At 34.0% G+C, this 144,179-nt stretch overlaps 1 protein-coding gene across 1 annotated transcript; it reads left to right on the forward strand.

Moving 5' to 3' along the window:
* Positions 1-4,807: 4,807 nt before the first annotated feature.
* On the forward strand, positions 4,808-88,063 carry LOC150110352 (uncharacterized). The gene is made up of 23 exons (XM_090393173.1): positions 4,808-4,925; positions 11,791-11,856; positions 15,332-15,603; positions 22,344-22,398; positions 22,911-22,949; positions 25,389-25,520; positions 30,981-31,057; positions 34,971-35,117; positions 37,840-37,897; positions 43,507-43,644; positions 46,673-46,777; positions 48,474-48,623; positions 54,582-54,725; positions 58,229-58,366; positions 59,458-59,618; positions 60,606-60,655; positions 66,406-66,566; positions 67,871-68,071; positions 68,556-68,696; positions 74,640-74,810; positions 78,614-78,704; positions 84,954-85,029; positions 87,923-88,063. The coding sequence occupies exons 1-23, from the start codon at positions 4,862-4,864 to the stop codon at positions 87,977-87,979; spliced, it is 2,694 nt and encodes an 897-aa protein (XP_090249299.1). The 5' UTR covers positions 4,808-4,861; the 3' UTR covers positions 87,980-88,063.
* The last annotated feature ends 56,116 nt before the right edge of the window (positions 88,064-144,179 follow it).

Below are 144,179 nucleotides of genomic sequence, written 5' to 3' on the forward strand. Positions count from 1 at the left end.
CACGCCTACTTCTTAAATTGAATTCAGTCAAAATAAAGAAACGTCTTGACACATGTGTGAAAATTTGAATTGAAAATTCAGGCGTGTGGGGGGGGCGTGCTTGGACTGCGAGATTGTTTTATGAAACTCTTTACGAATCCTACTCATGAAAAGATAAGTGTCATTCATCAATATATTGCCACATATGTCAGTTCTCTTTAAAACAATAAGACGGTTATTAGCAGTATCTTCTTCATTATTACAAGGTCCATTCTGTGACAGTAATATGGACACGTTAATCTCAATCCACAGCGATCATCTAGCTAACATTTCGTTTGACGAAACGTGTGCTGTCGCCTTAAATTTTCATAACTTGTCGGAGCTGAAAGTGAACTGTAGCCAACTCTGCAATCTGCCATCATGCGACGGTTTTTTTTTCATCAACTACTTCTTCGACTTGATTGATTGAATGGATAGCACTTATGTTCTCCAACCAATATGCAATTCGCACTAGCACCTCCATAGCGCAATTAAAAGAACGACGGTATATAGCATCCTTCAATTGGAAAAGAATTTATTTCGATTCTAGCCGTGACGAGAGGAATCTTTATATGGGTTTTTTTTAATAGAAGGTGAGTTATCGATCTCATATTAAGATAGTAGAGTTTTTTATCCCGCATACAGGCGGATCCCCCATGAGAAACATTCGCAATTTACAAACAAAAATACTAGTGGTGGTAATGGTGGTGGGTGAGAGATGGCACCGTGTGTAGATGGTAGTAATGTTGTATAGCTAACGGATTAATTAAGGGAGAAGATGAGTTAGAGTGGGACTGTATGCACTCCCACAATGAGACATTGGATTCCTTGGAGATATCACGTAATAATAGTAATAATAGTAATATAAATTTCACTGGCTGATGTGAGATCACCAACCTGCTTATTACATGTCTCATATGGCTTGAAGGAAGGTCTTTTACAAGTATGGTTTTCGGATTATCTAACTCTTTAACCATATGAAGAGTACATAAACCAAAAACAGGTCGAAAATTAATGCAATTCATTAAAATGCTTGACTATTCGCAGCTTTATGCAAAAACAAATACCGCTACTCAATAGAATTATTTGAATAACGTAACGTCGTGTTCCGTAATAGGTTATTAGTCTCTTTTTGATTTTTTAAAGTTGGATCGAAATCTATGCGATAGGTTGACCTGTATGAAACTAACTCGGTGATCTTTGTTATGTAGTCTTTGGTGTTCACGATGACCATCGAGTTGCCTTTGTCTGCCTTTAGGACGATTATATCTTTGTCTTCTTTAGGTTTGAAAGGACTCGCTTTTCAAGAAGAGTTATATTGATTTTGGTGGTTTTGAAGTTCGAAGATTAATAGTGCTTTTTAATCGGATATCATTTGCTATTGTTTCCTTAAATGAAGAGAGTGCCTTTTCTATGTTGCTAATAATATCAATCTTTGGAATGTTATCTGGAGTGATAGCGAAGTTGATACCCTTCTTTAGTATGTTGGCTTCTAGTTTTGATAATGTATAGGCTGAACGATTGAAAATGACTTTTTCATCAAGGAGACTCGGTCTTGAGTTATGTTTTCTTTCATAAAGTCTATTGTATTTTTTAATTTGAGATTTTTTACTGATTAGAAAAATCTTGTCAAAACTGTTTTGAACCATGCGGTCAAGAATATTTCATAGGTGGCTATCTGTGCTGATAGAGATGTCTTCAAAACGTCTAAGCATCTTAGGTCTATTTTGCTAAGTACAAATCTAACAAATCTAACGTGTAGAATTCTTTCACAGAGTAAAGACAAAGATGTCTTCAAGTAAATACGTTTTGCGCTTTTTAATTGTAATAATTGTTCTTTAATAGTTAAAAACTTGGGAATGATGTTGAACTGTCTACATCTTTTCACGAAGATTAGATAGTTTAACATTCTAACTTTTTTACATTTTAGTTTTTCAAAGTAACGTACCTTATGCATTGTGTAGCCATCGAGTCTGTTCATCTATGTGTTGTATTTGATCACTTCTTAAATATTAAAACTGGAGCTTTTTTTGGCTTTTTTAGTTGACCAGAGATTTTTGTAAAATATATACAAGAATTGTCTATGAGTTTCGCCAGCTGTTCTGTCTGGCTTCTTTAGGACATGTGTAACGGTACGTGAAACTAACGTTTGCTAGTAAAAAAAGAAGAATGGGGCAACACAGTCAAATAAATTAAACCGACACGTAACATCATAAGCATGGAACGTGGTGTATCAGTCATTGTTTATTGAGCGCGTTATATAGTTTTTAGCGAAATGAAATTCTGGTAAGCTAAGCAAACTTATTAGACTTTTCCAGATGTCTTTCAGAATTATTCCTTCATTCCTTGATTAATGCCTTCTTCAAACACGCCGGTGTATACAACATTCCCATGTTCCTGTGGATTAAATTACACAGGGAAAACATCAAGAACCCTGGAAATTCGAAGAAAGAACATGTAGGGGACTTGAACAACAACAGAACCGATACTTCAGGATTAGCCCATCACTTCTCGATCTCTAACCACACCATCGATTGGGATAAAAGCTCCATGCCTTATATAGAAAAATATTTTCGATGCAGAAACTTTAAAGAAGCCGTGGTTGCACTCCGCTCTGGAAAAGATCTAAACCCAGCTTCTCCAACCCGCGGCCGAGGGCCGCATGCGGCCCAACAAAAAATCGTAAACTTACAAACTTTATGAGATTGTGACTAAAAAATACCATTAATAATACTACAAATACAATTTTAACATGCTATTAATTTATAAGCAATGAACTTTTGAATTTATCACGTTCTTTAGCAATGAGAGATTCATAAAATCATAAAATCATTCTCAAATAATCGTATTTATTCAAAATTGCCGCCCATTCGAGTAGTTACTTCTCGACATAAATAAATGGCGCTAGCGCTCTTGTTTCCTACTTTTACCATGCAATAGATGTCTCTCTATATGCGCCATGGGTACGCTGGTACGGCTTTCAACGTGTAATTGTAAACAGTCGAGTTGACACCGAAGAAAGGTGTAGACGTTACATGTGTTTGTGGCGATTTGGCGAGTAATTTTTTTTTAGTAGTAAAAATTTGGCGATTTGGCAATTATTAAACCAGCTTTCTAATATTCAATCTATTTTTTAAAATTCCAGCATTGCTTCCACAGAAAAGAAAACCGAAACAAAAAAAATAAAAATTATAGAAGAGGGAAGATTCTTCAATGAATTTTCAAATGAAATGCATAGAGCTACAATCTGACATTCAACTTAAAGAAAAATTTAATCATGTCTCTTTACTGTACTTCTATAAGCTATATCTTCCCAGAGAAAAATATCCCTCGCTTCACAATCATGCCTTATTCATGTCATCGCTATTTGGAAGCACCGACATTTGTGAGCAGCTATTTTCAAGGATAAAGCACACGAAGAATAAAACGAGAACCAAAATATCTGATGAGCACCTTGAGAACTCACTGAGAATTGCAACTACTTCCATCGAACCAAATATCGAAGTATTAGTGTCTCAAAAACAATGTCAAACATCTCACTAATTTTATGTTGCTGTCTTGTCTTTTACTTTTATAATAAAAAATTCATGAATTAATGAAGTTTAAATTACTTAAATATGTTAACTATACATTTTATATTTTTTTGCTCATCAGCTATCGTTAGTGTTAGTGTATTTTATGTGTAGCCCAAAAAAACTCGTCTTCTTCCAATGTGGCTCAGGGAAGCTAAAAGGTTTGACACCCCTGATCTAAACAGAAATCAAGGAATGTTTCTGAAAGACATCTGTAAAAGCCTAATAAGTTTGCTTAGCTTACCAGAATTTCATTTCACTAAAAACTATATAACGCGCTCAATAAACAATGACTGATACACCACGTTCCATGCTTATGATGTTACGCGTCGGTTTAATTTATTTCATAGTGTTACTCCATTCTAATTTTTTACTAGCAAACGTTAGTTTCTTGTACCGTTACACATGTCCTGAAGAAGCCAGACAGAACAGCTGGTGAAACTTGTAGATAATTCTTGAATATATTTTACAAAAATCTGTGGTCAATTATTAAAGCCAAAAAAAAGCTCCAGTTTTAACAATAATAATTGTTTGCTGGCTTGATGGAATTTATTGAGCTTTCCATTTCGGATTGCTATTAAAATTTGAGTATTTCTGTTGGAGTATTTTTTGGACAAAATTGGGAAAACAAAAAATTACGTTTTCGGTACATACACTAAAAAGGACTGTACTTCCATTATTGTGATACAAATAGTGTTATTGCACAAAAATAAGATCATGACATCCTCCCCCTCTTTATAACTGGTGACTATAATTTCCTAATTTCCTTCTTTTCGTTATTATTATTTTGATGTGGCTCCCAACAACGAATAATTACACATTCTGTCAATATAGCGAATTACCAATCTCTTTGTCATCGCAGATGAGTAATACATCTACCTATGGTACCAGTCTAATAGTTACACCAGGTCGAATGAAATGCGTATCATTTAGACACATACTTCTCATCTGCAGCTGTTCTGTTTCCTACGCCACTTGCTGAAAGTACAAAGGTTATTACAAATGCATTTATGTCCGAGTATGGAGCCCTCGCCTTTAAATTTTTATTGGCAAGACTGAATGCTATCTTAAAATAAGCAACCATATGTTTTGTTCCCTCATTACGTAGGGAGGAAAATATAAACGTACTGATGATCTTCTATTTGATAATGTATGATCGCTCTAAACCAAAACCACATACACTCCCTTTCCCACGCCTATTAGTGTTCTATGGCTAACGTTGTGTGTGTGTGAATTATCGTGCTGGACATTATTCATTATTATTGTTACAAATGAAAATATCAAAAACTTTATTATTGTTTGTTTTATTTTGGTACATTGCAACGGAGACTACAGGTGAGTGGATAAGTATGAAAAGTGTAATTCAGTTTTTTATACGAGTAGTGGACCATAGTGTAATAACGTGTTAAGAATGATTAATGTTTCCATAAGGTATTGTCATATCATCATCATAGTTTATTCAGGTATGAATAGAGAAATAAATGCATAAATATCAAAGGACAGCAACAATTCATGGAATAGTCTATTGAAATGAAAGTAATCCAATTATTATGTTATGTGCGAACCGATAAAAATTTGCTAGAACTGCTTTCTTGGCATTCCTCTGTTTCCGTCGGTTATTCTGTACAGCATAGGTGAGGATGGATGTCTTGTTGGTCAACCAAATTCAGAAAGATCAAATGAAATTGGTTGGTATCGCAACCACATTAATTGACTTTTCTGATTTGTTTCTATTAGAAGTCTGGTTTTCTTAAATAATGGCATTGCTGTAGATGATATAATCATGCCATCTTAATATTGATGGAAGCCATGTTGTACGAAAGCTGTTGATAATATTAACTGCATATTGATCGGGAATGTCCCTTGTCCTGGAACTATATTAAATATCTTAGAAATAGTAGTGGCTTTCTAGAGGTGAATTTTGGTGTTTGTGGTGATGGGTTTGGATTTCTAAACGGAAATCGGAAAGCGGACGTTCTTAAGAGATAATAAAAGTATCTGTAAATATGACTGTCTTAAGAGAAAACAAAATTCAGAAACAATACTTTAATTCTAAACCATCGGTGCAAGTAATGTCAATTTATGTCTCTGCAGAAAATGAAGAAACTATTTTTTAAAAAAAAATAGCAATTATCAAATATTACCCTAACGATACTAGTACATAAGTTGTTCTTTGTATTGGAATATTATGTCAAAATATGAGAAAGTACATCATTAAACAAAAGCAGATTGAGAAGACATCTGCTTCATAATACTGTAAACAGTATCGACATTTTATTGGTAGAATGTTCTCCTTATCATCAGTAGTTTAGATAGATTAAAGGTTTGCGTCTAGGTATATTTAGCGATCTGTTCGCTAAGTGTTCTCTATATAAATTGGATACATTTGGAGAAATGCCGAGACACCCATTCAGCTGTTTGTGATTTTTTTTTCTTTCAATGTAAATGAATTGCGTATAGAATGAACTTGAAGAAATGATAAATGTCTGAGCTTAATGAAATCAAACTTTTCGTCATTTTTCACCTATTAGGCAGCTTTCCTACTCTCGAAATAACAGGGTGGGTGTGTGTCCATGTCTTAAGATGGTGGGTAAATATAATCTCCTGGTATGAGGTCGCCATATTGCTTGTTGTTGACATGAATTGGCTTCAGGGAAAAAATATGGAGTTCGTTTCTGCAGCAAGATTTTCAAATTATTTCATCATTATCCCACCCACAGTACAGGTTCACAACCATTCATGGATGGGACTGGGACACATGAAAAATTATGTATCTCTGTAAGTGGTACATTAAAAAACAAGACTAATATCTTGATGTAATATCAAGACTAATAATGGTGTCTGTATTTCTGAGAATTAATCATTTTAATATCGTTTTGAAATGAATTTTTAAACAAAAGTTGAGTAGCCGGTTGTAAGAGAAGGAAGTAGATGTGTGGCAAATTTATAAGTGGTACTGCTATATAGATGGTTATTACAAATCAGCAATAATCTTTTGGATGTATCTAATTATTCTGACAAACTGACAGTCATCTAAAAAAAGTAATATTCCATAAAAAGAAACAGTAGCCATAAAAATAAGAAAAAGAAAAAAAGAGCAATCACAGAATATATACATATTTTAACCAAATACTTTATATATACTTATATACTTTAATCAAACTAGTAAGCGTCACGCTGTTGTTATAATTAATTACATAGAATACAACAAAAAACAAACGGATAATCTTCTGAAATGTCATTCTACTTTTCAGTCATGATTCGAATAATACACAAAGAAAACGGTTCGATTTCTAATAGCAAGAATGACGTCTTGGCCAAATGAAATTGACATAAGCTGAAATTGTGTCATTTAAAACCTCTTCGAATTTATACGAGCCCAAATATTCACAAATCCAATCCCTCTTCGTCCATCACCTATAAATATAAGTATAAGCAATCCAAATTATAAACTTTGCCAAACAGGTAGCAAAATTCTTTTCTCCCTCACCAACCATTCCCCTTCATTTTTTATGTATATATTTTTTAAAATTCAGTTTATTTTAAAACAACGTTATAAATAAAGCATCAAAAATCTAGACAACATGATTAGCTTTTATATTATATCTATTCTTTTTATGGATACTTGTACGGGTTACACCTGTAGAAAATATATAACATTTTATTCAAAAATTCGGACTATTTTTAATTTACAACTCCCCTTTGTTTCTTTGAACTCTAATAGCGTAGTCATTTCAACCAAAACAGGAACTAGTAAGCACATGCTACATAACTCGTACTTATGATTCATTTTTAGAATGTAGTTACTTGCCTTTCTTCCTGGTGATCATATTATATTAGATTAAATATGATATAACGGAGTTTTCGTGAATAAAATTATTTATATATTTTGTGCATGTGTAAGCCGTACACGTATTTATTTTTTTTATTAGACGTACGGTTTCTCTTACTATAAACAACTTCTTCAATACGTTGATCAGGGCCTCATTAAGCAAGAACATGCATGATATTTTCCAAATAACTATTTACTTTCTTATTGTTTCAATTTTTTTTATTAGACGTACGGTTTCTCTTACTATAAACAACTTAAAACAATTGATTACATCTATTCTTTTGTACAACTAAAACGATGTTTGATTTCATCAAATCCCATTTGCCTCAGTTCTGAATTGTTCAAGTTCTTTGTATATGCAATTTACATGGAAAGGGGGAAAAATAGTTAAAAGGGTAGCAATGATCTCCTCTTCTTTCCATATTTATCCAGTTCCATAAGAAACACTTAGAGAACAAGTAGAGCTACATTCAAACCTTCATTTAGGATCTACACGTATATACGATGAGTGGATAAGTCGTATACATATAGAAGAGTGGTCATTTATCCAGGGTGCTCTTTGCATTTTCGCTCCTGCCCATCTATTTCACACTCATTTTACTGCGTTTGAATAGTCAATCTTAAAATGCACTTTACAATAAACAACAACGATCATAATGTTTGTTCTTTTCAGACAAATTAGTTACATCTTTCTAGTGGGTCATTTTGTTTTTATTTATTGAACACGATAAGAAGCGGAAAAATACTTTCATAAACAACCACACTCAATCCTTCTCAATATCCTTAAGACATTAACATTACAACTAGGGCTATTCATTGCAGTGACTCAGTTCTTGTTTCAGGACTATATCAGAAAACCCCTTCGTCGCACTTTTCACCTAATTGCTAAACCAATTGTAAATTAGCTACAATACGGCATTTACTCAATAATTCTTCTTTCCTGACACAGAAAATCAAACATGAAACCAATATCTTCCTGTATATCCGACATACATCTGAAAATATAACCAAAGCCATAAGTAAATATAACCTCCCCCATAACTTTTACATCGAATATCAAACTGGCAACAATCCTCATCCTTTTAACCAGGAACAAGTTCCATCTTCTAATCTGTGGTGGAATATATTAAGTTCCCTTCTGTCGCACTAATTTAATAGAGACAGGAGATTTAAAATTCTATTTGAAGGAAACTGGTAATCAATTAACTTCATCATGGAAGGTCAGCAGTAAAAGATCACACTTTTTTGGTAATGAATTTGTTTTTTTTTAAGTTGCTCCCACCCATGGGAGTTTATTTATAAACCTATTATACATTTTATACCGTGGATGGACAAAGGATATTTTTTATTCTTTTTTATCAATTTATATATTTTATTTTTTTTTTAATTTTTACCTGATCCGGAAACCTGTTCTAAAGACCAAAAAACATGGAACTTTTTCAAGCCACTTCAGGCCTTCAATAAGCGGCACAATGGTCTTAGCGATGACATTCATCCCCCACATAAAAACAATAACAAACATCCATGACAATGATGGGATTCTAACCCGCTGTCCGTTGCTCGTTGTTTAGAGAGTACGCTAATCACTTGGTTAATAGCTATCAAGCAATTAATCGCTATATTCTTTGATTCCTTAACTGGAAAATATGAAGAAAGAACTTCGAGGGACAAAATCAACTTCTTTAGAGTTTCATACCTCAGAATGATCGTGGAGGTTTAGGATAAGGGATTTCAAAAAAAAAAATATATATATATACATATATATATATGTATATATATATGTATATATATATGTATATATACAGTATATATATATATATATATATATATATATATATATATATATATATATATATATATATATATATATATATATATATATATATATATATATATACTGCATATACATAGAGGAGGAGGGGTCTGGAAAGTTCTTATAAACACCTAGAACAAAAAATAATTAATTTTTTGTCTTCTTATATATCCTGAATGAAGAGAAATTTTCTGAAAAAAGTTTTGAATAAACATTTTATATGAAAAAAAAATGTATGAAAAACTTTTATATGAAAAAACATTTTTGTTCTAGATGTTTATCAGAAATTTCCAGACAATATTGCATGATATTTTCCAAATAACTATTTACTTTCTTATTGTTTCAATTTTTTTTATTAGACGTACGGTTTCTCTTACTATAAACAATATGTTGATCAGGGCCTCATTAAGCAAGAAATGAATATAAGATATTCAATATATCAGTCAAATAAAACAGCACGAAAACCAACATATACACATACAGGCCAATGAATTAGAAAACCTTCATGCAGATATACGCAAACGTTACTTATGCAGCATACATATGCAAAATACTTGGTCACGTGCTTCTTTACGTGTTCACAATGGGATCACAATGGGAAAAACAAAGAATCTTTCGGAGTTTGGTAATGGGCTTATTGTGGGCGGCCAGTTTCGTGGAGCCACGTATTTGAAAACAGCAGTGCTGACTGATTTCTCAAAAGATGAGATATCCCTAGTTGTTAATCAGCGAAAAAATAACTCGCGTTGCTGGTCTAAGAGGCGTAACTGTGATCCTAAGAAAGTCTGTGAGGAAAGAGATTGCCGTCGTCTGAAAAGGCTTGTTCGGAGAAACAGAACTTTCTGTGTGTAGCAATTGATCCATGCATTTAATGAAGGTTGCTCCCAATCCATATCTCACCGAACTATGCACAAGGAATTGAAGAGGATCGGGTATTAACAGTCGCATACAAGAGATCAAACGCGGTATTAAATAAGTTTCTAATTCAGTGACAGGTATGTGTAGAATGATTTGGCATTTAATTCTAAAAACTGAATAGGATAGGCAATCATTTTTGTAGTCTACTATGATTATGTGAACCTTGTGTTCTCAAACCGTTTTATAGAAAACAAATTTTTAAAGAAATGCATTTTCGCCCTTTTGTTTGAATCAATGCAGAAAAAATTATTATTCAAAATATTCATACAAGGCTCTCAATTTTTTTGTCGACGCTATTGTGTAGTACTCTAATAATGATATATATCATAATATATTTTATTACCTTTTGCTTTTTTTTTTCTCAGGACACGGATCAGAGCCTCTCAGAACAGAAAATCAAATCTACAGACATAAGTAAAGGAACGAAAAAAAATAAATAAAACGAGAAAATCAAGATCTCGTGTTGGTTAAGATGGGTTAACATCCCACTCCCAAATATAAGAGAATAATTCCTAGTCAAACCTGAAATAGAGATTTGTTTTTGAATGCAGTTTCTTCTCGGGGAGAAAATATAACGATACTATCAGCACATAGAGCATAGACCTTTCAAGTTAAACCCCCATACCTAAGAATCACTTGTAGACAACTATCAAAGTTGACTGTTTTCGGCAAGTCAAAATCTGGTGCAGGAGTCGTAAAAGAAAAAAAAAAGAATGAGTGTAGACAACAATATACAATGAATCCTTGCATTCGTGAAGTGTGTTATTTGGAATTAGGATCAATAAACAAGGGTACGAGACTAGTGTATTTTTGTTAGTTTGTTTGCTGGATGAAAACCCTGACTTTCTGAGAGGAAAATTTCTCTTATTCGGAATGGGGCCAGTTAACTCAAATCTTCAGTTGAAAATTCATTATAAAGGTTCTTTGCCCTAAAGAGGATTTGTACCTAGGTCTTTTTTCCAGCCAAAGGGCATCGTCGGTACTGACTGCGCCACAAAAGCTCCGCTATATCTAGAGCAATCTCAATTAATTTTAGAACTTTAAATTTAAAATAGTTTTACTTTCATTGAAATAGTTTAAAATAAAAGTATACGAATGTTTAATTTTACTTACGTTAATTAATTTTTATCCATTAACGTTACTTATTTTTATGTTATTAGTAGCTTATTTTTTTACAGTCTTATTTCATCTTTGTACTTAAAAGTTTGTATGAGTGAATGAATGAATGAAATGTATTCTCGTGATTTTGTTCGGAGCAATGTATAAAGAAAATTATTATTCAAGATATTCATACAAGGTTCACAGTTTTTTGTTGACGGTTTGTATGAGTGAATGAATGAATGAAATGTATTCTCGTGATTTTGTTCGGAGCAATGTATAAAGAAAATTATTATTCAAGATATTCATACAAGGTTCACAGTTTTTTGTTGACGGTATTGTGAAACACTCTGAATGATGAAATATATGAATAGCATATTTCATTAGGATGTGTAGTATTTATTGAAGAACTTAAAATTATAAATTCTTCAGAACATCACAGATAATTTATTTTTAACTGAATTGGTTATTTTACTGAGTTGAATTGTTTAACTTGTAAAATTTACTTATGAAGATAAAATATATTTATTTTCTCTTAGGTTCATGTGATTTTGAAGGAGAACTCTGTAATGAGTGGTTAAGAACAGAAGACTTTTCGAGAAATGGTAAAATTGTTTTTATTTAAACCCAGCCCAATCATAATATTATGATCACCGCGTTATTTCACAATTAGCTATTCCGCCCTCCAGATGGCGCACGTATCGCGGTGCAAACCATTATGCATGATAATTGAGGGATGTGGCGTACAGTTTGTTGGAAGTTGATGATCGACATGGACAAGGAACTTGCCCATGTCGATTATCAAAAAAAAAGGTAATTGTAAATTTCCAGTTGAAGGAGTAGCAGTATCTATGAAACTGTCGAAATTGTAGGAAATTTACGAATTCCTCTTACTTAAGATATTCGGAGAGGGGGAAGGATACTAAAGAGCAGTCGATTGTCCTAATGGTGGAAGACCACGTATCATCGATGCTCGTGGTGAACTCAGGTAATCCGGCTTGTGCAAACCCATAAACGATAAACGAAAAACCGCGGAAGAGCCAATCATAGAATCTAAATTGATGGTCCACCCCTCCTTCACATGAGCGTCGGAAGTAGGCACCCAGTCAACGATGCTAGCCCCTAATCATCTCTGATGATCGCTACAGTTTGTGTCGGAGAGATGTCATTAGACCATTAGTGATGGGGTGAAAGGCCTTTTAGGATGAAACACATTTCCAGCTATCTAGCTATACGACTAAACAGTAGATGGAGGTTTAAGCGAAAATCTGTGAAGAAGAATCACACTCGTATTATAATAGTTCAGAAGAAACAGGCAGAGATTTATATGGGCAATGTTTTTCTGAGAATCTCTTGGAGCACTGATGCCCTTAGGCTCTACTCGTGTAATGTACATATATATTGTGCTAAACACTCCTTCATATTGACTATCTCTTCCCAGTTAGCAAAGATATGTTCTCTTGCTGGTATTGTTAGAAGGTGGTTCGCTTTAAATATGACAGTGATATCCAGGTGTTACTATTTCCACCATATTCGCCGGATTTGAATCCCACAGAACATATTTGATATATTACGAGAATCGAGAGATAGGGCATTTGAATTTTCCATGCCGAATTCTCGAAGACGTATGGAAACGATCTCTGACAGCATGATGTAGCATATCTCTTTTAACGTTAAAAAAAAAAATAATATTAAAATCCACGCCAAGTCACCTTGCCGTAGTTCGAGCGAGAAGGCGGCTTAAGAACTTATGGACGGTGGTCATAATATTTTGACTGGGCTGCGTATATTCTTATCATTTTTGACAGCCATTCACAAACTGTTTCCACTCGTGTACCGTATCGACTGGGTGTAATTTTGGAGAAACTTAAACGTCATTCCATTCAACATGATTTCATTCCACCTTCAAGTAATTTATTTAAAAAATAAATAATCTTCATCCCCCTTATATATTAAAGGCAAAAAGAATTAAAATAAATTCAATATTCATTTAATTCTATAAATGTCATTTTAATCTAATTGAATTTTATGTAATTTTAATGACAAAATTCATGATCTTTCCATGGGTAACGGATTTCTTATTCAATGTCCTAAATATTAATGAAATTAACTTGTAATTGTGCAGAAAATAAAAACTACTTAAAGTTTGAATTCTTCGTGGGTGAGTAGTAGCATTGTTTCATGACCTACAAGCCATTTTTTCGAATCCATCTGCAGTGTTCATGAATGTCTTTAAATGACAGATTAATTTCACTACCTGTATGCAACCTCATCCCCACTTATTGGAAGTCTAAAATGGCTTGAAAAGAGAAGTTGTCCATATCACAGTCTCACTAATTAAGTTAGTTACGATGACTTAAACCTTTCTGCTACTTTAACTTTCTAGATGTCCGTGTGTCTTGCACTGTTCTTTGTAGTGTACGCTTTGATATCTTTACGAGATCAAATTTAAAACTTTTAAAAACCTCTTATTGATGATCTACTGCTGCATTAATACAAGATAACAAACACATACTACTTGTTGGACAGTGATCGGGAGATTGTCTCGTTCGCGGACATGCGACATCCGAAAACTGCGCTATGTACGGCCTCGCATTCGTGCAGCTTAGAGCGGCTGAATGAGAGTTTTAAAAATCAAACAGGACTGCTTAATAATCCAGTAACATACGAACCTTCAGTACCTGTAAAGACAACATTTAAAATTTCCAGATATTTCGAAAGAAATAATGGAAGCAGGAGGTCATAGTAATAAACAAATATTTATCTACCATCAAATGTACACAAAGAAAGAGAAAAAAAAGAAAAATATGATATAAACTCTCCTGTGGAAATATTTCTCAAATAATTTTCTATCGTAATAAAATATTAATTGTTACAAACATTTTTTCCTTCATGGTTACATTCCAATTGCAATTAAAAAGTGGTGAAAATGGAATTCAAAAATTTAGAACAATTTTAAAATCCACGAATCAGTTATATATATAATATATATTTTCTTTGTATTCAATAGTATCTTCAATTAGCGCGATTTCGTATAACGAGGTGTTTTCTCTGGACATATTAACCTGTTAATAAAGAATTGCTGTATTCACATTTTGCGTTAATGTTGCGGAAGAAAAATAGAATAATCAAATATGTTATGAAGTTTATTGCAATGCTAATGATTACTTTAATTTAATCTACTACATAGTAATATTTTTGCAGTAATTATTCCAATGACTAGATTCATTTTTAATACGAGAAATCAAAAACGGCTATGTCTATACAGTAATTTTCTGCATAATACTGAGCCGAGACTACGAAGCTCAGTTGGTGTCAAAAAGCCTTTGAATTAAAACATCTAGTTTCGAATCCAGCCTGGTATGCAAAATACTTTACCATGGATTTCAATAGAAAGTGAGTTAACCAGTTTCATACAGAAATTAAATATTGAATACAGAATTTTCCCTTCCGGAAATTCGAGCTTTTCTTCTCCCAATTAAGCAGACCAACCAGGAGAAGACGTAACTTACACATAAAGTATATATTTTGGTAGAAAGCTAACCACTTTATCATAACATTATGATTATGAAAGCTAACGTGGAGAAGTCATGAACTTTAAGTACCTCGAATTATTGCTATTAGTACTTTCTATTATGATTAGTGTTAAGACATGAACAACTTTCAAGGATTTCCCTTTGTCAAAGCTACACTATATCCTTGATACGTACTACATGATACAATACAAATCCTAGTTGATAACAATTAATAGGTGTTAACTTATAATTCATTTGCATTTGTCATATCAATACTTCTTTAAACGACCTATAGTTAATTATTCTTGAAATAGAAGTAATCAAGAAATAAAAATAAAGCAAATATTTAATAAAATACAGCAGATTTAGTTTTGCGGAAAATTGAAAAGACAATGAATGCGGAGAACACATTCATCGACAGACATTAAATACATGAGATTAATCAAAGGGTTTATTAAATTTATATGAGACTAAGTTAGCTGGTCCTGAATAGGCCACTGAACGTAACATTAAAAATAGAAGATGTGATGAAATACATTACTTAAAGTTGTAATAATGCTTTCAGATTCAGTCCCATTGTCCTTAGATGGAATTGTGGATGATGAACGGGAAAGAGTGAGGGTTATTCTACAGAACAAAAAAAGTACTAATGTAACCATCAGAATTTGTCCAAAAAATAGCAGCCATTTTGTTCTGTCTGTGTATATAAGTAAGAGAAATAAAAGTGTATCTGTACAAGAAAAGAACATTACTGAGGGAGAACACAACACTACCACTTCGTGTATCACTGTAGAGTTCGTCACTGGACATTTCATAAAACCAGATGAAAAGTATGAAGTAAGTAACAATACGATATCACTCATTAATCAATGTTTTTAGAAAATCAAATTGTTTAATATGTGTTAATAAACTTCGTTTGGCTTAAAAATGTCAACTTAAGAAATATTTCGATTATATGTTATGGATTATATATTAAAAATAATCGAATGATATATGTTCTTTATTCCTGATGATGAATGAATATTCTTCATTAGAAATCGCTTGGTTCATCACAAGGGTTATGATGAGTTATGATGAATTCTGAAATCTTAACAAAGTCAGATTAGTCCATTTCTGTGAGAAACAACTGAAGTTTATTGCTATTTTAAATGTTCGAATTTGTGATACTTATCATTACTATGAAATGCTCTTCTTCTTCTTCTTCTTCTTCCTAACATGGAATTTAGGCCAAGTGGCCTGTTCCGGTCATATGCCATCTCTTTCTTGGTTTTCCGAGTTTTCTTTTTCCACTTATTTTTTGTATCTGTATTATATATTTGGTAGTTTGCTGTTGTCCATTCGATTTAAATGGTCTAGTCATTTTTGTTTATACTGTCTTATGTAGTAATTAATTGGTTTTATTTTCAGGGATTGTAAGATTTCTTCATTTGTTTTGTGGTCCCACATGGTATATCCAGCTGTTTTTCTGAGGAACTTTATTTCTGCTGTTTGAATTCATTTTTCATCTTTCCTTTTCATGGTTCCATGTTTCGTTTCCGTATAGTAGAGACTGTCAAATGCAAGTCAACAAAATTTTATTTTATTTTGCCTTAATGCCAGTCTTTCATCCATTCTATATATGAAAATTAGGAAAACAAGCAAGCACAGAATAAATCTAGGATGGTAAGAAATGAGCAAGTTAAATAAAATATAGAGAAACAAAAAACATTATCCATAACCTAAAGACTAAACTCTTCAACTCAATGATCTTTCGGTAGTACTATATGGAGCAAAAAGCTGGATTGCTGACAAACAAGAAGACAGATGAAAAGGTTTTCAATCAAAGTGCTTAACAACAATCAATGGCATCATCAATAATCAAACAATATTATTATTATATAGTAAGAGAAGAGTTCAGTTGAGCTGATAACAGCCTAAATAGGCTATATAAAAGAGGTACAGTTGTTTAGGCATGTAAAAGGTTATGGCAAGAAAGACTGCCTTCCTAATATATAATTGCCTTATATATTATTAAGTATATAATATATACTTCCTAATAAAGACTTCCTAATATATACTTGCCGATTTCGCTAGAAGATTCACTACTGCTAAGCTTTTGTCAGTGACATTTGAAATATGCGTATTTAAAAATTAATTTGCTATTAGTTATTATTATTCCAGATATTTTATCTCGCATGCTAACTCTAAATTTCACTACCAAAGAAAATCGATATCAGCCTTTTTAATCGCTTACTGAAATGTTAAACCCTTTAGACTTGGTACTTTTGAAAGTAACTTTACTACTACACATTTATTCCATTCTGAAAATTTTAAAACTTCACTGTCCTTTGCTTTTAATAAGAAGCCTTCTCCTCTTCAGATCATTATCATTACATGATATGTATACATCTCTTGTTTCAGTGATTTGCAAAAATGTTTCGGTAGTGTAAGGAAGTTGCAATAAGGAATCGAACTAGTTTCTATAATATAAGTCCGTAACAGGAACCTTACAGATAGCCTCGTTTAACTTGTTTAAGGTTTCGTTGTTATGGCTGACTATTATAAAAAGTAGTTTCTGTAAGAATGATGGTAAGAAATGAACTTTCTGGAGATTCTATATTTTAACAGATTGACTATAGGCTGGTTGGCATGCAGGCTTGACAAAAACGAGTTTCGGAAACTCGGGTTCTTCATCCAGCACTCAGGCAAACTCGCTAGGAGAATACACGTAATTTATACAGTTATATGTACAAAATATAAGTGCACAATAATATGTGCTTAGGCATATGAATAACCAATCACCTTATCCTAAAATTATAATTATGTAATCCAATATGGGCAGGTTATGGGCCAAAACAACCTGTAAGTACCAAGGATTATTATTATTATTAGTAGTAGTAGTAGTAGTGGTAGTAGTAATACTGAAAATTAATTATAATCATTAGAAAAATAGTTTTTAATATTATTATTATTATTATTATTATTATTATTATATATATATATATATATATATATATATATATATATATATATATATATATTAAAAAGTAATAATTATACTCACTAAGAACACAGAGAAAGGTAAGAAAACTTTAATATAACACGACTAGTTTCGTCGGAACGCCGACTTCTTCAGGTGTAAATAATAACAAAAAACTGGGAAAATAAGGTTAGAAACATGGACTTCTCAAATCAACAAGATAGGAATAGCAACAGTCATATTTGAACTGGTGCCCGCGTGCAGGACTAGCGTGAGTTGTAGGTGAGTGGCAACTGTTTCGAGAGCGCCAGAACTCAATCGCTGCGCTGTGGGCGTCAGGCAAACTGTAGCTTAAATTGTTGTTTATGTGTGATGGGTCCAGAAATATTTATTTTGATTCTACGATACGTCTCTCAAGTTCGTCACATAAATATCCATAAATGCGGTGACGAACTTGAAAGACGTATCGTAGAATCAAAATAAATATTTCTGGACCCATCACACATTGCAGGCAACCTATGACGCAGCCGATTATACCGGAGGCAAAATCAGATGACGAACCGAACAGACAAAAAAATGTAGGTGAGTCCTATAATTTCAACTCTTTAAATATACTAATAGAAAACTGTCTAGAGACTATAAAATCCAGCTTAGTAGATCTTGCGCAAGAACTCGTCGACAAACAGAACGAAGAAATAACAAAAACTCTAGTGAATAGGAAGATTTGGTCAGACATAACAATTTAGCAGTGATAGAAGTGTTGCAAACGGTAAAAGGCATTAAAATGAGCATTAACGCACTAAATGACAGGCAACACAATTTGATGAAAGAAACATCCGAACTCCGTCAAGAACTTCATTCTCTAAAACTATAATACGAACGTTTAAATCAGCAACAACATAAAGAAGATCATATCATAAACGGTCTTCCTGAAACTGCACCTACAAAAAACCTCAGAGAGGTAATTTTAAAATTAGGCCATGCAATTGACATCCCCCTACAGCTTAACGACATTCAGACCGTAAATCGCTTAACAAGGCTTAACACGACCTGCACCAGTCATAGTTCGTCTTACAAGCAAGTCCACAAGAGACAATCTCATAAAAGCCAGCAGACAGAAAAAAACAGTTGCCAAGGACTTGAACGCATTGCAAGACAACACGCCAATCTTCCTATCCGAATATTTAACACTATTCAACCAGAATCTGTTCTACCAAGCAAAAACAGAAAAAACTTACCAATTTTTGTGGACCAGAGATGCCAAGATATTTTTGAGGAAGTCACAAACTTCAAAACCGGTACAAATTAAAAGCTCAGAAGACATAGAAAGGCTGCCACAGTGAAAAAAAAGTCTCCTAATTAGTTCAAAAAGAAGACCACAATAAAAATGAATGTGAACCACAATACAGATGAAATAACACCACTTATCGGTAATTTCACCTTGATCAGACGTTTCACATCATTCATTTGACCTCCCAAACATAAGCCTACTTCCACCACAGCAATCAAATCAATAATAAAAAAATACATATATCTAACCGGTGTCATCCTCTGATAAGCTCATTAAAAAGCTTCGAGGATGCAAACAGAGACATTACATCTCAACCCAGATCAACAACAACAACAACAAGAACAACAACAAAAAAAATTAATTACATTGAAGTGCTGTGATTACAGCGGTTAAAAACATTAAAAAGCAAAAATTGTAAAATATATATAACTTACTGTTATACTATAAATGCTGTTAAAAAAATGTAATCTTATCCAATTGAAAACTATAAATTACCATCCATAGTAATTATTATTAACGCATTTTAGAATACAAAAAACGGAAAAATTTGTGTGAAATTCACTAAAAAACATATATATGTAATATGTAAATATGTGTATATATGTTAATACTCTGTAAGATGATAAATAAAATGTTACTAAAAAATTATATTATTATTATATGATTATTTTTATTAATTTTTTATTAAAATCGTATAACTTATGTATGTGTGTACTTCTATATACATACCATAAAATATATTTTAAAGAAATGTTGAAAGTTCTTATCAGTCAACACAATTATTACCCCGCTTGACTTGAACTGCGACTTCAGTAATAACAGTTACACATAATATCGGAATGAAGCTTTTGAATAGATCAAAAATACTTTGGGTGTAATGAAAATAAGCGAAACTGCATAAATCATTTTAATTGAAATGACAAACTGAAGATTACATTAAAGGAAAACTAAACGTTTACGGGTATCTTGAATTTTCATGTTTTAGATATTTAAAACTGTAATATAGAATTTTCCCTATATTGTACAAAACATTACCCTTATTATTAAAGTCCTATATTAGAAAATTACTCTTTCGTATTGCCTCTCCTCAAGAAGAAACTAAAAACGGAATCTTTATCGTATTCTATTTAAATATTTTAAGTCACATAAAGTGAAGTTTCTTTTAGGAGCAATTATTTTGAAGATTTCACATACAGACAATGATATCATTGACACCAGCAACATATTCATTTCGCAATCTCAAAATATTAATTATTTGCATGTGAAATGAAACCAAAGCAAATTTCTGGATGGAAAAATAATTATACATTATTTGGTAATCTGGTTATTTGGTAATCCCGTTTTTGTCATCGTCTGCCATTCTTTTCTTTTCAAGTTAATGGACTATCGTTTAAAATTTGTGCAGGAGTTCTTCGCTTACTCCAAAACATTTTATTTATTTGCAGGATGATTATTGTTGGATACTTGCGGCTAAAAGTTGCTTAATTCTGTGTACACGTTTTTTGAAGAAATAAAAATATTAAGAGGATTTTTTGTATTTATAAGAATCCGAATTACAGTGCAATAACACATCCTTGGAATTAATACGTAATAACATTATGGAGCTGGATGAGATTAATGAGAAAAAACAAGAGGAATTTCTCATTTGGGAATACTGTTGGACCATCTAGCAAAAAAATAAAAATAAAAAAACAGTGAACATCCTTATTCGTCATAAAATATTTGCCTTTTTATTTGGTTTCTATATTCAAAGTAGTCTCCTATTTCTCGTGGCAAAATCTTTAATTTCAGTTTACTTCAGGAGGAACTACTAAATGTATTAATTCTCCTAGATTTCGATCTGTTTTCTATCATTCTGCCAACAAACATCTGTTTTGTTAAAAAAGTTTCTTCCTCCCTTCTGCTTAAGTAAACATATCACCTTAGATTAGATATGCTCATACATTCTTGAATGCTTACAATATCATGATCCTTCCTAATATCTTCATTTTTAATATGTTTCTGCTATTTTGACATCTGTTCACTATCGATTGTTTCTCAAAACTCTCATATCTGTAGTCACTGTTCTGAGATCCATATGTTTCAACTGTTTTGAACAGTCTTGTATACAATTTAGTGTCTTCGCATATTTCTCTCTTGCTCTGTATAAGTTTATTCAACTTGCTCCACACCATATCAGCTTTTCTTAATCTGCTGCTGTTTTTAAATTTTAATTTTGCATATACACTAAATATTATGCATAAATGTGAAATATTTTATTTATTCTGAATGTTTCCAGTGAGAATGCAGTTATTCTTTTCCCAAACTTCTACTTATTTTCATAGTATTTGTCTTCTTATTGCTGATTATCATGCCAAGTTTATTACCTGTCCTGTCAAGCGTCATCTGCATCTAGGAAGATGACTATTGTGGATTTCTACCTGAGATCAATTATGCAGTAGAACGATAAGTTAGAGAGGCTCTAGCCTCTTTCATCTAGCAGTCAGTATCCTATGTCTGTGAATATGTGTTCAAGGGGCCGGTTTTTCTGTTTTGTGGGACAAAAATCCTGAGTTTCTGGAAGAAAAAATTCTCCAACCGTATAAGACCAGCCAACTCACTATTTGATTAAAAACACCTAATGAAGGTTCCTCTTGTCGAAACGGAATTCGAAATCGGTTCTTTCGACCCAGTTGCTCTTCTATATCAACTGATATACGGAAGTTCCAAATTTATTGCAACAGTTATTCAATTTAGTTAAAGAGTCCTGAAGAACTGTATTGGCGGTATTGACTTTATTGAAGACTCTAAAATTATCTTCATATAGTATGCAGCTCAGCTGAATATTTCCGAATTTGTTGTCATGTTTAATATTATTTTCCATCATTATAAAATTCCTTATAAATGATAAACAGTAGCGGAAATAGCCCGTACCGTTCAAACCTGCTAACCTACAACTGAAATATAGCTTATGTATTGCTGAATATAATGTTCTGTTATACAAACTGTGATGTTTTGAAAAGCTTTTCTCTTAACACATAGTCGTATGTCTTCTAAGTCTATAAATCTGGGATAGTTATCTTTGTTGTATTCCCTTCATTTCTCAAATATTTCTCTTAAAGTAAAAAAACTGAACCCAGCAACTACTGTTTGGCTTGAAAACATGTTCTCTAATTTCTCTCCCACTCAGATCCATAAGTTTGATATCTTTTCTCTTTTATATCCACGAATAATTATTCATGAAGTGCTAGAACGCAAAAAGCAAAAAAAAAAAAAAAAAAGCCCATTATAACTGCATGCCACCTATTTGTATTAAAGCAGTTATTAAAAGAGTTTTTCTTTTTACAGGTTGTATTTCAGCTTACTGGAACAGATATCAAAGGTTGGAGATGGAATATTACAAGTAAGTGAAACTTCTTAATGCGAGCTTACATTAAATCATTACAATAACAGGAATGTTAATGAATCAATAAAAAGAAAGGGAAAAAAAGTTGTAATTCATATCCATCCTTCCGATTATAAATCGGTGAGAGTTAACAAATACTTTTGCAATGCGATACAGAAAACATTCTAAATATCCTATTATATGCATAAAATGATACTGCTTATTACATATTCAATAAAACGTATTATTCTGCACTGTGAAAAATAAACAATATGAATTCATATGAAGGGGAGACTGATTTATTAACTAAACCAATACTATACGGAATGGATTAATTTAACTACGTAGTACCTAAAAGTCGGTTTACGTTTTTCCCCGATCATTATGAGTATCATACAGCATTATGAGCTCCACATATTCATGATTATAGTTAAGTATTCTTAGTAGTAATATATCTGTATTAATAATGCAAACAAAGGATTTCAAAAGTATTTCAAAATTCTTTGTTTAATATTTCCTTTATCTTACAGTCAGTCCTGAAGAGAGTCAATCATCAAACAAGCATTTTCGTAAGTAAATTAATAAAATATATTTTTGTAATTTTATGATGGAACCAAATTTATCTTTAACTGATGGGTCTCATCACTTTTTGTACTCATTCAAACAACAATGGAATGATTCTTCTTTAAAAGAATAACTCTTTAATAAAATGTATGACACTGATTTAGGTTCGGTAAAATGCGAAATATATGAAAAAAAATATATTATTGTGTTCTATCAAAATGCAATCAATGCATAGCGAAAATTCTAATTATATCAACGATGACCGATATACTCGAAAAATAGGTAGTGTACGACAGCATTATCCCTAAAACGTTCCAGACTTATGCTCTTAAAACATTTAATGTAATACGACGATAAGTTGTACTACATTAAAGTACAGTATTATTATCCATATCAAATTATCATGGAAAACACTTATTTCATAACAGTTACTGTGTGACATGATAGTCTTCTTTCAGCAATTTGTTAAAATGCGTTCTTCTATCAACAATTTTTCACAAAGTATATAAACAAACAAACTACTCAGAACGGAAGTTTCTAAAATTATTGATGACATTTTGATATCTTTACGGAACTCAGTAACGTTGTGCGTGTCGAATTGCTGTTGCTATACGTAAAAGGAGCAATCCCAAAGACTGAATATTTTTAATTTTATTACTGTAATTAATTAGTTTGGTTACACTTCCATTCATATCTAGATGGGGTTTTAACTTTTTGATGTATCATACAGATATTTTATTCTTCTTCTAAACTGTTTAATCGCCATTGGTTTAATAAAGATTCTGTCGTGTGTTTTATAAAGAGTGGTGGATAAAGGATATCACCAATGTGCGATAGGGAATCTTCTATTTGGGAAAATGAGCAACCAATCCTTATATTGAAATTCAGGCGTTATACTGCTACGTTAACTGTTCTTTTTCACTGTACAAAAAGCCCATGTGCCTTTCTAGATCTTTCTATCATTTTAATGAAATTTGTGGATATTTCGCTCACATTATAAGGGTCAAGCGAATAATTTTTGAATATTCAGTTTCGAAAAAATTGTCTTATCCTCTTTAGGCATTATTTCGTATACTATTTTCAAATTGATCGGACTCCTTAATGCTTAAATTTACCACTGGTGACGATAATTCTCCAAATTACTTTCACTCTACAACATGGCGGTTGCCCCAGAAATTTTTTGTAGTATTAATCACGTTCCGAGATTTCGGCGCTTGCTTATGCTGTACTTTAAAACAATCTTGACTATTCTTGAGAAGCAGACGCATTACCAGGAAGATTGTTTCTCTCCCAATCGCGAAAATAAGTGATCGCTGGTTAGAAATACGACTTCGTATAAAACTACGAATAGTGCAAGAGAAATTTTTAAAAAGTGCAAACAGGGAAAATGTGAAGCATATTTGACTTTATAAATGGACTATAAAAAGCATGCCCTTTATACTCCAACATTCCCTGCAGATTTGGTTCACTGCTATATGCAGTAATCCTGGCATTTCTCTAACCTCCAAAAACAGTTTGAAAGGGCTTAGATTTGAGGACACGCACGCGCACGCACACACACACGCACACGGTACAAGCGATCCTACATGGTACTTCTCAGGAGTTTTAGCCTGTTTTCAGCAATACTAATTGTATTTCTGACTAGGGATTCTGCAACGAGTTTGAATAAAAACATTTCAGGAACATTATATGTGTGTCAATGCGACGTATTCGCCATTTAGTTGATTTCGCAAAATGAGTTTAACCAAAGCTAATCGTTAAAAATTGTGTTCAGTGTATGTCTCTGTCGAACTTTTTGGAGTCGAGTATGAGCTAGTAATAGTTCCATAGTTCATTCACGGTTGCGAGTATCAGCGATTTATGTTCCATTCTGTATCTGATATGACTGAACACTGGAACTGAATTTAAAGTTTACACACTGGCGCTGTGATCTACCATGTGAAATCGGATAGAAGCATATACATTTCTCATTCACTGTTTGTACTATTTACTACTCATTTGTTTGGCAAGAATCATCTGTGCATCATGGACAGTTAAGTTAATACGATTCTTCATCGCAATCGGGATCACTCGTAGTCAATTAATCGCGGTATGCTTTAGTTTCAACTGACCATTATTCCCCTTATGTGATTACCAAATTAATCTTTAATAGTCATTTCTGCGACGAAGTGACTTGCATTCGTCTACTGGATGATTATCGTGATCTCTCGACATATACTGCCAAGCATTCTACAAAATATGGTAGGAAAAATTATTAATTAACAATGTGGAAAACAATGCTTGAAAACAATGTGGGATGTGATATCCCCTTAATTTAAATGGTAGGATAAAGCTTAATAGGATTCATATTTTCTTCACATTATTACAGTATAGTAATAACAGATTATGAAGTTATATTAATGCAAGTATTACAATGTACATAATATTTTGCGTTTTTCTTGCAGAACGCAAGTGTGATTTTAATACGTCAGTAGCTGAAACTCAGATGATGATGACATCATTGCCATCAACGCAGAATAATTGTTTTAGTCAAGGCTGGGTCACTTATACTACCCAAGGAGAATGGGATGTGATTGGTAAGTCCTAAAGTTCCATATATACATATTATATTTCTGAATATTGGTTCATGGATCATTAAGTGAAGTTTTCTTGAGAGAAAGAGGACATAAGACTTGTATATTTGAAACCTACAAGCATTATCAAACGAAGTTACGTTATCGAGAAGTTGTCCACATCCAACTGAAGTTCTTCAAGTTAATCAGTACTTAAGAAGCAGGTTGCGGAAGTTGATAGTGTTTGGAATTTGAGCACTGCACGGTTTGTTAAATAAAGAGGAGTTAGGCAATGGGATGAGAGAGTGATTGCAAACGTTTTTCCTTCTTTTTGTAGAAGCTTACCTCCATATCAGTACTCAGGTGGGTATGAAAGAATATAGAAATAATATAACATAAGTATTCTAGGAATACAATATATTTTACCATAATTTGAGTATGGTAAAATACTAAACAAATTTAGTATATTCTCGAATAGAGGAGATTTTGGGTTGTGACAACATGATTAGTAAAACCTTGAAGGTTGCTACTTTGATAAATCTGGGAAGAAAAGAAGGAAACGAGGAATTAGAAAGTAGAGGCCTCTCTTGCTCACCTGTTCTCAAAACAGACATGGCACAAGTCGGTTTAAGGTCATATAGGCGTGAGGATGGTGTTTCATCGAGCGTTCATCTGCCATCTAACTATTCAGATATCATTTTGTTGGCCGGTGAGACAATAATACTATCAATGTTTGCTTGAATTCCTAAATTAGCTGATTCTACGTTTCGTCTTCAGAGCATATTTGGAATGATTTTACGTAAAGTTGTCAAACCTAGTAAGAACACCTATCTTAAGGAATATGGATTTCTGTTGCTTGTTCATGAAGGCTGCTACGATTTTCGGATGATAATGCATTATGGCTGTTACTTACTTACTTACTTCAGGAAAATAATCGTTTGAACAGTCAAAGTTAAATAACAAGCATTTGTCTTTCGTTATTCTCATAACATTCCCCCATGCAGTTAGTTTCAAAGCATAGTACTTCCATCATGTGATGGCAAAGAATAAGAGAAAAAGATCTATTGATATATTTCTTGACAGTTTAGTAGTTTTCAGATCCCTGTTGAACATTTAATGAGAAAGGCTGTTTCCAGATAATAGAGGTAGTTGAAGAAAGAGAAGAATAACAGGATCAGTGCATCTGTAGCTAAATGAATGTTGACTTGCTCTATTTATATTATGACAGACAGAGCTAAAGGTGAAGGACTCATGAGCGCTAAAACAAAATTTCATTATATATATATTTCATTATATATTATATATTTCATTTTATATATCATATATATATAATGATATCATATCATTTTATATATATTTCATTATATATCAAAATTTCATTATATATATATATATATATTCTTTTTTTCAAGAAAAAGAAGACAAGAGAGTTTTGATATCATTAGTATTCATTAACTTGTTGTGCTCCTTGAGTAACAATTTATTTAATACTATTTCTGTAAATACGAATTTTCTCCCACAGTTAAAATTCTTAACAGAAAATATTTACCTTATACAGGAATATTTTGTTCCAGCTAACAAGAAACAAACTCTTAATACTTTATTATTAGTAGTAGTAGTAGTAATAGTAGTAGTATCGGAGACCTCCAGGGAGTCAGGGGCTCATCGAGGAAGGCTATAAATCATCCAAACCAGCTATCATACCTTCCCTTAAATTCATTTACACTAGATGCACTCATTACCCGTAAGGGCAAATTATTCCACTCACTCACTGCTCTCTGGGAGAAAAACCTAGCCCTTAATCCTTTCTTCACTGACAACAACCTTAACTTCCATGGATGACCCCGTGTTCTCTTCCCGCCTTCCATATAACGAAAAATTTCATCATTTGAAATGCTATAGCATCCATTCAAAAGTTTATAGACCTCTATCATATCACCCCCTCTTTCTCCTGTTAACCATAGTCTGTAATCCACATACTCGCAATCTGTCCTCATAATCTAAATCCCATATTCCGGATATAATCCTTGTAACTCTTCTTTGCTCTTTTCCCCAGCCTCTTTATCCCCTTGGCACCCGGGAGACCAAATCTGCGCACAGTAATCCAAGTGTGGTCTTATGAAAGCCTTATGAAGAGGCAAAATTACTTCCTTATTTACTTGTCAAGGTTCGCTTCAATATAAGAATTATCCTCTGAGTTGTATTTGAAACTTTTGCTATGTGACCTTTGAACTTTAAATTCAAAGATACTAAAAATTCAAAAGTTTGAAAATTAAAAATTTGAAATTTAAATTCAAAGATCATTAACTAGATGTCATCTTGATCCCTTGATCAAAATCAACCAAGATCCCTTGCCTCTTCAGTTTCTTGTAGCATAAACCCACTAATATAATATGCCGCTGGAACTCTAATCCGCCAAAGTGCATAACTTTACACTTACTACACTTTACACTTACCATTTTCTTTTGCCCAGATTTCCAGTCTATTCAAATCATTTTGTAATTGCTGAATATCAGTAGCATCCCTGATTGCCCTGCCTCTCTTCCCATCATCAGCAAACAATTGCAAATCTGACGATAGACCCTTCTTGATGTCATTAATATACAGATTGAACAATAATGGCCCAAGGACTGAACCCTGAGGTACACCACTGGTTACCTTAAATCTGGCAGATTCACACGCACTGTATACTAATCCAAGTCAATAGATTATGTTCCAATCCCATATTCTCCAGTTTACAAAAAAGCCTATCGTGTGGTATCCTATCAAATGCCTTAGAAAAATTCAACATTATTATCATAGTGTATCCATTCCCTTTATCCAACTCGGCATAACATTGTTATAAAATATGAGTAAATTGCTAAAACACAATCTTCCTTTAGTAAACCCATGCTGTTCTCCGTAGAGTGTAGAATGCTTGTCTACGCATTTCTGCATGCGAGTTCTTACCAACTTCTCTAAAATCTTCACTACCACACCAGATATACTAATAGGTCGGTAGTTAGACACAGTTTTTGCATCACCCTTGTGCAATGGAACTATCATACATTCCTGTGGTATCATTCTTGAGCTGAGACTCAAGTTATACAAATGTGAAAGTCCTAGCCAATTTCCTGAAATTTACTTAACAAACGGGCAGATATTCCATCTGGTCCTATTGAAAAATTCTTATCCAGGTTATGCAAGATCTCTTCAACCTCATTTTCATGAACCTCTAACTCTTCATCCAACATAGCAGTAGCACCATGCACCATGCTACATACATCTGGCTGATACATCTTAGCAAAATCAGCACTTATTAACTAAACAATCTCCTTTGCTTCCGACACTCGCGTACCATCTGCATTCAAAAAAGTTATTCTTCCACATTCATTCTAAGAATAAAATTCTTTTGGATTGTTTTTAGCTTGCATAGCCAATTTCTTTTCTTACTCCGTTTTAACTTTTATCACAATACTCGTTACTTTTCTGGCCTGAGCTTTATATATGTCATAAATCCTCTCACCTAGATTAATAAGGCTGCACATCCATATCACTCCCAACCTATTTATTCTTCAAACACTAGGGATGCATTCAGATACCGCCTCATTCAAGCACTTTTTCAAAGATTTCCATGCATTGCTGACATTTTTTCCATTCAGTAACTGATACCATGGGACCAAAGATAGTATTCTTCCAAGTTGATCATAATTTCCAGCTTTGTAATTCAGCATGTAGCCTGATTTAATCGGAGCTTCAATACAAATAGATACTTCCCAAAAAAAAAAAACAATATGATCACTGTCACCAATTGGTGGTAAAATAGCCATATTCTTGACAGAGATCCCTTCTGATGCTATGAACAAATCCAACACTCTTTTTGTCCTCGAGTTCTTCTTTCATATGAAGCTTGAGAAAGTTATCTCGCAAAATTTCAATAAATTCCTGTTCTTTCTGATCATGAAATTTCTCTTCTACCCAATCAATGTTTGGAAAATTAAAGTCACCCCTAATGACCATTCGCTTGGTACCCATAAGGCTAAATTGGCGATGCATTTCTTCGTCCCCTGCAACTGAGCTGCCAGGTTTGTAGCAACACCACACCATATATTTCATTTTGTTAACCTCCACTTCACACCAAATAGACTCAAACTCATCGCTACATGGGACATTGTTACCATCATTGTTTTCTTTGTATTTCTATCCTAAATGGACTTAAGTCATCTGATATCATTAGTAGCACTCCTCCTCCTCCTCTCCTATCTCTTCTGTCATTCTTAAAAATAGTATATCCGTTACATTCGATTCCTCTTACCATATCTGATTCTGATAGCCACGTTTCACTAATGCCTACAATCTTAGGCTACATCGTATTCAATAAAGCAACAAACTCAACCTCTTTGTTTCTAATGCTCCTAGCATTTGTGTATGGACATAATAAATTACGGCCTAGCCTATTCTTATAATTAGATATGCAATGTATTTGGTCTTGTTCTAGAATTTTCTCTTTGCCCTCCCCAGACATACTTATCCCAACCCAAAGCATATTTATCCACTACTTCGCAACATATTTAACCATGTTCAAAGGCATTTATATCTTTATCACATGTGTATACCATAACTGAACTTTCACACGCATTTTTCCTATTCCTCTCTTTATGATCTAGTTTCCTGGACTCTTTGCATTAAGTCTCATACCAAGAAGTAATTTCTCCAGGCTTCTAATGCCAAATGAATTGCTTCATAAATTCCGAGTATTCATCTGCGGAGGCCATCCATCTACACAATCCACGGTCGCTGCTTTTACATCATCCTTAAGTATTCTTGCCATTTTATTGAGAGCGTTCATTTACTGTTTAGGTGGACCAAAACCACAGTTTCCTCACAAAAAAGCAAAAAAAAAAAAAAAAAACTGTCACATCCTTTATGAGACCGTTTAACTCACCTTCAGTTCAAAAAGATCGAATAACGACTCTCTTCCTGACGAGAATCGAACTTATATTTCACCAAATTAAACAAAATCAAAGGTACTGGTATGTTTGACATTGTTTTTTGTAACTACACTATGGAAGCAAGGCTCGAGTTCCGCAGAAAAATAAAGCTGTGTGTGTGTGTGTGTGTGTGTGTGTGTGTGTGCCATAAATCTTTTAACCAGGGAGTCGACTGAAAAAAGCCTATACAGTATACAGAGTTCTTGTAGTCAGTATATCCAGCTGCCTAGCATTACCATACCAGAAGAACAATGTTTGATAATATTTTTTTACTACAACAAGTCTACTTTCATGACTTGTATAAGTACAAGCAGTATTTCGTTGTTTTAACTGAAGCAATAGTAGCTTGTTAAAAAAATCGAATAAATATTCACATTTTTAACATTTTATTTTAATTTATTTTACTTGATTATGCCATTGGAAGAGACGCTGTTTATTTCCTTCACAGTAAATAAATAAACAGTCTAATCGGTAGTTAAGGTCGTGTAATGTTTTGTTTTATCTTGGATTATAGATGGTAGTCTCGTTCTTAACAGTGATTCAGTTGGTCAACTAAGAAGTCCGTGGTTTGTATTTTCGAAACCTATAACGGTGAGTATCATTTATTTTCTGATAAAAATATCGTTTTCATCCAAATATCAGTTTTCTCTAGTTAGTGACTATGCCTGTTATGGATAGGAAATTTTCACCTACTGTCTTCAGCTAGACGAAGAGGGAAAAAAATCAGCTGTTTTCTGAATTCTCTATTTCAACGGAACTCTGTTTGAAAATAAATTTCATCATATAGCCTTTCGAATAAAGACCCAAGATAGCGTAACAGTTATCGATAAATGAAAAAAAAAATCAAAGAATTGCCGCCTGGAATGTTCGAGTATAGATCGAATAATTAGATGCAGAAGTAAAGAAGGCAAGTGTTGATTTGGAAATAATAACGGATACAACAAAATAAATTAAGAGGAACAAAATAATCAGAACATTACAGAAAAATATACTAGGTGTTTCGAAGAGAATAGACATCTAGAGCAGGACTGACTATATGAATAAAGAAAGATTGGAAATATAGAAAGCCATTAGTCTGTAAAGAAAGATTAGTAGAAACAAAATGGAGAGCACCCCAAAACCTATGAGTATATCCCCCAAAGAAAGTGAAGTTGAAACAACTGAAGAATTTCAGCAATTGTTGAAAAATATATATATTACATAAAAGAAACTCCGAACTACTTTACGTTAACAGCGAGTGATTTTAATACACGAATAGGTGATGCATCAATACAATCTATGATGGGAAATTGCGGAATTGGGGAAAAAATTGTCTTAGTAAAAAAAAAACATTAGTAAACTTTGCATCTTAAAACAATACAAATATTTAATAGTTATTAAGATATAAAATACTCATAAGTTTACCTAAACAGTTAGAGATCAAATATCACTAATGAAGTGGATAATACCCAGTAATAATAGGTATTATTTCTTGGAAAATTCCCATGTTACTCCTCTAAAATAAACTATTATATTAATGGCTAATATAGCCTACTTTCGTTTAATAAAATAAAAATAATAATAATGATAAATGATGCACATATTAAATATTGCTTCAAATCATTAGTAAGTAATAGGAAATATTACAGTATCACCAAATGTGGTAAAACAAAGACAGTCAGTGATAATGATCACTTGAATAATACTTGAAATAAATACAATTTTTTTAAAAAAAAACTGAATTTAATTATATATAATGCAGTAGAAATAGGTAAACAAAATAGAATATTAGAGGAAATGGTCAACAGCAATAACAGAGACAAGAGAACTTCACAGAGAAGTTGGAAAAAATTCATTATATTAGTATTTCAACGTGAAGAATTTATAAACACAATGCAAAGTCCACGTAGTAATAGAATTCTTACAAAAAGAAACATAATGTACCGCATCTCTTGGAGGAAAAACGGAAGACTGGCAATCGATAGATTGTTATTCTAAAATTTGAAAAGAAAATAAACAATCGGAATAATCGCTTTTGGAAAATTCAATCAATAATACTCTCCCTAATAACCTAACATTAGAAGAAAAAACAGAGATTTCTTGCATTAATAAACACATATATATGACTAGTAAAACAGCGAATAGCTGGAATAAAGCAATTGTGATTTGCATAAAAAAAGAAAGAAAGAAGCTGTGAAAAATCCAGAGGAATAAGTTTATTAAACACAGGTTATAAAATGTATGAAAGGTGTTGGAAAACAGAATCAACCCCATTCTTGAAAAAAGTTACAAATGAAGATAAAAGTGATTTTTAAAAAGAAAGATCTTGCATTGACCTATATTCACTCTCAAAATACTGATTGAGAAAACAAGACAATTCTAATTAGAAACGCTTTAAAATATGCTCACCTTTTTCCCAACTAAAACAATGCGCCTATTGGTAAACAAAAACTACAAAATCACAGTCCCGCGACTCTGATTTTGTACTTTTGATTTGATGATAGCGACCATGATACTTCATCGGTATAGGAAGGCCTTTTTATGTTAAATTTTTACCAACTGAAGGAACTTTTGCTTTTTTTTTAACCAATTTCAGAGCTCCGAGAACTTTGTTGTAGGGAAGTGAGGCTGGCCTCCCTCACCAACTTTTAAGCAATTCAGCAAACTTGACCATGGAACACACATTCGCATACACATACGCACATGCTATATTAACACACGATGTTATGCTATGCTGGATTCGGAAGCGTATATCTGCTGCTTTGAATTTATCTAAGCAGGCTACAGATTGTTCTGACCTGGCGATGGAAAGAACAAATTGGATGCCAACCAAGTTTTTTCAGAAATTTATGGACGTAGAGCACTGCGTATTTCTTTTAAGAATAACAATGTCCTGAATATTATTTATTTATAAAAATACTATTTTATTATTTTGCAATGCTGTTGACCATCTCCTTTTGTAATCGCTTAATGTACTGGTAGAAGACAGTTTCTTTACTTGAATATCTTCAGATTTTTTTTTTAATTCTTAACTTATCCCATGAAATATTACAAACTCATTTCCTATACATGTATACATTTTTGTCAGCCACTTCCAGAACTCGTAGACATATATTTCGAAGCAAGAAAACAATATGCAACCGAATTTCGGTTGCATACTTGACAGTTTCTAGTATTAACAAATGGCCCAATTGTGATTTTTTTTTCAGGTCTGGTTACTAGAATGGTTAGTGGACCAACTGGCTGAGAGTTTGATTATTACCACGGGCATGGATTTTTTGAATGACTTTCAGGTGAATGAATTCCGTGTATGAGACCACCACTCTGATTACAGCAGTTCTGAAGTGGCTTAAAAAATTCCATGTCTGGTCTTTAGAGGGTATCGTAGATTATCTGACCCTTTAGCAAACTAACGGTACCAACTCAAATTTACTGCAGGTTTACAAGGTTTCTTGGATGGGAATCACATTAAATATGAATCCCCGCCCAAGAAAGGTTGTAAATGAGGTATAGTAATCCATTTAATCAACACAGTTTCAGTGGTGTCCTTAATGTAACTATTTTTCCTCTTCTTATTTAATTTCATTACCTCTGTTCTCTGAAATAATCTTTTCTTGCACTGATTTTCCCAAGACTTAGTTGATGAAGTTTTGTTGAGAGGATACTATTTTGTGAACAATTTGGCTTATATAAGACTCCTCTCTCTCTCTCTCTCTCTCTCTCTCTCTCTCTCTCTCTCTCTCTCTCTCTCTCTCTCTCTCTCTCTCTCTCTCTCTCTCCCCTTTAAAGTAGCATATATATATATATATATATATATATCCTGTTTTCGAATATATCTTAATTATAATTCTGATCATATTTATAATTATTATCTTTTAAATATTTTAACAATTAGGAACGTTTATAATAGGTACGTTTATTTTTCAAACTGAAAAGTGATTTCATAACGCGGTGTTGTTAACTTTCAAATTCACGCATACAACGTTGCCATTGTCCTGAGCTGCAAGTATTGAATGAAGCTTTCCCCATAGGCCATTTTACAACCCACTCCTCAAAAAAGTCGAGAACAAGCACCTCACAGCGACATATTGAAAGCCTGAAGTGTGTCTTGTAAAATTTCCACGGTCTTGATCAACGCATGATTTCCATATATTGTAAAAAATAAATACAAAATACCAAAAAAAAAAAACATAAAATGAATAGAAATGAGGAAACAACTAATTCTAGCCCACCCGCGGTAAGAATGTGTTATAAGTTTACAACCTTCCTTTGGTGGGAATTACAAAAAAAAATCCACTTTGCCATTAATATCAACCAGAACATTCTTGAAACTATTTTTGTATCTGATATTCTGTAATTTTTAGGGATTCTTCAAAATCAGTTTTTCACTTCGTCGATTGTAAAAATGATACATTGTTTATTTTGTTGATTCAAGTAAATAATTGAAAACGGCTCAAAGTGATGTCTTAATATTTTCAGTTCTTCAGCTGAACTTAGGTTCAGGAATTTTGTATCAATTTTTTAGGTTCGGATCACAGGAGAAATCTCCCGAAATGCTACGCTTAATGTGTGCGAAATAGATGGAAATGGACAGAAGATGCATTGCAATGCAACAGAAGAAGCTGGGGAGTTCGATCTGTTAATAAATATGACACCAAGTCTAGATGCAATGGTATGTTTTTATTTCTTATTAATATGTCCTGCGCGACACTTTTAGCATGAGATCACAAACTCAGCAATATTAATAAAGAATAAAAATATAATAAATAAATGAAAGGCAATAAGAAATTAACTGTGTTAAGCTGATTGCAGAGTTTAATTTTTCAACAATGATCCTTAAAGTATTCCCTTCAAATACACAAAAATAAATTTTAAAAAAAGATGAATGTTTATAGTTATATTTATGGCTAAAATAACTCAATAACTGTGATAATAGCTATGTTATATTATCTTTGACAAACAATTATATTCTTACTTTGATCCATATTTTAGTCAATAATAAGCCAGTAAAAAAGTATGTTCTACAAATATCTTCGTGACTAAACTATTTGCAGTTGATTTTAGAATACGTTTTTTTATGTCCCTATTAAAGTCTTCTCAGTGGGAATTATCTCGATAACACAATTTCACCATATCATTACTACAGGTGATCTGAGATGCTTGTAGTGACTTTATCAGTGATTTTGAAACTGTATTTCAAAAAAATAATAATCACAAACTTTTATTTTTATGCTTGGTAAAATATGAATGAAATAAAGATTATTAAAACAAGACTTCCTGCAGCAAAATATGCAGCTAAAAGTGCATTCAATATTATTTTTCAAACGTAAGACAACTGATTCATTAAAGATCAAACACAAGAAATAAAATACCTCACAAATAAGATTGCAGAACTCTTCCCTAAAATAAATCGACTTTCTAAGAATTATACAAGTTTACACGCCATTTTTGATATATATATATATATATATAAAGGCGTGCATGTGTGTGTGTGTGTGTATGTGCAGTTATTGGCATATATTTATGATAGAAGCTGTCATGTTGTACCATCATTTTATATTGTGGTTTAAGTCAATAAGAATACAATTTGGTCGGCTAACTCCCAAATTGTCAGCCCATCCTCGTTCATTCAGTATCCAAGTAGATGCCTAACAGGGTGCACCACGAGACTTTTTCATGTAGTACTATCATATCCTCTACACCCTTTGAGGGTACATGTCAGGAATTTGATGATGATGATGACAATGATAGAAGCTGTATGTAACGAGAAGTAAGAAAACGATGCGTGGCCTGAATATATGAGGTGTTGTACGTCACTAGGACAGTTAAACTAAGTACCACTTTTTGCAGTATACCGTGCTTGTTTAATTTCGCGAGTGCAATTTGTTAATATATTGTGTTTTAAATTAATTGTGTAAATAATACAGATATTTTTGTTATATATTTGATAATTAATACCGCAGTGGTAAAACTTTACAGGCTATGTATCCGTCATGCATTACACAATGTAATGAATTGGTGGAAAATTCTTACGCGGCCATAAAAAATTGACATTATTTTTTTAATTACACTTATCGAGTTTATATTTATGCGTCTTTATTGGCTGTTGTTTGGAATCACGAACGAAGAAACTAAATCTATGAGATATATCATGTGTGGTAACTACGTGTGTTCTCAAACCAGTTTGCGTATTATATGGAATGAAAACACTGAATTTCCAGAAGGAAGTTCCGTCACTCCCTCATGAAATTGCCTAACTTACCTTCAGTTGAAGGTGATTTAGTTGGTTTGAACGTTCTTCGAAGCCTGAGCGAATGCGAACCAAGTTCTCTCCAAGTCTTTTCAACTGAATATAAAAAAAAAAAGTCACGACGTGCTCGTGACTGTACTACTTAATGGGAACGTAGGTCTATGTACTAGGTTTCTTTTAATTTGAAATAACTGATCAATCAAACGACATATATTTACATGTCGTACATGTAAATATATTATATGTACGAAACTGTATAGCTTATCAAGAAGAAAATGGGCCACGAGTCTGCACTGCAATTTATGCATAGAAAAATGTAATTTCATTAAAACTCTTGAATGTTTTCTGTTTTCAGAAAGACGGTTTGCAATGATATTCGTTTCTTGATTATGATCATCATGATCAGTTGCATCAGTCTTGGGACTGGTAGCTCAGCAGCAATTTCCTCCATTCAGCCCTGTCATTGGCTTTCTTCTTAATCTCCTGGTAACTCCTCAGACCTGTGCTTTCTTTGACTTGATCAAAAAAGCTTTTTCTTGGTCTGGCTCCTTCTTTTTCCCCCCACCGTCTAATTTATTGATATAATTAATAATAAATTGATTAGGATAATTTCTGTAAATGATGCAAGGAATTTTCTAGTGGTAACTTTTATGTACTGCACCAATTTCGCGTTTAAGGAATATAGAAAAGAACTGGCCTAGTTCTGAGTTTTTGGCTCCGTGGAACTTAAGTTTTCTAACCACACGGAGAACACAAATACCTATGTAATGTTAAATGAACAATTTGTATAAGTCACTCATAAAAAATAGTACTTTCCTTAAAGTCACTATACAGTATTTTAGACTTTTGGTTCTAGCTTCTTAACTTCAGAATATACATCTTTGCAAGTTGAATCAATAAATACTTTTTCAAAGAATATGAAAGGGAAGCATTATTATGTAGAAATTTTTTAAAACAGATTCTCTTATTAAAATTTAATTTTCAATGTTTTTCATACACTATTGCATACTTTTAAATAACAGAGAAGAAATACTTATAAAACCAAACTTACCCACTTGTTGTTTTTCCCCATAATTATAATAAATGAGAGTACATTATGTAATGTTCAATATTCTTAAAACGACTTCATTCTCGTTTCTTTCAGATACTCGTCGAAGGAAGAACTGAAGAAGAGGGGATTATTACCATCAAAAGCATATCAGGTATATTTCTAATCATCTTAGAATTCTGATATTATTACAACAGAAAACTCTGAAACTATCATAATAACTCACTAACGATGATGCTAAGTTGACTTTTGAATGCAAAACAATTATTAGCTCTTACCTTCAAGACAGTCCAATTTTTCCATCTTTTCCATTTGTATTGGCGAAATATTTTTACATTTACTTGGATGGCTCTTGGTGAAAAATACTTCAAAATGATAATAGCAATTTTTCCCTAAGTTTAAGAAATTGGATAAAATTTGGTATTTATTTAGAATTACTACTGAAATTAGTGGAGTAATTTCAAATGGATTTTGAGGATAAAATTATGTATACAGTACATATGTATACATATGTACTGTATACATAATGTACCAAAATTGGCTTAAGGTGCAGCTTTTCTAGTAAACAAACATATCATTATACAGAAATACATTAACGACATGCACAATTTCATGACTATTTATAATCATTAACTTTTTTTTTTTTTTTTTTTTTTGCAGCGTGATAGTTTCACCCCTAATTCTGATGTGAAACCATCACCCTGCTTATTGAAGAGTCCCAAGATAAAAGATCCGGATTTGGTCTTAGAGTAGGCTTACAGTATTACCTAACCCTCCACAGTGCTGCAATGATACGTTTAAAGATTTTAATGAGTGGCATGCAGATAAAAAATTCTCAGTAAAATAAATGATCAATATGAAAATAATGCTTTCTATCTAGAAAATTTAAAGATATTTTGCAATCTTTAAATCTTATAATGTTTTGAAATTTTTGTACTGAAAGATCACGATCATAACTCGACTACACCTACACGTGGAATAACCACGTGTAGGTGTAGTCGAGATTCCATAGTCTCTAATTTATTAATGGGTTATATTAATTATAATAATGAAAGGCTTATAGAATCTTATTAGTAAGGACAATACAATACCATACATGTACATATTTAAAACAACTTCTTTTATACCTGTTAGAGCTAAGTTTCATGTTAAAATGCGGTTAGAATATTGTTTCGATTAAGCGTTTTAATTTTTCTTTTGCACTAAAATGACTTTTTTTAAGACGATTATATTTTCTTCCACAACAGTTAGGTATGTTTATCGAAATGAATGCATTTTCTTTCCTTTTGTGCGCAAATTCTCTGATATTTTCATTTTTTCTCATTACGAATGACCCTCTGTTTGACCAACATATACAGTCAATAACACAGTACTCAAAAATCAGACATGCAATTCATTATCCATAAATAAATAAATAACATATTAATAAATGAAATACAATGTAAAGAACAATTCTATAAAATGTAGCAAACAAGAATCAAAGATAAGTTACTTGTTTTATTGATTTTTATTGTTTATGTTTCTCCAGGAACATACTGAGGTCTACATTTTAGATTTTTAGTCTCTAAAGCAGAATTTCGAAATTTTTTCTTAGCGTACACGAAATCCTAAAGTATAATAATATATTTACAACCCTTCGTGCGGGTTGGTTGTAAATATATAACCATATATATTACTCTCTAAATAATTCTACATTATAAGAAATTTTCCTTACAAATGATTTGAACACTGTCGTAAAAGACTTTTGCATTTGTGTGTATGTGGGGCACTTGCCTTACATCGTAGTATATGTATCTTCGGTGTGAGTAACCGTGCGTGATGTGAATAACCTCATTCCGAAATTCTAGCCACACAAATGCAGGCATATGATATTTTATCTGTGTTATTTAAAAAGAAAAGAATCAATATTCCTAGAATATCTGGAAAAGTACGAAATTGAAAGTTTCCTTTTAATAGACTTCATAATTTTATAGCTCATTATACATTACAAAAGAAAAAGTAGACGGTAATTTCATTTCTTAATGGTTTATGCGTAATAAAGAAACCAGGCGGAGGGTTCCTTAATAAAAATTTTTAAAACGTACTACGATTATTCAGTTTTCAAACATTTACGTTTATTCTTTTATCCTCCACTTAAAAAATGTTCATTCACCCAAACCATATTTTCAATGCGTCTTTCACGATGATTCTATTGTTGCTCTTCGTTTTCATCATTTCGTAAATAGAAATATATTGCAAATCTGTAAGCAATTTCGGGTATTCTATTTGCTGAATATACACAAGTCATTTTTTCTAACCTCAATAATCTGGAGTTGAAATCAATTTGTAGATTAAGCCGAAATATTTGTAGCGAAATTGTATGGTTTCTTCAGTTCGTAGCTGCTATGGGCTAAAGGGACGAGATTAGATTATCTCTTTCGAGGTCATTTTCCATTTTACAAATTGCAATTTAAACAAGAGCGCTAAACTTTTGTTTGTTATATAAAAAGTCGCACAATGCGCTGAAATAAAAAATAAAGTCTGTTATACCAAGTATTAAAAATACAGTTGACCCTTGAAAAAAACGGGTCCACTTATCGCGGATTTGTTTCAATAAATATATTGCAAAACGTTTTGGAAATTTGCGACAATTTGAAATAAAAATCGCAGACAAACTGTATAGCTTAGAATACCGAAAAAATTAAGCAAAAGTTGGCTATGTCATAAATACATACATCAAATATATGTAGATACTAGTCTACTTCATAATTTACTATCATAAAATGTACACAAATCTATTATAAAAAGTTAAAATTTGTTAAACATACCAAGCTATTTTAAACCTGGTTTTACTCTATATCCCAAGTAAGCAAACAGACAAACAAGTCAAGTTTGCGCCTGCAAGTGTTGCAAGTCTAGCTGACCCTGGACGTAGTGCAAGACCAAGGCAACTCATGGTAAAAGTAGAATAAGCTCTGATCACTAACCTTAATATTTACCCTTAATGCAAAGCACATCTCCTGGAGGAGATGTATGATGCTTTGTATTAAAGGCAAGGGGCCACTACCCAGATAGGTTTCGATCTTTTAAATAAGTAAAGCCGTCTCTAAAAATTCGGACGATCCCTAGGCCATTCAAATGTGGGCGAAAGACCGTCCATCTCAGCGTTGGCTCCACTCAGTGATGGCCTTCCACCCACCACTACCACCGAGCAGAACCGCTCATATTCCGAAGAAAAGCATTCACCGACAAAGCCCATCACCAGGCCGTGCCAGAAAACACTTTCCCCGAGACTCAAATTTCTCCTTTAAGGCAAAAACCTTAAGAGAGTGAACTCATTATAGTCCCCCACCGGTTTCGACCCCTATTGAGGTGTATTTAAGTAAAGACCTCTCTAAAAATTAGGACGATCCCTAGACCACTCCATAGTGGCCGAAAGACCGTCCAACTCAGCGTTGTTCCACTCAGTGACAGGCTCACCCCGTCACTGAGAAGAACTTCTCAGTGTTGGCTCTACCCAGTGGCAGACTCACCCCACCACCAGCCAGAGCCATAATCTCAGCAGTGACCCTACTCAAAGACAGGCAAAAACCTATCCACAAGCAGAGCCTCTCAGGGCCAGCTCCCCCCACTAGTTCCGACCCTTATGAATAAGTAAAGTCGTCTCTAAAAATTCGGACGATCCCTAGACCACTCAGTTGTGGGCGAAAGACCGTCCATCTCAGCGTTGGCTCTACTCAGTGATGGCCTTCCACCCACCACCACCACCGAGCAGAACCACTCATATTCCGAAGAAAAGCATTCACCGACAAAGCTCCTCACCGAGCCGTGCCGGAGAACACTTTCCCCGGAGACTCAAATTGCTCCCTTAAGGCAAAAACTTTAATAGAGCGAACTCATAATAGCCCTCACCGGTTTCGACCTTTATTGAAGCCTCATCAGTGGGAGCCAGGCTAGAAATACCAAGATTTTAGTAATACAGAGTTTATAAGTATTTTACCAGAACAAGTTACCATAAGGTGTTTTAACCTTATTAAATAAAAATCTCAGGAGGAGATATAAATATAGAAAGTATTTTACCTTGGGTATAATAAATGTTAAAGATACCAAGCTATTTTAAACTTGGAGCTAAAATAGCTTGGTATCTTTAACATTTATTATATCCAAGGTAAAATACTTTCTAAAGTTGAAATTTATCAAACTTTACATACACAAACACTTTCAGACCGTTCATAGCCATTCGCAATCGAAAAAAATGAAAACAAACGTAAGGATGCAGTATTAAATCACAACAGCATAAAATTAAAATTAATCAAATTTATCTAAATAAGATAAATTTGATTAATTAATTAGCATAAAATACAAAAAAATTATAACGATTCATTCATTAGTGTATAGGCTTAGGCTACCATAAAGTAATCATGTTGCCGCTTCTTCGTTATCAATGTATGAATGTTATACCTGTAAATAAATATGATTTTTTTTTCACATTATCTTTCCTTTTTTGATGTATTGTGTTAGTATAACTTATAATATCTACAGCGTTTTGTATCATATAAGACAATATTGATGTAGTACGATTCATCGTCTTATATGCAGACGACGTAAACTTACGGTATCGATAAATACAGTACAGTACTGTAAATGTATTTTCTCTTCCTTATGATTTTCTTAAGAAGATTTTCTTTTCTCTAGCTTACTTTATTGTAAGAATAATAAAGCATATAATACAAATAACATATAAAAAATGTTTAATTTGATAGCTGTTTATGTTATCGGTAAGACTTCCGCTCAACAGTAGCTATTAGTAGTTAAGTTTTGGGGGTGTCAAAAGTTATACGCGAATTTTCAACTGCGCGCGGGGGGGTGGCACCCCTAATCCCCAGCGTTGTTCAAGGGTCAACTGAAATTGTGTTCCAAAGAAAACAACAGAAAGTGCTGTTTTAGTTTTAAAATAAGTATTACTATAAATCTAAAGCTTTTCGGAAGTGTCCATTGTTATGAAAAACTTTCCATAATGTCATTCTTTCTAAAAGTAATGGAAAAAAAAATTCTATAGTAATCATATTATAAAATCAATGAAAGAACGAAAATTTCATCTATATTTTTATTATAAATTCATGTTTTGATCTAAATTAATGAAAAGTTATCACGTGCTCATTAATTTATTAGTTAGGGATTAATTTAAGACTATGTAAAGCACTTTGACTTTTAGTTTCCAGAATACTCATCAAATTATTATTTCAGATTGAAATTTGTGCTGAAATATTTCTTCCCATATGCAGTATATTTTAATAACTCTCCGAATGTCATGAAACAACTTTTTCCCCAGCCGAGGTTATTCTATCATAATTCAGAGAGAAAGCATAATTGATTTCGAACATGTGACAACAGAATTTTATAATATATAAAAGTACGATATATTTGATTTTATTGAATAGGCCGAGAAGCGATTGACTTATCTGAGTGTATAATGAACGTTTTCAACGCAAAAAAAAAAATGAAATGAAAATCAAGTATGAATACACACAAGTATTTGCAGTTTCTGTCTAAGTAATTACGTAAGGAGAAACTGATGACACGTGCGTTCTGCCCTGAAGTAGTGTGGAATTAATTATATGATTAATTCCTTAATATCAGCTGGTAATTATAAGAGTAATAATAAGACGGTTGTAAATGTAAATCACATCACTTATAATATGTCGATTTGATGAAGGATTATCATAGAACATATTTTATTTCAATAAGTGTTAATATCCATAATGAAATGAATTTCCATTTCAGTTGGTGATCTTTGTGATCTAAATGACCCATGTGACACAGCTAAGAATTCTGATCGCAAATGTATACCGACACTTAATCAGTATTACTGTGATTGTGGTAAAAATGACTACTTCGAAGAGATAAACAAAACTTGTGTAGGTACGTAAAAATAGTAAAACTTTAGTATAATAAAAATTAAAAATTACTACTTGTACTATTAACATATTCATTTCCCAATATTTCTATAATCCGTGATGAATATATTCTGTTACGCAGAACGGGCGAGAAACTGCCGGACTATATTTTTTAACTTCTGATATAATTTATTTCTGATCTATTTCATATGATTTATTTCATATGATTATTTCACATAAGACTGAATGATTTATTTCATATATCATTCAGTCTTATGTCACAATTATCCTTAAAACAGCAGAAGCACAATTCCTTACATGGAGGAGGACTTCAGCACCGAATTTTTAAGGAGACCACAATAGTTGCCCGCTGTATACAAAGCCTTAACAGGAACCAAGGACTAATCTTGCCCGTGATCTGGAAGACCCTTATCAGGTCCTTCAACTCTCCAGAACTGAATTATAGTGCCAACTATAGAACGTTCCTAAACAAGTGATATCATCCACGCTCTATGAATGTATTGTACGCGCTCTGTTCTTTGTTTAATATAATTGGAATCGGTTGATTATTGTTTGTAACAGTTTTTTACTTTTTAGTGCCTTACATCAGTTATGTACCCTGAAGATGCCAACAGCCTTTGTTGGTGAAAACGTTAGTATAACTTAGTTGTTTATTATATGCACTTGATCAATATAATCCCATTAAAAGTCTTTCCAGAGTTTTTGGTCAAGAAAATTAAACGTTTTTTAATATACAATTCTGATATCAATTTAATGCCACTTCCGTTCATAATGATATCTATATAGGTGATGAATAACAGTGGAGATCAAGCTACTGTATCTTCCTGTGCCTCTTTCATTTCTATCTGCTGACTTAAAACTGAAATATAGACTACATATTGCTCAATATAATATCCCACTTACATCATATAATTTTTCCGTTTTGAAAAACGTTTGTGTTGGAATCTTGTCATATGCCTTTTCCTAATCTACAAACACTTAAATACAGATTCCTGTAATACTTCCCATGATATCTCAACCATTTGTTCTAAAGTCAAAGTATGAACCTGATAACCTTTATTTGACCTGAAACCAGCTTGTTCTCGAAGTTTCCCATCCACAAGTTTTGATGATTGAAGAAGAACTCATATAGTACCAATATACAAAAAAAGGAAAATAAACATGAATAGGATAATTACAGAGGAATTTCTCTACTGGGTGTTCCTGTAAGCATACTTACGAAAAGGCAGGAACACTCAATAGAGAAATTCCTCTGTAATTTTCCTATTTATTCAGGTTTATTTACCTTTTTTGTACATTGCTACTATATGAGTTCTTCTTCAATCATCTGCGATCCGAATCTGATATATAATATAATATACTCCAATTTCTTGTCCATATTTCAGATTTTGATGGGTTTTTCTACTTCAAGTATTGAATGTATTCCTGATTGCATTCCTACTGAATGTTTTCTATCGCCATACTGTCATAGCTTGTTTCATTTAGCAATCTTTTTAAAGTAATTATTTGAGATATCTATAGTATTTATATCTTCAGTTTTTCAGTTTTCATGTCACCTTTATCATCTCCATTTGCTTTGCAGTATTCACGCTTCCATTTGCACGCTTTATCCTTCAGGATATTTTTCCACCTTCCTGATATTTATTTTATGTCTTCGTACCAAAGTTTTTCCATGACTTGACTTTTGTTTCTCTGGTTTTACACACTGCTTCACTTTCTTACATTGTTTCTGTATTCTGTCAAAATACATGCTGTCTTACTTGCCAGGAACAGTCAAGACATTTTCTTCTTTTCTTCTGAGCCTCTTTAACATCCTGAGTGCACCATAATGTTCTGATTTTCTATACTTATCGGACCACATGACATTTTTCCAGTCTTCCACTGTCTCTAGAGTCATGGTGTTCCTAACATCATTGCAGACGAAATTTCTGGTACTTCGCAGAATTCAGTGATTTCCTTATAGGCATGCGACTGCCTATACCGATCCTCTTCAATTCCCTGAGCCTAGTTCGGTGAAATCAATCGGGAACAGTCTTAATTAAATGCTTCGGTCAATTGATGCACACAGAAAGTTCTGTTTGTCCGCACAAGCCTTAGACTATCTTAGGACGACATTTACGCCTCTTAGACAGGCATTGTGGGTTATTTTTCCATTGCTTAAACATCCGAGATATTGGCCTTTTGAGAAACCTATCGGCTCTGCTGTTTTCAAAATTGTGTGTCCAGCCAGATGTGATCCCTCAGTAAGCACTTTATTGAACTCCGAAAGATCCTTTGTTTTTTCCCATTGTGATCAACACTATTCACGAGTACAGACCAGCAGCATTATTGTAGACTACAACACGTGGTGACGCACGTGATCAAGCATTTTGCATATACCCGTTCGTTGAGTAAGTGAAATTTAGGTACATCTACATAAAAGTTTCTAATTCAGTGGCCGGTATGTAGGGAAATGATCTACAAATCTTTAAGCGAGTCTACTAAAATATGTTATATATTGCTGAACTTCATCACTGCAATATTTAACGAAGTAACTAAAGATTTTATTTCAAGAGGGCCAGAGCTGTTGTTGATGGTAACAACAGCACTGGTTGACCAAAGTAACATTCCTCTTTTACAGCCATTAATACAATCGGCTTCTAAGTTGAAATCTCAGTCATTACACTACCCTAACAAGGCACTTGTTGTCTAAATATACTGAACCACAACTATTACTGACCAGCAGCATTCTTAAATAGTTGTTTATGGTGATGCACGTGACCAGTTATTTTCAATATACGCTGCGTAAGTCACGTTTACGTATATCTGCATAAAGGTTTCTAATTCAGATATATGTGCATTGAAAATAGGGCACTGTTGTGTTACGCCAAACATTCGTTCTGTAAGTTGGAAATGTACTAAATATAAGTAATTTTATAAATCTAATCTAATCTGCAAAATAGTGATGGTCTTCTCTGTCTTTCGCTCTCTTTCTTTCTTTTTTTGTTTTTCTTTTGTTTTTCATTTATTGGTTTTTTTTTTTTTTTTTTTAGAAATTGATTCCTGCCAGTTCTGTGATCTCTCAACTCAAATTTGTGACGACAAAAAAAATTGCAAATGTAAAGATGATTACGAAGAATATCAGGGAGCATGCATACGTAAGTGAAATATAAAATTCTCTTTGAAACAGATTTCGACAGTAGATTTCCTATACATACATTGTCCTGCCAAACGTCATGGGACACTTGCTGATAGAAATAAATAAATAATTAACAATAAAAAATGAAACATGTTTTTCTTAACAGCAATTAATTACTTGATATCTTTCTTAGGTCTATTAAGTATTCCAATGTGTCTGAATGACTTTCTACTAATTGTTAGTAGAATATTGATGATATTATTCTCCCCTACTTATTAAGCATGAATCAATTCTTCTAACGTAGAATACCGATTTCGCCATGTTCGAAAGTGCAAGCAAGCATTCCCATGAAAATTTGGGAATGCTTGCTTGCACTTATAACAGGCATCTACACCAAATGATAACTAATTATCATTCGCTTCTGAAACGCGACTAACTCTTTTCATGACCGTTCAAAATCATTCACGAGAAGAACTAGCGAACTCTTTTATGAAAAAAATTTACATATTACACACGCATATATTTTCTTTCGAATCGAGACAAATGAACATTCTCAGACGTTTGGTAGGATGATGTATTTGGATTTCAGTGTATATAGACTATTTAAAAACTTGAAATATCGGAATGTTTATGTACAATGTTTTCCATAATGGACCAGTATCGCTTATAATGCCATAATTGATTAAATTTTATGTCTTTAAAATATTTCGTCTTTTAGTCAATAACTCAACTTTTATGGAATTTTCCCCTTCCTGTACATGCGTGTTCACAATCTGTGTGTCATTTATACAGCAGCAATCAAACTTGAATTAATCCTAGTATAATATAGTTAGTTGCTACAAATATTGGTAGTCTTTTCTTGTAATATTATCTTTGTTCTAAAAATGAAATCTTCTGTTTTAGCAATAAAATCGTGTGCCTTGTCTCTTGTAACTTTTCTCACAGTTACACAACATTGATCCGAAACCGGAGCCAATGTCGCCTATAATTCTACTTCAATAATTTCTGAAGGGTAAGAAGTAAATCGAACGCAATCGAAGCAAAAAAACCCAATATTTTAATTAATATAATGAGACTATTTCATTCTATTTTCCATGCTGCATTCTATCTCACTCTCATTCAATTTTCATGGTTTTAGCATTCTTCTGAACATTACTTCACTTCTTATTATTTGTGAGTTTCAGTTTACATTTCGACCAAAAATTCGTCGCTCAGGTGATTTATTCATTTCGAAAACTCTGAAACTTGGCATACAGAGTACCGTACTGCTACTTGTTTTCTAGATTTATCAAAATGTGTCTGCTGCTTGGATATGATCGATTCATGATTACAAAAGTAACTCAATCCGGAAGAGCTGATTTCTTTATTAAACGGTCTAAAAGTTTTAATAATTTAGGTGTAGTGTCAAAGGACTATTTACATGGAATACTTTTGTTTTATATAGTCATAACAGCTGGTAGCTCTGGACATCTGTTTCATTTGTCTGTTTTTGCTACACTTGATAGAAGCAGCTCCTTTTTTTTTTCATATCAGTATGCACAATTTCATCCACCCCTTTCATATGAAATAAGAACATTCTTAGATAACCTAAACATCCCTCTATTAATTTATCAGATATTAAAATGGTGTGTATGAAATTACTTCTATGGTTCATGATTTAAATTTAAAAATTTATGAAAATAATTTAACTACCTAACATCCCATGTATTCTGTAGAGAAATGTTCCGCTGAACAGCAAAAGATTTGTGGACGTGGAGGCATCTGTATGGTTGATCAAACGAACCCAAGCGAATTTAGGTGCGAATGTAAAGAAGGATACGTTGAAAAAGGACAAAACAGCAGCGCTAATGGCCCTCTTTGCGAAGGTAAGAATATTTCATGTGTTACTCTAAACATTAAAACTGGAGAGCCCACCACTAGCTACCGTCGACCTTGCTACTAAGTGATGCACATACCGCGATGACGCGCGCTCTCTCATCTGCACGCGGATTTTTATAGAAGAAAGTCTAACAGTTTGGTGATGATTTTAATTCTGACTTACTCCGTTTCGGTTAAACAGATATATATTGTTAAGCACAATCTCGATTTGGTAGACTACATAAACTCACAGCGAGGGTTGCAACGTGTTGAGCGCGTAGCAGTAGGATAAAAAATCTCCGGTCTGCCGATGAAACATTCATTTCTGAATTACTAAATACTAATCAGCTACAACGTAACCACGCTTGTTCATCGGTAGCTGAAGAACAAGGGTTTCCATGTCCGCGCAGCCTACCACAAGCCTGCCATCCGCAAGGGCAACACCAAGCGTCTGTTGGACTGTTGTAAAGCTCGCTCCCTTTTACTCTGGAATAGTGGAAACGTTCTCTCTGGATTGATGAACCACGCTTCATCAACCGGCAGTCCGAAGAAAGAGTCTGGGTTTGGTGAATGCCAAAAGAACGCTTTTGTAATTGTTGTGGTTGTGCCAAGTGGGGAAAGTTTGGTGGGGAAGGTATCATGTCTAAGGCTGATTTTCATGGTTCGGGCTGAGCTCCCCTAGTTCCCATGATAAGGAATCTTAATATTGCGGCCTATATAACATTCCAGATAATTATGTGGTCCGATTTATGTCAACAGTTGGGTGAAAGTTCTTTCCTGTATCAACGAGACAATGTCCGCTTCTCCAAAGTTAGGTCTGTGCAGGAATGGTTTGATGAGATGGGTGTTGAAGAAATGGACGGCCTGCATAGAGACCTGATCTTAATTCCATTGAATACCTGCTGGATGAACTGAAATGCCGATTGAAAGCCAGGCCGAATCCCCCGACATCAGTTAACCGACCTCACTAATACTCTGCTGGAAGAACGGATGAAAATTACCAGAGCTACGAAACTCTAATAGAAAGCCTTCCCAGATGATTGAAGCCTGTGAAAGCAGCAAAGAAGGGACCAAATCCATACTAATGGCTTTCGTGTGTGTGTGTGTGTGTGTGTGTGTGTGTGTGTGTGTGTGTGTGTGTGTGTGTGTGTGTGTGTGTGTGTGTGTGTGTGTGTGTGTGTGTGTGTGTGTGTGTGTGTGTGTGTGTGTGTGTTCTATTTAAGTAGTACAAAAATGCAAATTACTTCTAATGATAAAAAATTTGAAAGAATTTTCGAAAAATAGAACCTCAGAATTGTCCTTTTCGAACCGAATTTCCCGAAAATTACAAACGATAGATGCATAGTGTAATAATTAAAAAAAGTCCAGGCTCAATATTTTATATTGTTTTCTTGTTAAATTCTGTATAAAATCTATATTTAGAATATTTTGTTTAAATGCATAGTAGTTTGAGCGCAACAATTTCGCTTTTTTCTTCGGTCAGTCAAGTGGTCAAGTTGTCATCTTTTCGCCCAGTCTCCCTCTTACTAACTCACTCACATAACATTAAGCATATGCATAATGAATCAGGAAAATTTAGTATAGCTTCATATGAATGCAGATCCAAACGAGTTACAGTTCTCTGGCTGTGGGAACTATTTTTAAATGGCAATGGAGTTTTCAGTGGTAAAAAAAAGCAGGTACACAACGCTGAAATATTTCTTCAATAAGAACAATTCGATTTACATTAGGATCTCAAAAATATCACTTTCGGTCTCAATACGCAATGCAGCATGTCGGTTTATTTAGTGGTTATGTAACGTGTGATACCACCGCTTCTTACATTCGATGCTTGGTCTCAATTTAAGGTTTCTGGATCAGGTAAAAAAAAAAAGGAATGAAATATAGAAAAAAATTTTAAAAATTTAAAAATATACCAAATTCTTAAACTACCCATAGCATTAATCTACTATAAGTTAACAACCTTTTCTTTAGGAGTCCCATAACAAAAAAAAAAAAATGGAATGCACTAGCAAGTGTTTTTCTCCAATTTTGTTAGATTTGTTGTACAGCAAATGTGTGATCTATTTCACGCCAGTATATTTCCATTGTAGAAAAGGAAATCGATATATATATATATATATATATATATATATATATATATCGAACTCGTGGTAAAGGTGGTTTAGCTCTGATCACTTTCCTTAGTATTTTTCCCTTAATGTAAAGCACATCCTCTTGCGGAGATATATTATGCTATGCATTAAAGGTAATGGTCATTACTTATACCGGTCTCGTCAGTGGGAGCCAGACCAGACAATGCTAAGGTTGAAGTAATATATCGAAGTAATATAAAATTACTTGCTATGTTGAATACATGATATACCTAAGCTAAAACACTTTCTACATCTATCTCTCATCCTAAGATTTTATTTAATAAGATCAAAGCACCTTGTAGCAACTTGTTTAGGTAAAATTTAAATAAGCACTACATTACTTCAACCTTAGCATTGTCTGGTCTGGCCCCCACTTACGAGACCTCACTAAAGTAGTGACCGTTGCCTTTAATGCATAGCATCATACATCTCCGCAAGGGGATGTGCTTTACATTAAGGGAAAAATACTAAGGAAAGTGATCAGAGCCTAATCCACCTTTACCGCGAGTTGCCTAGAGTGGCACTACCATGAGTTGTCTCACACTTGCACTACGTGCAGGAGCAAACTTGACTTACTTGTTAGTTTGCTCACTTTGGAAAGAGGATTAAAAACCAAGTTTATATAAAATTACTTGGTATCTTGAATATATAATATACCCAAGTTAAAATATATACATCATTAAATTCCTGACATGTACCCTCAAGGGGCATACAGGATATGATAGTACTACATGAAAAACTTACATCATTATTAACTTTCTATCCACAATTTTTCTCCAAATCAATCTGTTACCCATCAAGATTTCAACATTATCAGACCTTACATTTCTATCTTCTAAGGCACTTTTTACTGTACCAATCCACTTATAGCTTGGTCTTCCTCTGGGTCTTTTTCCTGCCAACCTACCAGAGATCACTTGTTTTGCTAATCTTTCCTCTCCCATTCTATTTAAGTGACCATATCACCTGAGATTAGCTAGCTCTGCTTTATTCATTAAAACAATAATGTTTTATTCATCAGAATCAGGGTCCCCTGGACCACATACACGATTTTCAATGTGATGACCTTTCTTGTATACAACAAATTGCATCCGGTGTGCGATATGCTCCACAGCTCAGCATAAGGAGTTGGATTGGATGTTCATAACAGCCGGTTTTATGTTCTCTTTCAAGACATGCAAGTTGGGAACGCCACCAACATACACAACGGATTTCAAATACCCCCACAGCCAAAAGTCACATGGAATGATGTCCGGGGATCGAGGCGGTTATGACGTCGGAAAGAACTGACTGATAACCCTCTTATTACTAAAATGCGGGCGTTAAAGGCTGTATTGAACGTTCAATGTGTGGCCGTGCTCCATCCTGCATAAAAAACTATGGAGTTCAAACATTGTCTTTGCTGCAATTCAGGAATGACAAAATTTTCCATCATTCGTCGATAAATCTCTCCAGTAATGGAACAGGTTATAGTACCTTTAGGGGTAATATGCTCAAAAAAGTATGGTCCTATTATGAAATCGGCTGGGAATTCACACCACACGATTACTTTTGGAGAATGCAGTGGTACTTGCTGGATCGCTTGGGGATGTTCAGATACTCAAATTCTGCAGTTGTGAGTATTGACCGACCCATTCAGATAAAAATGAGCCTCATCACCTCACAATATTCTCCAAGGCCAGTCATTGTCGACCTCCATTCGGGCAAGAAACGTTAGCGCGAAGGTCATGTGCTTATCATAATCTGCGGTAGTTAGTGCTTGCACACGACTGAACTCATACGGACAGAAGTGAAGCATTTTCCATAAGATTTTCCAGACTGTACCATAAGCCATATCAAGGTTGCGAGCTATTGCATAAGCGCTTGGACCAGTACTAGTCCCCATGTCGTCGAACACCGCAGTAGCAACGTCAGTTACTGTCTCTTCTTGCACTGCTTTCCGTCCTCTGCTAGGTCTAACTCCTAGTGATCCAGTTTCTTCAAACTTCTTAATCATAGCTCTTAGTGCAATAGCTGACATAGAACCTGTATGCAGGTTATGAAGCCCTCTAAATTCCTGAAATGAATGGCTGCTACGGCATTGCACTGTTTAAGATAAAACAACATAACAAGTAAAGCACGTTGAGACAAGGTAGGATGCATATTGAGCACAATTCGTCAGTCATTCGAATAACTGCCTGAACGTTCCCAATCCCCTTTTAAATGGAATTGGTGGCGCTGCTGTCACGTACGCACAGTAAAATTTGCATAATCCTTTTTATCTGCGTTTACTGCAAATATTTGACTGCTTTCTGCTCCGCCAGCGCCAAAAATTTCCCCTATCGGTGACTTTTGGTACTAAATCTTTTTTTTCGCGGAATTCATCTCCCCATGCCTTCGAAAGCCTCAATATATATATATATACACACACACAATATCAGAACCTTGTTCCCTCCACTTCCAAAGATCCGTTCTTAATAAGCCACCCAAAACCTTTTCATCATCATCTCAAATACCCTGGTGTATATATAAAATATTGTGTGATTGCGATATTCCTTATTTTGGCACACAGACAAATCTGTTGAATTGCATATGGAAGAACACATGAGGGACATTACTTACAAGAGACAGCGAGCCAGTGCATTATCAATTCATATCCTTTTCTCGGCTAATCCTAATGATGAAAGGCAAAGTCACAAAGTCTGCTGGGAAAAAATCTACTGACATCTTCCGTTGCAATGACGAAAAATATTAGTAGAGAGAAAAATCGTGGAATCTAGGGAAATCATCTTCAATCCTGTTCATCTAAATAATAACTTGAGCTACAACCTTCCAGATAGTCATTCAGCTGTAATCATGTACTGGCGTTCACGAGATGCTACTAGCACGTACTTTCCCAACAATACAACAAACGAAAGAACAGCTTTAAATACAACCACAACGATTTAATGTCAGTTATATATAGAGACTCTCTATGATGTTCATAGTTTATTTAAGCTTCAGTGTTTTTTCTTTTTTCTTTCTTTTGTAAAGTCACCTGATGAAGACCTGTTACAAGCCTAAACTAGTCGTGTTTTTATATTAAAACCTTTTTACTTAAATCTAGATTCTAGTCATTCAATTCTTTTTAAAAAATATGTATGTTAACCAAGTTAATGACCATTCTTTCATATATATATACGCAATGCAGCACGTCGGTTTGTTTATTTGTTTATTGAAAACAATGAGAATAGTAACAAGTGAAACTTGAAAAATGAACTGTGATTTTCATAATTTTTCCAATCTAGTAATATTAATAGAATAACGAAATTAAAAGCATTAAAAAGAAATAGCTGTAAGTAATAGAATACCAACAAGCAGGGCCTTATCCATTGGGCTAAATGGGCCCAGGAACGCCATTGATCCATATATTAAATAATACATATAATTAATTATATGTATTATTTAATTATTTCTCAATCCAATGTGATTAAGGCTCCAATTTGTTTTAGCCAAGTGACGCTCATTCTTGTGAAGACACCACTGCCAACAAGTCACTTTCGAATGCAACTCTAACTCGAAATGATCTTGAAATATTTGAATGTGAGATTTGGTTTCGGTTTAGCTATAATATTTGCTTCAAAGCAAACATCTACCCACTTTCTCCACATGCGAAGTTTGTGAAGTTCAGTCATTTCAGGTATTCTAACCATTGCCACTACAATCTTCTTTTCTTCAAACTTATTGAAAATGTAAGATTCTTCTCAGAAATCAGATCTGCTTCCACTCTTTTCCGTCTGTTACTATTTAAATCGAAATCATGATTAGCATGCTTATAACAAAATTGAATATTTATATATATGTTTCTTTCAGAACGGAATGAGTGCATGGCAGGCCAAAAAGGAAGGAAAATGTGTGATGCTAAACGTGCATATTGCGAGGTTGACGTAGCACAAAACAGAACAACTTGCAAATGTCGCGAAAAATTCGCCGAGGACGAAAATGGAATTTGCAAACGTAAGTAATCAGTTTATAATTTCACCTACTATATTATTATATTTTACACGTTTTGAAACTTTGTGATTTCATTTATTTAGCTTATAAAAGATTTGTATTTATAATCCTGGCATCCGAACTACCACCTGATATAATGCTCCCTAGTTACTCTTTCGTCATTTGTGTTTTCTTGCATTCTTTTTCTCTTTCGCTCCGCCTCAATTTAAAGCACTCATTTAATTACAATACATTGATAATATTATTATGTCACTTTCTTTCATAATTAATCAACTGTAATACTGTTATAGCAATTAAACAGGTTATTGGGTATGATTTGCAATTAACAACTTGTAAGAAACGCCTTTATTTATTTACTATTTATGAAAATGATGAACATATACTCAGCACTTTGTATTGAATTATTACTGGACAGAAAAAAGAAATACTATGGTTTAAATTGTAATAAGTAAATACTAAAATGGTAATGAACATTGTCATTGTCAAATTATTATTATTATTATTATTATTATTATTATTATTATTATTTAAACTGCAATGTGTAATTAATAGTATTTACATCCTGTATACGTGAACAATAACTTATAATTACAATGATTAATAATTAGTAATATAATAATACATAAATTATATTTTAATATCAATTGCATTAATTACAACAATATTATTATAATGATATTAATTGTAATCTATACTGAACCACTTCTAAAAAAATGCAGAATCGTTGCGTAAATGTTACTGTATATGCATGTAATTTATTTGATAACTAATAAACTTGTAAAGTATTATTATTATTATTATTATTATTATTATTATTATTATTATTATTATTATTATTATTATTATTATTATTATTATTATTAAAATAAATAAATAAATAAATAAAAAATTATAAGTAGCAGTAATAGTATTTCAGCCCTAGTAGTAGTTTTATCTTTCCACCAGAGGAGATCTAACGCTATCAAACACATGGCATTAACACTGAATACTTTGAAAAACATTCTAGACTGCATTCATGTTTTCGCATTTTTGTGGGAAAAACGATATTGGAAATTGGCAATTCCAATTTCCAATAATAGAACTATAACACAGTAGCTGATACCCTTCAAGCAATAACTGTGCATGTAATCATCTTTCTGAATTATCAACCGTAGTTAATTGACATGTTTAATTTGAGAGCATTTAATTAACACTAACTTATTTGGAAAAAATTAATCAAAGCACATATCCTTAAGGATTTATATATAATGCTATGCACTATGAGAAGGGCCACTAGTCAGACCGGTTTCGATCTCTATTGAGGTCTCGTCAGTGTAGTGGCCCTTCCCATAATGCATATCATTATATATGTCCGTATGGATATGTGCTTTGTATTATGGGATACAAAGGCAATGCGAAGGCATTAGCCTCTATATACGAATTGCCCTGTCATGAAGTTATTTCATGAGCAAACTTTGTTTGCTTATACTTGGATAAAGGATAAAACCAATAATAAAATTTCTTGGCATCGTTAATTGATAGTATAATCAAGTGGAAAACGTTTCAATGTTTAATAGTGTCCAGGGCCTCAGTTGGTAGTAACAGCCACTGCACCTACAAAGCTCTTTTATATGCTTCAGAGTGTTCTGAAATGGGGATTGAAAGCAGTAACATGTCTGCCTAGAGACTCCCATACATGCTCAACAGGATTAAGTTCAGGAGATCTGGCTGGCCAATCCATATGTACGATATTCTCTTCTAGATATTGGTCCACGATAACACTCGCCCTCATCGAGTGAACTCGTTGATCAATATCTTCAACTAGAGACTATCGCAAGTATGGACTGGTCAGCCAGATCTCCTGACCTTAGTCCCCTTGCGCATATCTTGAATGCTCTAGGTAGGAAGGAAGGAGCCTTGCTACTCTCAATCTCCTTTCGATTACATTGAGTAACTTAGGAGAGTTTTGCAGAGGCAGTGGTTTTTATCACCACTTCGGCGTTCGACACTATTACACATAATATTAAGCATTATTGTCAGCTTAGAGAAGTAACTAAGAAATATTGCAATGAGAGGTATTGCTAAGAGAAGTAACTGCATTTCTTATAGAGGCAGCACTTTGATAATCTCATTTTGACCTTTTGTTTATGATCATTGTCTTCTTGCCTCTTTGTTACTGAATCAAGCTATTCATTTACAACTTTTGTTGGTGTTTCGTTAACATGTCATATCATACTGTTTTTTACCTGCATAAAAATTCATCCTACATATTTTGAGTTATTGTGATTTTTCTCTTTGTTCCTTAATTTATAGAAACTAGTGTATAATTTGAAATATCGACATAATACATAAATATATAGTTATGTATTCATGTCGATATTTCTATGTATGAATATAAATAATGTATGATTTTATTGGCGAAACGATTCTATGACAATAATCATTCCGTTCTCGCTGGATGAAATTAATTTTTCTAATTTGCTATAATAATATCTCGGTTAAATATCAACGAGTTAGATGTTTACATTTTGCTTTAGGTAAAATTATGTCTACATTACAATTGTGTGATAATGAATTTTGCAACTGTATAGAAGAAGTTATTACAGAACGCACCTTTTTGTACTTATCTACGATCCTTTCCTTTCTGGGCTTGATGTTATCTAGGTAAATGACGGAAATGCAGCTGGTGATGAAATTTCTCAAATGAAATCAATAAAAGAATTCTGAGTATCATAACAGATGTTCGTGTTTCAGAGTAATTAAAGAAAACTGTAGAATGTTACTATTGCTGAAAATGTTAGGTTTGTAACCTAGCGTGCCAGTAATTTTCATCTGCTTTCATGTATTGTACTGTCATTGGTGTTATGAAAACCAAATATATTTAAACTTTAGTGAAAACAAGTTAATTATTCTTTCTTAAATATCTTATCAATATTTCGTTATTAATTATATGTTAATCAAGAAGCTGAAAACTTCACAGAATGAGCTTATAGCTGTTTTTATTGTTCTTGATTTCAAAATAAAAATGCCAAACCTTTATATTAGTACAATTCATCTATGAAGACTGGAAACAAGACAGCTGTTGTCTCTTAACTTTTAACCTTGGAATCTTAATAAAATAGTTTCTTGTGACATAGAAAATTATGTACGCCACGCTAAAATTAAAAATGTCAAAGAAATGGTGAACACTGTCTGATTCATTAAACTTCTATTTGGTTAATATTTTAAAAGTTGCTAAAAAATTGGGAAAAAATTGTAGAAGAGTAAGCCTAAATTGTAGGATGAATAAGGATTGTATATCTAATTCGGACAGTACTGGGTGAAATCCACATAATACAAGTGAGGATTTTATTAAAAATATAAAAATATTTCTTACCTTAAAGATATTCGCCATATGCTATCTAAACTTAACAAAAATAGCGATTACTTCTCAGTATTATGTTATTTTTTATATTACTTAATCATTAATACACTCCTTTTCGATCCATAATTGTGGTACTTTATAATCTTTCCTCATGACATCACAGCTATCTGCAAAATTCAGAGGAACAACGAAATCTGTCGTTCTTATGGAGCTCAATGTGATGAAGAATCCAGTGAGGAGTTGAACTGTATCTGCCCGCCTGCCTTTTTGCCATTTGAGCATAACAAGCACTGCCAGCTCGGTAAGTTTTAAAACGAAGAGCACAGTTGCCTACTATTATTTATATTATCAAATAGTAAAGGTCTATACAATGCGAAATTTCACTGCCCAATGTGAGCTCACAACCCTTACTTGAGGTGTATTGCTTACTGGATTAATGTAATATTATTTCTTCTGCTGTATAGTTAATATTTAGCATTATGTCAATTAGTTTTGTTCAGCAGATTTCACCAGCCAGGTTTTCCTTTTGATTATTTCGAGCTTCACTTTTTCTTCACAGTAAAATCTCTTTCCACATCTCCGTATACCGTTCATTTAGTGTTTGTCTAATTTCTCTCTTATTCCTTATAAATATCATCTGACTTCCCGCCATATCAGCTTTACTTATCGATATTTGTTTTCGTGTTATTTTTGACTTCACGTTTCTAAAATTGTGCCTGAATATAAAATTTCATTCTAACGTCTTCATATTCAGTGAGATTGTGTTTTTGATGCCAGCTGTTCACCATATTGATTTTCTAATGTCTACGGAATGTCTACATTTTAATGGAGACACATTTATTGTTTCCAGTTATTGATGAACTTATTAACAGGGATAAAAACGCAATTAACATGTAGAAAATGTAAACAAAATTACTTGCTCTACATGCTCATGATTGTCAGTTTTTATGCAACATATGGAAATTTGCGATCTTATCCCTGATTCTCTCTCTCTCTCTCTCTCTCTCTCTCTCCCCTCTCTCAATTTCTTAGCTTTTAATAATCTTAAAAGCTCTAGATGCTTTTTGTTATAAAACATAACGGTGTGATATTATAAGGTGTCTTATTATAAGCCTGCATTTCAAGACTACAGAGATAAAACTTGAATTATTCATCTTCCACTGAATGTCGTGTAACTCGCGGGAAATTTGCGAATAAGTCCAGATAGACCTTATTCATAAATATCCTTTCGACTTCATTTATTCATAAAATCAAATAGAATTCGCGAAATATTTGAATTTTAAACCCTTAAAACTGACACATTTAAACTTATGATTAAATATTTATATTTAATTAACTTTATATTTTAATTCATCTTTCTTTTTTAACTGACTGTCAACAATTTCCGATTAGCTGCTTACTCGTACAAAGGTGAACTGAAACCAGGAAAAAAATATGGGATGATTCCACCAAAGTATGGAAAAAGATCAGTAAAGAAGTTAAGTCTTCTGCACAGCCCGGACTCGACAACATGGTTTGATTTAGATACGTTGAAAAAAGACTTCGTGATATCTGTAAGTGAATTCTAATTCATTCTTGTATTTCATCAGTTTTACCTTATTGATTACAGAGATTACAATCTCTAAAAAAAAAAAGATTTTATCTCATGGGATTCAATTTCACATCTAACTTATTCTCGCATCTCAGACTTGAAGGAGAGTGAAGAATTTTTTAAACAGAAATGAGACAGAATTTTGTTTTAATAGCATCAAAATCTGCTAAAATATCAGTGTGTATATCGTGTGTTCGTGTACACACACACACACACACACACACACACACACACACGTTATACACACAGATATTTTAGCAGATATTTTATTTTAAACCTTGAGGTTTGAATTGCTTGAGCCCTACAACGTTTAATAAATGAAGAAGAGGAATGCAGTTCACTATCATCAGCAAAACCATAAATATGACACTGAAGTTGGTGAAAAAAAAAGTCTGTCTAGGAAGAAAATGCGAAGAAAACTTAGAGCCTTGAGGTGCTTAACCACTATGATCCTAAACGAGCACAGAGAGGAACTCGGAAATCGAATCAACAAGGGTAGTAGAAAGACCATAAGATGGAAGCTTGGTAAGCAAATCATCATGCCAGACTGCATCAAATACCTTAGAAATATCAAGAGTTGCCTGCGTGATTTTCTCCAGACTTTTCGATGGCTTGTGTTCAAAGGCGAGTTAGTAGATCTGCCATGCAGCGAGAGAAGTAAATCCATAATTGTTTACTTAATGAATTACATATTGATTGATAAAAACTCCTGGAAGAAACTTATGTGTTCTCTATTTTCGAATTTTCTGTACGTTTCTATAGGTTCAGCTATGAAATAATGACAGATTTATAATATCCCCTATTTCAATTGATTACAAGAAAGTAATTTCCTGTTAAATATAAAAATATTGTTGAAATAATAATTTTTTGATTTTTTGTAATTAATTTTCAATAATTAATCTTGATTTTAAAATGCCTATTAATGAGATTCTTTATATTATATTTTTAGATGAATCAATTATTTGGTAGAAATGTGATTGCTCAAGTATTAAACTGCAGGTAAATATAATTACTTCGAAACAAAGTAATAATCATGAATGAAATGTGAAATTTACATTATTTTATATGCAAATATCGCCGAGTTCCTAGCTCCCATAAAAATCATCAACAACCTTAATGTATTTTTTAAGTAATAAGTATGCATTAAAATCAGTTAAGTATTACTTATGGTATTTCATGCAATTCTTGGACACGAAGAGTTGTAAACCACGTCACCTTAAAACTTTGGGTGGGAGTATTATTATTATTATTATTACTTAATTCATATAACTGATATGAATTATTCACAGTCAAGACAAGATATCATTTAAACAACAATTTTACTGGTGATGCAGAGCAATTCAGATTCTACCCAAAAATCTAAGAATAGTCTGTCACGTAGCGTCTTAAAATATGGACTGTTCCGAGTAATGCTGTTTTGTAGAGCACACAGGGTCACTTCGTTGATGTTTAATTGCTATAAATAATTGGACAGCTTCTTTGAAATTGCACCCAATAGTTATCACGAATAACTATTGGGATGAATTTGATGTCTTAAAGCACAGGCGGCCAAATTTGATTGTAAAATATTGATATTTAGTTTTTTTTTCAGTTCTTTGTTGTTAATGTTGTTATCTCTGGGCACTGCAATATCAATAATCCAAACTCGATGTTTGATAATTGTGATGTCAGATTTATTGTGTTCCAAATCAGTTTGTATTCTAAAGTCCCAGAGAATTTTTGAACTTTCGTTTTCTAATACTATCTCTGCTTTATGCTGCCACCAGTTTTCAGAAGTAGGAAAGCCATATTTTTGTATACATGCCAACGAATTATTTTGGCCAATTGATCATAGCGGTATTTATAATCAGTTTGAGCTATCTTTCTGAAGACACTGATTAAATGTTCTACAGTCTCATCTTTTTGTCGCATAATCTGCATTTGCTGTTATTATTGATGTTCAAAATTTTTGCTTTCATTGCATTAGTTTGTAATGCCTGCTCTTGATCTGCTAGAATAAATTGTTCTATTTCTTTTTTCATATATCCATACTGTAGCCATTGCTACGTCTTGTTCACGTCAGTTTTTTCCTCAGTATCTGGGAGGAATTGGAATTGCTTTTAGAAAGCCCTCTTGTGTAATTGCTTGAAGCATTTGCTCAGTGCTATTGTCGACGTAACTTTTTAAACTAATTTCTTCTTCCATAATCTGTCTCATTTGCAGCAGACCCTGTCCACCTATTCTCCTTGGTAGGTACAACCAGTAAACATCATTTCGTGGATGTAATGCATGATTCATAGTCATTATTTTTAATTAATAATTATTTTATTAATTAATAATTTTAATAATTAACATTAATTATTATAAATAATTTTAATTATTTTGGGAGGACAATTATTCACAAACTGTATACAACAAAAACTAAAAAAGAATAGTAACAACAAAAAAACAATAAAAACAATAATACATGATGGTAATTATATAATCCATATGCCAGAAATGCCATAAAAATCTAAGTTAAGGATGAAAAAAAATACAAACGTTTACAAATGGAAGTTAATTAATTAATAAATTAATATGATAATTTAATTATTATAAATAATTACTATAAATACTTAAGAATTATTAATAAAATTAGTAATTATTTTATTATAATTAATCATTAATTATTATTATTATTAGATCAGCATGTCTTAAAGCAAAACTAACAGACCAGTTATTTATATCGTTACACATCCTAACATGGGAGAAACTAAAACTCAACTTCCTTATGCAAATCGAACTATTTTAAAAAAAGTAATAATGATATTAGCATTGAGGATGGAAAAATAAGTATGAAATGCGATAATAAAGAAAAATTGTACTTCCTTCGTCACATCGCTGCGTTATATATATTTGTATTTTGTATATATTTGAAAAAATTTGTATCTTTTTTGCATCCTTAACTTAGATTTTTTTGCGATCTGGCATATGGATTGTATAATTATCATCAGTTATTATTGTTTTATTGTTGTTCTTATTTTTTTATTAGTTTTTGTTGTACGGTTTTTGAATAACTGTTCTCCCTAATTCGAAATTTAGTATTTTATAATGAATTTTAATATCGAATGTTGATTTTACATCACAAAGAGATTGTTTCCAGCCAGGTTGGATTAGTAGATAACATTCCTTTTTGTATCCAACAGGCTAATTATTGTCATCCTACTATGGTATGGATAATTATACGTCTAAGAAGTAGATAATTTTTACCTCCCGATGAGTACAATAGTGCACTGGAATGACTTCTAATGGGACTATATTGATCGAGTACATATAATAAACAACTAAGTTATACCAACTAGTTTCACCAACTAAGGCTGTTGGCATCTTCAGGGTACATAACTGATGTAAGGCACTGAAAAGTAAAAAACTGTTACAAACTATAATCAACCGATTCCAGTATATTAGACAAAGAACAGAGCGCGTACAATACATGCATAGCGCGTGCATGATCTCCCTTGTTATTATTGGTGACGTCAATAATAACAGAGAAGAAAAATCTAGGTTAGCTTTTCATTCAGACTTCCGCTCCCGAATTTTTAAAGAAGCCACAGCAGTTGCCCGCTGTATACAAAACCTTAACAAGAACCAAGGAGACTAATCTTGTCCGTGATCTGAAGACCCTTATTAGATCTCTTAACTCACCAGAACTGAATTACAGTGCCAACTATAGAAAGTTTCTAAATAACAACAAGTGAGATCATGCCGCACTATGCATGTATTGTACGCGCTCTGTTCTTTATTTAATATAATTGGAATCGGTTGATTATAGTTTGTAACAGTTTTTTACTTTTTAGTGCTTTACATCAGTTATGTACCCTGAAGATAACAACAGCCTTAGTTGGTGAAACTAGTTGGTATCACATAGTTGTTTATTATATGCACTTCATCAATATATTCCCAATACATTCCAGAGCTTTTATGGTCAAGAAAATTAAACGTTTTTTAACATGAATACAATAGTGCATGTTGAGTATAAAAGTGTGCCATATTTTTTTTTTATTTTTAGCAGAATTTAGAATTATTAATTTGTAACTAAGTATCTTGATCCTGAACGTCATCATCATTTATTCATGTATGAATAGGGAATTATATTCAGATATATTCATATAGCAAAACTCATGGAGTTAAAGTCTACTAGATGAAAGTGAGCCAAGTTGCTTAGTTTTGTGCCAAATGATAAATGTAAGATGATTCATGATCTTCAACTTCAAAACGAAATTTTTTTATATATTACCCAAACTATTTCTTTGGTATTCCTCTCCCTCTGTGTCCATCAGTTGGCCTGTAGAATGCAACAACACTGAATGTAGGTGAAGCTGGATGTCCAAGTTGGTGTCGCAACCATTTGTGGGTCCTTTTTTGAATTGTTTCTATAAGGGGTCTTTCGAGAATGACTATATTAGTAATGTGATCTGCTTTAATGCAGATCGCATCACTAATTATCACATATTCTCCACACAGGTGGAGAATATGTTCTCCACCTGTGTTCTTAGATGCAGACTGCATCAAGGTTTGCTGACTCTGATCCCATGTAAAGTTCATGAAATTTCCCAGATTTTAAGAGGATAAGAACATCGTAGTAAATGAATACGATTAGTGGGTTTCTCTAGATTTGATCTTTTCAGTATCTACCTCTTCCTACTTCAGTTTGTCTTCCCTGAAGGCTTTCGTTGACATGCTTTATAGCTTTTCTTTGAGAACAACGAGTGGAGATTGTCTATATGATTTGTCTGTATCTCTTATTCCTTTCGTAATCAAAAATCATCTAAATATCAATTGATTGGCCCTGACATGCTTCACCAGCCACGTTAGCCTACTGGAAGTGTACCCAGCGTTTCCCGGTGGAACCAACTTGGAGGTGGGGCTTTGGTTTTATCCCCCCCCCCAGGTCTACAAACTTTCATACGTAGGACTGCAAGCAAAGAAAAAAAATCTGAAATTAGTGAGTATTTCAAGGATATCTCTTGAAATACGATCGTATGCAAACTACATCATCCTTAAAATTAAACGATTACGGCAGGTGTTGATGATTCCACATCGCTGGTTGTTCATCTTAAAAATGTACTACTTAGTAGCTTCCCAAGTGAGAGCAACAGCTGGTTCTAGATTAGATAACGTAAATGTTTTAGTGAAGACACTATTTGGAACAATTAGTCTATCTACTTCAGTAGCACACTCAGGGTTTAATCTTGGGAGTGAGGGGGGGGGAGTTGAGTAGACGATTTGAAAATACACACTACGCATCGCATACGACCTATGACTGAGCATCTGCAATGATCGCTAATTCATAAGTAGTATAGAAATAGAAGACACGACACAACATAAATAAAAAAATTAATTTCATTAATTAGGAAAAGATTTTTGGAAAATTTTCTAGTGCTTTTCCCCTTTTTCGTTGGGGGTCAGGGCCCCTTGTTCTTTCCCTCTGGGTGCGCCACTGATCCACTTTAACCTTTGTGTTCAAGGTTTTTTTTTTTTTTTAAGTTTCAAATACAAAATTTCATCCGCTTCCTCCAAGTGCTGTACAATGGCAACTAGCAATCTAGACAACCGTGAACTTCAAAAAAGAATAGAACTGATACGCATGGCAGAGATGTAATGTGACCTTGAACACGTTATAACCATGAGTCAGATTTCTCTATTTTTGTGCAATACGGAAATTGTTGAAGTTGCTATGGCAACAATCCATTCCAGTTACATTACCTTATCATTAATTCACTCAGTCACTTCATTTAATTTCTTCAACGAATTTCAACATCAAGCAAACTTCATTTCATTTCTTCAAGTTCATTTTCACGTATATTGTTCTTTAATTTTGCGTCTAATAGAACGTTCTTCTGGACCGATTTTTGTGAAATTAGTATGCATGTTTTTTTTTTCGGTTTCCATTTAAACTACATAACTAAAATAATGTATTGCTGAAAAACTTTGCAGCAATACATTGTGTACCATGCTGAAGCGACATCTGAGAAAAAAAATAATAATAAAATAGTTCAAAAATTCACCACCAGAGGCGCTGTATGGTGTACCGAATATAGATGTAGCAATTTTTCTGTGTAAGAAAGTGAAAAGCAACATAAGCAACATACTTTCAACAACTTTGAACAGTATAGCTTGCGAATGCATAATTCCATTATGCATTCACAAGTTGTACTGTTTAAAGTGCTGCCCTCCCTGGTGTGTCACAAACTGCATCCTTTGCACAATGTATTCAATGGCAGAATGCAGCTGGTCAGGATTAATGTTGTGCACATGCTGGGTTATGCTATCTTTCACGTGCAAAATTCTTTTATATAACATCACTTATGCGTTCTCAAATAAATGGGACTGAATCCAAATCTTTTCAATTAAATGATTCCCGGATATCCAATAATCTGTTAATGGTGACTGTGTGTGTATGTATGTGTGTGTGTGTGTGTGTGTGTGTGTGTGTGTGTGTGCGGTAAATTTCTTAAAAGTAATTTGGTGAAGAATTCCCTTCTGTGTAATTGGCCGTTGGGATTACTAGTGCACTAAATATTTAAATAATTAAATGGATTTTTAAATTCATTACTAAATCTTATTTTATTTTACTCACAATAATTATTCAGATGTGTAGATTACATAATATATTAGATTATGAGAAACAATTTTACGTTAAGGATTATTTAAATTAATTAAATTGATAAGGCCTCTTTAAAAGACCCCGCAATTAGACATTCGAATGATTAATGTTATTCCATCTACAGATTTCAGCCCGAGGCGATTTGTCAGTTTGTACTGCAGTTTACTTCCGGAGCAGATGAAGATATGGCGATGATAAGAGAGGAATGCTTGTATCCTAAAAAGGTGACTGAGGATTGCATCATCTTACCATCATTAGTACTTAACAAGAAATCAGCACTAAATGGTATGACACGTTTATTTAAATATTCCATGCAAAGGGAAATGTAGAAAATAAATTCCATTAGAATAACCCCAATGGAAACATATTTCTAGTGATACATTTATCCTGGCTGCAAAAGACGGAAGACAAAATTTTTTTGAATTACTAAAATTAAATGATTAGTTATTTAACTGAGCTGATTTTGGAAATTAACGAAGGATATTCATGAATATTATGAAGCAAATTAACCTCAAAATTATTAAAAAAAAAGAGTCACACTTAAGGATTTGGTTTTAGGACTATGATCATTTAATTCACATAAAATCAAAAAAAGAAAGAAATGCTATTATTACACAAAATGCTGAGAACGATTAGTTGAGTATTGCTTTTAATGCCTTGATGCTTTCTGATCTGGCCGCAGAATGCCGGTGAAGGAAGAAGGGGGGGGGGGGGGGAGTGTCATATGGCTTAGTAGTAAGATTCGCTGCCAACAGGATTTTTTTTCTGCATGTATTCATTATTAAATAGTTTGTTGAATTTCGATTGTATGATATCCTGATTAGTCTAATAAATAGTCAACAACCAACAGGCTCTGGTTTCGAATTTCGCTCTGACAAGAGTGTATTGGAGTCTCAAACTAGGCGCGAAATTTCCTCGTTTAAGGTGAGGTGTGGGACAACCTTCCTTACTGGAGTACTGTGGTATCCTCTTTGATTCTTTGGTTATTAGTTTGGCAGAGATATTCGGTTTAACGCCAAGGCCTGAAAGAGAATGTCTTTACTAAAAACAATCGAAAAATGTAAAGAAGGGGAAAGAAAAACATCAGTAAATATATCAGACATACTTCTTATTTTTTCAGTCAGTCCGAGAAGTTTGATACAGCGCATAGTAATCGGCAAAATTTTACATCTCTTGCTAAGTTTGATTTGCAGATGAATATTAAAAATCCTTTCCAAAGTGATGTAACAGATTTAGACAAAAAAATTATCAATTATCTTTATCCAAAATAATATATTTTATCTAAAAAAATGTATTTTTACCGAAATACCAGCACATGTACTCTTTCCTGAATTTATTATTTTATCTTATTTCATTTCTTTCAAATGGAGTTCGTGTATTTTCGTTACTCTGTAAAACCAATAATTTGGAAAAGTTAAATGTATTTAGTAAGGTTGCATTTAAAGCATTACTGCGGAATGAGCAACACTTTCGATTATTCATAATTCGCGATTAAAACCTCTCATGACACATAACAGACCGCTCTGTATATGAACATCTTCATATGTCCCTTCAAAAGTGGTCACTAAACTATTTACATGTTTTTTCAGCAAAATTTGAAAGAGTTGATCCATGTCAAGAAGAAGGAAACTATCCACCAGTATGTTACAATGGCACTTCTCGTTGTGAGACAAATATAAAAAATTCGCAAGGAAAGGTTACCCAGCTGAAGTGCACATGCAAAAAGGGATTCAAGCCTTTTACTTCCTTCGGTTTGCATGGAGAGAATAGTAAAGTTGATTATTGTATCGGTAAGATTCTTTCATAAATAAAATCAGTAAGATCCGCTCGATATAATATATATTTGCTAAGAAGAAGATATCTAAAAATAAAGAAAAAGTTCTTAGAAGTTATGTTCCGTAATAGTTTATTATATTAAAGGAATTGTCAGTATTATTTATACTTTTAATTGTCTTTCCTAATACGTTGAACATTTATAGAGCAATGCTATGTCTTTTTTATAGAAAGTAACAGTTGAGATTTATTTTCGTATATATAGATTCTGCTAGAACATATACAATTATAATAGTTATTATTTCATAAGATGTCAGTTTATAAACTAAAAAAAAAGTCAGATGTAAATTCCGATATTGAAATATAAATGAATTTCTTTTGTTTTAATTATGACTTTCTAGAAGCATAGATGGTCAGTAGAAACGTAACAATTTGTTGGCTTGATAATCGCGTAGCACAGTCTGTGCAATGCTAACATTGTGTTTTACACTCTTGCTTTAGATGTTGATGAGTGTGAAGAAATGGAAAAACCTTGTGGTGAGAATACCGAGTGCATCAACCAGCCAGGAACTTACAGATGCTTGTGTTTAGATGGATTTAAACCCTACAAAGGAAAGAATCCAAAGCATAACGACTGCATAAGTAAGTTCTAAATCATTTCATGATTTGAAGTAAATATTTCTTAATCTTCTAGCTTTCGGTTGTTATATATAAAATAACTGTATTCTTCAGAAGTATATAAAACAAATGTTTCTTATCGTTTTTTTAATAAACTCCTCCATATTCAACATAATAATTACAGTTGCTTATTTAAAATATCGAAACAAAAGTAAAGTACATTAAGTAATCATATTGGTACACTGTGCATATTTTACATATTTTAGGAAACGGTAAGAAAGGAGTGCATATTCATAAGAAGCATTAATCTCATGACTCAATTTTATTCTTTAAAGATATTTTATTGTTTAACAATATTTTACTATTTTGTATAAAGTCAAAATTTATTCTTAGTGATAATTCTGTTATTATTCTTTGATGTTCACTGAAGTTAACAATCATAAGTTTATTATAATTTATGCAAAAAAGTTTTTCTAGTGATAAATTCTCAGATATCTCATGAACTAAAGATGAAAAATTCTGTTCGCCTTTGGAGCTAGTTCAGATCACTCATGATGACTCACTGAAAAAATCGTTTTACCGAACTTTCGCAGACAGTGTTAACGATAATCTGGGTGATGCTGAAAATGTAGGTACTAAACTGATATATGACTTTGTTCATAAATGAAAAGTAGGAAGAACAGCATTAGCAGTATCGAACTATCCCGCCATTTGTGGAATTGATGCACAACTTAATTAATTCTTCAGGAATTTGAAAATTAATATATATGAAACATTCCTGGGTTAAAAACCTGTATTCTCGGAATTTTCATCCATAAAAATGGCAGAAAAAAGTATCTAACTAACATAGTAATAAAAAGTTCTCTTAGTTAGCTCTGCCCGAATTCCAACCGGCGGATTCCTTATCCAATCAAATTTGGCCAGTATAGTTGCAAACTGGATAACGTCTCCGCTCTTCAATTTAGGTAATCTTGTTTGGCCTTCAGTCAAACCGGATTACCTACCCTCAGTCAACTCTCGGCACTAATTGTACAATATATATATATACATTCCTTCTCGGGTTGGATTCAGATAAAAATGAGATTGTTGCTACTTCATGTCAAGTTCTCCAACATCCAGATTTATGAAACTGTGCTGCTAAAACATTTGATGTTTTTTGATAAATTGGATGATCGCATCTCATTTGACATAGACTATGGCGTTGATTAATGTAGTGTCGACAATGAGCAATGATTTAATGCCGTCGGAGGAAAGATCTGTATACTACCATTTTTTTCAACCACTATAACTAAAACAATACACAAAATATTTGTCTAGCCATCTCCAGAATTAGATACTTCCATTGAATGTGAATAACGGTTTCATCATAACTTAAATACTCCTTGAGTTCACCTTCTGCAGGAATTCTAGCTTCTCAAGCTGAATGAAGTAGTTCTTTTGGTCCTGCTTCAGCTGCTCTCAACGGAAGCTGGGTTGTTCGATGGCTTCAGCTGTTCAATGAAATCCTATTTAGAGCTATGTTATACGTGTGGTACGTAGCCTTATGACCTGCATTCTGCTAGGTGATTATGCAGTCGGTGGGGAAGGGATTTTGTTTAGAAATGTATAAATGCATCTTCATCGTTGGTGTTGTTCTTAAAACAACATAAAATTAGAACAGTCTACAAATCACTGGAGATAGTCTCTATCTTCCTGAGACAAATCAAGGACCAGTAGAACTATCTTCTTCTCAGGTGGCTATAACATCCCCAGTATTTTGGACAGAGAGGACGGACCACCATAGTAAAAAGAAAAGGAATAAAAAGTATATTCGGTATGGTCAACTTGAAAACGGATTAGTACGGCATCCCCCTTGAGAAAGACCATTTCATCAGCTAAAAGAACTTTAATCTAATACACAGATCCGATTTCAAAAATCACAAAAAATATTGTAAATATTCCTGAAAGTGGCTCATGCTTTACAGAACTCAGAAAACTGCATTAGACCTAATGGCTTAATCCTAAAAAAAAAAAAAAATTGGCTCCCCTATCCTTTCGTCATCAGTAACCACAGAAAATTACCGCAGAGAGCATAACTGTTCTTGTTCTCGGTGTCATTTTATTCTTGTCTTCGCTGGCTGGGACTTCAAAGTGGCTTTGATAATGCTTGCTTGAGTTAGCGAAACTTCAGCGTGTAAATAATTAGTTTACTTTGTAAATTATGTATAATTATTTATTTTATTCCAGTTTCACGTATTTTCATCCCAGAAACTTCAACATGAGAGATCATATTAACTTCTTCAGTAATGTTAATATTTTAGTAAATTGTATACACTTATTTTTTGAAAGACGTATGATTAATGTATCCAACAAAATTTAGCATTGTAAAATACACTATGCAGTGTATTTTACAATGCTAAATTATAGATTTCTATAGGAAAAAAAAAAGCTGGAATAGTTTAAGGGAAATCTTGATACTGCCTTTAAACATGGCTTATAGTCATGTTTAAAGGGAATTACAAAATGACTTGAATACCTTATTTTATTTTTGCATTAGAATTTTAATCTAATCAAAAAAGTTTTGATTAGATTAAAATTTTTTTGTATTATACAAAATTTTTTTGTATTTTGATTAGAACTCCTGGATTAGAATTTTGTAAAGAATATGAAAACTTTGCATGTGGAATTAGAGATGTTCGCCAAGTTTAGGAGATTTTCTTTCGTGGAGACCATTTCATGAAAAGCTACAAAAAAAAAAAAAAAAAAACTAATCGCCATTTGCTTTTGTATTAGTTTCGTAGCAATTAATATTAAGATGAAAACTTTAAAATTCAAAACTAAATACATTTTTTTGTAATGAAGAATTTTTCACTGGATGTACACAAAAGTAAAATTATATGAATATTACTTTTTTGTAAATAATTTATGAAAAATATTCCAGTGAGTCAAATTACAGTCCTTAGTCATTGCGGATGTCCAGCGCATGTTGCGTTCACATGATCGACGGGATTCAACAGGATTAGGTAGCGAGAGGAGCACATGGAATGCTTCAATATGCCTTTCGAACCATGCTTCCACGATGTGAGCCTTGTGACAAGAAGTATTGCTTTCTCGAAGAGTTGAGATTCATCGGGCAACCTTTTTAATCATGTTAGGTAATATCTGGCCTGAAATAATGCCAGGTAAGAGCTAGCAGTTAAGGTGTGTTCAGTGGAAATGAAAGGTTCCAGTGATGTTCATAAGAACAACCAAGAGTTGCAAACGGGAGATACCAGCGTCCGAGAAATGTTTGCTTTGACATTTGTGGTATTCATGGACGTGGACAAAGATTGGCCTTGGAAAATCCTATGGAGTTGTAAAGCACAGTTTCATGTTTGTTGAAAGTAAACACCTCAAAACTGCCTCGTCTGGGCAACAGATAATTTCCAGTATGTTTCAACAAATTCCCTTACATTGACCAAAGAACAAAATTGATAGGATTTACGACCACGTTTCGTTATTGGATCGTTTTTCTTCGAAAAAATCCATTGAACAGAACCTATGATGTGAATGGTTATGAATGCGCGTTTTCCGGACGTGTTGAGCAGTTTCGTCATTCCACATCTGCACTAAAGAGAGTGACTGAACACAAGAGTGTTGATGCAAGATAGAGCACCTCACCACATAGGATGTGAGGTTGAACAGTTATTGAGTCAATATTTCACAGAGGGCAGAGCAAGTCGCTCATTTTCTATTAAATGCCCACCACGTGCACCAGACCTTAATCCTAGTGACGTCTGGCTACGGAGTTATTCTAAAAGCATAGTAGATCGGGGAAAAGTTCTTCACCTGACAGATTCGAAAGACAAAATCGCACATCATATGCGAAACCATTCGATAGATCCGTTGCGTTCCGCTGTGAACTATGCTGTATGGCAGTATCACCTATTGGTCCTGCACAAAGGCCAACGCATTAAACGTCACCTCCATTGATCATTCGAATCTTTTTGACAGCATCTTTCAGTATGTTATGTTTTATTGTATCACATTATTTTATGAAATTAGAGAAATAAATGGGAAAAATAATCGAATGAGCGAATAAACATCATCGAATAATAATTCAAAGTCATTGACTGTCAATCATTTCACAATCACATACCACTGGTTCACATTAATGCAATTTTGTCCCTCTGACAGCACCATATTTCCCCTATCTGTCATTTTTGTACTAATTGTTATAGTCAAAATATCTTTTCCATGATCTGTTTAAGGTACACACCAAGCTTGAAGGTATTTCGTCTACGGGTTTCTCTACTGATAGGGATACTTTAATTTTACTCGTATAGAGTTTATTATGGTGGTGGTGGTTTTTCCCTTTCAATCGTTTCTGATCCTAGGTGACTTTGTAGGCATTGTCCACAAAGTGTTCCTAATGAGATTTATACAAGGTGGCTCACCATTGCTTTCCCCAATCCCCCAATTTTATCCGGGCTCGGGAGCGGTATATGGCTGTGACGTATTCATGACTGCAAGCCTGTTCTGGGGGACGAAAAACCCGAGTTTCCGGATAAACAGTGACTCTGAGACCGGCTAACTCGCCTTTCGTCGAAAGAGACCAGATAAAGGATCCCCAGATCACTGATGGGAATCCGACCTAAGGGCTTCGTCTATAATTTTATATAGTTTATCTAAAACATTTAAAATTTACAGCGTTTCTGAAAATCGACATATTTTTAAGGTTTAACGCTGTTAAACCTTATAAGCAATGATTAAATGCCCTATAAGATGTATAAGCATGATGCAATGGCTTGATATCTACGACAGTTAATGATATACAGTGTCTAAAGTTTGAATTTCATTTATTTATTCGTCGCTGATAATTTCATTAGTTTAACATAGAGTTGGTGTATAAATGAATACTTCTTATAACGACATAAAGTACCAATGGATATAGAAGCGTTAAGCATTTTTATATGAATTTGTATCGAATGTATTCTTCGGACGAAATACGGTGCACATTACATTGGTATTGAAAGTAATCAGAAAGTAATCTAATTTCACTTTTGGAAATAGAAATGGGGAATTGAATATACTGAATCTGAGAGAATGGCATGAATTAACACTATTCAATGCTTGAATGGATATTTTGACCGACTCTCAGACTTTCTTCTATTTTGATGACTCTTCGGTGTTATTTCGGAAATCTACTCTGCATTCTGTAATAAATGCAATGTCCCTTGCTGTTCACGAGAAAGGTAACCTATTTTTTTTTATATAATTATGGTTGTGTTCAGCTTGCACTGATGTTTACATCATAGCAGAAAAAAAATATATTGTTGTTTTAGGCAATCTGGGTACACTATCTTGAAGTTATTTAAGGAATCATTAGATGAGAGGTAATATCCTTATTTTTGTATTACATATTAAACGCAGTTTCTTTGCTGTGTATTCTTAAGTTCTTACGTAAATATCTGGGAGATGGTTCTGCTTAAGCGGGAGGGAACGCTAGATGTTTTCTTCCGGCAAATCCTACTGAAGCACTAAGAGGGAAGGACAATAAATAAATAACTGACCATGACTTCTTCTATCGCATAAAAATTCATGCTGTATAGATTTCTAATAGAATATGAACCCTCCAACAAAGAAAATATCCTTTAGCATTCAATTTCGCAGTCCCTTCGTGATGAAATGAATATAAATTAGATCGACTTTATTTTTCGAAATCATGCTTATGTTTTAACCTTCTGTTTATTTGTGCTTAGGTACAACAGTTACATCGTCGAAGGATGCAACAACAACATCAGTGACTGACAAAACAAATAAATTCAACACAGAACCAAAAGCTGAGGAGAGCTTTGAATGAACCACACACTTTTTTCGACACTTTACACTAATTTGTACATAATTCTATCGAAATTACATCGATAGTACAAAGTTTTACAAGTTTTACATGGTATTTTCTAAACTAACTTGTCACCAATATGTTTTTGTTTTTAATATTCTCTATAGATGCGACAGTTACGTCGTTGACAGATGCGACAGTTACGTCGTTGACAGATGCGACAACATCAGTGACTGGTGAAGCAACTGTTCTGGAAGACACGACTGATGTCGAAATGGATAACAACACCATAAATGCTACATCTGATGACAACAGTTCCTTGTATAAATCAGATGAAAGTAAGAAATGTTATTTCATGCATTAAACCTGTTCATAGATAACTGCATCCATATTGCGTTTATAATGTAAAGAGTTACATCGGTTGTATAAATATTTCGCCAAAAGAAATTGGTATAATTGTCCGAAGTGAGAAATTTTAATCAAAATGCATTTCCGTAACTCAGACTGAACTTCCCATAAAAGTATACATAACTACATTTACAAACATTGAACTAATAGTCATTTTCATGTGTTAATATTTGCAGTTTGTTCAAATCATCCTGCAAGTACTGCATGTCTGTCGCATTCCAGATTATCCTGCCTATATTTGCATCATTAGCGAAGAGCTGTATGTCTTCTGGCAAGTCAATCCTAATGTATTTCATTAATGTACAGATTGAACAACAATGGACTAATCCTTGTGGTACACCAGTGGTCACCTTAAATCTTGCAGACTCACACTCCCAATACACCACTTTTTGATATCGTCAGTCTGCCATCTTTTTATCCAAGGGAATAGATTATAATATAATCTCATATCCTCCAATTTATGTACAGCCTTCCATGGTGTATTCCTTAAAAAGGTTTAGAAAAGTTCAAGTGTCATGGTGTATCCAAACCTCATATCTAACTTAACCGTAATATTATTATAAAATGGTGCCTTCCCTTGGTAAACCAATGCAGTTCTTTGCAAAGATTATAATCACTGTCAACCCATTTCTCTAGCAATTTAATATCAACGTTTTACAAAATCTTCTCCACCACTCCACATATGGATAGATTGATAGTTAGCCACGAAATCTTTGCACAATGCTTATGCAAAAGGATTATCTTACATTCTTTTCACTGCTGTGTAATCTTTCCTGTGCTGAGACTCAAATTATACAGTCAGGTCAAAGGCACAACCAGTTCAGCTCTATACCATCCGTGATATTATCTCATCATTCCCTCTTGCGGAATTCTTATTCATTTTATGTAACAGCTCTGGAATCTCCTCATCATGCCTCTTGAGTTTCTTCAGCAGGTGAAGAGGTAGAAATGAGCAAAATGTTGCAGACGCCAGGTTGATAGTTCTTAGGAAAATGGAAAGTCAGTTGAATAATGTCTTTTGCATCTAATAGCAGTATAATGTTTGCATTCAATAGCTATTTTTTCATGTTTCATATTCATTCTCATTCTTTTACTTGCAGCATTATGATAGAATTCTTTGGGTTGTCTTTAGCTTGCAGAGTGTGATTTTCTTTTCATACTCACATTGAACTTTCCCAACAAAACTGTAATTCTGCTGGCCTGCACCTTATAATTTTCGTCTCATTAAACAAGAACCTCTTGATTAATAAGAATGCACATCCGTTTCATTCCTATCTTGTTGATTCTCCGAACTCCAGGAAAACAATCTGATACTGCATAACTTAAGCATTTTAAATGCATTCTATTCACTGCCGATGTCCTTTCTATCTACGCAGAACCTAGTATACTCCTTAGATATTCAAAGTTTTCTGTTTTTTAGTTCAGCAAGTAGCCTTTTCCTAATAGGACATCCATATACTAGCCATTTACCTGGTTATTATAGCATGATCACTGTTACCAACTAGAGGTAGAAGAGTCAACTGAAATTGGTCCTCTCTGACATTATAATCAGATCAAATCAAATAGACTTTGATTTCGAGTTCCTTCTATCACAGTCTGCTTGAAAATGTTGTCTCACAATAGCTGAAGAAATTCGGTTTCGTTCTTCTCGTGAGATTTCATTGTCACCCAGTCCGAATAATTAAATTCATTCATGATCATTACTCGTTCATCATTCATTAGGTTGATTTGGTGATGCATTTAGTTGTTATTAGCAACCAATCACTACTTCTGTAACAACACCCCACCAATTTGACCTTGTTGGAATCTACCTCACATCAGATGGCCTCAAACTCACAGCTACTTACAAAATTATCTCACTAGTATCGCAATCATAGTTTTCTACCCTAAATGGATTTAAATCATCCGATATCATTAGCAGCACACCCGTCTTCTCCTGTTTTGTCATTACTTCCTAAAAATACTGTACCTTATACAGTTGGTGCCAGTTAGTATACCTGCCTCTGAGAGCCTGGTCTCACTGACACCTATAATCTCCGGTCTCAACGTATTCATCAAGACAATAAATCTCCCTGTTTTTCCAGATACTCCTTGCATTCATGTTCAGACATTATAATTATCTCCAGGATTTCTGTATACTTTCCTCTCTGGTCTGAATGACCCAGACCGACAACTTTCAGATTCCTGTTCACATCTAATACTTCACTTATTCAGATATTCTTGCATATACATAACAAGTCCGAATCGAACGAGCACATTATCATCGTTTTATCTTAATCACCTCCAAGATTAAGCATATTAGTATCGATAATGTAGTTTCATAACGTACTTGCTCTCACTCACAAATTCACACCACTCCTTACGTCATAATCTTGTTTCCTTAAATCTCTGTATTAGGTCTCATAACAATAAATAACTTTTGAGACTCATGATATCAGACGCATTCAAGTGCATGCAGTTCTTCTTATATAAATCCATTCAATCCATGCGACCTCAAACTCATTCACATATTTAAAAACCTGCAACCATTCCTTCCACACATCCTGCGAATCGAATCGTTTGCCATCGTATCCCTTCTCTTTAATCTAATACTACCATATCTTGATAATAATGATTTCCACTCTGTCACTATTCACTCTCGCGTCTTCCACAATCCTTTCATATCCTCTTTCATGTGGTACTTATTACTAGCCTCGCTAAATCGTTTTTCCTATCAGAACTACCATCTTTTGCTTTTCTGCTTTTCAATTACATTCATTAAATTTTTGATTTTAGTACCTGGACAACTGGAAGTAGTAACAGGCTATCAATCTCATGGTGTGGATATTTGATTATAAAACATTATTCTTCCTTTTATATTCAACATTTCCTACCTGCTTTTCATTTCTGTTATCTTACTTGCTTCAATACATCGCTGTCTCGTCTCACTTTTTACTCCTAAGATTGAATTGACAGCTAATAATAAAGTTCAGAGATATTCTTCTGAGATTTCACGTAATGCAATGGTACTAAGAAGCTAATAGCTTTGAATTTGTTTTTAGATAAAACTTGGTTCTTCTAAATGAGGCATGTGTTTATGTTAGTAGTGGTCGCTTTATGAAAGTACAGACCAATGCATAAATCTAACTACTCAAAGTTAAGTTGAGACATCTAGATTATTTAATAAACTTTACTTAGATGATTAAAACAGAAACGAAAATCAGAACAACACAATGAGATAAATATTAATAAAAAAATATAAAAAAAAACTCTGGCTAATCCCTTTTATTCTCCAAAAGGAGGTAAGGGAGTAAACAAACTAATGCTATGTAACCCTAACTTTTTAGATATTCGCAGGCAGCAAATCTCCAATTACAGAAAGCTCACCCAAGACTGCCAGTGATTCAATTGGCATTCGGGAAGAAAAATATAGCAGACAACTGCCGCAAGCTCATGGTTGCCAATATTACATATTACTGTCTAAAATAGTGCGAGTTCTTTGGTCGATTTCCTTGAGTTGTTAAAAATCTAAATTTCCGACAGGAAAAACCCTACTTCCCCATGCCAGAGAACGATTAACTCGAGAACCGGTGGAAAAAGGTTCCTCTAGTTGGAGACTAGAAACGAACTTTCTATTTTTCTTCAAGCGGCCTACACAGGTCTTTAAATATTTAATGTACTGAAAATATTTTTTTGATATGTACTTATACTTTAATTCTTACATGATATAAGTAAACGTTTTATTAAATTACAGATTCATCCAAGGTGGAAGTTATTGTCCCTTCGGTAGTTTTGTCTGTACTTTTGGTAACTGTCATTGTTGCTGGTGCAGTGATCATCAGAAAGTAAGTTGATTGTGATATTTAAATAAATATCATATTAGCCCCAATAAAATTGTTCTGTTAAAATCAGAACGCTAATTCCAGATGAAAACCTTTTCTGGTCTATACGGAAAAGATATTTGGTTAAATTGAGTGTACTATAAATTAAAATTTTTCTTATCGCATTCGTAATTCTTAATGTAAATCTTAATTGACCGAGGAAAAACCGAAGACAGCACTTCAGAACCACACACATTTTCCTATATACAAGGGTTTTATGCAAAAGTAAATACGGCAAGAAACGAAATCCTTGCAATCGAATTGCGACATAAATGCGAAATATTTTCCTGGTTTTCTTTAAACTGGTGCTGATTTAACTGATTTCTGAGAAATAGAAAAGGTTTGTGGAAGTGGAAAATTCGTTGTCTTTTGGATTTTATCCTTTGAAAATAAAAGTAAATAAAAATAAAAAATAGAATAAAATAAATTGTCAGATAGCAAATGCACCTGACAAACCGTAGACTCATAGTGAGCATCCAGGACTGGAAATTATATTACCTGCTAGAAGAAAGAATCCACCAGAGGAATAATTAAATAGTCAACTAACCACCCAGGCAGCTGGTTATTCCTATAGCGCAAATACTTGCGTTAGTTAGTTACCCCTCATTCTTGTATTGCGAGAAGTACAGTCTGCAGAAACGAGAACATCTGAAGGACCGAACATTTTAGTCTAAACTCTGTCAGAGAGACAGCACTTCCCTCCATTCTAAAATCACCAGACTTAACATTAAAATGGATTTCCTTGCCATTTGATAATTATTATTATATTATATAATATTAATTATATTATATAATATTATTATATAAATTAATTTAATAATAATAATAATAATAATAATAATAATAATAATAATAATAATAATAATAATAATAATAATAATATGAGCTCTTGTGATTTAGATGGCTGCAAGAAAGCTGAGGAACAACTATACGACTTTATATGAAATAAAAATGCTAAAGTATATCGTTCAAAGCGCTTTTAAGTATAATTATATATAGAAAATTGTATCTTTGTTATTTCATGAGAAAAAGAATGCATACGAATTCTTTCACTTTTTTAATCTAACGTTGACGTGTCTTCCTAACAATGTGTAAGTAAACAAATAAGTTACGAAAGTTGTAAATCCAATACATTTATTAATCCATACACCGTTAATATCATCCTAAAAGACTGCCAAATATGGTCTTCTCAATAGCTATCAGTCTCCCTTAGTTCACGGAACTGAGTGAGTTATCGGAAATAACACGACATGAATTGCATAATGCAAACATGAACTTTCATATAGCTCACTCATTCCGAGTTCAAACATGAACTTGGAATGTGTGAGCTATATACAATCACCTAATGTTTAAATAACATATATTGTGAAACCACAAAACCACAATATATATTGTGGTTTCACAATACATATATTGTGAAACCACAATTGTGAAACAGCAGAGAGAAGAAAATTGCCCAATTCTTCTCTCTTTTGAGTAACTTTAAATGTCCAACCGCTCCTAAGTGTTCACAAAATACAAAGAAACCATTTGATAAGTGGTGCCTGTTCTCCAGTCATTAATGATAATTAGCTCTGTGTGATACGTTCAGAACAATAACTACTTTAGTTGCAACATCCATATCTCAGTCTTTGTCAATGTTCACATTGCACAACTCTGTAATCATTTGGGAGCGGGGATTCCAGGTAGTTTTTATCACATCTATGTGAAATGGTATTTATGTAATCAAAAATGATAAACGACCTAAGCAAGATATACCCATCAGCATACCGGAATTGAATTACGATAATATTTGAATAATAGAAAGATAATAACGAGCCACGATAATCCGAATCTGTTAGAATAGAAAAACCAACTTGCATAAATCCACGTGTAGTTCAAAGAAGTGCGATAAATTCAGTGTTCATCGATTTTTCTTCCGTAATCACCCGCCACACCGATGGACTTTTTTTTGTCAATCTTTTTTCTAATCATCTCTTAATGAAATATAAAAAGAATAACATACTTTCTAATTACTATCTTTATTCAGAATGATCCCTGTGGCTGTTGCTTTTTAACGAAATGCTCAATGTTTGGTTTGATATCTTAATTGTAATGTCTTATTCTTGAACATATGTCACTTTCTTAAGATTTTATTCACTAACTGAAACCACTTTCAACCATACAAGATGCTAGAAAACTTAGAAGTACTTTAGCCATTTTAGAACAATATATGGAATAAAGCATGTTTGTTTTTAATCCTCACAATTGCTAGTCTGCAATTCTCACAAGAAACAATTTCCGTTGGCCAAAGAAACAATTTTGACCTCCCCAGGGAGCGACATCGCTCCATTCAGAAACACTATAATAATACAAGAAGCCTTCATGGCTTAACATCAGTACCGGAGAAAACGGCAACCGCATATAGAAGATTCGATAATCAACTGAATGCTCATATAATGTTTTAATACGTGTCGATTTTCTAACGTATTATGAGGATTAAGAAATGACTCGCTGTCAGAAGAGCACAATACGTTCCTTAATTCCTTGCTCTAATGATGTTAAGAGCCAGATTTCTTTTTTTTTTTTTTTTTTTTCGAAGCTGAGGAAGTTGAACTTAGATGAAACTGGCAGGATTTTTATTGCGGATTTTTTTTAATCTTTTTTTAAGACAAACCTTATAAATTCGAGGAGCTATACAACTCGTCCAGAGCACGAGTTGACAAATACCTATGCCCACGGTGGGACTCGAACCCAGGACCTTTTGGGAGGGAGAGTATACTATCCACTCGGCTATCTAGGATGGTTTTTTTCTTTCCTAAAAGAAAAACAGGAAAACCTCGTGGACATGCTTTGACAGACAAAATACAGTAATTTCACAGAAGTACAGTTGCATTCAGAATATATTATGTTTAATGTCTTTGATATTTAAGAAGGGGAAACAATACATCCTGACAACACAGATGAACACTGATGAGTACACATGAACTCAAAAACATGGGTAAAGATATAAATGCGATGGTGAGGTCTGAAAAGTTCTGATAACACCTACACTAAAATGATATTAAAGCAACTGATATAACCACAAGAAATAACGTACTAATAGCAGAATTATTAAAGTAACTTATGTTCTAAGATTCTTATATCCTCGTATGTTCTTTCTTGTGTTGTATCAGCTGCTTTAATATCATTTTTATTCTAAGTATTTATCAGAAATATCGTCCGCGCGGTTAGCCTAGTGGCTTTGCGCTTCGCAACCATATGCCTGGGGAAGGAGTGTCCTAGGTTCGATTCCCATCAACGACGTGAGGAGCTTAAGGATCTTCCTCAGCCATAGCCAAGTTAGCTGGTCTTAGGCGTGGACAGCAGGGTTTTTTCCACCAGTTTATCTGGGGTTTCTCATCCCGCAAGCAGACAAACCGGTCTGAGGACAGTCAGATTACAGTCAGGAATACTGACCCAGCCATAAATCTGATTCTTCAGCCTATGCCGGTTCCGGAGCCTGGATAAAATTTGGTTGGACTAGATGGTACTGTGAACTCCCGTAAAAAAGGGGGAACGCAGTTTCATTACATGAAATTTAAATTTAATCAGAAATATCCAGACCCCCTTTGTTATATATTGGGTTTTATTAAAAAGAAGCGACGATAATTTGTTTTAAGTATATTCATTTTAAAATAGACGCAATATGTCTATTGCGTCTATAATTCAATCAGTTATCTTTTGTTTCAGTGTTTCCGCCCTCTTTCTTTGGTAATACGATAATAGCTAAAACAATACCAAATCCGGATATCTGTATGCCATCTGCTATCTATTTTTTTTTCCTACGCTACTTCATCAATGCTTCTTGCACTAGGAAAAAATACTTTTATTGAAACAGCACTATCAGTGGAGATTAGATTAGCGGGTTTTCTACTTAGGAACATTGTATTGGGCCGTTTTCTTCTCATATTGAAATAATCCCTGAGAAATCTGCAAGTGGGTGTCCAAAGTACGCAACGCGAAAGAAATATCAAACACAAAGTAAAGAAACATGCATGCGGCATATGCCAATATCAGATTGTGATAAAAAATTCCGTGCTTCAGTTGTTTAAACAGAGAGATAATGTCAGGTGGGAGTGGACAGTCGATAAAGAAAATAAAATGGAACGGTTTTGGTTTCGAATGCTAATAACAGTTCTCTGATTGCGAAAGAAATTCATTTATTTATTCACTTGAAAAAGGCTCGATTTATTATAATATATCCCTTGAATTTAAGTGTTTTTAGATTGTTAGTAATATTTCGCACAAAAAAAAAAAATCACGAGTCTCGTTTAAGGGTAATGGCATACACTGATCTTTATGACCACACAACCCACAATTACGGAAAAATTACTGTTAGCTACATTAATTGTTAATTTTTTTCCTTCCATCTAACATACAATTCAATCAGTTTTAAGTGAATTATACAGTAGATAGCATAATCATTTGTTTGGGGCCATAACATAGTCTTAGTCAAGTGCTCGAAATTCATGTTTATGAAACTTCCATTATACTCGTATTAATCATTAACAGTAGTACGTTTGGTTAGATTACTAGAGCACATTAAAAATGGGTTATGCCATTACTAATAAATAAATAAATCCTCTAGCACTGCCTAATTGCCTAAAGAAGATACTTCTGAAGATAGTGTGCAACCGTCTTCTACCCTTCAGCTATCAGTAATCAAGTGATCAAGACTTTTCATCGAGGAAATTGGCAGACAAGTACCGCCATATGGTGGAAGTAAACTAATATGTCCGAATTAATGTAAATTGTCGATTCTTCTGAGCTGAGCTGCGACGTTAAAAAAAGGTAACCTACGGAGGAAAATTCCGAATTGCCTGTGCCAAAGATTCACTAACTGGAGAGACACCTAGACTGTTACTTCGGTCTAAGACTAAATTAAGTATCGCTATGGAAGCAAATTTCACCTCCACTGGCACTTTACTCTATTAATGTTTATACATATATTTTATTGAAGATTACATGCTATTTTGATCTGTATACATTTGCTTCGGAGCGTTATAATATGAATGGACGAAATCATATCAAGAGATTTGGCTACGAATTGTAAGTTACCAATGCAAGTCTGAAGAAGACAAATGGAACGATGAGTCAACTTTTTCTAGAGTCATACAGGAATCAAAAAAGTAGGTTCTCTCCAAGTGGTGATTTCAAATGAGATCGTAAAAAATTGAGGATCTTAACAGTTAACAGTAAGAAAGGTTTGAGCTTTTTTTTAGTCGTGCTAGACAGAGACTCTGCTTCATTTTACCAGAGGATCATTTGTAACATGTTTTTAAAACATTGAACTCAGAATACCAGAAACTATGGTGGCTCTCAGAAATACAAATTGATGTGGGAGACAGGAAATAAAATGAACTTTTGTACTGCTGTCATGTCATAATTATCAAAATAAATAAATCAAAATCATTTTCCTAAACCTAACTAGCAGTTATTTCTACATACTATTTTTTACGAGAAAATTTGCTGAGTTGCGAAATTAAAAATCTCCTCAAGGAGTTTTGTCGGAGAGAGTTACAGTTACTCTAGGGGGGGGAGAGAGGGGGAAATCCTTACAAACATGCCTCAAAGGTTGACTAATGCTGAAATCTACTAAAAAAAAAAGCCGTGAAAGGTTTTTCCAGTCAATCGACAGTTCGAAACTGTATCACACTTATAAGTCCATCTTCTGTACACTTAGCATCTACAGAAGATGGACTTATAGCTTCACTTAAATTCTTACGATGCTACGGTTGCCTCCTTCTGTGAAATCAAATATTACATTTATTTTTAACAGGACGAAATTATCCAAATCTTGAGCTTTGCATAAAACTTTAAAAGTGATCATAACCAAATCATTATATTTATACATTGGAATCGTTTTGTCTATCTGTAACCTCATTCAAATGTTTTGTAAATGCTTTCCACAGATACGAGAAATGTGATTTTGAGTTTTAATAAACAGTTACTTATATTTAAAAAAAAAGCCTATGTATTCTGGTTATAAACATTAATGTAGCCTCAGTTATACTGAGTGCGATACTGGGTAGTATTTGCTTTTATATGCAGAAAGTGTATTATAAGGCAACACATCTTTCTATATGTGCTGTAGGGTGTGTATAAGCTGATAATTTGTATTATCAGTTTATATAGAACTATTTAGTCCTATGTTGTATTTCCATATCCAGCATTTCATGTTTTCTCAACTAGGATGAAGAGAAAATACAACCTCAGGCTGCGAGCAGCACAGGAGGGAAGAACCGCTTCAAGAATAGAAGCATCGGCGGTAAGAAATTTATATTTGTTTAAGGAGAAATGTAATGTATTTCAAGTTTCTTTCTTTCTTGCCACATTTTTATAAAACTATAAGAAGTCTTTGTGGTATTTTTAACTTTATTATAAAATATTCACAGCCGGATTATTCCCACTATTTTGCTTTTCAAAAGGCTTTTGGGAGGTAATTTGTGCTGTTTATTTTGATTTTATTTCTATAAAAAATAACAAAAATTATAGGCGTCAAAATGCTATATTTGAGTGATAATTTGAATGTTGTGGAATTTTAACCGAGAAAACTGCATAAAATAACTTGGCTTCTATTATTTCAAAAATACAAACATAAAAATGTCTGGTCTGACTCAGAAAAGCTTCCTTAGAAGAATACAGCCAATGAAGAAATAATTCCTGTTGAGAGAGAGTAAGAACCATTCAGAAATTCGAAACTAACGCGAAATTATACGTATCTTATTTAAAAAAAAAAAATTAAATTCATACATGCTGGTTAAGAAAACACAATAAGAAACTGCTTAGATCAGACACGCTCATCATTCTTCAGACCTGTCCGCACTTCCTAATACGAAGAGTATATTGAGGAAGATTCATCACTGCCAAGGATTAACTTGATCGAAACATAAGGAACTTCCGGATATTTGATGTTAATATAGAATAGTCATAGCAAGATCATGTAAGCCCTATTAAATCGCACAACAGTTAATCGTAAATGGATTCCTCTCAGATGCAAACTAGAAAATGTCCAAAACTCTCTGAAAAAACTTAAGCATGCGCTAGTGCATATTTTGACCTTATTTTTAACACATGCCAAATGACAGGAGATTAAGAACGTCATATTACATCTAGCTCATCAAGGGAGATCGTTAACTAGGTGTAATCGCTTCACTTTATTAAACTATCTCACTTAATAAATTTGGTGCCACATGATGCTTGAGAACTGATTCTCAATAATTATCGACTCATTGCTAGTTGATTTTTCTCCTTCTAAGAAAATAAATACCTAAATGAAAACAGAAATAAATAAATAAATAATGCCCGAGTAAATGTAATAAGCTTTGAAAGATTATTCTGGCGTCTTACTCGCACGTTTTGAATTTTTTCTAACATTCTAGATTCTTAATAAAATGTGTAATAAAATATGTGAACGAAAAATCGCTGAAATTTCTTTCGTCTACCAATCAACAGCAGGGATCGGAACCTTTAATTCTGATAGCTGTTATTTTAATCAGAATGAAAAGAGAAACTGCTTCATTCTAGTATTGCACTACTGGAAGAATTTCGTACATTTTCAAACAAATAGAGGACTTCCTTCATTTTCTACTTATTCTCAACTGCCTTTTAATAAAAGTAACTTCCACTCCAAAACATTTGTTAACTAATTTCTAAGAAGTCAGCAATATTCAAGTTACAGGAAGGGGTGTAATAAAAGTATCTATCTGATCAACTTTTTCCCTTATCATATTAATGAAATGCATATTAATGAGATCGCAGTGTTTCGTGTAACGATAATTGAGAAAATATAATTCTTTTCATATTTTCAACAGTGACGCTCGTCATAATTCAGCCTTGTATCTATAATAAATAAATAATTAGATGTTATTTTAACAAAATAAAATAATATTGACAAAAACAGTTCACCACGCCCCAATAATAAACGTTTCATATCTCACAGAAATAACGCGCGCAATAATAAGATACACTGCCCAGACGGCAGTGTATCTAATGACGTAACGTGCAATGACAAGCGCAAACGAATATCGGCGTTAGATCGCAGTGCATTTGTTTCGTAATCTACAGCGTTAATCGATCAATTCAAATTACAGTAAAACCCCGAAGTTACGCGGTAGGTGGGACCAACAAAAACCGCGTAAGTCGAATTCGCGTAACTCGGGGTATAATTTTGCATGAAATTTATATATACAAAAATACAATTGGGACCAAAGGTTTACAAAAACACCTATATTTTTTAAGAAATATACAGTAATCATAATTCTAGTTTTTTGTACATAAAAAAAGAAAGTTATTTCGATGTCGATGGTTTCATAAAATCTAATAGATTCGTCTGACGGCCTAATGTCTTTTTCTTGTCACGCAAAATTTCTTCATAGCAAGCTAATGATTTTTTTTATTCCTTGCTTTGTGGCTACAATTCGTTCCTCGTAGAATCTATGTCCTCCAAAATCTGTAAACATTTCTTTTATGATTGTTCTTACTGTAGATTCCTGTAGATCGAACTTCTTTGCTAGCTCACAAATTTTCATTCCGCCTTCAAAATCCTTAATAATGTTGAGTTTTGTTTCCAAAGTCAATTTTTTTCTTTTCTTGCTAGCTGTAGAAGAATCGGACTTGCTTCTTTTAAATGACATTATTATTTTTTATGTGATAAAATTTTTATCAAGAACATAACATTAAACAATCGCAAGGTTTGTAGACTATAAAAATCGTGTATGAATGGAGACCGCGCAAAACACGTCAGTGCTTGTTTACAGCTTGTGCGGCACTGGCGAATGCGGCCGGCGCTTGAAAGATACGACTGGTGGTGAGGCGTGAAGCGGGATGGGAATACGTACATATAAGAAACCGCGTAACTCCGGATTCGCGTAAGTCGGGGTATGACTGTATTAACTATTCAATCAATGTCGAAACATAAGCTGTAACCTTTAACATGTTGTATTGCATTTGTATAATGTTGTAAGCATTGTTATTACTTATAAACACAAACAAAATTTATTTTTTTCATTTTTTCCTTGGGGGTGTCGCAGTGCTTATGTACGGTTCGTCACTGATGAAATGTCTTCTTTGTGTTTTATATTTATTGCTAGTTTGTTTATATAGCTTATCTTCATTATGATTATTAGAATAAAAAAAAAAAGTCGGTTTATGTTTTTCAGGGAGCCGGAACACCTTACAGTCCGACGTACAACAACAGGGCGTATGACAGTAACTGATTTACCAACATACGGATAATTTAATATACTGCCTAAACAAATATATTTTAACAAATTGTATGTAATAAAATTCTATTGTTTTAAGTCTGCTGTACTCAATATATTTGTTGAGCTAAGATCTGAACCTACGAAAAGGCAGCATAAACCACTATTGCCCACTCGTACACACGCAAAGAAATAAAGAAAGAGAGAGAGAGAGAGATTACATTATATAATAAAATTATTTAAACTCAGCAAGAAGAGTGCTTATTTTCTGTCACCAGCATCCTAAAGTTTTTGTCAATGTTCCTTATAATATTTCAGACCTCTGAATTTGACACCAAGGTCGCGTAGTTAACAGTGCTTGATGAATGAAACAAAAGATTTAGTTTACGTAAGATGAATGATGAAATTTAATGAAGCTATTTTAATTCGCTGGATGTAATCACTGTAAGAAATGGAATGGTGTGAGAAAACTCTCCGATTAGAAATTCCAGCCATTTTCCATGCAAGCATATGATTTTTTTACTACTTTTACTATACCTTAAGAAAGAAAGTTATTATATTTTCATGGACAAATATTTATTCTGTTGTGTGTGTTCTACAAGAAACTTTCTTCATGTGCAAGGCGTATTCAGTCATGTGAACTTTTTAATCTAAACAAGTCGACCTTTGAAATGCACTGAATGTTGTGATAAGTTATTTTCGTGATGTTATCCTGTGGGCGAATGCCGATAAGACCTCCGAATACAATGCGTGTGTATTTTTTGTATGTGATAACCCGCAGACTACTTCAAGAAGGAAGTAAAGTTATCGCTGCTTCGAAACTAAATTCCTAAACATTCATACACTACTGATATCCTAGATAGATTTATTAACCTATAAACCCACCATTCGCTTCACTTAATGAGAATATCGCAATCTTTCAGTGGACATAAAAAAATTAATAAAATAACAAGTTTACGATGACATACACCTGGAGTATAAGAATTGCATGGTCATCAAGCAATCAAAGTTGCGTTTATTTATTTATTTTTAAGTGACATATCCAACCCACATAAAATGGAAATCCCCTTATCAGCAGGTTTGCAAAGATTTATCTAAATCTGAAACTCCGATAACGGAGTTTAAAGAATAATCATTATAAGCAAGGTGCTGATAACACAACAAGTAAATAAAAAATAATACAATAAAATACATAATAATTATAATTATTATTATTATTATTATTATTATTATACATGAATAAGGTAGCAACTCTCTTCACAAAAGCTAACCCAAGCTTTGAAGTAGGTGGGATTAATCTGCCTCACTCAACCACACGTAATCCTTATAACCAAAGAAGCAGATTATGTAATAAAACAGTTAGTAAAGTATGCAACAATAAAGGAGATACTGATTATTATATGATGATATCCTCAATATAATACTCTTATGTAACATGAAAAATAATGTAATCAATTATTCTTATAATTAAAAAATAAATAAATAAATAAATAATAATAATTATTATTATTATTATTATTATTATTATTATATACAGTGCTTCATTTGTAAAACAATAGCAGCTACTCATTTTAGGCTAGCAGGAAAAAATTGAAAATTTTAAAAGGATATGAAAATAAAACTAAAAAAATATTAACTGATATTGTTAACTCATACTATGATAATATTCTTGTAACAAAAACAAGAAATTAAGTATATAACACACAGTTTATTGACCACACAATATTGGCAAGTAACATACGAGGGTGCTCTGAAAAGTTCTCGGCCTCGACCATAGATGGCAACACTATCGGCACGATTTTTTTTCCTAAGTTCGTACATCTATCATAAGCATCCATGTGAAATTGCAAAATCATTCTATTGAGTAGTTTGTTTTATACAGCTGTCTGAAGCAAAAGGTTGTCTGTATACTTTGAAATGGATAAAATAGTATCATGCGGTTATAAAATTCTTTGTTAAAGAAGGTTTAACTTCAAAAGAAATTCATTCGAAGTTCATAAAAGTTTATGGGTACTCTTCTCCTTTTTTTTCGACAATTACGAAATGGGCTGCCGAGTTTAAATGTGGCTGTACCAGCCTTGAAGATGATCCACGTGAAGGACGTCCAAAAAGTGTAACAACACCAGAAATCATTGTTCAGGTGCAAGATATGGTATTGGATGACCGGCGAGTCAAACTGCGTGAAATTGCTGAGACTATAGGCATTTCAAAAAAACGTGTAGGATATATTTTGCATGAAAAAGCTTTGCGCAAGATGGGTACCGCGTTTGCTCACAGCAGATCCAAAACGCACTCTCATGAAAATCTCATGAACAGTGTGATTGGGGTGTTTTAAAAAGAATAAAATTGATTTCATGTGTCTCGATTGATTACTATGGATGAGACTTGGATTCGCCATTACACACCAGAATCCAAACAGCAGTGAAAACAGTGGACAGAAGCCGGTTGTTCAGCGCCAAAGAAGACACAGTCAGTTCCATCAGCAGTAAAGGTCATGGCATCGGTGTTTTGGGACGCTAAAGGCAAATTATCTTGAAAGGGGTAAAACAATAACCGGGGAATATTATTCCGATCTTTTAACCAGACTAGACGAAAAAATTCGTGAGAAAAGACCCGGTTTGCAGAAGACAAAAATCATCTTTCATCAGGACAATGCACCAGCCAACAAAGGTGTTTTGGCAACGGGAAAATTAAGGGATCTGCACTATGAATTGTTGGAACATCCACCCTATTCCACAAATTTGGCTCCCTCTGACTTCTATCTCTTCCCAAAACTAAAACTCTTCCTCGCTGGTCAGCAAAAACGCTGACCAGCGAGGAAGAGTTTTAGTTTTGGTCCCTCTACAGCTGCAATCACCTCTTCGAATCAAGAGGTGATTGCAGCTGTAGAGGGGTAATTTGCAGATCTTACTGAGAACCACTACAGTAGCGGGATAATAGCTCTGGAGCATCGCTGGAATAAATGTATAGATTATGTTGAAAAATAAAAATAATTTTTAAATTATAAATTCGTTTTTTCATTGTTTGGCTGAGAACTTTTCAGACCACCCCCCTCGTATATAAATATATGCAAAATTTATACGATAATTCTAATAAAAATTTTGTATAGCAAATTAAAAGTTTCACATACGAAATATCCTAACAACTGACGTAGAGAAATTTAAATTTCAGTAAATAACTAAATTACTTGCATCCTTGTATAATCGTGTAAAAATTACTGAATATTACAAATTGTGCTGCATCCATGAGTTAATGAACGTGCCAGTACGCCGTATCATTGCATTCCCTTCCAAAAAAAGACTGCCTATGTATTGAAACTTATCGGACAGCATTAAATACTTAATATACTAAGTTTGCTATTGATTTAATTTTTTTTTCCGTCGCGTACGGATTTTTCACAAACCTTATGCATAATACGCTTTTTTTTGACAAATTTGTATTATTATTATTATTATTATTATTATTATTATTACGTGACGCCTCCAAGGAGTCTAAAGACTCACTGAGGGAGGGGCACATACTCTACAACTTTTCATCGCCACCACTGAACCACCGAATAAAGTGAACCGCCAATACCGTCATCTACATCAACGCCATCTACTGCCCACCACCACTACCACTTTAGTATTTTTTTGTCTGTAAATTGCGTGTGTATTCAAGGCCGATATGTCTGTGTGCTGGATGAAAAACCCGAGTTTCTGGTTGAAGAAAAACTCCGCTATTTCTGAATGAGTTCAGATAACTCAGATTCAATTGAAAAAAAACCATATAAAAACTTAAACCAAGACGCTTCTCGTAACAACGAGAATCGAACTTAGGCCTTTTCCAATCGCAGGGCGCAATGCAATTTTATAATAATATAAAATAAATTAAATTTCTAATGAAGACGGAGACTCAAACTATCCACACAATTTATCATATCTCTCTGTTGAACCCATTAACAGACAAAGCACTCACAACCCACTCTGTCAATCCATTCCACTCATTCACAACTCTGCAAGCAAAAAAACTAGTCCTCACATCCCTACTAAACCACACCTTTATTCAACTTCCAGGGATGACCCCTTGTTTTGGTCCCTCTAGCCAAGTGCTGAAACATTTCCCTTACATTTATCCTATAAAACCCTTTTAAGCAACTTAAATGTTTCTATTATATCCCTCTTTTTCTCCTTTCAACCAACCTCTGCAATCCGCAAATCCGCATCTTTCTTCAATCTATCTTCATGCGGAACATTCCACAGGCTACTCACCATCTTGATCACTAGCCTCTGAATCTTCTCCACCGCTTCCTCATCCCCAAGAAACCCAGGGAACCAGACTTGAGCCCAGTACTTCAGATGTGGGCGTATCAAGGCCTTATAAATAGGAACTTCTTTATCTTCTTCTTTTTCAACTTCTTTATCTCTACTTGTTAATATGTTCTTCACTAGCCAAGTAGTTTTATGCGCTACCTTAGCAACTTTAGCAATATGTCCTTTAGACTTTAACTCTCTGACTACCACTACCCCTAAATCTCTTGCTTCATCTACTTCCTGGAGTACAATGCCATCAGTGTGATAAACGGCCTGTCATCTATTTATCCCAAAATTCATAACTTTACATTTTCCGATATTAAACTGACAGCCGTTAACTTTTGCTCATACTGACAACCTATTTAAATCATCCTACAAGCTCTTCACATTGCCTTGATTAACTATTACTTATCACCGATATCATTTATGTAGACATTAAACAGCACTTGTCCCAGCACTGAACCTTACGGCACATCACTAGTCATCTCTTTTCGCCTTGATTATGATCCTCCATATAACACTTTTTGATATCTGTCCAGCAGCTGCCCTCTTATCCACTTAACTAGTGTCATATCCATCCCTATTTGTTCTAATTTGCATAACAGAATTCCATGTGATATTCTGTCAAATTCCTTTGCAAAATTCATCAGAATCATCGTGTAACCATTTCCTTTATCCAACTCAGCTGTTCCTCTATTTAAAATATAATAACTTACAAAGGCATGACGACCCTTCACAAAGCCAAGATGTCACTCATACAGGATCATATTTTTATCCGCCAATTCTTGAATTCTCTTTTTGATCAAATTTTCTACTACTTTTACCACCATGCCTGAGATAATGATTGGTCTATAATTTGCTATTGCAATCTTAAAGCCTCCCTTATGCAAAGGAATTATTTTGCCCTCTTTCTACTCCATTGGAATTCTACCAGATCGGAGACTTAAAGAGCTTAATCGAAGGCATTGCCAGTTCCCTTGTACATTTTCGAAAAACCCTAGCTGATATTCCATCTAATCCCACAGCTGTTTTTACACTGAAATTCTGCAATATCCTAAGAACCTCCAATTCATCCACATTTGTTCCCAAATTAGTGTCCCACAATATATCCTAGCAAAGTGGTCACACTTGCAATGAGTAATGATGGTCGCTTATCAAGGTTAATCTTCCACAGTCCTTCTTCCCCTTACTCGCCATATAACGAAAGAACTATATGTGATTTCCTTTGGCCTGCTCGGCTAGATTCTTCTCACTCATAATCTGATTTTGCCTTCCTTGCCATGCTGGTCAGCTTTCTTGCCTGAGCCTTATAATGTTCATTTGTTTGCTGGTCACCTTTTTTTATATCCTCCACAGAATTTTCTTCTTCTGGAGCTCGTGCTTAATAATATTACTCATCCATCTAACTCCTACGCGGTTAATCCCCCTTCCTGCCATGTGATCTTTCTTCTTTCCCGTCTATACCTCCATAGTTGAAATTCCCCATAATAATCACTTGACCTGTACTCATTGTACTAATTTGGCGATGCAAGTCGTCTAGATCATCTGTGGAACTCCCTGGCTTATAGCAACAGCCAACTGTATATTTTGTCTTACTGGCCTTAATCTCACACCAAACTGCTTCAAAGGAACAGCCACCCTCTCTCTTTTCTCCTATTTTTTTTTTTTTGGCTGCATTTCATCCGCTATCATCAGCAGTACTCTTCCCTTATCCTATCTTCTCTATATTCCCTGAAAATACTAAACTCTTCACATTCAATCCCTGTAACTACATCATCTGCTGTTAACCAAGTCTCACTTATGCCTATAACTTTTGAGAGGTTGCGCTAACCAATGCCAAAATCTCCTCCCTCTTGTTCCTGTTACTTCTAGCACTAATATATAGAAACTGCAGCATCGCTTTAGGTCCCCACCCACCTATACTTTCTGAATTGACTACTCTGTTCGATATTTTTGCTTGAGAGACTAGACTCCTCACTTGGTCATTCTCACACTCACTCGCTTCGTAGGTGCCTTCATACAAACTCACTTGCTTCCGCCGTAATTGTTTAAGTTTCCTTGAATTTGCACTTCAGCATGCTTGGTGAAGAAAGCTCTCTCTAGCCTAATACCAAAACCATTTAGATGCAGTCCATCAGTATTGTACAAATCCTTCTTTCCATCAAACACAAACCACACATTCACAAATCCTACATCATTCCTTGTGTTCAGGCTACGTATAGACTCTGACTATCAGTGCCCTTCTCCTCAGTTCGCCTTTATCATAGCATGGTAGGAGAATTCCATTCACCACCTTCTCGCTCTTCAATTTTGGCCTCTTCTAACAACTCCTTTACATCCTCCCTCATAGAATACTTCTCACCTTTCAAGTCATTTGTATCAACCAAGACAATCATTTCCATTGACTTACCTTTTTTTTTTTTTTTTTGGCATCCGGATGACGTGGCTAACATCGTGAATTTTTGCACCCGAGAAACATGGTTCTGTCATGCTTTGGTTAAGTACTCCTCTGATTATTGAGTCTCCATACATAATTTCTCATTAACTTGTTTTTCTTGTTTGGTCGGTCGGTCTTTATCATTCTTTCGGATCACCTGCTTCTTTCTTTTTTCAGCTCTGCTTGACTCTTGTCGCTTCTGTAGTTTTCCGATTTCGCGCTTTGTTCTACGAAGGATAACATTTAAGCATCCTATTTCTTTATTAATACCAATTTCGTTCTCCTCTATTTCCACAGCCTCACGTTCGACATTAATAACATCATTTTCCATCTTACCGTCAGTATTTGTTGCATTTTCGTCACCTAACACTCATTTTTGAAACACTTAATGCATACTCTCTCTCTCTCTCTCTCTCTCTCTTATATATATATATATATATATGTGTGTGTGTGTGTGTGTGTGTGTGTGTGTGTGTGTGTGTGTGTGTGTGTGTGTGTGTGTGTCTAGTTTCAATTTCCTTCCGCATATTCTTTAATTTTTTCGAAATATATTTCACTCGCACTACACTGCAAATTCAAATCCCTGGACAACGTGGTCTTTGTCACCATTGTTCGTCGCGTTGGTGCCATGACGACAATATCACAATAAAATATTATAAAATAATAAATACTAAAATCTAAAAACACGAAAATCTACACTAATACACTAATTTTCTGAGTGAAAAAAACACAATAAAATAGTTAAAACTCACTAATTTCACACGAGCGCTAAATTACACGACCACTCACAATATAACCTCGAACCAATCTCCCCTTATTTTTCATTATATTATTATATCAGTTATTTTTCAGTATAACACTGCTACAGATATAACAAGTGTGTGTGCGCGTAGACTATTTAACCATGAACTTAATAAAATAATGCAGAACTGAAAATTATTATTATTATTATAAAAATCTCCATGGAGTCAAAGACTCATCGTGGGAGGTCCAGTTATACACACAGTTTATCATACTGCGCCTTAAATATATTCACTGTCTCTGCACTCACCGCACTCTCGGGCAAAGCATTCCAATCACTCACCACTCTCCATGCAAAAAACCTGCTCCTCACTCCCTTGTTCACACCCTCCTTATACAGCTTCCAGGAATGACCTCTTGTTCTCCTGCTATCCTCACCCATTCTGTGCAAAACCTCCCCGACATTAATCTGGTAATAACCTCTTAACAGCTTATATGTCTCAATCATATCCCCCCCTCCTCCTTCTATCCACCAATTTCTGCGAATTGCATTTTGTCAATCTGTCTTCATACTCTACATTCCAGAGACCAGAAACCACCTTAATCCATCGCCTCTGAACTGTTTCCAACGCAATTTCATCTTTTTTTTGAAAACCAGGTGACCAGATCTGTGCACAGTAATCCATATGTGGGATGATCAAAGCTTTATACAAAAGGAACCATAACATCCTTACTTCTTCAAGTCAATGTCCTCCGCATCATCGCCGGCAAAGGTTGGTCGATTGGTAGAGCCTCTGCTACTAATGGCTCAGTTAAGTAAGTTTAAGCGCGGTTAGTAGTTGGAAGGGGAACAATCGTTCGATGCTGTTGGCACACTCTCCCTCGATGAGTCTTTGGACTCCCTGGAGGTGTCAAATAATAATAATAATAATAATAATTCCCATTATCCGCTGTGTTGTCTTCACAAGTTTAGTAACATGTCTCCGAAATTTTAGGTCCTTGTCTACAATCACTCCAAGATCTCTCATCTCCTCTACTTCTTCCAAGATATTTGCACCGATTGTGTACTTTACATCCCATCTCTGCTTCCCAAATTTCAAAGCCTTGCACTTTGAAACATTGAATTGACATCCCCACTTATCTACCCATTCAGCAGTGTATTCAAGTCCTCTTGCAAAGCTACAGCATCCACACTACTCCTGATAGCTCTCCCCAACTTTGCATTATCTGCACACAACTGCACATCACCATTCAGACCTCTCCAAATATCATTTACAAACAAATTAAACAGCAATGGACCCAAAACAGACCCTTGAGATACACCAGTAGTAACTTTCCTCTTCTGGGATCTCGCTCCTCCATAGACAACTCGCTGATAGCGATCAGACAGCTAATCTCCAATCCAGAGAACCAATTTACTGTTCAGCCCCATCCGTTCCAATTTAATTACCAGCTGGTCGTGTGGCAATTTATCAAACGCCTTTGCAAAATCTAAATATACCACTGTATATGCAACACCCTTATCCAACGCATTTGTCACTTTATTATAAAAAGTAAGCAGGTTGCTAAAGCACGATCTTCCTTTAGTAAATCCATGCTGGCCGCAAAGAGTATTTTTCTGTTGTCAACCCAATTCTGAATCTTATTCCTAACGAACTTCTCTAATACCTTGACCACAACTCCAGACACACAGACTGGTCTATAATTCAAAGCCATATTCTTATCACCTCCCGTATGAATTGGAACAATTTTACCCTCTTTCCACTCTTTCGGAACTTGACCCAGTGAGAGACTCATGTTGAATAGATATACAAAAGCTGTTGTTAACTCTTTGGCACATTCCCTCAAGACACGTGGTGAAATAGCATCAAGTCCCACAGACTTATTTACATCAAGTCTATTCAATTCCTCATATACCTCCTGTTCACTTACTACCAGTTCCTCCTCCTCCTCCTCCTCTTTTCCCACTGTTTTCAAGTTCTCAATCATCAATCGATCCCATCCTACCATAATCATTCTTTCTTCTACTGGCGACATATCGAAAAACTCCTTAGGATTTATTTTTTTTTTGCCGCTTAAGCTAACTGCTGCTCATACTGCATTTTTGCTACCCTTATCAAGCTAGTCACCTTCCTCGCCTGCTCTTTGTACTTCTCATGCAACTGGTTGTTATAAATACTCATTTTGTGTTTCTTCCATAATACCTTCTTCCTCCAGATTGCATACCTTATCTCTTGATTCATCCATTTTACACCCACTCTATTTAACCTCTTGACCCTTGGAATACACTCTGATATTGCCTCCACCAAATATTTCTTGAGTATGGCCAAGCAGCATTGATTTCCTTTCCATGCAGTTCCTCTTTCCAATTTATTATCGCAAGCTGTTTCCTGAGCTTTTCGTAATTACCAGTCTCATAATTCTACATATATCACTTTCTAACAGACGTCCTCGAATGACTGATCACCCTGCACGTGATCACCTCGTGGTCACTCTCACCAATTGGTGGAAGATTTGACACCTCATTTATAATAACATCATCTGATGAGATGATCAAATTCAATACTCTTGATCCTCGTGTACCCTCCGTTACGTGCTGCCTAAGGTAATTATCTTTCAAAAACTCCAAAAATTCATTTTCTTTATCTCCAGATGCAGTCTCTTGCTTCCAGTCTATACCACCATAATTAAAGTCGCCCATCATGATAACTCGTTTCTTGCTAGCTAGGCCAATTTGCCTATACATTTCCTTCTCATTACCCTCTATATTACCAGGTCTATAGCAACACCTAACTAAATACAGTATTTCATTCTGTTTACTTCTACCTCACACCATACTGCCTCAAAACCGTGACCACTATTTGCACCTTGCAAATCCACCGTAAATGGGCACAACTCATCTGCTACCATTAATAGTACTCCTCCTCCCTTTCTTCCCTGTCTATCTTCACGAAAAATACATATCCGTTCATCTCTATTCCTGGCAGGATGTCATCGTCATCTAACCACGTCTCACTTATACCAACAATTTTGGGGCGAACAGACTCGAGCAAAGCAACAATTTCGTTCTCCTTATTTCGAATACCTCTAGCATTAGTGAATAAACATAAGAAATCATTACAGCTTCTACAAGTCCTACGAACGTCACCCCTACTATGTGCCTCTTCAATATCTTCCCCAGTCACGTCCTCTATATTACCACCAATTCTAGAACTTTCCTCACACCTAAACTCTTTCCACCCATCCCGGGCCATCTCAATCTGTGTTTGTCCGCATATACATTCACCTCTGAAATCAGCATCCGCATGTTTCATAAAGTTTCTCCCCGTCCACCCTTGACTCCCCCCGTTTCCCTGTTCGTGTTGTACCTCCACTCTCTCATTTACTTCATTCATAATATTCACCTTCCAATTTGCAAGTGAACAAATACCTCTCCCTACCTTACTTTTTTGCTCTTTCATATCACTTCGCACCACCTCAGATATATTCATTACAGTCATTGCCTCGCCTGCCAGTAACAATCTCTCCAGCAGACTCACACCAAAACCATTTAAATGCAGCCCATCTTCTTTATATAATTCCATCCGTCCCTCAAATTCCTCCCACACATTCAAAAAATGCATTCCATTCTCCTTACATAGCTGCGCTAACATATCATTCATAATCTTTGCTCGCCTTCACAATTCATCACTATCATACCTTGGCAACACACTGACTACCTTTCCTACCACACTGTTATCTTTTACTCTCCTTAATAATCTCCTTATATCCAATCTGGCATTTTCCTTGTTCCATCCAAATCATTTGTTCCTACTACAACCACCAACTCTTGTGCTCTCTTATTCCTCGTGTCCAACGCTTCAATCACTCTCTCCATTCTACCACCAGGAAAACAAACCTTATGGATCTTCTCATTCACCACACCTCTAATAATGGAATCTCCATAGAGAGCCACTCTCGAATCATTCAATATATCTTTCGCATGGCCATCTTTCCTTCTGCTCTTTTTCACTTTTTCATGTATGTCTCTAATTCTTTTCATCTCATTAAACACTCAAATGAAGCAAAGATGATGCGTTCAATCACAAAACAGCACTCAGATAGATACGCCAGACAACAGTTTTGTGATTAAGCACATTGTGATAATCTGAATTCTCAAGTTCATTTGTAAATGTACCATCTACATTTTTATTGGATAATATTTTTAAATTTTCCAAATTTCAAATGCATATTTATGAGTTTGTAATTATTTAATTACAAGCCTGTGTAGTCCTGTGGAAACAAAATTTACATCCACAGAGCTTGGCGGCCCGATGAAAGCCTGTTCTAAGTTCGTTTTCAGTCGCTGACTAGAGGAACGTTTTCTAAGCATTTCTTCAACCGGTTCCCAAGATAGCTGATCACACGCAAGGTTTTTTTTTTTTAATAAGAAACTCGGGTTTTTCATCTTGTAAACTCAAGAAAATCGTCCTTAGAACTTACAATATTTCATAAAATGATATATTGTGTTAGGGACAACGCGATGACGACATGTAGTACTCTCTTCACCGAATAGCATTTATGATCATTGATAGTTTGAGCCCGCTATCTCTGACTGGCTACTGGCGGAGATTGATTAGTCCTGTCTCCTAAAGTTAGGTAAGGCTAAAACAGCCTCGCCTACTTCGTTTAGGGAATAAAAGGGGATAGTGGGTTAATATTATTATAAGTAATTACTGCTTTACAATTTTATTTTGTGCGAACCAATAGATAAAATACTTTTGATACAAATATGTAAAATATAACACAAACAAATACAAATATTAAAAAAATTCACATAAAAATATAGAAAACATATATAAATATTAGATATTAAAGTTATTTATGTACTCTCGCTTTAGTTGAATTTATGAGATGTGATGTCATCGGAGAATTTAAGTATATCAGCTTGATGATGTGATATAGGAATACATAGGGGTTAGTTGGAATTACGCCGAAGAAACTAAGGCTATGACACTAAATTAAATGTTACCGTTTCCGGGTGTGAAATTCCTGCCATCTCCGTATGAGACCGGTTAACTCAGTTGAAAAGCTCTTACAAAGGATTCTCACAATCGAAAGGAGAAATACAATCTCTTTCCAATTGAAGGGTAAAATGGCACAACTTCCTCGCAACATTCCTTTGCTCCACTTCAGAGGGGCTCACTAATGAAAGAAGTGTAGTATAGGTGACGCAAGAAAGACAACTATCGAATAAGCAAACAGTAGTCTGCCTTTTGCTTAAAAATACAAGAAGCTATTTCAATATACAATGCAATAACTCGGCTTCTGTAAGGTTTACTCAAATTGCTTTATAAAACAATATTTTTCAACCAACATAAATGGTATATCCTATTTAAACCGCAACCAGCAAGAAACTTTCCTCAATGTATATAAAGTTTATAATTTTATACATCATCAAAACCCGATAGACATAAGCTGTGGAGCTTATAGTTCGCACCGTTAGATGGCAGCACATTACATCTGACAATTTCCTTTTTTAATAGTATCTCTTAAAGAGAATCAAACACTGCAAAATTATCATGATAAATGTTCCTTTTTGAACGACAATGACAAAAGAAAAAAAAAACATCCTTTGGCTTGTTTCATGAATGACGGCTATAATCATACGAAACAGAACTGCCAAAAAGAGAGTTGTTGCACTTCAGTTGTTTAAGAAGAGCAACATCGTCTTATAACATTTTTTGGTTGTTGTTTTTTTGGTTGTTTTAGTTGAAAATGTTTTTATTTTTCAAATTAAAAATATAGCACTCAAAATATTAAAAAATTATTAAGATTCTTTTATATTTTTATATTTTATATTTAAAAATAGTTAATAATTTAAAAAAAAAAAGACAATGAAAACAGAATTCATTCATCCAATAGGATTTCAAAATAATGCAACACAAGTATTACATCATTTGTAATTACTATAGTCACAAAGGACAAATAAACTTATCTAGAATTTAAAAAAAAAAAACGTCCATTAGGACCACATCCAGTATCAATTAAATCATATGAGGAGAATAGCTTTAAGACTTCGAACGTTTATCGAATATTCTATTGATAGGTTGAGCATAAAGCATATTTTTGAAACAATAAAATTCCTCGCTAACAGTATTTCTGTTCCGTCTCCATTTCCATGCACTTCAAAGGAGTATGAAGAGCATGCAAATGGAGACGTAAAAGAAATTCTAAAATGGGACTTGAACACCAAGAATTTTCATAGAAATTTTTGAGGACTCTCTCTCTCTCTCAATATAAAAATAAAATAAAAATAACGATATTCTCCACGAAATCTAAGAATGTGTGGAATGAACAAGGGCAACTTTCACACAGTGCGCAGAGCGTTGTATACTGAATTTGCATCGATGATCTGCCTCTCAGACTGCTGATAACAAAGTTTTTACTAGCTAAAGTTTTTTTTTCTTTTCTGGCTCTTTCTCATAGTGTGAAATTAGTCCCCCTTTCTTTTGATGAGTGCAAAAAACAGAGGATAGATAAATATTCTAATATATACTATTTCTTGCACTCATGGGATTCCAAATGGCACAATTTCCTCCTCTCAATTAACAACTGTATACTGTAGTGTTTTGTTGTTGTTGTTTTCTGAAGATAACAAGTACCTTTAACAGAGCGGGCCAGCTCTGAGTTCGATCTAAACCCATATGAATGTTCGTATGATGAAGTGGATGGTGAGATAGAATCGTCCTTGTGTCTATCATCAGTGACTGTCCGCGCGCGGTTAGTCTAGTGGCTATGCGCTTCGCAATCATATGCCTGGAGAAGGAGTGTCCTAGATTCTATTCCCGTCGACGAGAGGAGCTTAAGAATCTTCCTCAGCTATAGCCAAGTTAGCCGGTCTTGGGCGTGGGCAGCAGGGTTTTTTCCCAGTTTATCTGGGGGGTTTTCATCCCACAAGCATGTTCATAGCAGGAAAACCGGCCCTGTGAACACACACGGATACAGTCAGGAATACTTAAGACAATCCCTCCAGCCATAGGTCTGAAATGTCAGCTATGCCTGTCCCGAGCCCGGATAAAAATAGGGGGGATTGAGGTGGTGCCGTACCTCCCCGTAAAAGGGACTCACTGCCGTTGAATCACCATACGAAATGATAGAATGAATGAATCAGTGACTGAACACACGACTATCCTGAGTAAAGACCAAAGCTTACTTTTTCATAAAATTTATCAGAAGTATATGAAAAGCTTACCTCGCCTACTATTCTGTGGAAATTATCAAAGGTGAACCAATACCTTATGAAAAAGGTATTTTGATATTCATGTACACTACTGGAAATTTCTATTAGTCACGGCAACATCGTGTGTAGCAACGAGAAAATCGAAATCCTTGAACTATGTAAACATTTTCGACTTCCATTTGTGCTTTAGAAGTACTTCTGTTATGGTAAAAAAAAATTTTTAAAAATGAAGAAGAAGAAAAAGTACTTTTAAAAGACTTTTATTCAAAAAAAAAAAAAAAACATACATTTCTATACAGTCGTCTAAATGTTTCCATCTGCCTTTATTTATTTGGTTGATGCCATGCATTTTGAAATCTCAGGAATATTCTAACTCAGGAGTTTCAAACTTACGTCATTAGTGGTTTCTACGCGTCTATCTATTGTTTCAATTTGTTTCTATTTTATTTAAAGCTTAGTCTGCAGCCTAAGATATCTGCAAGTCATGAATGCTTAGCACAGTTAATTTAAGTGAACAAAATCGTTATTTAGAAAACTTTTAATTTAGAAGTTTTACTTTACAAGTCCTACGCACAATTTAATCGTTCTTTTCTATGATAGCTAATGTTTTCTTAAATTTATACCTAATTTTGTTTCATTTAATCTAGGTCTTTATTGGTTTTATTGCTTAGATTTTTTTACCCAGCAGTACATGTATTAATCTTTATCGTTTAAACTTCAAACAATCATTGTTTTTCGTTTTCAATATTCATTTCAAAATTATATATAAGATTAATTTGCCACTACCAACAAGAATCGGTTTGATTTAACATTCATTTTTTTTAATCGTCATAACTGAATTCGTTATAGTAGTGTTCGAGTCAATATCTACATACTTTGTCTTCAGGAAAACGCGCAATTAATGATAAAAATGCTAAGGAAATATTTCCAATATTTTTCTTCAAATATGGAAATATTTGCAGAAAAATGTATGCTGCGCAACCTGAAAGACTTTGTGAAGAGAGTGAATTAATCGTTCAGAGATACGTCCTTGACCAGTCTAACTACTCTCCCTTTTTTAACGATCTCTTGGGGGAGAATTATGCTAAGTGTGAGAAAGATATTTGTTGGTTGAATCCAGTTGATATTAACTGCTCAGAGTTAAATTAATACTTGAAACGAAAGGAAAAAAAATATTCTAATATATATTATGTCACTACTTTCCTGCAGTAATTAATCTTTTGCTGATATTTCGCTCGATTGTAAATAAATCAATACTGAGTCATGATATCTCATTTTTTGTTTGTTTGTGTTTTTCCCAGTTCAGCATCCATAGTTTATATAGTTAATAACATTCTGTGAACATGCTTCCCAAGTGCTAAAAACTGTTTTTATTTTAATTTATCACAAAACTCTCCTAGAATTGTTTTCCTTGAACATTCTTTGCACTCAATACAGAAAATAAGTGAATTTATATAACTGAAAATGTAAAAATAAACTTTCTTTACAGAACATTTCATGTCATAGTTGTCCAGTCGATCCAGCTGATAAATTATAAACATTTGCAACTCCCAAAACGTTCGTTTTTGTTTTCTTTTCAATACATTTCAGAATATTTTGGTTAGTAATATATTTCGGTAGCAGCCAGTTTCTATTTTTCAGGGAGAAGCAAGGTTGAAACTATTAATTAAGAAGATTTCATAGGAGAGATTACAGCAAACAAGTTAGTCGATCTTTAAAATACATTTTACCTCCCTTTCAGAAAATCGATTTTTAAGCCGCAGCTCAAAAAAACTGGCACTGCTTCGGACGTAGTATATACGCCTTAAAATTTAGGACAACATAGTTTCTATATATCGAAACTTTTTTTGTTAAATAATCATACACATCTGTGCGTAGTACCATTATATTTATAAAAGTGATTTAGTTATTTTTAACATTTAAAATTCATATTATTGTGATTTCCATGTACAAAATCAAGCAGAAACTAATAAAGGTGAACGTCTTCATTGCCAGCACAGAAAATCCTCAACTTTTCGACTAGCTAAAAAATGGCTGAGAGAGAGAGAGAGAGAGAGAGAGAGAGAAGTGAAAAATAGAAGGAATGGCCATTTGATGAAGTTGGACTGTGCATGATGCTGACTATCGTTTGTTTGTTCATTAAAGAATAGTAAAGGAATGACGACTGCCAGTTCATCAAGGTGGCATCCATGAAAACAGTTGTAGAATGCTTATCTTAGTTTCTCTTCTTTTCATAGACAATTGGTAATAATCTTTTCAGCTGCAAAATCAGAATTTTAACCCGACAGCACAAAACTGGACACCGTAGGACGTGCACTAGTTCAAACATTATATATAGCCATCAGGATTTACAGAATCTCTCTCTCTCTCTCTCTTGAAAGGTTTGATTTTCTTAGCTTGCAGTGAAGCAGTCAATAATGACTTAAGGGCGCAGACTATCTGCTACAGTTCTTTGAGAAGTTAGTCATTTCATTTCATTTCGTACGGTGATTCAACGACCGTGAGCTCCTTTTACCGGGAGATGTGGCACCACCTCAATTCCCCCCTGTTTTTTATCCGGGAACAGCGTAGATGAGAATTCAGACCTATGGCTGGAGGGATTGTCTTAGGTATTCCTGACTGTGTGTGTGTGTGTGTGTGTGTGTGTGTTCACCGGGCCGGTTTGCCTTCTTGTAGGATGAAAAACCCCAGCTAAACTGAGGAGAAAAGTCCTGCTGTCCAAGCCCAAGACCAGCTAACTTGGCTATGTCTGAGAAAGAGCCTTAAGCTCCTCACGTCAGGGAAGGGAATCGAACCCAGGACACTCGTTTACCGTGCATATGGTTGTAATGTGCATAGCCACTCGGGTAACCGCACGGAGAAGTTAGTGAGATTCAAAGGAGCCCTGCTTACTCCCGCTAAGAAGAAATATTTTATTTTATTTTGTATTTTTATTTATTTATTTTTATTTATTCACTAGCCTATGAGGAATCCTGGTAAACTAGAGGAGCTTCAGATCCAATCCCCAATTGCAGGAATAGTCTGCTAAGTAGTTAGCTTTTCCATTTTTCTACTAACGGACTGGTTAGAATTCGGGTTCGGGCATTTATGGTTCTGAGCTGTCTTGATGACAATATTGCATAATGTTATATTATCATAAAGGCATTCAGTAGCATTCTTTCGTCGCTGGGACTCAGATTAAAAAAAAAAAACATTCTTGTGCTGCATCCCTTATTAGTTATCCATACGATACCAATAGAATGAGGGCGGGATGGTAATTGGTGACCCAGCTGACCAAACTCTATTTTGTTTTGCTTGACCCCTCCCCCCATCAGCTGAAACAAAAATGGTGAAGTCGGATAAATGCCATGCGGATAGGGCATCACCCAATAAAGAAAATACCATGTTCTAACACTAGTTCCCCAGCGAGGGAACGAGACAGATATGTGAAAAGTCAGAGCGCAATCTGATACTGAACGGAATTAAATACAGGCAATATAAGCGTTAGAAATATCAATGGAAATCTCCATGAGAACGGAAATTAACCCTCTTGGAGATTTTTCATGAAATATTGTATACATAAAGTATGTGGCTGTATCAAATTCGTTTTCTAATGTTATATATTATTATTATAATTGTTATTAAGAGAGACCTCCAGAGTGTCAGGGACTCATCGCGGGAGGCCACATAGTACACGCACCAGCTATCATATTTATTCTTGAATTCATTCACACTGCTTGCACTAACAACATCCAATGGAAATTCATTCCAGTCATGCACCACCCTATGAGATAAAAATCTAGCCCTCACCCCTTCTTAGTGATATTCATTCTCAGCTTCCAATGATGACCTGTTGTCCTTTCCCCAACCTCCATAAATTGAAAAATTCCATCAACTAAAATCCTGCATGTCCTTTCAGAAGTTTGTAAGTCTTAATCATATCTCCCCTCATTTCTCCTGTTTGTTACTGTCTGCGGCCTACAAATTCTCAATCTGTCTTCATAATCAGTATTTCACAATCCTTATATCATTTTAACACTCTCCTTTGCACTCTCTCCACTATATCAGAATCACAACGGAAACCAGGAGATCAGCCCTTCGCACAGTAGTCCAGGTGTAAGGTTTTATCAAGATTTTGTAAAGAGGCAAAAATGACATCCTTATCTTCACATGTGAACGTTCGTTTCAGTATTACAATTATCTTTTGAGTTCTATTCGCAATTTTTGCTACATGGTTCCTGAAGTTCAACCAGCTATCTACTAACACTCCAAGATCCATAGCCTGATCATTTTCTTCTAGCATAATCCCACCAATATAATATGACATTGGATATCTAATTAGCCAAATGCATGACTTTACATTTACTGACAATGAACTGACATCCATTTTCCGTGCCCACAATTCCAGTCTTTTCAAATCATTCTGCATGTACTTAATATCAGTAGCATTCTTGATTACCCTACCTATCTTCGCATCATCAACAAATAGCTTATATCGCCTGTCAAATCCTTCCCAATATCGTTAATGTACAGATTGAATAACAGTGGACCAAAGACTGATCCTTGTGGTACACCACAAGTTACCTTAAATCTTGCAGATTCACATTCCTGAATATCACTTTTCGATATCTGTCAGTCAGCCATCCTCTTAACCACGCTAATATTTCATAATGCAAACCCATATTCTCCAATTTAATCAATAGTCTTCCATCTTATATTCTGATAAAAACCTTAGCAAAATCATGGTATATTCATTCTCCTTGTCTAGTTCAATGTTAACATTATTATAGAATGCAAGCAAGTTGAACTAAACCTGACCATACCTTAGTAAAACCAATGCTGTTTATTGCAAAGTAGAGAGATCACTGTCAACCCATTTCTGAATGCGAGCCTCCCTAATCAATTTTTCTAAAACCGTTACCACCACTCCTGAGATACTGATTGGTCGATAGTTGGATATATTGGTCTTTCACCACTCTTGTGCAATGGGATTACCATACATTCTTTCCATTCCTGCGGAATCTTCCCTGTTCTGAGACTCAAACTATATATCCTGGTCAAAGGAACAGCTAGTTCAGTTGAACACTCTTTTACCACCCTTGCTGATATCCCATCAGTCCCTATTGCTGAATTGCTATTCAGTTTGTGCAACAGCTCTAATACCTCCTCTTCATAGAACTGAGTTTTATCTGACGAGGTAGCAATGAATTCAATATTACATATACCAGGTTGTTCAACTCATAGACACTCATGAGATGAACAACCTCTTCTGCATCATACCATTTGCATTCAGAAGAGTTATTCTTTCATATTCATTTTTCTTTTACTTGCATCATATCTTCACCACTAATCCTGGGATACTAATTGGTCAATAGTTTGATACATCGGTTTTACAACATGCTTTCCATTCCTAAGGAATTTTCCCTGTTCTGAGACTCATATTAAACAATCTGATCAAAGGAACAGCCACTTCAACTGAACACTCTTTTATCACAGCTGCTAATATCTCATCAGTCCCTATTTCTGGATTTTTATTGTTTGTGCAACAGATCTAATACCTGGGCCTCATACACCTGAGTTTCTCATCCAATGAAGAGGTATCAGTAAGCTCAATGTCGCATACACCAGGTTGATAGCTTTTAACAAAATGGACACTCATTAGTTGAATAACCCCCTTCTGCATCTGTTACCCTCACGCCATTTGTATTTATAAGAGTTATTCTTTCATATTCATTCTTTCTTTTACTTCCAGCATATCAAGAGAATTCTTTTGGGTCGTCTTTAGCTTGCAGAGCCAGTTTCTTTTCATATTCAGACTTAGCTTTCTGTACAACAGTTGTAACTGTTCTAGCTTGCTGCTTATAATTTTCATAACGGACACCATCCTCATCCACTCGATATTCCTTCCACATCATCATTTTTTACGAATCTCTTGCTTAATAAGGTAACACATACATTTGACTCCTACCCTATTTATTCTTCGAACTCTCACGACACATTATTTTGATGTTGCGTCATTTAAGTATTGTATAAATGCTCCCCATGCACTGTCGACATACGTCTCCTCCAACAACCGATCCCATTCCACTGAATTCAGTATACCCCTCAAATGGTCATAATTTCCTGTTTTGTAGTTGAGCACGTAATCTTTTCTGAATGGAACATTCAGAAACTAAGTCACTTCCCAAATGAGTACTGCATGATCACTCTTACCCACTGAGGCTGAATAGTTACGTCTTTAACTGAAACATCCTCTGACATTATCATTCAATCTAACACTCTTTGACCTCGAATTCCTTCTGTCACATGTTGCGTGACAACTTCCTCAAGCAGCAACTCGATAAATTCATTCTTCTTGTCAATTGATTTGTCTGCTAACCAACCAATATTTGGATAATTAAAGTCTCCCATTACGATTCCTCTTTTCGAGCCCATCGTCTCTATTTGGTGATGCATTTCTTCATCTAGCAACCGATCCACCGGGTCTGCCACAACACCTCGCTATGTAATTGATCTTGTTAAATTCCACCTAACACCCAGATGCCTTCAAATTCACTACCCCATTGAATACTGTTACTACTACTCAGTGGCGGCCGGTGAAATTTTTAAATGGGGATGCTGCATATACAAAATAAAAAAATAATTGTTTTTTTTTTCTAATCAGCACCCAATTTATTAATCAGTAAATTTACATATTAAAAAAGTTTGCTTTATTAAAAATATTATTTGAAAAAAAAAATCCATTCTTCTATTTTTGTGTTGATGAAATTTTGATGCTTTCACATTTTTTTTTATTATTATTATTCTGTTTATATTTGTAAAATCACTTTGAGTCCATACAGTATCATCACCAAAAAGCAAATAAGGAAAACAAAATAAATTTCTAGTCTCGCAACCACAAAGCTATTTAATTTTTTGACACGACTAACTGTTAAAAGATCTGATGTATTTTTTTTTTTTTTTACTTATTCCTTCCTGACTAATAATAATATCTGCAGTTGGACGATCATTATTTTTTATTTCTATTTTTTTCATGTAACGATAATTGAGAAAATATAATTCTTTTCATATTTTCAACAGTGACACTCGTCATAATTCAGCTTTGAATCTATAATAAATAAATAATTATATGTTATTTTAACAGAATAAAATAAGATTTATCAAAAATATTTCACCCTCACGACGAACACACACCATAATAAAAGATTCCTACCTCACAGAAATAACTCGTGCAAGCATGCAATTTATCTGCAGCGACACTGTTCAACGAGCAGTGTCGGATTCACTTGTTACGTGCAGTGACAAGTGCAAACGAATATCGGCGAGACTAGCCGCAAATGACCGCAACCGAACGTGATGATAATTCCGACACTGCGTTAGATCGCAGTGAATTAGTTTCGTAATCTAAAGCGTTAAGCGAAAAATCCCAATTATTAACTATTCAATCAATGTCGAAACATACGCTGTAACCTCTAACATGTTGTATTGCATTTATATAATGTTGTAAGCATTATTATTATTTATAAACACAAACAAAATTTATTTTTTTCATTTTTTCCTTGGGGGTGCTGCAGTGTCGCAGTGCTTATGTACTGACCGCCACTGCTAGTACGACAATCATAGTTCTCAACATTAACTGGATTCAAGTCATCCGATATCATTAGCTGCACGCTCCTTCCTCTCCTATCCTGTCTATCCTTCCTAAAAAAAATTCCGCATCCTTTACACTCGATATCAGTTATTATTATGGTGACTCTGATAGCCTGGTCTAACTAATGCCTACAATCTGAGGTCGCAATATTGACTAAGGCAACAAACTGTATCCCTTTGTTTCTGATTCTCCAAGCATCGTATATAGATAATAAGCTACCTGCATGTTATTTTGTATATTTTGTCTGCATGGCACACTTGAACAATGGCACATTCAGGATTTAATCTGGTGGGGGGGGGGGGGCAGAGTTGAGTAGACGATTTGAGAATATGCAATGCGTAGTGTCTATTCTCAAATCGTCTACTCAACTCTACTCAACTTATGACTGAGCATCTGCAGTGATCGATAATACACGAGAAACCTGTGATCTCTCCTGGCCCGGCTCGGGAAAACGAGTTGGGCCAGAGGACCAATTAGTCCTCTGGCCCGAGCACTAATTAGTCTCCGTGAATCCCGAGAACTATTAGGGTATTCCCATCTTATGTGACCGCTAATTCATAAGTGATATAGAAATAGAAGACACGACACAACATAAATAAAAAAAAATAATAATTTTAATTAGGAAAAGATTTTTGGAAAATTTTTTAGTGTTTTTTTCCTTTTTCTTTTTCGGAGGCCCAGGCCCCTGCGTGCGCAACTGCACTTGGACAACTTGCAGATCACTATTCTTCTCTAATGCCTTATACATGTACACATCTTTGCACATGATTGATGGGTCCGCACAGGGCGAACTCAAAGTCAAATTCTTCCTCATACTCATTTACATGATAATGTCCATTCCCATCATTAGCACAATTTATACAATAATAACATAGGTGGTGTGTGTGTGTGTGTGTGTGTGTGTGTGTGTGTGTGTGTGTGTGTGTGTGTGTGTGTGTGTGTGTGTGTGTGTGTGTGTGTGTGTGTGTGTGTGTGTGTGTGTGTGTACATATATACTCGCAGTTTAATGGTTTAATGAAAGTAGTGTTAAATCCATGCCATACACAAAGTCTCTATGCACTGATCTGCATGATAATTTTGCTAACAATGCTTTGATGTGTAATTATGATATCGATTATTGACAGATATCTAAGTCGACTTAAATTTGAAGGCGCATATAGCATATTCGAAATAGTGTCAGTTCTACGGTCGAATTTTCGAGCAGCGGAGTTAAAATCCGAGTTTCTGGAAGTGAGGGAAAACTTGGGCTGACGATCGACTAACTCGATCGATTACCTGGTTTGCTGTGATATCCCGCAGAAGTCTTGATTCATTAATAGTTGCACAGGAAATGTACTTTAGCTAAATATGAGATAAATTCTAGACCACCCCGCATATATGGCCTGTCTAAAACACATAAAATAGAATATGCCATTATGCTCAGTTGCAGATGATATTGATTTACACAAATAAAATTTAGGCAAATGTTTAGCTAAAGTTCTTTCTCAATATATTGGCAACATCCCTTCACACATAAAGAACTTAGCATACTTTAAAGCCCATATAGACATCCTCACACTCGAATGGTCAGTTTCAATATTTCCTCTCTGCTCACTAATATCCCACTTAAAGACGCTTCTTATACCTTATCCAAGCTGAATTTTCTCCCAATATTTCCACGTTGTTTAAGCTCATTATAAACTCGGGCTATATCCTTTGAGAGGGAAAATTCCACAAACAAACAGACGGGGACAATCGTCGGCTGTCACTTTCTTCCTACTCTCTCGGGCTAATTTCTTCCTGGAAATGTTTCAAGAGAAAGCTTTGAACTCCTCCTCATATAGATCCCCTGTTTAGCTAGGCTTTGTTGATGGTAATATGTTTTCCATTTGGCCACATTGCCTCGATGCTCTCAGCATTTTTAACACATCAAAACAATCAACATCCCATGATCCAGGTCACGTTGGAAAAAGAAAATAATAAAACACTCCCGTTCCAAGACACTTTATTTACATGCTAGTCCGATGAATCCTTGGTATTCTCTGTTTACAGAGAACCCCATGCATGAATTGGAGACCATGATCCAATTCACATTAGAAGAAGAAAAGTGCAACACACTCGCCTTCCAATACACTTTAATTACGGCAGTGTGATGGATCCTTTGTTTTCTCTGTTTACAGAAAAGCATGCATACACACACACACACGGATACATTCAGAAACCATCACGCACCCCTCCCAACACTATTTCATTATTAAAACTAGTAATTAGTTAAAATAACGGTTCCTTTTCTACTTAACTTTATCACATTCACAGATCCTTCCTAGCCAATTGCTACAATTCCCACCATATCAAAAAAATATTAAAACTCCAAAACCAAACACACCTTCCGCTCTCCAGAAAAAGGACGTCAAATCATTATTCTATATATCAAAAGCACACTAACAAAAATCTTGAAAAAATACAGCCTTTCGGCCACTTACAGAACATGTAAAAAATTGGCATCCCTTATCTCCTTTGCCAAAGACTAGCCACAGTCCCTGGACCTGCCAGGTCTCTTGTAGCTGTAAACCATCCTAGTATGACCAGACAGGCAGGACAGCCAACACAGAATTTGTTGACCATAAGGACTACATCTGCTTCTACCACTACAGTTACTGACGGACTTGCAGACATGCTTAGAACACTCACATAGGATATACTGGGAAAAGATCATTCTACTACATCGCAGCAAATATAAATGCGAAAGACTTTTCCTTGAATCTGATTCAGCCTTAAGAAACTACCTGACATCAACAAATTTGGTTTAATGCAACTGCCCCGAATTTGAGAAGTTATCCTCCATACTTCAGCCCAAATAGCAAAAATGTCCAATTTAGCCCGCTAGTGGGCGCTATTTAGGATTTTAGGCTTACTCTCAGTTGACATGCTTCAGCCTCATTACTTACTGTACTATCGGATTGCACATGTCTTATTACAATTTCTTCTCTGATGGTGGCAATTGGACTTTGCCGAAATACTGGAAGTATTAATTAAAATTATGAGTGGTGAACAGTAGATGGTGTTGGTGTAGATGATGCGGTTCGTAGATGATGCACCCTCGGTTCGCTGTAGTCGGTGGACTACAGCGAACCGAGGGTGCCCTCTCTCGATGAATCTTTGGACTCCTTGGACGTGTCACATAATAATAAAACCAACACTAGAGGTTGAAAATCTGTAGTACATCACTGCCGTGCAATGATATATACAATGCAAGTTATTTTTTTTCTGAAAATTGGAATTTAGAGATTTCATATTTTGTTTCTGCGAGAATCTTAAAATTCCTTCCTAATTGCCTAATATGACGTCAAATACATAATATAGATGCTATAGTTTGTACAACTCGTACTCCCTAATGCTTCGCCAATCCATTCATTATAAATATGACCAGATCTTAGAGCGGACATTGTATATTGAAATATCTAACAACATGCACGAGTATGAAACTTAGCTACTCGTTAATTCTCGTTAATCTGTATTCTCGTCGTTTACAAGCGGCGGTTAAGTTCTATGTATTCAGTGCTCGGTACTCTCTAATTGGCTATCATAATAGTCTCGTGTATTAAATTAATGCTAAAAGTTTATTTCAGCAATCATGTGGCTCCATCTAGCGGAGGATTTGGACGTTACGTTTTATGTACGTTTTCACCCATATGTGTTAATAACGCCTAACTCTCCGCTCCCCTTCAAACTTTTATACGGAATAACTCATTTAAAAAATGAATGCATATCAATACATGGTAATACAAATTTTTTTTTTTTTATTAATACAGGTTTCAGCGTATTTCCGTGGTATACGCTATACCACGGAAATAGCGTATACCATATACGGTATAGAATATATATACTTACGCAATGTAATAAAAATGAACGACAAGTTTTGGAAAGAAAGAATGTAGATGCAAAATAACATTTTTGTGTTAAACCAAGAATTAGAATTAGGAATTCATACAGAACACAAAAGAAATGCATAAGTAAATGATGTTTAAACATTTATTTCTTTTATATAAAGTACCTTTCTTTTATTAACATGAAAGAGGATGTACTTCTAAAAAAAAAAAAATTTCGTTGATCGGCCAACATAACAGAGATAATAATAACTACATAAAATTTGTACGCGTGTTCATGAGTGGAAGATCCTCTTATTCGTGAGATACTAAATATGCATTTTCTGAAATTATTTCAAACATAAAATTGTATTTATATTAAAAGCTTTATTTAAAAGATTTGAAAATAACTTCTCCTGACTTTAACTCTTCACTCTTCAATTCACAGCCAAACCCATGATGCTAAGCTTTGGGCAATGCAGCACATTTAAAATATAACCTAGATGAGATAGATGACGTAGTTCTTTACGTCAGTTTTAGGTGAAATCTTAATTTCACCTAATGTTTACATATATCGAAACTAGAACTACAAACAACACACATAAATCTACCGATGGAGAGACATTAATTGCATCTCTCAAAGATCTCGAACTAAACTCTGTCAATGCACAACAGGCATAATACACTGAAGGTCAGTGTATTATGTCTGTTAACTGGCTGTTCGTTGGCAGGTTTGTCCCTTCCGCTGGAAAGTCAGTAAAGGCAAACTGGCTTTCCAACGAAAGTCAGTTTGGTTGACATACTTTACTGCAGCTATGAGATATTGTGTGGTTTGTGAGAGTCTGCAATTCGTGTTGTATGCTGGTTTTTAGAATTGTAAATTTGTAGGCGTTTAGGAACTGACTGACTGAGACAGCTGTTGTGACTGAATAGGTGTGATATGAATCGAAATGGAGGTAATTTCCATGGTTGGTAAGCTTGAGGAAGACCTTGGATGTAAATCATTTGTTTTTGGTACATGTGGTTAAGATGAGGAGTTCGATAGATTTGTTCGCGTTGTGTACAATAGCAAAAACTGAAATGTTAGCTGTATTCTTTGAATTCTTGTAACAGAAACGATGACGGCAATGGATTCTCTTACACAGAAATATTGTCCCTTATCTCCCGTAGATGTTGAAAGACATTTTGGGAAACAGTAGGTGGATGGATTCAAGGTAGACTAGGAAGATCTTCGAGAGATGCAATTAATGTCTCTCCATCGGTAGATTTATGTGTGTTGTTTGTAGTTCTTGTTTCGATATACGTAAACATTAGGTGAAATTAAGATTTGTAGCACTTCATTTATCTCATCTAGGGTTATATCGTTAGTAAGGGGTTGATGAACGACATAGAAAATGGGGGGGGGGGGGTCATTCACACATTGGTGCGTAAAGATTTTGAGTCAAATTAAGTCACCGGCTGTTTGAGAGTATATATAAATCTTTTTATCTGCAAATGTATTTTTTGTTGTCGTTGATTTGCTTTTAATAGGAATTTGCAGTATTTCACAGAGTATTTTTAGTTCAAGTTTGAACAGTTTAGTTAGATACTAGTATCAGGAGAGGAGTAGGTAAAAGCTATATAGTGGTTTGAAAAAACAATGGCTCTAGTTCGGACTCTGTTCTTTTCAAGATGTATTTGATCATCCCTTATTTTTGCGTGTATGTAAAACAGAAGACAGACAGAGTAAGTTTGTTCTGATTTTTTTTTTTTTTTTATAATGCTGTTATGTTTGTTTTGATAATGCTCTGGTGTTCATTGTTAACTGCACGTGGAAATGTCATTGATTTCATTTCGATATTAGAACAGTAATCATGACCACTTCGGAATATCGCAGTAAAGGTGGCAATAATAACTGTCGTGATTACAGTTACGTCACCTTTACTGATGGATATTTGCAGGTTGCTGTTTTTTATGATTATTTGTTTGATTGCCTGCATAAAGATTTAGAGCGAGTTTAAGAATTATTTCGATGCTAATTAAGCCGTTTATTTTTGATACTATGAACTTAAAGGGAGTGGATAGGGAGGGAAAACAGAAAAATGCAAGGGGAGTGGGTAGGGAAGGACAACAGGAAAATGCAAGCCTCAGTCAACCATTATACTGGTAATTATGGTTTGAAAGTTTGGTTTAGTAACAGATACCGTTTCAGGGGATGGCTGTCGGTGGCATCGAAGATAGCTCAAGGAGGGGAAAGGGAAAACGCTTTATATTTGAACTAGGTCGGAAAAGCTTTTTATTATTATTATTATTATTTCGTTCTAGTGAACCATTTGTTGATGTCGATTAGCACTTGGGAGATATTTTTGAGTTGTTCCCATGCGCGGGTGACCTCTGTCTTTCGTTAGATCTTTGTTCTGTGGACGTAAATGTACACTGATTTCTTTTTGTGATAACGTTGTATTCGGGCTTGGTATACGATCTGCAGCGATGCTTTACGGAAGATGTAGCATTCTTGGGGATAGAATTAGTGAATGATGTTGTCGTTTAGACAGTTTTGCAGGAACAGAATGTGAGGTTTGGAGTAAAGTAATAAACAAGCACATTTTGAAAAAGAAAAAAAAAAGGAGAATGCGACAGAGTGCGGAGAAGAAGATACTGTTTCAGCGCGTCGCGTCAGTTATTTTGGATGGAGGGAATGATAAGTTGTGAGCCAGGGAGCACTCGATGCTTCAAGGCCAGTGTATCTCACTCTGAATACAAATGTTGCATGCGCGATGCTACAATTTTTTTATTATTGGAGACAGGAAGGTTATATAGCAGAACGCTTCTGTTGTGCGAAGGCTCATACTGATGACCCTTCCTCGAGTTATATTTAAGTCATAGCATGCCAGTTAAACGAGAACATGCAAAGTAAGTGAGGTCCATAGCAGTTCGTGGATTGCATAGTTGAGGATAAAGGAAGGGGGGGGGGTAAGAATATAAAAGGTAGGAACGTATTGGTAGAATGAAAGAATGTGAGAGGAGATGGTAACAGAAGAAATGAAAGAAGGAATTGCATGCACAAAGAGCGTAGGTTGTTGATCTCATTCCAGTAAACGGTTGTTTTCAGTAATGTGTCTTCATAAAATGAAACTAAATCCACCAATAACAAAAATTACCCCTGATGACATCGTTTAACAAATATGAATCTGAATTTCCTCTAATTCCTTCCTATGTCGATACTAGAACTATAAGCAGACACTGAGCCTACTGATAGGCAAACATTAATGGCTGGCTATCCTAGATCGTCATCGTCCATTTGAATCCACTCACCTACTCCTCAAAAAAAAAGAAAAATCTCCTACAACCACTACGGAAGATATGGGGGGTGATAATCTCCGCATATGAGAACCCAGAACCCTCATCAGTCTATTACACGAATTCACTGAATGCAGCCGATATTTCAGCTACACCTCTAAGAGAGACAAACAAATTTATCAGTTTCTCAGCACAAGTAAAATAACAATTAATAACAAAACCTACCAACAATGAAATTTTACAATACCCGAGCATTCTGTAAAAATCCATCTTCATTACTGACTCCAGTGAGCTCCACATAAGCACCCGATTAGCGCTCTCTTATTATAGTAATGTTCAGACCAGGAAAGACTGAAAACACTGCCACCTTGTTAAAGATAGCCGCAACAATCTCACCTGCTACCTACCTTCTTTGTGAGATCCCTATTTCAATTTCGTCTACCCTCCTTTTTGTATTTCTGACTATCCGTCATTTTATCAAGTCCCTGACTACTGCTTTTTTATTCTCACTCTACTTCCTTTAGGCTCCGTGCAAACTTTATTAATGTTATATCGTCATCGTGAGTCAGTTGCGTGTAATTCCCTTGAGTTTATCTTTTGAGAGGTAGAAAAAAAAAATTAAAAAGACGCCTGTCTTTAAGCGTAGACAGTTCATCTTCATTTGAAAAACAGTTATTAACATCTGTGAGAGATCTCCACCATCTCACAAATATTGTTCGAACTAGATTTTCATAATGTACATTACAAATATTAGTCATCTTATTTCATCTCATAAAAGGTTAGTTTTCCCACTCAAACGTCAGTTTTATTCCTCAGATTGCGATAAAAACTATATTTAAAGTCTCATCAAGTTTTTGCTTATAATAGCATATTATATATATCGCAATAAACAGCAATTTTGGATTACGAATATGGTTTCTATATATGTTACGTTTTGTCTTTAACGTTTTCTAAATCTTTTCTGCATAAGGATCTTAAAAATATTAATTCCATTAAAAAAAAAAAAAAAAGAATTAAAGGAAGGAAATGTGTAGAAAAACAGTTTCTTAGTTCAGTGTTTTCAGAATATTTTACGTGATTCGAAATGAACAAAATTATATTGGAATATGTGGAGGCGAAGAATTCTAACGCTTTAAATACTTCAACTGTAGACTTTGACATTGTTTTATCAAATTCTTTTAATTTCCTATTTTATTATTATTATTATTATTATTATTATTATTATTATTATTATTATTATTTTATCCTCAAAAATGTTGATCCGAAGAATTCTTTCTTGCCCAAGTTAGACAAAAGCTTGGATTCTCCGTACTTCTCTTCTACTGTATAATAACCGCAAAGCGTAATATTTAAAAAAAAAAATAATAATTTATGAATGAAACATTAGAAACGAAACATTTGGCTCGAATTATAGTTTTAAAAATACAGAGCGTACAGTTCAGGGAAATGAAATTACGTTTTGTGGGATTTGTTCAATTGACGTAATTGCTGGAATATTCGCCCTTAAGGGTTAAAAAAAAAAGTCTTGGCTGGTTGCAAATGTGTACTGAGGAAGGAAAAACGGAAGAAGTGATTCAGTATAAACCCCAAACTTGCACCTGTTCTTTCTTACAACTTCGTTGTGAAACTAACGGGAAGGTGGTTTTTCTATTTTTTTTTTTTTTTATCCTATTTCTTTATTTCTATCTTTCCCAAATGTACGTTGTTTTAGTTTTGTTCTTTGGGTCTAAATGTTCGTTTTTGTTCTGAATCAATTAGTTTTCTCAATAATAAAGTGACGCTTAGCTTCTAAAAGTTTGGTAAGTATCATTTATAATGTTTCATTCTTTATTTTTAATTGGAACACAGTGGGAAAATGCTCCTTTTGACAATCCTTTAACATCACGTGGATTCCATAAGAAAATAACTTCTCTCTCTGTGAGAAGCTACCTCACTGTATTTATTTAACATCTTAGTGGATTTTCCATAGTTTAAGAAATCAAATATGCAACGCCATGGATAGAGAGAGAAAGCAACAATCTCATAAGGCGTTTGCTACTTCATTTTCATGTAATAAGGAAATGCTGCCGTACATCATAAATACGTGTATTTCGTAATGGTATTCCTGTTCGTGACATCATCGTTCATTATTACAACAATTAAAACAACGGCTGTTTGGGTTATATACTGTACAGATTATTTATTTATTTTTAACATATAATTTGTACTGTTTTTGGCAAAATCTGACAGCAAATTAATTAAGTAGAATCAGATTTAAAAGGAAACTGAGTGGCTCGACAGTTTCTTTTTTTTTTTTTTTTTTTTTTTTTTTTGTAAAAATCCTAAATTAAGTGCTTAAGCATTTTGTCAAATTCATTTAATAATTCTTTCTCTAGGATAACCTCTTTTATTCTATACTAACAACTAAGCTTTCTGATATGAGATGAAATGTACTTCAAACTTTTCTATAATTAACCTTCTATATGTTAGCCCTTTTTTGTCGCGTGAAAGTGCTAACATATAGAAGCAAACAAGCAAGCAAACATTTTTACTTGCTATTTTGGTCAAATGGCCAACATTTCCATCTTCTATATTTCAATATTTGAACTGAATCTACTTCAGCTTCCAGTTATCATTCGTATAAGCAATTAGTTTATTAACATATCGATCAAAATCTCCAAGAGGAAATACCTGAAAGCATTTCTTTCATGGACACGTGAACAGCGCGCATGACTTAAGAAATTTCGGTCTCGTTGACGTGTTTCAATCCCATAATTGTCCGCGCGGTTAGCCTAGTGGTCTTGCGCTTCGCAACCATATGCCTGGAGAAGGAGTGTCCCAGGTTCGATTCCGTCGACGACATGAGAAGCTTAAGGATCTTCATCAGCCATAGCCAAGTTAGCCGATCTTGGGCGTGGACAGCAGGGTTTTTCCTCCAGTTTATCTGGGGTTTTTCATCCCGCAATTAAGACAATCCCTCCAGCCATAGGTCTGAACTGTCAGTATGCTGGTCCCGAGCCCGGGATAAAAATAGGGAGGATTGAGTGGTGCCGTACCTCCCCGTAAAAGGGGCTCACGGCCGTTGAATCACCATACGAAATGAATGAATGAATCCCATAACTTCACGCGGCATAGATTATGAAAAATGCAGCAATCATTCCGTCAGTTACGAAAATAGTTCCGTCGTATCACCATTGCTAATAGATGTTTCGGGGAAATCCTAAATACCGTAAAAACCATTACAGAGCATTTCCGAAATGCCTATTGTTCACTTAATTTTCGGGCATTTTGCCCCGTTCTAAAATAAATCAATAAGTCATCTGTGAGCTGATGATTGAGAATGGACTTTCTCTCTTAAAACAGAAGTCACCGGATATTGGAATGATTTATTTGTTTATTTGTTTTGATTTTATATATAAGTAATTTGTGCGTATTTATACCAAGTAGTATATTTTATAATAAAATAAAATATATTACTTGTGGTGATCAGTAGTAGATGGCGTTGGTGTAGATCAGTGTTTCCCAACCTGTGGTCCGCCGACTCCTGGGGGTTCCGCGGGATAGTTGATTTTCATTAAAATTTATCTTATGTTGTTCACACCTGGCCTAACTGATATGTTCATATTCTTCCGAATATCTCCATTTATAACAGTATTGCATTGTCATAAATTACACATTTGGTGTTGTAAAATTGTAATTTATTACTTCAACTTTATGATATGTAAAATATAAAAAAATTTCCATTTTGGATTTTATGGGGGTCGCGGTGAATTAACATTCGCTACAGGGGGTCTGCGACTTCAAAAAGGTTGGGAAACACTGGTGCAGATGATGAAGGTAAGACGGGATTTGTAGAGTAGGTGTCCTTCCTTCATGAGTCTTTGGACTCCCTGGAGGTTATTACGTAATAGTAATAATAATAATAATATTAATAATAACAGCGAAGCTAAAAAAAAGCTCACAAAATTTCTCTCTTTCCCTGACAAAGAATGCTCTTATCATAAAGCATGCGTTACTCTTAGCTGTCAACGGTAAGCGAATTGGTGAGTTGGATGACATATTAGCAACTAAATTGACTCACCTTTATGATCGCTTTAACAACTCGATACATAACAAAATGAATGACGCATGAATATTGAAGCGATGATTTCACACCTCGTCAATTGCTAGAAACGGGTCAGAGTTCAAAATTTCTGTTGGGAATGAAAAAAATTTTCTACTCATTTTAAGGCAGGCTGAGTTAATAAATTTTGCAGAAAGAGAGATAAGTTTCTTGCTTGTCATCATCATCATCATGCGTATCAAGGATTTAGGCCTAGCATGCCTGTTCCGGCCTTAGAAGTCATCGTTGAATCTTTTAAGAGGACGTCCTGGTTTTCTTTTTCCTAATGGCTTGTATTTTAAGGCTTGTTTTGGTAATCTTTCTGTTTTCATTCTTTGAACGTGTTCCATCCATCTATGTTTATATTTTTTAATTTTTTCTATTACTGGTTCTTGGTTTAATTCTTTCATAATATCTTCGTTTCTTTTTTGATCAAATAGGGTATACTTTGCAGTTTTTCTCCTAAACTTCATTTCAGCTGTTGCTAATCTTTGTTTGTCTTTTTGTTTTATTGTCCAGATTTCACCTCCATACAATAAGACTGATAGGGCTAACGTATTGTATACTTTTAGCCTGGTTTGTTTTTGAACTAGGTTTGGTTTAAATATAGAGTTAATTACACCTGTTATTTTTAAATATTTTGCAAATTTTACGTTTATATCTTATTCATTTTCATATGTGATCGTAAATTCTAGGTAGTTAAATGAATTCACCTGTTCTAAGATCTTGTTATCTATTACTATTTTAGTTCTTGCTGGATCTTGTCCTTTAAAGGCCATTGTTTTTGTTTTTTCTGTTGATATTATCATACCATAATCCAGGGTTTCTCAAACTGTGTTCCACGGAACACTAGTGTTCCGTGGAAGATGAATAGGTGTTCCGCGAGAAGTTCTGGAATTTGTCATTTTAGTTTTCTAAGCATTTTTCATGAATAAATATTTTATAGTAGAAATATTCTGAGGAGAATAATATTCGTGAATATGTCGAAAAGCTCAGACCCAGAATGCCTAATAGCATCTGTGTATCGTTAATTTTCACATATCGAAACCTTTCAACATTTGGGAAAGGGAATACCGTTATTTATGACCGGTCATAAAAATTGCCTGCAAGCGGATTATAACAACGGTGGCATATCCTCTCTTCTCAAAACTGAAGGAAATGACATCTGTGTAGCAAATGTCACTGACCAAGTGGCATATTTTTAAACATGGAAATATTCATGAATTATTGTTAATTTTCACACATCAAAATCTTTCAACAATCGGGAAAGAGAATACCGCTGTTTATGTCCGATCATAAAAAAATTGCCTGCAAGCTGATTACAACAATGGGCGGCGTGTTCTCAAAACTGAACGAAATAATATCTGTGTTGCAAATGTTGACCAATCAACAAGGAAGTATAAAGAAATTTTTTCCACTGCAATTGAAGATCAAGGTAGTCTATATCTAGTTCTCAGTTGTAGTAATACTGAATACTTTCTTCGCAATTTCGTATTGCAGTGTGTAAGTGCTTGTTCTGAAAAAGGGGGTGATTTTTTAAAATTAATAGAAATACAGATTTAAATTCTAATATGAATAAGAGACAAGGTACTTTGTTTAATTTTGGTATTAAGATATCTCTTATTGAAGGTGTTTGTGACGGAACAGATAGTGAGCCATCCACCTCAAGCCTACAAAGATCTCCAGGATGTACAAAAGGAGGGGAAAACTACCAGCACGCAGAAGAAAAAGTCTGCATTCACTCGTAAGTACTTATAATATTATAAATATATTTGGTGATTAGAATAGGATATGTCAATGAAAATCAGCACAAATTAATTTAATGGTTTATTGCCGCTTTAATTAAATCAATTAAAAATAATTAAACCATCAATTAAATTAAACTTTAATTGATGTTTAATTAATTAATAATTAATAAAAAAATTGCTAAATTACCAATTAATTTATTACTTTATTAATTTATCAATACATTACAAAATAACCAAGGTGTTCCCCGAAAATTTCAGGATTTGTGAAGTGTTCCGTCGTAGAAAATTTATTGAAGAAAAAGTTTGAAAAACCCTGCCATAATCTTTGGATATCTCATTTAGATCTAAAATAGCTTTCTGTAGTTAAAGTCAGAATTTGTAATTATTATTTGGTCGTCGGCAAAGAGGAGAGTGTTTAAGTTTACTGTAGGAGAAAGTTTAATTCCTGGTTGTAAATTTTTATTCCATTTTATTTCATTTAAGTAGATATTAAAAAGAGTTGCTGAGAGGGGACATCCCTGTCGGACCCCTAGGTTTATCTCTCTCGTAATGTTTGTGAACCAAACAAATAAGTCAAACACACTACACCACACACAGGTAAAGCAACTTCACAACAGGAGTATTTGCGGTCCCGGGAGGTATCATGTAGGCGATAAACTGTCGTTGGCACATTAGACGTTTACTTAATAACATCTTATGCAAAGTCTGGGCCAGAAAATTTGTAACGGAGGAAAACACCCATTAATAACACTTTTTTACTTACTTGCTGTTACAGTGGCGCACCCAGAGGGGGGGGAGGCCAAGGGGCTCGGGCACCCCCCAAAGAAAAGGAAAAAACACTAGAAAAATTTCCAAAAATCTTTTCCTAATTCAAATTCATTTATTTTATTTATGTTGTTTGCTACTATGAATTAGCGATCACTGCAGATGCTCAGTTATAGGTCATATGCGATGTGTAGTGTGTATTCGCAAAACGTCTACTCAACTCGGCCCCGCCCAAAGGTTAAATCCTGAGCGCTCGGCTCCCTCCAAGATTAAATCCTGAGTGCGCCACTGTGTTGTTATTATAAGAACATCATTTATCAGTGAGGGTATAATACTAGTGAAGAATTGTCTTCAGTCATTCACTTATCTTCAAATTAAAGTTGTAACACCAATATGATTTTTGAAGAACGATTGTTTACATAATTTTAATCCAAGTCAACCAGAACAGTTTTCAATCTGAAGAAACTTCGTTCTTGGTTTCTTTCCAATCCAATCTAAGAAGAGATTTGCAATTTGAGGTTCAAAATAATGAGTGCTGTCCGCATCCATTATTTTCCATGTAAGTCTTTAAACAGGATTGAAAAATTTAATTTAAATTTTTATTATTATATTAAATTACTATTAAATTAAAATTAAATAAGAATTTTTAAATGTATGTACTGTTTGAATTACATCAGATGCGCAGAAAGAGAGAGGGGGGGAGTCCATACACAATGAATGTTACATTTCCGATATACGTTTATTAAATATGTATTTACATATTAATATATGTACTATTTATATGCTTATTTATTAAATAAGCATATAAATATGTACTAAAGCAAACAAATCAGTACACGAAGTTTTAAAAGTTGTCAATATTGCAATGTTAGTTTCTAGACCGCATAACTTGCGTTTCTTGTTTAATAGCCCTGTTAAACACAGATTACGAACATTAATTGAATAACAGCGGTGAAATGTAATTAAACAATAACAGTAAGGAATAATAATTAAACATCACAGAAGAATATTTGGATTGTGGGATATTGTTTCAGTTTATTGATATTGTCACTTTTCCTGGCGAATGTTTTTTTATGCTGTTAAAAAGTACAAAACAAGTAATTTATTCTTCTGCTTCTGCTTTTTGTAATTTGCATATACTGTAAGCTATTTTTTCTTGGCTGTAATTATTGTAATTCAGTTACAATTTTTGTGTGTATGGGGGGGGGGGTATTTTATTTCTTTTTTACAGTGTTATAATTCGTATCTGATTTTCATAACAATTGACACTTTGAGAAATGGGTTTATCCGAGGATGTAACGTTTAGTAATAACAGTCGTCGAACTCTACAAAAACGCAACGCACTTGAAAAGATTTCAATTCAGCTTGTTGGATCAGTCGGTAGCTGTTAGTCATCCGTAAACACATGCAATTCGTGGAAATCAACACCCAGACATATCCATGTCGATAAACTGTCATCATTCATTATTTATTTATTTAATGCATCGGTTTAATGCCCTGGCTGGATTAAAAATCATGCTTCTCTTTGTTCGCTTATCAATACGACACCCTCGGTGATAGCAGCGATGTGTTCTCTTAGTTCTCACCACGCCACCGTAAATAACGCAGTTTTATTTGTCATATGCAAACTTACATGCATACGAGATGCATGCTGTTTCATACGTTCTCTCAAAGTTTGCTTGGCACATCACACATCACGGTGCAATCTTGTAATTTCATCCTCTGCTGGAGTAAAAATAGGTCTCCTTGTACGCCTCCGAACTAAACGTAGGGGTGACCATCCCTCCGTGGCACCTAGTTGGTGCTCTATTTTAAACATAGGAAAAGTCTATTGTAGCACATACAGACATAAGCATTAACTGAATTACAATAATATTTAATCTTAAATCGCTAATTTTTACCTTCTTTCCGTAATCATTTATTTATTTGACGGACTGTTTTTAAGAAATATCTTGAATTGTAAAGGCATTTTTTTATATTTTCGTGAGATGGCATAGTTGCTAAATATATAAACAACACTTATATAACCAGCAAAAAATGTTACTTCTGATTTTCGCATCGTTAGAACATTGTTAAAAATAAATATTATATCACATATATACATTTTTTTATAATTCTTGTGATTACCAATAACATAAAATTGTCAATCATATTTATTCTGGTATTTCACAAAATAAACAAAGGATCACTTACACTTACAATACGCGCGAAATTGCGTGTCAATTATATTTCCTGTTTTCTCTGAGATGGCGCCACGTACATTCTGGTTCGACAGTTGCAATATGAACCAATAATATCTTTGTTACGAAACACTGAGGATACTTAGCAAAGTGTTATCAGCTGTGTCACTGAGTGCAGGAAGTAGTTGTATAAAAATCTGTGAAAACCCAAATGAACATTATTGCCCACTTTATGACAGATATAACACTGATGTAGCTAAACTGAGAAGTTTTATGGTATTGATGATAATCTTGCAAAAAAAATAGAAAGTAGGGATTCCTTCCCGATGCATTCACCCTCGATCTGCTATTCACTTATTCATTTCTGCATACCTGATTTTCAAAGCATGTATTCGGAAACAATAACAAACAAACAAAACAAATTCTTTAATCTGGCATTCATGTAAGAAAAGCAGATTAATTTATTATGACAATTTATAAAATAAGACCATGAGGATTATTATAATTTTAACTGTATGAAATCATTAACTGCGATTTACATGCTGAAATTTTAATAATTCATTTTGAGGAAGATGAGTTCACACAACATAAATAGCAATAGATGGTTGTGACATCGAGCTTTTAGTGGGGGATTCGATTTCTTACTTCCGCTTGCCTTAATGTGAAGAAATGAACTCTGGTTTTATTTATAAATTGTAAAATCTTCTATGTGATTTAGGTGAGCCTCGTCCTCCTCTTCCAAATTTACTATTATATTTACCTTTGAGTAATTCAAATAAATTATTAAAATATTTATATAGACAGTTGGCTTGAAAGTAACGCGAACATAACTTATAGCTTTGAATCTTTATTTATGACATAATTAATACCTAACTTGTCAATTTTCTACACTCACCTTGAGGAGAAGAAAACACTTTCTTCTTTCAAAAGTCGCAGATTTTTCTTGAGTCTCTGAAAATTTGAATCTAGGTATTTGATGATAATAAAGTCAGCTCTGCAAAGGAAAATTGTCGTGAAAACGAATATTTCAATCGGAGACGTTTCATGTTTCGCAGTTCAATCTTTAAATAAAATTTTAAGAGAATCTAATGGCAAGTAGTTTTTACCCGCTAGAGAATTTTATGTATCCGCATGTGCGAGATTCTCACCACACTTTAAATTAAAATTATTCACGTTTTCCTTATTTCCAGTTCATTACATTATATAACAGAGAGAGAGCATATCGTGATCTCGTGATTCGGTAAAATATTTTCTTTGTATATATACAAATAATAAAAATAAATAATAAATTAATAAATTAAATTAAATAAAAATAAAAAGTAATATTCAGGGGCATTGTTAATTATTACAACAGATCAATCAACCCTCCACCTTCGATCTACTCATGGAACTAATATACTCTAGGTTTATAACTATTCTTGAGTGAGAATCACATGAAAATAATCCGTAGGCCTATCTTTAGGCTTACTTCATTTAATTCTATAATCATGCTTTCTAATTTCTGTGATGATGGTGCTTTTAGTATAATGCATCAGCTTCGTACATTTCTCACGTATTCTTCATATATCAAGAGATTCCCTCCATTTTTCAAAATTAAACACAAGCTTTTCGACGTGTCAACATTGCATGACATTTATGTTAATAGCCCGAAGGAGGTGAGCCTCGTCCTCCTTTTCCAAATTTACTATTATATTTACACCTTTGAGTAATTCAAATATACCAACCAAATATAGCATTCTCCTTCATTATTGTTTTCTAATATATCTTAAAACAAGCACACTGTCCCCCACGCTAACGCAGAATTGGTTATAATTGATAAATTCAAGTATTCAACGTTATCCTACAATTAATTGCATTGGACCAATTAAGATGAGTACTGATGCACTCTTAAAACTCTCATACATCGATAAAAATGCAATCATACGGTCAAATTGAAGTGAATTTGGTAGAGAGCGTTGCATATGTACACGACAGTCCACCCAACTGAAATGGGCACGCGACTCCATATACTGTATATATATATATATATATATATATATATATATATAATAAAACTTAGTCCTTATCATCTGGTAGTAAAAATGAACAACATGAAGATGATGATTGAGATATAATACAACTACAGGTACATGATACTGTATGAAAATGGATTTAAATTTCTGCACAAGCTTTTCAGTCGCATCGCTTGTATATCAATGTGAGGCTCGTAATATATTATGAATCAAATTTTTTCTGTTCAATATTTGTGATATTTAGCATTCTCTTAACTATTATTTATATTGTTCGTCCGTGTAGAGATTAAACATGCACGAAGAGTCACTTCCAGGTGGTCTTCAAAAAAACTTCAAGAATTATTATTGTTGTTTTAAAAAAAATCAGGGCATGAATCTATGAGTAGTGATCTTTGACTTTATTTAACGTGATCAAATTTCTTATTTGATGTCCTTTTTTTAATTACTGCCAATGGATCTGAATTATATATTTGAATCTAATGTGCTCTTCTAAGTGGTTTGCCTTTTTTGTTGTTGTTTTTACTGGATGAAAACTTTAGTTATGGGAAAACCCTGCGATGCGTCCGTTTGCGACAAGCCAAGTCGACTTCAGGTGAAAAGCTCTTATAAAGGTTATTCAAGTCATAGATGGGATTTGAACCCATATCTTCAGAAGCAGAGAGCATCCTCGTTACAGACTGAGCTATAGAAGTTCCTTTTGATTTCTGAATAATATCGTCGTCAGCACAAATTACCATGTTTAGGGTTTGAGGAAAATTTTTATCAATACGGTAGATTAGGAGCAAGAAGGTGATGAAATCACTTCCCTGATGTAAAATTAATACTTAAGTTAGAATGTCAATTAACCAGTGCAATCAATACTTGAGATGGAAAATATCGTCCAGCCTTCAATCCAAAAGACATATTTAGTAAATGATATTCGACCAAAAATGCACAAATAGGAAGTTTAAAGTTTACACTGGCTACACTGAAGAAAGTCTAGTCATATAGGAAGTTAAATTCCAGATTTCACTGAAACTTTCGTCATGACTTATCTATAAATAAGTAGCATAAAACTGAATGTGAAAACATAATGGAATGTTCACTGCTCCTTGTATAATAATATTTGAGGAAATAGATAATGGAACAAGTAAAGCTAAGAAAAATGGAGGTGCCAATATACTACCACTACTAATAATAATAATAATAATAACCTCGATAAGCAGTTAAAATTGACGGAACATACGAATATGGTCAGGTGTAAAATCCATTTTCATTTAGGATTAAGATGGATCACATGGCAAAAGAAAGTGGCATTAATCCGGATATCAGAATCGGAGTTATTAAACTTAGATTTTTACTTTTTACAGAAGAGGATGTTATACTCGTAAACAAATGCAATGCAAGTCTCCAGGATTCGTTGACCAGACTGAATAACAGCTTTAAAAATATGATATGAAAATCAGTGATGATATAACAAAGACTATGAAAACAGGCAGTAACATTGAAAACATAATGTGCAATATTAATGGAAAAAACCCTTGGAGGAGAGAATTTAGTCAAAGCAGTAAATTAACTGTATACGAGATAGTTTTCAAACCAATTTTCACTGATGGATCTGAAAGCTGAGTTAGAAATAAAATACTTGATCAAACACTAGAGACCACAGATATGAGAGTTATAAAAAAAGATAAGGGGAGTGAATAAGTAGCATAAAACTGAACGTGGACACATAATGGAATGTCCACTGCTCCTCGTATAACCATATTTGAGAAAAAGCTAAGAAAAATGAGGGAATAATAAAAATTAAAAAATGAGAAATTAATATTTATAATGGAGGAAAATACATGCATATATAGGGAGTGTTATTCCGTAACATGTCCAGCATGCATGGGTATAGTGTATGGTTTTAATGAATCTGAATCATTTACATTTTTACATTTAGGTTTAGTAGCGATATAGAAAAGGTAGCTCACAGAGAGTGCGAGATCTCAAATTCGAGAGAATGGGCAAGAAGTATTGTACAAATGTCATTATAATAAATCTGTGTCTAGTCTTCTGTTTGTTTTATTTCTTCACTTTCCACGAAACAAAAGTTGGTTTCAAATAAATAACAGGAAGTATATTCATCGCAGAGCTATTATACTTCTTTATATTATTACCTAATGAATTAAGTAATAACAGGATGATAACAAATCATTTTTCTTAACCGTGCCTCTATACATTTTCATCGGAGGGAACCCCTATTTTCTGTTATACCTCTGAAGGTAAATAAAAGTTCTTGAAGATAAATACGATCTTTAGTTTATGGTTTTCACAAAAGTTTTCAATGCAACTTTTTTTTCTTTGCATGTATTTTTTTTTTTTTAAATATTTCAGAATTTTAGAAACTGCAAGGTTTTTGGCGCCCTTGGAAAATTCATAGCTACGTGAATTTTTCAGTGTGACAATCTTAATAATTGGTAAAATATCTTGTCACTCGCTCCCTTCTGACATCGACGCCGTTAGCAACTGCCCCAGCCATAGCATTCCTACGTCACTAGAGGATTTTTATTCCTTCAAATTAATTGTATTACTTTAGATGGCTAGAAAGCCTTCATCCATATTCTTCGTTGAGTTTATCAACAAATTGTTGATAAGCGATGTGCGTAAAAGTCTTCCAGCCGGTTCATGCACAATACTTATCAACAACCTTGATTGTATCAACACGCTTAGAGCCTGAAAAGGTTTTAAGCTTGTTGAAAAAATCGCTAAACTGTAGATTGTCTCAGATAGTAATACGCATTCTGCGAATTTTTCTTTGAAAAAAATTTCCTTATTCCAAATTCGTGCAATGAATTAACATTCTTTCTAAGAAATGCAATGAATCAATTATAAAAATTTAGGCATAGGATTAAAGAAAGTAGTATATGTGCCAAAATAAACTATCATTATCATTTCAATGTTTTTTTTTTCATCTGTTTCTCTCAATATATAATATCTCATTGAAATGAAAAAGAAATTGTTGATTCACTGGTCGACATGCGCAAGTAATTCGATAGTGAAACACAAATGTTTAACAGCAACGCTGTTAAACGTGTCAAGAAAACTTGAAAAATTGTTCGGGATTTGTAACAGTATTTATGACGGAATTCTAATCGCATTTTGATAAGTAGTATTCGTAAACACACGAGTACGTTCTTGATAAGTTTATCGCTTTGCGTAGTATCATCGCTCCTCCTTCAAGTACAAGAGCAAAGTTCGTCTTAATTATTTAAATAAACGATTAAATGCACACATAGCAATCCAATCTGCATCCTTAAATTTTACATGGATGTTAAAAATGGAATATTTGACAAAAATACTGCCTTAAAAACTTCTGAAGTTTACAAAATAAAATTTTAAATAATTCAAAATTGCATCCCTTGTCTTCAACTAAGAAAAATTTAATAGAAATTTGGACAAAATTTATTGTGAGAAACATTTAATGTAGTAATTAAATTAAATTGTTAATTTTAATTCAATAAAAATTTAATTTTAATTTTGATTCACAATCAAAAATTCATTATAACGAATTCGAAGGTGTTGTTGGGTTCAGGTTGTTTCGGATTACGGATGAAACAACCAAGGCTAAAAGGCTAGTGAATTATGTCTGTTACTCTCCCGTGTTCTTTTAAACGGTGTGACATTTGTGTAGGAGGAAAAAAACCTGTCGCTTCTTTATGAGACCAACTAACCTACCTTCAATTGAAAAACCTTTGTGAAGGTTCTTCGCAACTTAAACAGGATTCGAACTCACGTTTTCCTAACCAAATGGAATTAACTCGACACAGACTGAAATACAATGGCTCTGATTTTCAAGTAAACTATACAGCTAAGAAAATGCCACTGGATATGATTTTTGTATAAACCTATAGAAAAGGATGACCCATTAAAGACCCATGTGAGTCTCAAGAAAAAGTCTGAATAATTGTCCAACTTTTAATTCAAATACTGAGTTTGAAATTTTCAGTTTATTAAGTAGTTCATTTATAAATTAATTATCGGCTGTACCACTGGAGGAATAATCTTCGTTGACTTTAGTAGTTAACTCAAAAGTTAACGAGGATCATTCCTCATTACTGATGTATTATACAGATATATAATGATGTTCTTGCTGTGCCAGAATTAACTGTTCCACATTAATCTCTTACTCAATACCGATGCATAAAACTTGAAAACGTGTTGCGATTTCTTAACAGAATTTATTATGGGAATTCTAATCGCATTTTGATAGGAGAGTCGTAAACATCGGAGACTTCTTGATAAGTTTATCGCTTTGGATAGCATCATAGCTCCTTACTACTAGCGCCCTCTAGTATTACTTCATTAGCTAATGCTAAAAAACTTAGGAAAAATGATTCTGGTAATAAAGCAAACACTGTGATATTGAAAAAAAATAAAAATAAAATAATTTGTATTAAATGCTTAAAAGAAAGAAAGAAATTCACTTCAATTTTATCAGTTCTTTCATATGTACTCTTTTATGTACTCTTTTTAATATATTTAGCTTATATTAACATTGGATCAGGAGTTACTCTTATCTCCTAGTTATGAGTAACTCCTGATCCAATGTTAATATAAGCTAAATATATTAAAAAGAATACATAAAACAGTATATAGGAAAGAACTGATGACATTGAAGTGAATTTCTTTCTTTTCAGGTTCATCTCAGTAGAGAATCACCAAATACACATGAAGCTGTATGAGTTTGAAATGCGGAAAAAATCTCTTACTTATGACTCCCCCTACCCCTCCTCCCATATGTCATGTCTTTACAACATGACATAAATGTCCTCGGTTGAAAAATTCGTTTCAACTGAGGACATTTATGAAAAAAAGCGAGTTTTACCTTGCTACGCATGAATTTGGACTCCGATGTGATTACTTATGGAATATGAATTAAAATGTGAATTGAGAAATAATGTTAAATGCTGTTGAAATGTGAATTGAGAAATAATGTTAAATGCTGTTGAAATGTGAATACTGTTACAGCAGTTTACGTAACTTGTATGAGTATGACACATGTTGTGAATTATAACAAAAATAATAGCAAATAATAAAATCAAGTCATTCCATTTAAGTTACTTAAATAAAAGCATTAAGGATGATTAAGTTATTTACATTATATCATTATTCATATCTAAAACTGCCATTTTCAAAACGAAACTTTTATCCTCAAGTAGGATTTCAGAGGGGGCTCACTTACTACTTATACGATATAGAAGAAATCGGTTACTACAGTCGATGAAACGAACAATCCGTTCTTCACTTATGACTAAAAATTCATTTTGATCATGCCACACCAGCAATTACAAAATGAATCCTGGTTACAAAAATCTCCGGACGCATATTCCTTTTCTTACTTCACAACTACATTTTCATTCTAAGGATATCTCTAGAGGCATGATGCAGTGATTACTACTACCATTAAGTTCGTTTCCACGTACTATCTAGCAGTCAGATATATAAGAAAATAGGTAAGAGAGTATATTTACTTTGTTAGACGCAATAATGGGAATATCTGTAAAATGAACTGAAGAACGATTCTGTTTAACGGCATGTTGTGAACTGAACTGGTTCCCAAACTAACGAAGATTTTCATATCCTACTACTACTGCTTTACATCGCTAGTTTTGCAGTATAAGGAATTATGCAAAAAAAAAAAAAACATAATTTCATTTTACATATTTTCTGCAGGTTGTATAATTTCATAGTTGTGATTCGTGTTGGCCTACACGCGGCGCTGTTGTGTGTAGGCCAACACGAATGATCAAAATTGCTGCTCATATTTTAACTACTATGTTTTTTTTTTGTTTTTTTTTTTTAAATCACTTAAGTCTACATAAATATTTGACTTAAAGAGGAAGAGAGCAAATAAACTGTTCGAATAAGAATTTTCTACTCTGTTGGTGCAACAGAGTACGTTTTCTTTTCTTTTCTTTTTTTTTTTTTGGTGAAGTTTGTAACGATTTATCATGAACTTTGTTTTTTTGGGGGAGGAAAAAAGTAAGCTTATCTTCTAGCATGAAACACTATAAGGAAAATGCATTATATTTTATTTTTCTTTATAATACAACTGGGACATTAGAGAAACTAGTACAATTTTAGAAAACAATTTTAAAAATATCTAAAACACTTTTCTTTCTTTATTTTTTTTCTCTAATATCCATTAGTTTGAATAAATTTACGGCATTTAATTATTTATACTACGAATTAAAAAAAAAAAAAAAAAAACATTAGAATATAATGCTCCTCCATATTCCCCAACTGTTCGTGTTCTGAATGTGTTTGATAACTGCTGACAATCCTTTGAAGCTTTCTTCCAATCTGCGGCTGTGTACACTGAAGGTTATCCGGAACGTGGTGTATATTTAACTGCCACGTGGCTCACAGGATGCAAAACAAAATGCAAATTTGAATAGTGTTTTTAGATATATCATTGTGCTAGCGCCTGTACGAAGTAATTACAACATCAGGAGAGAGAGAGAGAGAGAGAGAGAGAGAGAGAGAGAGAGAGAGAGAGAGTAATCGATTCAGGCAATGAAACAGCGAAACATAAATAAAACAAGCTATTTTGAGATGTGTTCCAATCTTCATATTTGAATGTACAGAATCTTTCCATATTTTTTTGAAGAAAAGGGTGAGAACACAAGCGATTACTCACACTAGCATCATATTCAGATTCAGAATATTAACAATATATTAATACTAAAATATAAAGAGCCAACAGGCTTCATTTCGGCGATATAAACATTATTTAAATTAAGGAGATATTAAATCCCACATTGTTTTAAAACCGAAACTCAAAGATTGATTCCAATCTTTCAGTTTCTTATTCGGTTTTGAAATAATGTGGGATTTAATATCCCCTTAATTTCAATAATGTTTATATAGCCGAAATGAAGCCTATTGGCTCTTTATATTTAAATACTTAATGGGTGCACCTGTTTGACAACTCGTATAGCAGAGTAACTTCTTTTCGCTACACCCTTTGGTATTAATTTGGTCTGGCTACTCACTGATGAAGCCTCAAAAAAGGCTGAAACCGGTCTGGGTAGTGACCTCCTACCATAGTGTAATAACAGCATACATTTCCTAGGAAATGTGTTTTTACATTATGGAAAATACCTAAGAATAGCGATCAGAACTTGACCACCTTTGCTGCGAGCTGCCCGAGATTGTACTACGTACTAGGACTACTTGCATTAGCTCACACTAGTAATCGCCGATACTTTTATAGTTTATTATACTATACTCGGCATGAAACTCTCTGATTCCAATCTTTGAGTTTCTTATTCGGTTTTAAAACAATGTGGGATTTAATATCCCCTTAATTTAAATAATATATTAATAGTTTAATATCAGTAACATAAGGTACTTTATGTAAAAAAAAAAAAAGTCTATTTCAAAATTTCTTGAAGAATGAAATACTGGCAAATACTACGAGGTGTGTGTGTGGGGGTGTAGTGGATCTGGAAACTTCTGATGACACCTAGAACAAAAATGATATTAAAGCAAGTGATATAACCACAAGAAAGAACATACGAGAATATAGGAAACCTTCATAACTCTGCTGCCAGTATGTTTTTTTTCTTGTGGTTATATGAGTTGCTTTGATATTATTTTTTGTTCTAGGTATCATCAGAACTTTTCAGACCCTCCCCCCTCGTATAAACAGCGAATGGTGAACATGCCCAAGGGAAATATTCAGCGATCCCCATGTCAGTGCTCTGCATTAATATCAGTGTAATTCTATATTAATTAGGTTTTGCTGAAATAGAATATCGCTGGTATTCTGTTAATCAACAAACGATTACTTTATTGTTTTTATTATCGAAAATTAATATCGATAATGCTATGATTTCTCCTGAAATCATAACAACAGCAGCAACGACACTATCACTAATTATTAAAACTAAGTAGGTGCTTTTTCAATGCGTTTTTCATTTTTTTTTTCAGGTATGAGTTTTTATCTAATACCATAGTTATATGTAAAAAAATTATAGAAACTCATGTCTGAAAAAAAAAAAAAAGGAGCCGGGGATTAAAAAGGTAGCCACTTAGTTTTAAAAATTAGCGACAGTGTTGTTGTTGCTGCTTCTGCTGCTGTTATGATTCTGCTCGAATTTCATAAGGGTATTCACATTATCAGTAGTAAAAACAATAAGCTAAGCAGCTGCTTTTCAATTGCATTTGCTTCTTCCTCAGTACTTAGCTACAAATGAGGTGTGTGTGTGTGTGTGTGTGTGAGAGAGAGAGAGAGAGAGAGAGAGAGAGAGAGAGCGTGTGTAGGTGCGTGTGCGTGTGCGCGCTCGCTCGCTCGCGATATAACTTATGATGTGCGTAATACAGTCGAGAATGTGCCGAAATCTAACGAAAGATGAAACCTGTAATGGTATCTCCTGATTTTACTTTCTCTTCTCTTTCTTTTTCTTTCATTTTTTTTTCAATACCACCAACCATTTTGTTCCATTTAAGTCAAGATTGTAAGGGACTTTAAACAACGTAAGGAACAATATTCCAAATTTGATCCGATTCAGTTAACGATTCGACCTTTATATGAAGATGTCCGCGCAGGATATGATATCCTTTTACAACCCACTTCATTTTTGTTCGAGTGGTCTAAAATTCTCAGAGAAGTATAAACAAAACTTAAGAAAATATATGTAAATATATAATCCAAATTTTCTCTCTTCCTTATTTTAATGGAGTTGCGTTTAATTTCTCAGAGAACCTTTAATAATGTAAGTGACAGCTATATTAAATTTCACCGAAATCGGTTGAAAGATGCAACTTGTTGAGACCTGCCGCAGAGGAGGAGAAAGGGACTTTGGGGGGGGGGGGCGATATTCAGAGTGCTGTAGCGTTTTAATTAATTGGACTTAAGGACGCAAATTTCTCTGGCTGAGTCGTGTTAAACATCTTTGTGAAATAAAACAGTTTTTATTCATTCACGTGTTTGGAATAAATTTTAATAGAATAGTTTCGAATGCATCGGTATTCTGCACATTGCCAAAATACAATGGCCACATTCCCTGATATAATTTTTAAAAAAGATACCTAAAATGTAAATATTACCTAGTAATGTGAATAACAAATATTTGTAAGACTGTTTCGATTACCTAACTCTTATTGTATAAAGTCTTCGCTCGAGGACCTTTACAACTCACAATTCGTACTACTTTATAATAGTTAATTTATACAATTATAGTTTTGGATTCCCGCTTGTTAGCCTCTGGTAAAACGTAATCATGAATTCAGGTCAGAGCATAGCTGCACGTAACGTACTACTCTGCGCTGGAAATAGTTTGATTTGCGTTGAACGCTACTTAACGTCCTGCACAGATTTGATATCCCAAGAGGCAGCTGAATAGCTGATAAAGCGCAGTGTGTGATGCGTGTGAACCTCAAAGTGCAGAAAAGTTTAAGAAGCCAAGATTGTGGTCATAGTTTATCATCGCACTGGTGTAGAAATATGATATGTCGTCCGTCCTTACTTAGCGCAACAGAGAAATTTTCAAATGAGGTTACGTGTTAGTTTCTTTTGAACTTTAAATTTAAATAAAATGTATATGTAGTCAAATACAGAGTAATGTTTTTTTATGTTTTAAGAAATCATCATAAAAACATCAAGTGGTAATGATATTGCTGCTGCTTAACACACACGGAAAAAGGAAATGCCTTGGAATGTTCTACAGCAGCTTAACAGAGTACGTATTTACTTTGATAGCTAGGATACGGTCTTCGACTGTTGTAACACTACTGTCTGACAAAGTTTCTTCATATTTTGTCGATTCATTGAAGCTTCTCGCTCGCACTATCCTAGCAGGATGAAAACTTCTTATTCCGTATTCTATCTACTATTCCAGACCGAACATTTTTTTAATGACAGCCCCAACGTATAAACATTATTAGTAACTTGCATGAAGTAAGAGTTAGAAAATCCGGAAACCCTGCTCTATACTAAATATGGCATGTTTTCTAGTCACTAGGCATACAAAATATATTATATAAAAAAAAGTAGAATTGTAATGTGATGTTAATTGCGCGATGAAATTCATCTACCTACAGATGTTCACAAACATCCCTCACGCCGAAATTCGAACCCACAGATTTTAAAGACAACATCTGCCAGGACAACAAGCCGGAGATAATATAGACAAGCAGAGATAAATTTCATTCTTTTGAGGGAAAAAAAAAACATACTCCATCTAACTTTAGATAATACTTACCCATAAATGCAGAAAAAATGAGATTAAGATTTTTTTTAAAAAAAAGTTGAAATGAACAGTTGAGGGAATTGGTAAGGAAAATGAAATGATAGAATAAAATGGGAACTTTTGATAAGTTTGAAGCTAAAACTTGTATGATGTTGTCCGATAACTGTTCGTGTGTTTTAAATACTTAGAAGAAAGCAGAGATAAAGTGCAACCAGTTCGGTGGAATAGTGCTCATGACAATACCTGTAAAAGAGACATAAAGCAGAATCAGACAGACCCTCAGTGAGTAAACGACTATAGTGTCTGTCAGAAATGAGAAAGAGATTATATATTAAACAGATTTCCTATTTCTAGATAGTATGAAGCATTTTAGAAAAGTATTGTTGTGTACAGTTCAAAATGTGACGTCAATTTCCTGTGGGTGGATTAGAGGTTCAATGCATTGTTAGTGATTGGGCAGGAGAGAAGTATTGTCTTGAGAGGAAGAGAGGATAGCAAGTTTTTGGAAGTTATGCGTTTGATATGCTTTCAATAGAAAAGGGAAGATGTCAGACCACCAAAGAAATTTGATATTGTCTGAAGATCTGAATATTATCAACAGTATAGAAAAATGTTGTAGCAACGTTTAGTGAGAAATAGAGCATATTTGAGCTTCTGGTGTTGAACTTGATAAAGTTATTAGGACCCTCATTTGAGGAATGAATTGGAGATCCAAATTTAGGGTTATAAAAGTTAATTTTCTGGAAGTTCTCTTGATTGGTCTAGCTGAAGATTTTTTTCAAATGAGCAAAGACTGTAACTACCTCTCATCTGAAAAACTATGGAATTGATTTTGGGACATTTGGAGAACGTCGTTGATCTATTATACAAAGACGGTAGTTGAAATAATGTAGCCCATAGAAACTTCACCACTAGTCGCAACGTTTAAGAATAAATGAGTGACTAGAAAGAAAAGTGATGACACTTCAACTGCAGAAATTAGAAGATTGGTATGACGGTAGATCTTAACAGACTAATTTCCAAATAGAAATATCAAAAATAGCCACTTGAAATTTCCCAAACGTTTTATTACAGTATTTAATGGTGAATGACATAAGCAAAAAGATTATTTATTGAACGAGACTGGCGAAATCCTTACTGGAGATAATCCATCACTTGAAAGGTCTCTAAGTAACGTACAGGTTGGTCTTTAATTTTGTTTCATTAGAAGAACCGAAGTGAGGGAGACTGGACAGTGATTTAGTAGTAAATGTTTATGTCTTGTCTTAGGAATGAGTCGAACATGAGTTAAATTCTAGGATGCATGTTAGATACGAGCGGAATAGACATCAATAGAATAATAAGGCGAGAGTGGTCTGAAAAGTTCTCGGCCTAGACCATAGATGGAAACACAATCGGCAAGATTATTTTCCTAAGTTGGTGTATCTGTCATAAGCATCCATGGGAAATTACAAGTCATTCTATCAAGTAGTTTGTTTAATACAGCTGACAGAAGCAAAAGTGTTGTCTGTGTCCCTTAAAATGGGTAAAATTGAGTATCGGTTATAAAATTCTTTGTAAAAGAAGGTTTAACGCCAAAAGAAATTCATTCAAACTTCATAAACGTTTATGGACACTCTTCTCCTTCGTTTTCGAAAATTAAGAAATGGGCTGCCAAATTTAAACGTAGCCGTACCAGCCTTGAAGATGATCCACGTGAAGGACATCCAAAAAAGTGTAACAACACCAGAAATCAATTAATGAAGTGCACGATATGATATTGGATGACCGGAGAGTCAAAGTGCGCGAAATTGCTGAGACTATAGGCATTTCAAAAGAAAGTGTAGGATGAATTTTGCATGAAGAATTGCAAATGAAAAAGCTTTGCGAAAGATGGATGCCGGCTTGCTCATAGCAAATTAAAAACGCACTCGCATGAAAATCTCTGAACAGCGCTTGGAGCGTTTTAACAAGAATAAAACTGCTTTTGTGCATCGATTTATTACTATGGATGAGAGACTTGAATTCACCTTTACACACCAGAATCCAAACGGCATCAAAACTATAGACAGAAGCCGGTTGTTCGGCACCAAAGTTTCCATCAGCAGGAAAGGTCATGGCATCGGTGTTTTGGGATGCTAAAGGCATTTTGTTTATTAATTACCTTGAAAAGGGCAAAACAATAACCGGGGAATATTGTTCCGATCTTTTAACCAGAATAGACAAAAAAATCCGTGACAAGAGACCCGGTTTGCAGAATAAAAAAATCATCTTTCATCAGGACAATGCACCTGCACACAAAAGTGTTTTCGCAATGGGAAAATTAAAGATCTGCACTATGAATTAATGGGAGTCTTACTTGCATATCTTACTGAAAACCACTAGAGGGACATGATAATGGCGCTGGAGCATCGCTGGAATAAATGTATTAGTCTTAAAGGAGATTATGTTGAAAAATAAAAATAATTTTGAAATTATAAATTCATTTTTTCATTGTTAGGCTGAGAAGTTTTCAGACCACCGTCGTACTGTTGAACCACGGTCAACTTAGGAGCACAAAACTTCAGAACAATATTGGAGACCAGTAGACTTTTTTCTTTTTTTTTTTTTTTTTTTTTTTTTTGCATTCTGCATGAACAAGTTTCTGATCTTTTCTGGCAAAAAAGCACATAGAATGCTGTTGTTTGAGTGATGGGTGAACGTTTTCTCCTAGATCATCAGTTCAAGAATTGGAGAAAAAGTAAGACATGTCGGAGATTGTTATCCTTCCCCTACATAACACGTTATAATACCTCACCATCATCAATCAGTAAGTTACAGAGTGAGTGAGTGATTGCTGATCGGGTTAATATGTTTTACGGAGAGTAGGGAAAATATGAATGGAAACTATCGACGAAATTTTTAAAACATCCACTAAAAGATTTTTAAAAGATCTATGAAGCGTTTCAAAATATCTATATTGATTTCAAAATCATTTATAACTTGTAGAAAAATTCACTATAGTTATAACATAAAATATTAAGTATGTTACAAAATAAATTAATAATAATAATAATAATAATAATAATAATAATAATAATAATAATAATAATAATAATAATAAATTTCCCAGAGAAACACGGCTTATCGTGGGAGGATTTTGCGAGCTTCAAGTGATGTTGAGAATATTTTTGGCGGTATCGTAGCTATCAGAAGTGCCACCCAAGTCAGAGGTCTGAACTCAAAAAACAGATAACTGTGTTCCTCATCTTAACGATGAAAAGAAGAAATCAGTCAGCGCATGAGTGATCAAGAACTGCTTCATTTGGGACTCTTAGGCATCTTGTAGAATACGGATTTCAGCTTCCTTTGCTGGGCAACCAGTGAAGTTAATACTCTAGTTTCAAGAGTTACATAAGAAATCAACAATCCACTGGCAAGAAATCATCGGAATGCAGTTGTTAACTTCGTTGCTAACTTTGTCTATTATTTTGAAGACAATAAAACTTGAAATAGAGATTAATACAACTAATATTAAAATTTTCCAACCACAATATATGGATGACTTGAAATTATGTGGAAAATCGGCACAGCAAATAGACTCATTAATAAACAAAGTTCGTATTTTCGATTAGGACATCAAATTGAATTTGGTTGGAATAAATGGGTAATTTAATCTAGAAAACGATGAACAATTAATGACACTAGGGATTTTAGTTTTCACTTGGAAAAATATATAAAAGAAATGTTTGCAAACAAATACTATAAACACTAGTTAATATTAGAAGCCAGTGATATTCTCCACTCGAGAGTTAAACAGTTAATAAACATGGATTCACGTGGATTGAACACAGTTCAAGCAATGAACTATTGGACAAGACCATTTAGCCTATCACAGCTGGCATGGTAAATTGGACAAAAAGAGAAATGGACAAATTGCACCACAAAACTCAAAACTTAATGACTGTGAATCGTTCATTACATCCATGCAGTAATGTTTACTGACTGTGTCTACAAAAGAAGAATAGGTAGAAGGGATCTGCTGCAAGTGTAATAAACTGTTCATGAAGAGGAAATCGGTTTAAAAAATTACATCGACAATGGAATTAAGCAAATGCTCCCAGCCGATTCACAAGAAGCCAATTCCCATTCGATTACAAGAAAAAACAGAAAAATAATCAATTTGAACTCTAGGTAAATAAACTCAGACATGGTGAATATTTGCGAGACAAAGAAAAACTTTAGAAGACCAATACGAGACATTGGCTACAGTTTCAGGTTACAGTGTGGATATATCAAGAAGGAATCTGAAGAGTTTATGCTAACAACTGTAGAATTAGACTTATCAACTAATGCTATTATAGCAAAATTGAGAACATCGGTAATAGCAGTAAAGGCAGATTGTGAAATCGACCAGAAAAAGGAAATTGTAGAACATCTGATTAGTGACTGCTGCAAACTTGTTCAGCCTGATTACATAGACCGTCACAATCCAATGACCAAGATAATTCATTGGTATGCCAAATATATCGGTTTTCCTACTTCTGATAAATGGTGGCAGCATAAAATCGAGACAAAATTGGAAAATGAAACTGTCAAAATTCTCTGAGACTTTAGAATACAAACTGATCGGCTTATGGATTAAAAAAAACTGGCATTAATTATTGAAGATGGACGAGTTTGGATTATTGATATCTTAGCACCGAGTGACATCAACAACAAGCAAAGAACTAAGGAAAAAAAAAAACTACGAAATATCAAGATTTGGCAATCGAAATTTGGTCGTTTGTGGCTTAAACAGATCGCAATCACCCCAATTATTATTAGTGCACATGATACAATTTCAAAGAAAATATTAACTATTAATAAGAAATAAATATTAATGGTCTAAACAGATGTAATTTGCAAATAAACATATCATTGCATTGAACATTATATGAAGCACTTAAGAGACAATTCTCAGATTCTTGGTTTAGTATTTGAATGGAACTCTTATCACCAGTCAAATTATCATGAATTCTTGATTGTTTTGATTGTACGAATAAAACAATAATGGCAAGAAAAAGAAATAGATAAAATTTTGGTTAGCAAAATTAAGCTTGTTTGATTCAGCTACCTCAGTTCAATCAACTCTAAAGGCTAATTAAATTTACAATAAGTTAAATTTTTTACTTATTAAATTTTAATTTGTGTTTATTTCTTGTGTTTATTTATAATAATAATAATAAATTCCCCAGAGGAACACGGTATCGTAACTATCAGAAGTGCCACCCAAGTCAGAGGTCTGAACTCAAAAACCAGATAACCGTTAATATCTTAACGATGAAAAGAAGAAATCAGTCGGCGCATGAGTGATCAACAACTGGTTCATTTGGGACTCTTAGGCATCAGGTGGGATACGGATTTCAGCTTCCCTTGCTGGACAACCAGAGAAGGAAGCTGAAAACTGACTGACTCTTTGCTTTCGGTTATTCAGTGTTGCACAATTCAATTCTGATGGAGATGGTATTTTGTGTTTCATTGTTTCCTTTATTTATTTATTTATTTTAAGATCGTAAAGAAAGGACGCCATGCTACTAGAAAATTGTTAGCCCATCGTAAATGATATCAGCACTTTCTCTCCCCCCCCATCAGTGATGATGCCTACTCAGAAGATATATAAAACTTTATTTTTATTTTTTTTTATGTAAATTAAATTCCATTTTTATTAATCGGTTTATTTTTACCTAAACAGAAATGAATGCAATAAGAAGTTAATTCGAGATTATTAAAATGTCGCAAAAAATCATTTAATTCCATTAAAAT

Source organism: Typopeltis vanoorti, chromosome 1, assembly GCF_054136105.1.
Source record: "Typopeltis vanoorti isolate ZY-2024b chromosome 1, IOZ_Tvanoo_1.0, whole genome shotgun sequence".
In the NCBI taxonomy this organism is placed as follows: domain Eukaryota; kingdom Metazoa; phylum Arthropoda; class Arachnida; order Uropygi; family Thelyphonidae; genus Typopeltis; species Typopeltis vanoorti.

Coding starts and splice junctions, on each gene's coding strand:
- LOC150110352 (XM_090393173.1), top strand. CDS start 4,862: ATGAAAATATCAAAAACTTTATTATTGTTTGTTTTATTTTGGTACATT. Junction 37,898..43,506: donor TACCATCAAAAGCATATCAG/GTATATTTCTAA, acceptor TTTCCATTTCAG/TTGGTGATCTTTGTGATCTA. Junction 68,072..68,555: donor TAAAGTTGATTATTGTATCG/GTAAGATTCTTT, acceptor CTCTTGCTTTAG/ATGTTGATGAGTGTGAAGAA.